At 42.9% G+C, this 126466-nt stretch overlaps 2 protein-coding genes across 5 annotated transcripts in view; one reads left to right on the top strand and one right to left on the bottom strand.

The window, feature by feature from the left end:
* Adss2 (adenylosuccinate synthase 2) overlaps nucleotides 1–9247 on the bottom strand; it is an 832666-nt gene extending 823419 nt beyond the window's left edge. For all 4 annotated transcript variants that reach the window (XM_051147969.1, XM_051147968.1, XM_051147970.1 and 1 more), the window contains exon 1: nucleotides 8950–9247. In XM_051147969.1, the coding sequence (XP_051003926.1) occupies nucleotides 8950–9132 (183 nt within the window). In that variant the 5' untranslated portion in view covers nucleotides 9133–9247. The remainder of the gene's footprint in view (nucleotides 1–8949) is intronic.
* A 23878-nt stretch (nucleotides 9248–33125) lies between these two features.
* On the top strand, nucleotides 33126–109922 carry Catspere (catsper channel auxiliary subunit epsilon). The gene is made up of 19 exons (XM_051148371.1): nucleotides 33126–33383; nucleotides 34037–34095; nucleotides 36290–36314; nucleotides 40890–40967; nucleotides 47132–47238; nucleotides 49064–49556; nucleotides 53432–53903; nucleotides 61092–61534; nucleotides 68743–68801; nucleotides 71345–71420; nucleotides 78150–78202; nucleotides 86599–86649; nucleotides 87853–87886; nucleotides 87955–88034; nucleotides 91508–91607; nucleotides 97201–97287; nucleotides 100958–101115; nucleotides 108040–108093; nucleotides 109738–109922. Exons 1-19 carry the CDS (start codon nucleotides 33126–33128, stop codon nucleotides 109889–109891), a joined length of 2841 nt encoding a protein of 946 aa, XP_051004328.1. The 3' UTR covers nucleotides 109892–109922.
* Nucleotides 109923–126466: the final 16544 nt, after the last annotated feature.

A 126466-nucleotide genomic window follows, 5' to 3' on the forward strand; every position in this document is an offset into this window, starting at 1 on the left:
AAGTCTATACCTATATGGTCAATAAATAGTAACATGCCAAATATTAAATTGCAAAAATTAGATATTAGGACAATATTAATCAGCCTTTCCTTTTTGGGGGTGTGTGTGTTCAAAACAAGGTTTCTCTGTGTAGCCTTGGCTGTCCTGGACTGCGTTTGTAGACCAGGTTAGCCTCAAACTCACAGAGATCCACCTGCCTCTGCCTCCCAAGTGCTGGGATTAAAGTGCGCCACCACACCCATCTTTAATCAGCCTTTCTAAAAATAATAATTTTGTGCTTCAAAAAATGTCTCAAATTTGCAAGAAGAATATCTTAAAATACGAAACACATTAAAATTTCTAAGTCCAAGAAAATGCTAATTCGTCATTATTAAAATTGTTTTAACTCTAAATTATCGAATTTGCTAAGTATTTCCTACGTGCTCAATATATTGGTAACTTTTGAGACAACTGTTCAGTTATTTATTCTAGGTCAAATATTCATTCTTAATCCCAAAGCCCCCAAACCTGAAACTCTGTGTGCTGACATGATATCATTAGTGGAAAATTCCACACCATGAAGCTTCCACTCCATGCACAAACTAAAAGCCTAAAATCTTAAACACTCAGGGTCACAAACATTGTGGATGCAGGATAGGCAATTTTAGAATCCGGACATTAAGTGTAAAGTAAATTATGTTCTCAGTACCTCTTAACCAAACCCTTTAGATGAAAAGAAAATAGCAATCATCCTAGGCAGGAGAATCCTTCCACTTTTTTTAAGTGTCCTTCCAACAACTTATCTGCAGTCTCCTCTTTGGACGTCTTGTTACCTAAGGAAATGCATTGCTGAGTCCTGAAATTTTAAGTGGTTTAAATTTGTTTTCACTATTTACAGCAGATTACTGGACATCAAAGATCCCTCACACTTAGGAACAAAGAGTCTTATTTTCAATTTCTGTGTAATTTTACAAAACTGTACAATGTGTGAGTGCAAGTTTTTTTTTTTTTTTTTAGTCCAGGAGAATAAATGTCTACAAATGTAAAAAACAAAAACAAAAAAAAAATCCATAATATGTTGGTGGTGCATTCCAGCAATCTCAGCCTTGGGAGGCTCAAAGCAGGAAGAGGAAGAATTCAAGTCATCCTTAGCTACAGCAGTGCGTTTGAGGCCAGCCTGGGCTACATAAGGCCCTGTCTCAAAAGTACCCCCACTCAGTCGATGATTTGTTTAAAGAACTGCATAATTATAATTATTACATAAGAATGTTCATGTTGTATAACAAATGCCTATTCTCTTAGCTAATATTTTACTATGACACGTACTGATAATATCAACCACAGTCAAGAGATGAAAACTGGCACATACGTTTTCTAAAGGCAGATGGCTATGAAGAATAATTTCAGGGAGATAAATTAGCTTACTCCCTAAGTTCATCAAAGTTAATATGTAGTTTGGGCTGGAAAAGTTCAACTATAAATGACTAGAAATTGCATTTTGCTGCAAAGTTTGCTCATTGAAGTACTAACCTCCATTTTTAAATTGCCAGCTCAGTAAATTATTTTAAGTTTACCTGAATGTGGGAATATGAAGAAAATATCAGGAATAATCTTAAATTCCCTTAATTAAGTGCCATTCAGGAGCAGTTGAGGCATGAAAACTAATCTTAAAACACAGTGAGGGTACACATAAGAGGTTTCTTTTTCTTTCTTTCTTTTGGTTTTTCCAGACGTTTCTCTTGTGTATCCTTGGCTGTCCTGGACTCACTTTGTAGATCAGGGATCCACCTGCCTATGCCTCCTGAGTGAGTCCTGGGATTAAAGGTTTGCACCACCACATCTGGCCATAAGAGGTTTCCTTTCTTTTTCTTTGTTTTTGTTTTTGTTTTTCGAGACAGGGTTTCTCTGTGTAGCCTTGGCCATCCTGGACTCACTTTGTAGACCAGGCTGGCCTCGAACTCACAGTGATCCGCCTGCCTCTGCATCCCGAGTGCTGGGATTAAAGGCGTGCGCCACCACGCCCGTCTCATAAGAGGTTTCTTAATGAGGTACCTATAAACTAAAATCTAGTTCATGATCATATCCATTAAAATACAGATGAAGACTCAGATGTGAAGAGCCTATTTGGATGCTACGTTAAAATATTTATGAGTTGTATGTAAAATGCAAAATTCACCTTAAGAGCTCAAGCAACTGTCCTCAAACACAGACACTAATCCAAGGAGAAGCCACATACATTAGCAGACAGCAAAACAAAGAGGTTCTAAATGGGAGCACCACTGCCAGCGACCTCAGCCTCCCACCTGCAGACTACCAGAGTAGATGGAGCCACTTCCAACACAATTCCAAGGCTACATGCCCCATAAGCCTCAGTCGGCCTCACTTTTAACCTAGATTTATCTTAAAATACAAACTTGTCTATGGCCATGCCAACCTGAATGTACCCTATATTGCCTGAAATATATACACATCCTCCAAAAAATTAGGAAAAAATAAGTATGAGTCCAAAAATATACCTTACTACATATTATGTGGAAAAATTTTCAGGAAATCCTAAATTGGAATGCCTTACATGCTATTTTTATAGTAAATACCAAGAATAAGTACAAGTAATAAACACATCACAACACATCTTCTCACATGGTACATACCCCCAATGGGCAGTTTTCTTTGACGGCTACTTTTACATTAAGGCTAATTATCTAGAGGCTGGTACAATGGTTGGAATGAGGATGACTCTCACAGGTACTCAGTCAGTGGAACCGTTTGGGAAGGGTTAGGTGGTGTTGTTGGAGATTTGTCACTGGGACAAACTTAGAGGTTAAAAAGAACTAGAGATTCCCATGACTCTGCCTCATGGTTGAGGATCAATTGAGCTGGTCCTTTACTCTGACATTAAGGGCACTAACCCTCTGACACCATAAGACAAATTAAGCATTTTCTTTTTTAAGTTGCTTTGGTAATCGTATAGTCATGGCAACAGAAAAGTAGTAAAAACAGAAATTGGTACCAGGGACTGGACTACTGTGACAGACCTGACCATATGGCTTTTTGGAAGAATGTGGAAGATTTTGAGACTCTGGACTAGGAAAACATTCACACCATGTGGGCAGAGCGTAATGGGCCATCCTAGTAGGATTTTGGAAGAGAGTACTGCTGAGAGCTACACAGACTGTGTGGAGGTCTAGCTCAAGAGGTTCCAGAGGCAAACAATAATAGCAAGGGGGCTAGACAGCATTCTTGTGAAATCTTGGCAAGGAAGGTGGCTGCTTTTGCCCTTGACCTAAGAATTTGCCTTAGGCTAAATTGAAAAGTAATGGACTCTGCAACCATAATCCAAATTAAATGCTTTCTCTTACAAGCTGCTTTAGTAGCCATGGTGTTTTATCACAGCAATAAAAAAGTAACTGAGGCAGCTGAAGAAATGGCTCAGAAGTTAAGAGCTCTTGCAGAGGACCTGGGTTTGTTTCTTAGTACCCACATCGCAGCTCGCAACCATGCATAACTCCAGTTCTAAGAGATCCAATGTCCTCTTCTGACTTCCGCAGGCACCAGACACACAGGTGAGGTGGTACACAGTCAAACATGCAGGCAAAAGACATTCATAAAATAAGAAAACAGAAAAAGAATAAAATAAAACATTATCTTAGTTAAGCATTGTGACAAAAGCCTGCAATTCCAGCATTCAGGAGGCTGAGACAAAAGGATAAAAATTCCAGGCAAGCCTGGGCCACCAAGTGAGGCTTTGACTCAAAAACAAGCAAGAATAAATATTTTTTAAATTAAGGTTCTTAATAACTTAGGTATCATATCACAGAGCTAAGAAATAATTAAACATTATAGCATAAACAAACAAACAAATAAAAATACCCATAACGAAACCTCTATGTTCTCAAAGCAAAATAGCAAATTACTAATGAATCTTTTTTGGCCTTTACAAAAATACATAGCTAATTTCCACTGTTTGTTTGGTTTTTCCCCTAGAATTGAAATAATAAGAAAATAATTTGGCTCCAAAAATTATTTGTTCCAAAAAAGAGGTCTACAGTACATTAGACTGCTGAAAAGAATATGTTATAAACAAGAACAATGCCGAATTTTCTGGATATTTTCCTCTATCTTGTATTCCAATATGCAGTTAGCTCCAGGTCAGCTTTAAGAATACTTTCGGCTCCCGCTCTTTCCCCTCAGTTTACAAATTGCAGTGCGTTGCCCCTGGCCACAGTGATCGATCCAGACAAGCACAGTAACAGAACCTTAGGCAATCAGCCTCAGAAAGCCAGGATTTAAAGTGCTAGCATCTATGAAATGCTGCTGAGGCAGATCCCAGAAGCAGCCTGGCCACCTCCCTCCTCCACTAGACAAACCTCAGTTTGCTTGTCACAGTTTTCATCCATTGTCTGTCACAGTGACTACATGTGACTCAGGAAGCAAGCCCATTACACAACAGTGTACCCCTTGCTCTTGGAGCTCACATCTTGCTCTAGTGATAACAACACAAGTTAAGAGTAAGTGCTGAGTTTTAACAACATTTCTATGGTGTCCAGGCCAATAGCACGGCACTATAGGATACAGGGATGCAATAACAATGCTTAGTCATCTTGTAATTGTTCTCAGACCTTCCATGAGTAACCCTTTCTTCCTAATTGGATCTTTAAAAAGTCAGAAGACAAATGCTTTGGATCTTTTTTTCTTTCTATACTCAAAACCAGAGGCCACAAAGCCCAATTATATGCTAGAAGTTCAGATCAAATACTGCTGCTATGTCTAAGTCTCTAATTTCTAAGCGCTAAAGGTCCTCGGGAAGTTTAAACAGTGAGGGGCAGGGGGTGCTGAAAGGACAGGAAATCAGTCTGCAAAAATGGCTCCATTCTTAGCTTAGTTTGCTATTAAGCCTTTCTATTCCTTCAAATTACTTTTTAAACCCTTAAATCAGTTCCTGCTGTGACAGAGATGAATGCAATTTCTTGCTGTTGTTATGAATACAAAACAATGGTATCTTCTTTTACAACAGCAAAAGCCATGTATCAAGGACTAATGATTTCATGCACAAGTCCAAGAAAGACATCTCAGAACCCTTAGGACTCTAAAATAATCTGTTCCCTCTTTGTCTTTATTGTGTAAATACCTGGACACTACCATAATTGACAAAACTTAAAATAAATGAAGGAATGAAGTTCCCGTTACAGATTAGAGCAAAAAGGCACAGTGCCTGCGACCTACTCCACTCCTTCAGGAACCAGAAAGGATGCTATTTCTTGGCTAGTGCTCACACTTAAGGACCTGGCAGTTTGAGTCAATCCTTACTGTCAGTGACGTTTCCTTGGCACTAAATCTTCACTTTTCCAGATGAACTGTCTCACCCAAGTTTAATGCACCTGTCAACCCATAACAGTAAGCACCCTTTTAAGCACTATTTTCAATTAGCTTGTGATTCCAAGCTACTACTAGTACATTTGCTTAAACTATTCAACATAATCAGACACTAAGTAGGAAAAGAAAATACAATAAAGGCATCTGCATTATTTTTTAGCAAAGATGTTCAAGTGCTCAGAAAATTCTTAGGAGAATAAAAACATCCACTTGGCCTTTTACCATTATGGTTGCTTTCCGTTTCAGACACACAAATGTGGAAATGGTGAGGCTCGGGTTTTGTTTCATACCTTAAGTTTCCATTATGAAACAACTCACAATGAAAGCAGGAAACACCACTGCCTTAAAGGATCACAGTTAAGTTTTGGATCCCAAGCCCTAAATTCTATTATCTAGTTTTACCTGATCATAGGCAAACCATGTCTGCCATGGGAATCAGTATCACCACCCTTGCTTCCTCTAAGAACACTAAATAAGGCTGGTACAAACTACTAGTCTACTCATCTCCGTAGTTTCTACTCAATAAAATAAAAGAAACAAAATATAGTATTTTATTAGGGGATGGTGGGAACAGTAACAGGTTTCCTAACAAGCTACTTCTGTGCTGTCCTGTTTCCACACACTAGACCTTCCTCGCCCCTGCCCTGGCAACAAAGCCGTTTACACAGTAGTGGTTTCCTAGACTAGGAGTTTCTTGTAGACACAGGCTCAGCCTTTCTGGGTTTTCCGTTGCAGAGCTAAGTGTTGTCCTGTAGATACAAAATAGGTGTTTCCTGGATGAATCATCAGTCTGCAGCCGGTCCTCTACTTATTCTTCTTTCCGGAGTGGCGGGGGAGAAAGAAATTGATTTAAAACTAAAGGCAGCACAGCAGTAATGGCCATCCTTTGATTCAAGTCCTGAACACTTATTTATGAATCTGGAGTACCTACATATTTATAAATAACCATCTATGATCCTGAATCAGAAGGCAGGCCTTAAGTGCTCCAATAATGAAAATGCTATTAGTTTTGCACCTATTTTTCCCTCCACAAAAGCTATCTTATTTATTAAAATATATACTAGTTTACAGGATATGTCAGGGTTCTCTCTCTGCCCCTTTATTTTTTTTTTATTTTTTTTTTTTTTTGTTTTTCGAGACAAGGTTTCTCTGTGTAGCCTTGGCTGTCCTAGACTCACTTTGTAGACCAGGCTGGCCTCGAACTCACAGTGATCCACCTGCCTCTGCCTCCCAAGTGCTAGGATTAAAGGCGTGCGCCACCACGCCCGGCCCATCTCTGCCCCTTTAAAACTACATTTCAAGCTCTATTTTATATGTGAGGGAATTATTTTGTAGATACATGTATCCACATTTTATTACTATAAACCTGTTTGAATGTATTCTTACTTAGCAATACTGGCTGTGCAGAATGGTACATTTCATTACGCTCCATACAGGCAGAGCATGCACTTTGATCCATCATACTCACCACCCTCTCTGCCCCAACCCCCTTCCTCTTGCCAGATAGTTCTACTTTCATGTCTTTTATAGTTTTTCCCTTTGGATGAGAAAACATGCCATATTTGTCTTTCTAAGTCTGACTTACTTAGCCTAATGTTTTCCAACTCCAACCATTTCCCTGTAAGTGACATAACTGTATTCTTTATAGCTAAAACTCCACTTATCAAATAAACTCAAAAACAAGCTCAAAATTCCTTCCCTACCCCAGCTTTCTCCACTATGCATTCCACTGTCTTCACGTTACAACCCAGGAGAAAGTCAATAAGCTAGTTACAGAAGTGACTCACCGCCACAAATGAGAAATGCTACAGGGTCAAGGGTGCCATAGGGCACTTGGGAGGCAGAAGCAGGCAGACCCCAGACCACCCTAGTCTAGAGTGAGTTGCAGGACAGCCAAGACTACACAGAAAAACCCTGTCTGGAAAACACAAAACACCAAAAGAAAAATGCTTAAGTCTATTTCTCACCTACTTTCAACTAATGAAATTAGTAAGAATCCTAAGGAAGGGCTCTTTGAGCATTCAAAAAAAATGTAAAGATTATTTAAGTAGTAAGTTAAAAGTTCTTAAGTGTGGGACGTCTGATTGGTCACTTATTTCTCCACTAACCTCAGCTAACACTTGGAAGCAAGCATGGCTTCTCCCCAACCATGTCTCTGAACACTCCAAAGGCATCAGATAGGACTGATACATGACCTCCCTTATGAGCCCTTTCTTGGTAACATAGTAACACCTTCTGTCTATAAACCCACTCCAGAGCTTTTAAGTGGTATATTAGACGGAGAACCTTTTAGATAAATGCCACAATGGCTACAACCTTAAAATCTACAATGTACCAGGACCTGTGGACATTTCCAAGTAAAAAGACAAAGTAGGCCTCAAGCCTTTGGTTCAACAAGAGTGTAGGTGCTTTTCTAAGTCTTCAGCCCAGCACACCAGATTTGATTTTAAAACTGAAAGGTGAGGGCTGGGCTTTGGAGCGCTACCTATGGCGATGTGAGTCGAGTCGGGATTTCATGCCAACACCTGTGAGAGCACTATTAAATACGCATGTCGCCAGACAAGGGGCAGAAACAGAAAGAGGTGAAAGAGGAATTGATGGTAAAGCGGTATTTGGAGCAATAGTAGCTCAGCTAATAAACAGGGTAGATTTCTGCACACAAATTCCTACCCAAGTCCCACGACTACCCTACACCACCAACACACAAAAACATATACCTTCAGGAAAAAGAAATATTCTTACAACCTAAACGTGTCGCCATTAACTTCAAACACTGCGCCTTGTTTTGAAAGTGGTATTACTCATCTATTTTGAATTCTGAAAGTGGGAGATAGCTTTCTGAGAGCTTTTACAAAGGCCTAGTCTCTAGGCTGCTTCAAAGCAAACGACTACGGGGGGCGGGGGGAGAGCTAACACTAAAAACCACGTGTCTCCGGGTAGGAAACACTCGATTTCCTGAAAGTCAACTTTTTGTGTTACCGAAACACTGTAAATATTTCTAAATATCCGATTTGAAATCTCTGTATCTACTTGCTTCACACTCACTTTCAACTTAGTGGGGATTCCTTCTTTAAGGGCCGATGAGTAAAAACAGATGTCCCCTAAATATTAATTTATGGGACACGGAGTAAAAAACAAAAAATCAGAGGACCCGAAACACTCCCGAAGCCCTGCAGCGGATTCCTGTGACAACAAAGTGTACCGGAGGAGGCGAGGTTCCGCGTGCCCTAGGGCCTGCAGGTGGGGCAGTGGTGAGTCAGGATTTCAGACAATTTCGGAGAAAGGAGTCCCCCCCGCCTTAGCTGCCCCGGTGGGTGGGCCTCGCCCGGTCCTCAACCGGTCATAGCGGGAGTCGGGAGCAGGCCTCGGGCGGTAGCTCCCTCAACTCCGCCTGCAGCGCACCGCCAGCCGGGTTCCCAGACCCCCCGAAATGCAGCTCAGGCGTCGCCGCGCATCTTTCCGGTTGCTCCAGAGCAGCCCGGGGCGTCACCCGAGACTCAGGCAGGGGTTCCCCCGCAGCTCCTAGCCCGAGGAGCGCACCTCAAGGTGACACCTCACCGCGCCCGGCATCCCCGGGCAGGGCCCGGCTTCCCTCACCTGGCAGCGGCACACGATGTCGGCGTCCTGCGCCAGCAGATCCACCACCTTCCCTTTTCCCTCGTCGCCCCACTGCGCGCCCAGCACCACCGTCACCCGGTTCCCTCCGGGCCGCGCCCTGGGGCGGCCGCAGTCGCCGTTGGGCAGGGAGGCGGCCACCGGGTTGCTCTCGGAGATCGACATGGCTCCGGTCAGGCCAGAAGAGCCTTGAGGAGACGCGGCGGGCAAACAGAGCGTGAACTCAACTGCTGCGCCGCCACCGCCGCCAGCCACATGCGGAGGAAGAAGGAGGCAGAGGCCGGCCCCGGCCCCGCCCCGCGGGCCGCCACCCTCCCGCCAGGCCCCGCCCCACGCTCCGCCCGCCCGCTCAGGGCGGGACCACTCCGCGCAGGCAGGAGTCGCAGCACCGCCGGCCGGCGCCACGGCCTCAACGGCCAGCACCCCAAGGCCGTGGCCACACCTCTTCCCCCCGGACTGGCGCGCCGCTCGGGGCAGAACCGCGCGAGAGCCGAGGGGAGGGCGTGGCTAACTGAGAGCTCCGCCCTCTGTGCCCCGCCCACCAGCCTCTTTGGGGCTTTCAAACTCCGGAGGCGCGGAAGGGCGTGAGGGCTGTGGGACTACAACTCCCAGCATGCAGTACTCTGCGAGACGACCAAGGCGGGCCGCCATAGTGTCGTGGTTGGCTGGCTTTGGTCTCTAAAAGACAATTTTGTTTTCTGTGTTTAAAGACTTGGCTTTGTTAAGGAATGAAATATCCTTACAAAACGCAAACGGGAATTTAAAAGTACATGGAATCTGATATGGAGCCGAATACATTTGAAAATGGAAAAAAAGTACTAAAAGTGCAAACTCAAAAGCAGCAAAAATCAGAGGACGCTATGAAATCTAAAGATCGTAACTCCTCCTGTTTTTACAGTACCTGAGGCGCAGAGATGGGTCAATTGCCTATGTCATATCCGTAGTAATGCACCTGGGTTATTCGATCCCCCACAGTCTTACCATATTTTATAAAATGCATTGTTTTTTTCTGCCCCTCTCTTGATATACTGGAGATCAAATCCAGAACCTTGTAGTTTAAGGCGAATACTCTGCCACTGAGTTATTCCCCCTAGACTTTCAGACTCTTAAATAGAGCTTAGCTTGCTCTCATGAGGGTTGACATGGTACCTTGGGCAGTCTGCAGATTGAGTAAGCCTATGTGTTTCCTGTATGCTCTCTCAATGTTTCAGTTTTAACTGATTCCACAGTATGCCTATTGCCTATCTATTGTGGGTTCATCTATTTACTTGTTTATTTTACTTATTTATGTTATGGGGGCACTCGTGGCACCCTTGTGTGGTGTGTGTGTGTGTGTGTGTGTGTGTGTGTGTGTGTGTGTGTGTGTGTGTGTGAAGGCCAGCAGAGGGCATCACATCCCTGGGAGCTGGAGTAACAGACCGATTGTGAGCCATCTGATAGTACAGCTGTTTTCAGCCTGTGTGTGGAGACCCCTTTGGATGTCAATCAGCTCTTCCACAGGGGTCAAATATCAGATTTCGTACCTGTCAGACACTCACATTACTATTCATAACGGTAGCAAAATTGCAAATATGAAGTAGCAGCGAAATGATCTTATGACTCGGGGGGGGGGGGTCACAACAGCACGAGGAACTGCATTAAAGTGTCACAGCTCTAGGAAGGTTGAAGCCCCCTGCCCCCGTGATAATAGGTGCTGAGAAGGGAATCCAGATCCTCTGAATGCGCAGCAAGTGCTCTTAACTGCTGTGAGCCACTTTTCCAGCCCTGATCTGATGTTTTCACTGCAACCCAAATTAGCTGCGACATTAAATTTTGATTTTTTTTTTTAATTGCTTTGGAAAAACACTAATAGTAAAGGGCTGAGGGTGTAGCTCATGGAGTAGAGTGCTGGTGTGCACATGCACGACTCAGGTTTTAATGCCCACAGCTACAAGCAAATTCATACGGATAGAGCCATAGTCTGCGTACTTTTTCCCCAGTGCGGATGTACTGCCGTGGTCTCTGAGGGTCCAGAAAGCCTGGCTTAGCACTTGCTAGTTCTTCTGGTCACATACTAACTAGGTGGTCTCTGTATAGATTCTAAGCTGAGCAGTGTTTTTTTCAGATATGACCAGAATAAGTGGTGCTTACTCTTCCTGTCCACCGTGTCATCTTTAAACTTTGAGACCCTACTTCATACTAAGACTGCTGGGCACAGGTGACATGGTGAGACGAGATCATTAGTGAGGACATGAAAAATGATGTCCCACTTCTGTTCTCCTGGTTCTGATTCCTGTCCCTTGGAGTCTATTTTAGCAGTTCCTCCATTTTCGTTAAATGGTGTCAATATCCTTGAAACCGCAGCAGTTAGCATTAGAAACTGAGGTCGTTAGTTTTCCTAGATTCTTGCCAAATACCCCCTAGGGGCCCGATGATGACTGGCCAGATGGGATATTTCTTAATCACCCAACACTTTTGATTACTCATTTGGTAGTCCTAGCAAAGGTTGGTCTGAAAGGAGACCTTTCAACAGTCCCCTGCCAGCCCCTCCCACTCCCTCTCTGCCCTGTACCAACCTCAGCTTGTAAGCCAATGGCAGACTCTGACCCTCACAGGAGCTCCATTGCAGGTTTTCCACCCAAGTACAGGCGTCATACTGTCTGAAGCTGTTCATGGCCTTTCTTGTCTGTCTTCACTTCTCACTCACTCACCTTTCAGTTGTCACCCAGGAATCTCAACTTCAACCAGAGCTGCTGGTACTTCTGTTTCTGAGCGCTACAAATGAGATGGTTAAATGGCTAATGGGCTGTGCCTTAAATCCTGTTTGTGACAGAGTCAGGATCCCTTTGGCCAGTCTTTTATATCTACTAGCGCTCCTTCCTCTACCTGCAAGTCTGCACAATGTGCCTGTGATGAGCCAGCCTCCCTCCAGTGTAGGCTTAAAGACCGTGGTAAAGACAAACTAGGCTCTTGCCTGTTTATGATTAAACTTCTGTTTCTCAAAGATTGGCTAGGCCCCACCTATAACCTTAACGACAGAACTAATAATGGTTTTGTACCACCAGTTCCAGGAAACCGCAACCATGTCTTTAAACCCTAACTTTGCTTCAAAAGGTATTTTTGACTACTTTGTTACGACTGCTTGTTATGCCCACTTTGCAACCACGTCTTTGTTTCAGGAAACCATTAAGACTAACTTATTATGCTTATGTTTTTCCTCTGTGACGCTGTTTGTTTTTCCTGCCAAACCCCCCATTTAGAAAACGCCCCCTTTCGAGCTTTATAAAAACCTTGTCTTCCTCATGTCTAATACTGACCTCTCAAATCTTGACTTAGGGGAAGGCTGCCCAAACACATGAATAAAGAAAGCTTGCTTTAATTAATTTGGCAATGATGATTGTTGGTGGTCTTTCTCCTCCCATCTTTGGGGTTAACACCTTTCAAAACAGTCTCTTCAACGATAGAATTCAGTGGATAAAAAATAATACACCAGCCCACACTTTCCCTAAACTTTAGCTGTGAATTAAATCAGCAGAGGTATACTTGCATTGCTAGCAACATTGTTTGTGTTTCCTGCTTATAGTGACAATAGAAAGAATAAAGATTCAATTGCTGCTCTTAATAAGTATACTATAATGCTATATGATAGCTGAATTTGCTTCAATTTTATTACAACCCCTTTGAAAGCAAGAGTGCCATCATATGTGTTCAGTTTTTAACTGCAGGAACACCCATGACTATTCGTTTCTGTTCATCCCTCACCCCTCCGCGCCTTGAAAACATAAAAAATTTTTTGTCCTGTTTTTAAAATTAGATGTAATATTAATTACGTACTGCCCCGGTTAGCTTTTGTTTCATACAGTTTCATACATACTGCCCCGGTTAGCTTTTGTCAACTTGACACAAACTAAAGTCACCTGGGAAGAGGACTCTCAAGCTGAGGAATCGCCTCCGTCAGGTGACCTGTGTGCAAGTCCACGACGCGTTTCCTTGACTGATAATTGATGAGAGAGGGCCCAGCTCACTGTCGGTGCCATCTTTGGGCAGGTGGTCCTGAGCCGTATAAGCTGGGCCGGGCATGATGGCGCACGCCTTTAATCCCAGCTCTTGGGAGACAGAGAGGTAGGTGGATCGCTGTGAGTTCGAGGCCAGCCTGGTCTACAAAGCGAGTCCAGGACAGCCAAGGCTACACAGAGAAACCCTGTCTCGAAAACAAAAACAAAAAAGAAAAAGAAAAAAACAAAACAAAACAAAAAAACACAAAGGGAAGGAAGGAAGGAAGGAAGGAAGGAAGGAAGCTGAGCAAGCCATGGGGGAACAAGCCAGCAGGCAGCATGGTTTCTGCTTCAGTTCCTGAGTGCAAGGCGGCCATCCGGGCTACAAAGAGTTTGAAGGCCAGCAGGGAACAAACCAAAGCAATAATAAAATCATTTATAGTTTGTCTTTTATTGAGCCAACCTGGATTTTTCAAGGTGGAGTTTTTGGACTGAAAATTGTTAGTCTCCCAGTGGCTAACTTTCGGTACCCCGGGACGACTCCCAATACGCACGCGCATTAACTCCCTTCAGCCTTGCGCGTGCACCAGCCAACCGGACCCTGGGAGCGTGCTAGTCCCAGAGGCGCTGCAGAGGCGGTTGCTCCGAGGTGGAGTTGGCGCCATGTCGGCCCGGGAGGTGGCGACGCTGCTGTTGTGGCTGAGCTGCTGCGTCTCTGCGGTGTGGAGGTAGAAAGATGCATCCTGGGCTTCTGGGCTTCAAGTTTCCCACCTGGTCCCCTGATCCTCAGCAGATGGCCTGCGCTCCTCCTGGGAGTCCTTAGAGATGAGTTGCTGTCAGCCCTCGGCAACGCCCGGGTTTTGCAGAAGGCAGTGGTACCCTCATGTTACTGCCTTAGATCATTTTTTTAAAAGTATAGAGAGACAGATAGACAGATGATAGAGACACATATGTACATAGGCTACTTATATTAAAGTATATGATGTACTTTGAGCATATACCCCCACCTCCCATCCCCCCTTTTTATTTCTCCTGGGTATTAAAAGCCCATTTTTCCCAAAGTAGAACCAGAGATGACTAGGGAGGGGCATTTTACTTCTGACTTATATTAAGGAGTTGAAACAGAGTGATTTTTCCCCCTAAAATACTGTATAAACGTAATGAAATTCATTTCCATATAAAGTATTGATTTAGATAATGAAGATGTTATGAAGTCCGGAGAGATTCCTTAATGCAGGTTTGACTGCTTTGTTGTCTCTTTGTATTCTGTCATCACTACCTTGAAAGGGATATCAAAATATTTTAGGTTTCAACATGGGCTAAAATGCATCTTAAACCAGAAACATTACATGTGGTGGTGGCATACATCTTTAAGAGACAGGAGGGTCTTTGAGTTCAAGACCAACCTGGTCTACAGAGAATTCCAAGAAAGCCAGAGCTACACAGAGAAATCCTGTGTGGGGGCAGGGGAGGGGGAGGGGTGGAAAAGAAAAATAATAAAATAGTTGCAAAGTTTTCTTTACAATGAGGAAGGGGGTTCTCTCCTTAAGGGATTATGTCATGCAAGGAGTAGCCATAGGCCAGTATGTAAGTCCCAGGACTGAGGGCAAAACAAACTTGGGCTTATAGTTAGACTTTGTGTAAAAAAAAATTGTCTTAATTAAAAATCTAATATAGGAGCAGGAGAGACTGCTCAGTGGTTAGGAGCATTGGCTGCTCTTCCCGAGGACCAGGCTCCCATTTCCAGCCCACTGCCTCATTACATTGGTCAGTAATTCCAGCGCCAGAGGATTTGGCTCCCTCTTCTGTCCTCCACGGACATTGCATGCATGTGGTGTAAGAAATAGGACCCGCAAAATGCAATCCATGTTAAAAAAAAAAAAAAAAAAAAAAAAAAACTATCTTTAATTTTTAAAAATTAAATATTAAAAAGAGTTACCATTGGGGCATATCAGTGAGAAAATGCAACAGCACTGTGCTCTCATAACTTCGTAAATCTTTTCTTTCGCAGTGAAGATAGCCTGTTTTGTGGGTCGAATACAGTCTTCTATTTAGAGCGCTCAGTATATACAAACAATAGATCATCAATGATAGTGGAGAGCATTAAGGATGGCTAGTGAGCACTGTTGAATTGTTGTCTGCTTGTTTTGTCTTAAACACAAGAGAAGTCACCAATGATGTCTAAAGGACCAGGCAGCAGATATATTATGTTTCCTAGCAATAAAACCTGTATCATAGGGCCGGGCGTGGTGGCGCATGCCTTTAATCTCAGCACTTGGGAGGCAGAGGCAGGCGGTCCTGCTAGAGAAAAGCCCTCTGGCTGTGGTTTATATGATGATAAAAGTGGGTTTGCTGAAAGGAACAATTACAGTTACTCATCCCTGGTCTACCTATGTCCCCGATTAAAGGAATGCTAAAGTCCAGCTCCATGTTAGTGGGAAAATGTTATTTTTCTCTCAGAGCTATCACAGAGTATCGAGTTGAATCTTTTTTTGTTTTTGTTTTTGTTTTTCGAGACAGGGTTTCTCTGTGTAGCCTTGGCAATCCTGGACTCACTTTGTAGACCAGGCTGGCCTCGAACTCACAGCGATCCACCTGCCTCTGCCTCCCAAGTGCTGGGATTAAAGGTGTGCACCACCACGCCCCGCTGGAGTTGTATCTTTTAATAATATTCTCTCTCCCTCCCTCTCCCTTCCCCACCCCTCCCTCTCTGTGTCTCCTTCCCTCCTCCTCAATCTCTCTTTCCCTCTCCCCTTCTCCCTCTCTCTCCTCTTCCCCTTTTTTCTGCCCCTCCCCTCTCCCCCTTCTTTTCCTCTTCTCCTCTCTCTTCCTCTGTCTCTCCAACACCCCCCCATGTGTATGTGTGTGTGTGTGTGTGTGTGTGTGTGTGTGTGTGTGTGTGTGTGTGTGTGTGTCCTGGGTAAATTAGAAATACTATATAAATATAAACTAAGGAAATATAATTTCCATACAAAGTATTGATTTGGAGAATGGACACTTTGTGCTGCTGTGCCTTAGGCATTACTCACCTTTATTTCATTTGGCTAATTGACTATTTATAGACAGGATCTCACTGTGTAACCCTGGATGGGGTGGAAATTGCTATGCAGATCAGACTGGTCTCAACCTCACAGAGATCCATCTGCCTCTGCCTCCAAAGTTCTAGAATTAAAAACAAGTGCCACCATGCCCAGCCATTATCTACTTTTATTTTGAGACAGGCTTTTTCACTGGCCTGGGACTTACCAAGTTGGGTAGGCTGGCTATCAGTGACCTCTAATGTGCAGACTCTATTAGCTGAGTGATCTACCCAGCCCTAATATTCTTTGTTGTTGTTGGTGGTGGTGGTGGTGGTGTTGATTGCTCTTTCGAGACAGAGTTTCTCTGTGTAGCCTTGGCTGTCCATTTTGTAGACCAGGCTTGCCTCAAACTCAGAGAGATCTGCCTGCCTCTGCCTCCCTGAGTGCTGGATTACAGGCATGCACCTAATATTCTTTTAAAGGATAAAATTTAGGGCCTAGAGGTATAGCTTAATGCTAGACACACATGAGGCCCGAGGTTCAAAAGGCACAGGGGAAAAAAAGATAAATGATAAATTTCTCAAAATTTAACAAAATGAATTTTAAACTGTTTCTTCATTGTTAGCTATTTTGGCAGATGTCTTATGAGACAAAATTCTTTCCTGCTCCGAGTTCTTTCTTCCACTTACCATTTTGTTTTTTTACCATGTTTGTTAAATAAAAGTCATAGAACGCTTTTGTTTTGGAGTGAGCTCTTGCACTGGGCCAAACAGAGCGAACCAAAACAGAGGTGCTCCTGATAATGCCCCATCTTACCAGACCAAATCCAAGCTGTTACTGAGTAAAAGAATCAAGAGAGAGACAGAGAGACAAGAAGAGACAGAGACAGTGACAGAGAGAGAGAGAGAGAGAGAGAGAGAGAGAGAGAGAGAGAGAGAGAGAGAGAGAGAGAGAAAGGGAGGGGAGGGAGAGAGGGAGGGAGGGAGTCAAATTCCCAAACAAATAAGTTTCAGTCAGTACCTTAAGAACCTTCCCTCCGTTTTTTGTCCTTAGAGAAAGTATCCAGAAGAGACCTGTATTGTCCGCCTGCTGTATCCCATGTGTATCCCTTTTTCTGACTGGTCCACTGTGTTCCATCTGTAACCCTTTTCCCGATTTGGAGCTTTCAAATAACCAATCCACATTTATCCTTAGTTCCTCCCCAACCCACGTTTCTATGACGCCAAGCCGCTCTACTCAGCTTATCTGATCATGTGTGCTATTTTACAAAACGAAGCGTTGCCTAATTCTGGAATTGCAAATAAACCTGATTAAGATGTTCCAGTTGCTATAATTTTTGTCTTTTGGTGAGTTCTTAATTCCGGTGGGGAAACACTGGGGATTCACGTCCCCGCCCCGCCCCCTCCCGCCCCCGCTATGCCCCCCCCCCGCACCCATGTAGTCTACATCTGTTTTTAAAACCTTTTTTGAGATTTCTATACTGTTATGAATATGGGCGTTTTACCTGCATGTACATCTGTGCATCATATGTGTGCGGTGCCCAAGGAGACCAAAAGGGAGTGCTCAATCCCTTTGGAAGTGGAGTTACAGACACTTGTGAGCTGCCGTGTGGGTGCTGAGAATCTCATCCGGTCATCCAGCAGAGCCATCAGTGCTCTTGACCCCAGAGCTATCTCTCCAGTCCCTAGATACAGTTTTTAAACTGCATTACTTATTAAATAGTTCCTACTTTTCTCAGTTAATTGGACGTATATAATCTCTGTCCCACACCAGTCTTCACCATGGACCTGGGTCTGTTTCCGGGCTGACGTGTTCTCTGGTTAGTGCCGGGTGCTGCACCAGCTCACTGTTACATGGAATCCTCCATTCCGTGGGCGGAAGCCTTAGTCACCCTGGGACCTCTACACGTTCACATACATTCAAAAATAGGTTATTAAGTATAATACATAAAAAAATTCTTTTGGGATTTTTATTGGAATTGCAGTGATTCAAAAAATAACATCTTTAGGAATATTAACATTTCCTTTTAAATGAGCATCTTGTACCCATTTATATATTCTGTGTTTTCTCTGCTCCTCTGTATTCATTGCTCTCCTTGCTGCTGAGGACGTAGAGCCTAAGGAAAGCAACTTAAAGGAATAAGAATTGATTTCCTCACAGTCTGAGGGTTTAACGGGTCGAGGGAGGAGGAGCTCGCAGCCACTGGTCACATGGTGTCCAGGAAGCAGAGGCAGATGAATGCGAGGGTTCACCTCACTTTACTTTTTTATTATTTAGTAAGGATGTCCCCTAGCCCCTCCATAAAACTGTTCCACCCATATTTAGGGTAGGGCTTACTACCTGAATGAACCTAATCTAGAAACACACACACACCACAGAAGTTTGTCTCCTAGGTGATTCTTGATTCTATCACGTTGACAATAAAACACAATAAAGCCCTCTCTTTTAGTCTATGTTCGGGATTGGACTCGGGGCCACGTGTGCTCAGCTGCTGAGCTCTGCCACCAGCCCTCTTCCCAACCCTATTACTTTTATCTTTTTTTATTGAATTTTCTAGGAGCTCCAAGTTGCATTTTTCTTTTACTTGAGTTTTTCTGGTGGAATGGCGACTTGTGTTTCCCCTTGAACAGTTGTCTGCACTGAGCGTAAGACAAGTGTGCTGGGGTGTAGAGATGGCTCAGAGGTTAAGAGCATTGGTTATTTATTCTTTCAAAGGTTCTGAGTTCAATTCCCAGCAACCACATGGTGGCTCAAAACCATGTATAATGGGATCTGGTGCCCTCTTCTGGCCTGCTAGCTCACATGCAGGCTGAATACTGTATAAATAATAATTTTTTTTTTTTAAGATAGGTGTGCTATCACTAGATAGGCACTAGATCTTGCACTAAAGGCACTTAAATTATGAGCTCATGTGAAAGCTGTCATTTTCTCCATCTCTTAAAGCAGTCATGAGTTTTTAACCCTCTTTGATATTTGTATGTTGCCAGGTGTGATGGTGCACACCTGTAATCCCGGCACTCAGGAGGCAGAGGCAGGCAGATCTTTGTGAGTTTGAGGCCAGCCTGATGCCTAAAGTGAATCTAGGACAGCCAACGCTACACAGAGAAAGGAGGAAGGAGGAAAAGGCATTGTCATTCTACAGCCACCTAGATCAATAAGTCATATGCAACTTTTATAGCCTCCCTTGCTTCAATTCCCTGATGTCAGCCCCCGGATGAGGCGAAACTGAGGAAGCAGCAAGTAACCAACAAACTGCCAGGGAAGGCGGCGGCAGCATCGAGCCTCCGGTGCACTCACAAATTACATTGCATACCCTAACTTTGTCAGTTAAAAATGCCAAAACCGCCGCTTGTATTTTTCTTCTCTCCTGACATTCCCAAATATAATGAAAAAAATCTTATATTAAATCCATAAGAAGTGAGAGATGGTTCACATTTGCTGGGGAGGGGTAAAAAAAAACCCAAAAACAGTGAAAAATCTGTTTCGTCTTAATTTATAGTGCTATATAAAAGCACGCATTTTCTTTTTTGATCTGTATATATGTCCATGTAAAAGGTGCAAATTTCTGCTGATGGCGAATATCAGATGAAATAAGAATTCAGAGCATTGTCGAAGCTTGTGTAACTCTGATAAAAGAATTACATAATGGCAACTCCCCTACAGGAACAAAACATTTCTGACTTAAAGTCTTTGGGGTGGACTCATCCCAGCGGCAGCTAAGTGTGCAGGGTAGATGTGGAGCATGTGGAATGAAGGGATTTGTAAGTGCTTGAAATTCACTTCAAGTCCAGATGAATTTTAAGTGTAATGTGCATATCAGATTTCAAGGAATTAGTAAAAAGGATGTAAGGTACTTTACTGATCATTATTTACACAGTGATTACATTTTGGGTCAAGTATATTATGAAAATGAATTTTGTCTGTCCTTGGTGACTACTTGACAAAGCTTAATTAATTACATGTACACAGAGGCTTATGTTATAGCCTACTGCATGATGCCTCCGGAGATGGGCGTGTTCTGTTGAACTTAAGGTACCCTGGATAATGAATAGTACAAAAATAGTAATGACCCAAGGACTTAGAAGTTTTATTTCTCTTATTCTTAGATGAAAACTACTGGTTTTTTTTGAAACTTGCACCTTTGCTTTTCTAGATTGTAACTAAGTTCATTAAGTGAAGGAGTCAAACCTAATCTAGTTTGTTCTACAAAATACATGTAACAAGTACTCACTTCCAGCTGAGTGTGGCGGTGGGTGCCTGAAATCCCAGCACTCAGGGGAGTAAAGTAATTGGTTCACTATGAATTTGAGGCTATCCTGGGCTACATAGTGATTTCCAGAATAAGGAGGAGAACTTACTTCTCACGTTATTTCAATGCTCCGTGATCTGAGCAAGCCCCAACAAGCCAGACTGATGGGCAGGGGTCATTACCTTACTTTTAGCTCTAGGCTCATTTTCCAGGGAGGGTAGAGTGCTTGGAAGCCTGGTGACAGCCTGACCGTGTATAGAATCTCTCACATATAAAGGAGAAATTGCTGTTAATATTCACACCCTGCCTTTTCTTCCCCAGATATTATATCAATAGCTCAGACTACACCATTTTCAGTACCAGGACTTATGTAAGTATTGAAATTTTTAAAAAGATTGGTATTTTTGAACCTTCAAAGAGTTAGTCATACTCTGTTTTATAACTGTTTTATCTGTATCTCCCCTTTCTTCTCATTATCACTCCACTGTTGGTGCCCTCTCTGAGACAAACTCATGGTCATGTTGGATACTAGTTTAGGCTGATTGCAAAAATTTATAGGTTGGGCTGAGGAAAATGCTAGGGTATCAGAGACAAAGCAAAATGAAAACTATGAAATTCGGAAACAAACTTTAGAAATTAGTAAGGCTTGTAACTAAGAATAATAGTAAGATATGAACAGAAGAAAAGGGGCCAGACCATGCAACACCACTTTGTAGCAAGACTATATCTGCTAAAAACAAAAACAAAAAACTAGAATGGCTTTCCAGCCTTGATGAAGGAAGATCAGGAGGAAGTAGCTGGAGGCGAGGAAAGCTACAAAGTGCAAGTACCACTGGGATGTTTGCTGGGAGGAAGACAGGATAGCATAGAGGGTCAAGAACAGACTTAAACTGCCCAGATTGTGTCGTGAAGCTTATTTTTAAACAAATGCAAAAGAGTCTCAATTATTTGTGTGATAGCCAGGGTAAGAAATAAGCTAAGAGAAACAAACACTGTTTCATAAAAATAACTTCAACAAGCCCTTAAATATGTGCGTAGTGGATCTGGAACCCTGACTTGACACGGTGAGGTGATGAAGAGACACGTATGGTGAAGCTGGGTGTCAGGTGGGCTGTGCACTCTAATGGAGCTGTACCCACGAATGCAACAACCTGGACCTCAACTAGTTTACTATGCACAACACGGAAGGGTCCCCCTAGGTGAGCAGCCTCAGACTGGGAACTGAGAGGAGGAAGCTGCAGCTGCTAAGGTTTGCACACAATGAGCAGTTGTCTGTGAATACTCACTTGGGCCAGAGTAAGAAGGCTTTGGCAGCTTTGAGCCTGACTCATATAGGGAAAGGCTTTGACATTTTCCTGTGCCCATGTCCACAATACACACTCAACTTAGGGCTTGATCTACTCGGGGCTTCCTCTGCTCCCTACAATGTAGAAAAAAATTAGGCAGTGCTATTTTATGTGGTTTTGTGATTTGATAGTCACTAAAGGGCGGTGTGTGTGTGTGTGTGTGTGTGTGTGTGTGTGTGTGTGTGTGTGTTACTATATTGGTTAACCACTGCGAAAGAAAATAGCTGTTATTCAACAGTTGTACAGCAGATGTAAACCAGAACTGTAAACATAGGATCCTCTCAGGTATAAACCTCAGTCTATGTATTATTTGAAAAATATTTAATACCAGCCAAGTGCAGTGGCACATGCTTATAATCCCAGTGCTCGGGGAGGCAGAGGCAGGTGGATTGCTATGAGTTCAAGGCCAGCCTGGTCTACAAAGCAAGTCCAGGACAGCCAAGACTACACAGAGAAACCCTGTCTTGAAAAAACAAAATAAAATATCTAGTTCATTTCTCTCTTTAAAAGCATATATATATAGTCTGGGTGGGTATATATATATATATCAGTACTTAACCTGCATGTATGTATGGGTACCACCTGTGTACAGTAAGTAGCCTTAGCGGCCAGAAGAGAACTTTGGAGCCCCTGGAAGCTAGAGTTTCAGGCAGTTATTTGTGAGCCATCATGAGGGTGCGGGGGCGGGGGGGCAAACCCGGGTCCTCTGCAAGATCAGCAAGGGCTCTTAATGGCTGAGCCATCTCTCCAGCCCCCACAGTTCATTTCTCTTAATGCTATCTATTGCAGTGGTAATTTATTAATTCAAATGTATTTACCGTCCTCCTAGTGAAGGACAGATGGCTTCCTACTACCACAAACAACTTGGTGATGAGTGCTCTTCTCTAATTCTTCATGGATCTCTGCAGGGTGTTTGCTTGTTTGTGGAGGATTTTGTTGTTTCTATTCTGTTTCTTTTTTTCTCTCTATGTAGCTAAAAGTGGAGATGATGGACTATAGACTCTGTACAAGACAGTTTGCAAAATGGCAATTAAAATGTATGTACTCTCAGTCTAGATCTTTGCCAAAAAATGGATATTATTAGATTTTGTATTTTTTAACAAAGCTATTACTATTTTAAAAAAATGAATTTATTGTGGGAGTGGCACACACCTGTAATCCTGGCACTTAGGAGGCAAAGGTAGGTGGATCTCTGTGATTTCCAGGCCAGCCTGGTCTACAGAGTGAGGTCCAGGACAGCCAGGGCTACAAAGAGAAACTGTGTCTCAAAAAACAGCAACACCCCCAAAATAATTTTTGAAAAATATCAGCATCATCACCATTGTTTTCAGGTCTCTGAGGAACAGCAGAGTTCACCTGTGGCTCATACCCTTTGCCCATCTCATCCTGTCTTCTTGATGACCTCTACCACAGAGACACTTGGTGTTAATTGCTGGAGTAGTCACAGTGGCAAGGAAATGAAATCAGCCTGTTGCTGTGATAAAACACCATGACCAAGGCAACTTACAGACGGAAGCGTTTACTGGGGGCTTACGGTCCCCATCACCAGCACGGTGACACCTCGTGACAGCAAGCACCAGGCACGACAGCTGGAAGAACTGAGAGCTCTCATCTTGAACCACAAGCAGGAAAGAGGGAACTCAAAACGACAGTCTTTTGAAACCTCAAAATTTGTTCCCCAGAAACATAGTTCCTCAAGCAAGATCACGCCTACTAAGTCTTCCCCCAAACAGCTACCAAAAAGGGGTCAAGTATCCAAATGTCTGGATTATGGGGCGCATTTCATACAGCCCAACTCAAGGTCATCCCGTCTCAAGGTCATCCATTAACAGAAGAGCAGATAGTGAAATGTCACATGTACACAGTGGAATTGTATTCCACTGTAAAGAAAAAGGGGACTATGCAGTTTTCAGGGAAATGCACGGACCTGGAAATTCACTGATAAGTGTTCTGCACCTACAAAGTGAGCCCATTCAAGCCAAACTAAAGTTTATAAAGGCATGCTTACTGGGGCAACACTAACCTCACAGGAGATCAGGGAAGTCGCAGTGCAGACAGGTAGATAGAAAGGTGAAGTGGAGTGAGAGATGGGGGTGGGGTGGGGAGGAGGGTGGGGGAGGAGAAACAAAATGTCTGGACTATATAGTGAAGAGCCTCTGGGGGCTGGAAAATCCAGGTTGGGACTGAGGGATGCTGGGAGCACCTAGAGGCTAGGTCCACTTTGGTAGGTTAAATAGGCACCTCAGTCACTTGTCCAGGGTCTGAATCCCAACATGCTCTGCTGGTTTATGGGGTGATGGGGATCAAACCAAGGGCATACATGCTAGGCCAAGGAATCTACCAGTTGGGCCACAATACCGGACCTCTCCTCATCCATTTCCCTTAAGGGGTGTTGGGTAGGTTTTTGGTTGCTTTCTCGGGCTATCGATATATATTGTCATTAAAAGGTATAAACCGGGCGTGGTAGTGCATGCCTTTAATCCCAGCACTCGGGAGGCAGAGGCAGGTGGCTGGCTGTGAGTTCGAGGCCAGCCTGGTTTACAAAGCAAGTCCAGGACAGCCAAGGCTACACAGGCAAACCTTGTCTCAAAATACCAAAAAAAAAAAAAAAAAAAAAAAAAGTATAAAGATTGGGGTTGTAAAAAAAAAAGGGAGGGGGGAGTATAGAGAGATGTAGGGATGACAGGACAAAAAGTAGATTATTGAATCTACTCCTCAACTTAAGGCCTTAATTGTTGCTCACAAATAAGGTTAATTTTAATAGCGTCTTGTATAATTAATTATAAACTCAAACCCAGAGAATAATAACATTGGCACAACATTGAGTGTATTCAGATTTCTTTCCTCGTGCACTTATTTGTATGCGTAGCTCCAGGAAGGCTCATGGCATGTGCTGTGTCACACAGAAGCCCGACCACGGTTATGTAATGGAAACTGCTCCGTCACTACTAGGCTCCCTTCTGCAGTTCTCTTACAAGACAGCGTAGTACCTGCTCTCCAAGCTTGTTACCACAAGCTGGCTCTCCTTTTCCACGTTTTGCTTTGCCTATGTGGCAGCAAAATGTTCACAATTACATAAAACACTGTAACACCACCCCGTGACGGGCTTTTTAACCACCACCGACGCAGTCAGGCTCATACCAGTGGTGCCCTCAGCAGCCCATGCCACTCCCGCTTTGCTGTGGATTGAACCCAGGGCCTCGGGTGCTACAGCACTGAGCTGCATCTTTGTTTTGTTAATTTAGCATCACTTCCTTTTTTCTCTCTTCCTTCTCTTTGACAACCCCATACATACGCTGATAACATCTACCAATTCCTCCCATTACTTCCTGTTCCTACTCCCCTAACAGGGTTCCCCTACCACCTTCATCGTGCCCATGATTAAAACAAAACAAAAACAAACAAACTCCACTGAGTCCACTGAGTGCTACCTGGTGGGATGTCTGCAGATCATGCTGGGTCATTCATGTCCAGAGAGAGCACTCACAGGACACCTCTCCCTCCTCCGGCTCTCGCCTTCTTCCTCTCCCCCCTTCCACAATGCTCCCAGAGCCTTGGGGAATTGAGGTGTCCCATTTAGGGTTGAACAGTCGACAATCCCCCCGGGCCCTTTTGACCACTTGTGACTCCCTGCGTTCCGGGCACATCTTGAGCGCAACCTTCCACAGACATCATCGCCCTTCTCGTCCTCCCCCCCCCCTTTTTCTGACAACTGTGGGATTTGACAGTGATGCTTTTTTTCTCTTTGAAAGTTTGGGGTTTTTGTTTGTTTGTTTTGTAATTTTATTTGTTATTATAATATGGGGAGGGGGCTGGAGATACACACCACAGCACTCCTGGAAAGTCAGAGAACGGCCTTATGTGGGTTGTGGGGGTCAAACGCAGGTTGTAACACTTATGGACAGGCGCCTTTACCAGCTGAGCCACCTTGATGGCCCGGTTTTTAAAAAACAAATAGCAATAACAGCAAAAAAAAAAAAAAAAAAAAAAAAAAAAAAAAATCACATGAAATTATCTTTCCCTATCATTAAGTTTGGAAGGGTAGTTAAAAATAACTCTCTGGCTGCGCTCGATTTATAAAGTACACCAAACCCAGAGTGCCTTCCGTGCCAGCCCTCCTGTCAATGATTTCCCCTTCCTCAGCCTGTGTTTCTCTTCCTCCTCAATTGCACTTCTCTTCCCAGCATTCCTGTGAGGCCTCACGCTGGCTGATTTTGGAATTCATACATTCCTCCTGCTGCCCCCACAGGTGTCTGGGACACAGGGGTGGTTCATCCCAATCTGCCCAGTGAGGTCCCTTGTTGTCCTGTGGGTTTGTATCCTTTTTTTTTTTTTTTTTTTTTGGTTCTACCCTAGAAGTTCTGTTTTTTTGGGTTTTTTGTTTTGTTTTGTTTTTCAATGCAAATTGATATAAAAGCTTGCATCACTGTTCCTACCTAGTTGCATTTGGTAACTTTTCCTATAGCTGGGACAAAACACCCCCGCAAGAAGGAACCTAAAGCCGGGGTTGTTTTACGGCCTACACTTGAAGGAGATCCATTCCATTGTGGTGGGGAAGGCATGGGACAGTGAGAGGTTGGCTGGTGGCATCAACAGCATAACTGGACTTTCAGCTACTTCATTGGTTTCTTTTTCCTACCACCTTTTTCCATCCCAGTCCCTTCCAACCCTGCAGCACTTGGTAGGAGAGAAAGAAAGATAGAGGGCATCAGTCTTGTTAGACTACTTCCTGCTGGTTAGGGGCGTTGAGCGCCTTGGGGGCAAGTTTGATCTTCGTCAGGCCATCTCCAACTTCTACTTGTCTCTTTCCACGTGATCACTTGACAAACCACAGCAAACTTCAGCAGCAGGGCAGCAGCAGCAGCCGCCCACGCTTCTCTCAGGGCTCTGGCATTTTTATACCCTCTGAAGAGTTCCCCAGAATGCCAAACATAAACTATCTGGTCCTGGCAGAATCACACCCTTCCTAGAACAGGAGACTGAGTCATAGCCAGCTGCTGTGGACCAGCTGAACCAGCCCAGTATCCCCACACCTGGGATAAAGACAAAAACACAGCCACATCATATTTCTGTGTTTTTAAAGAAACCAAAATTCTCACCACACTGCAGTCTGGAAGTGAGGCCCAGTCTAATAACTCAAGGGACACATTTAATGACCCAGTTCCCCCAGTAAGGCCTTCCCAAATGGCACGACCAGGTGAGACCCAAGTGTTCAAACACATGAGCCAACCGGGGTGGGGGGAGGGGCGGGGTAACTCACTTTCAAACCACAACAGGAGTATAATAGTCAGAGTTTTCTAAAGGGTTCATTAGATTTAGTAGACTGACTTACTGGTTGTGATTCAGGTAGTCCAACAACGGCTTCCTCCTGGTGAGAAGACCAAAAATCTGGAAGTTGTTCAGTCCGTGAGATTGGACGTCTCAGAGGTCATACTCTGGCAGCGGAGACCCAGAGAAGTCGTAGAGCGCTTGAGGTTTCCCTCTACATTGGAGTCCTGAAGAAGTAGGTTCTAACGCCAGCAAAGGAACGCCTCAGCAGCAGAAGAGATGAACTTACCAGCAAGAGTGAAAGCAAGCAGGCAAAGAGCAAGAGCTTCCTTCTTCCATGTCCTTTTATATGGGCTGCCACCAGGATGTGAGGCCCAGATTTAAGATGAGTGTTTGCACCTCAAATGAGCCAATCTAGCAAATCCCTGACATGTGTGCCTAGTTGCTTACGTTTTGGTTGATAGTAGATGGAATCAAGTTGATAACCAAGATTAGCTATCACAACAGAGATTTATAAGGGAACTTCTAATTTTATTTTGCTAATATTGAAAGAAATAGTAATGTACTATTATTTCAAGTATGTCTACTTGTCATAAGCTAAGGTCATCAGAGAGGAAGGAGTCTCAGTTGAGGAAATGCCCCCATGAGATCCAGCTGTAAGCCATTTTCTCAATTGGTGATCAACGAGGGAAGGCCCAGTCCCTGGCAGGTGGTGCCATCCCTGGAATGGTGGTCCCGGGTCCTATAAGAAGGCAGGCTGAGCAAGCATGAGGATCACACCAGTAAGCAGCATGCCTCCGTAGCATCTGCATCAGCTCTCAAGTCCAGATTTCTGCCCTGTGTTTGAGTTTCTCCTGACTTCCTTTGGTGACCAACAGCAACATGGAAGAGTACGTTGAATAAATCCTTGCTTCCCTGACTTGCTTTTTTGTCATGGCGTTTCATTGCAACAATAGAAACCCTAATGAAGACAAGTATATATTATAATAATTCATTGAGGATCATTAAGATTTTCTTTATAAGTGTGGTCAATTTTGGTAAATGATCTATGTGAGAGTAAAAAGAATGTATATGTTTTATATTGGTTAATTTTAGGAAGATATATATATATATATTATTCTATTTGGCTGGTGGTATATATTCCACCCAGAGACACTGGGTTGTACTCCTAGTGCTCTCTCTCTCTCTCTCTCTCTCTCTCTCTCTCTCTCTCGCTCTCTCGCTCTCTCTCTCTCTCTCTCTCTGTGTGTGTGTGTGTGTGTGTGTGTGTGTGTGTGTGTATTTAGAAATAGGGAAAAAGGTAACCCATACAGTCATGATAGTTGATATAAGGTGATGTATCAATGATGGGATCTCAGAACTAAAGCAATTTGGTTCTAAGGGAAGAATCAATCTTTTCATCAAATTTAATATCCACAACCGTGTGTGTGTGTGTGTGTGTGTCTATGTGTCTATGTATCTGTGTCTTTCTGTGTGTGTGTGTGTGTGTGTGTGTGCGCCCTCCTGGAGGGCAGAAGAGGAAGTAGGAGCCCATGGATTAGAGTTACAGGCACTTATGAGTCTGATGGTGGTGCTGGGAACTAAACCCCTGTCCTCTGCAGGAAGAGCCATCTCTCCAGCCTCAAGTGTACCAACTACTGGTGTGTCACAGTCTTGCCTTTGACATTCTTCTTTGCATAATATCAAAGGATCTGAATTTTAGTTTTTTAAGTAATACAAACCAGATAATTGAACCCACAACTGAATACTGAGATAGACAGTGTTTTGTTGTTGTTTTAATATAAATTTTTATCTCATTTCTTAGATTGATCTAGAGTATGAAGGACAATCATTTTCAAAGTGGAATGCGCCGAAAGTTTGTTCAGTTGAAAACCCAAAGTAAGCTTTTTGTTGTTGTTGTTGTTTGTTTGTTTGTTTGTTGCCATATATGTGTATATATATGTGTGTATGTATATGTATATACATACATACATTTGTTCCTACAATGTAAAATGACATTTATTCACATAATGTGGTTGCTCAGACTTCAAAGCTCTGACTTCATGTAAATGTCCTTCCACTAAACATATGTGAAAAGAAAGGCTAAATTGCTTTGAAAACAGAAGTTAAATGTACTCTGGGGTTTGAATAGGAAGGATTTGGAGGTGTGGCCTTGGAGGAGATGTGGCCTTGGAGGAGGTGTGGCCTTGGAGGAGGAGGTGTGGCCTTGCTGGAGGAGGTGTGGCCTTGCTGGAGGAGGTGTGTTACTTGGGGTGGGATTTCAAGTTTCAAAAGCCCATGCCTGGCCCAGTGTCTCTCTGCATGCTGCCTGTGGATCAACTACTGCTCCACTGCCATGCCTGTCTGCTTCCCACCATGATGATAATAGACTAAACCTTTGAATCTGTAGGCGAACTCTCAATTAATTGCTCCTTGTATAACAGCTATCTTGGTCATAGTGTCTCTTTACAGCAATAGGACGGTGACTAAGAGAGTTATATTAGAAGGTTTTTAAATTTGTTTTCTCATTCTGGCACGCAATTAAATTATTTAAGCTTAAAAGTTATGGGTGGATTTTTAATCAGCCTCATATACACTCGTAATTACTTCCTCTTCTTTGTTCTATCTCAACAATAGACAACCCATGACGAAAGTACTGTGCTCTGAGCCTGGAATTCACAAAATAAGCCCAGACGTCCAAACCACAGTAAGGTGATTTTACTGGTGTTTTTGTTGAATCTTGGAAAAATAATCACTGTTGCATTCTCATTTGGCCTTCCTGACACAAAATTGCTTTAAATGGTTTTAGTCATAAATAATAAGTAAAAGCCATTTCAAAGTTACTGTCAGTCTTTTCATGCCAGAGTATGAATTGTGAAATGATATATGATTTTTACTTCAGTTTCCTTGTTTATTTGTTCATCCATTCACTTATGGTGCTAGGGATTGAGCCCAAGGCCTTGTCTGTGCTTAGCAAGTGCTGCCCCATTTGGCTAGTGCTGCGCCCAGACAATTAGCCTCCTCACCCATTAGTATGCTGGAGTCTGAGTGGTAAGGGGGATCTCAGATGAATAGGTCTCATGTCACAGCTTGCAACAGCGACACCCAGGACCAAAGGCAAATTGAAGGTTTATTTATTTTTTTAATTCCACTTCCTTCTCTTTAACTCCAGAAAATATATGTGACTACAAATGAAGGAGAGGGACCTTGAATCTGTGGATTTGCAAAAGCAGTCATAACCACTGAAAGCATTTCCACACATTGCCGAGCACGCTCTGTCCCCTAGGCAGCTGAGAACCACCCAGCCAGAAGAGTAATAAAACTGTGTGCCCATGAGGGAGAAAAAATATAATAGACACAGTGAGGACAGCAAGTTGCCAGACTTGCCAGGTAGTCTAGTAAATAGAGAAGCAGACACGTTAAACGCTTTGAATATATTTGTTATCAATTCTACTCTCGAATCTATTTCCTGTACTCTTAGGTAAGAAACAGTCCTCTGTGACTTTTAGGCTTATATGTAAAATATGTCCATATTTTTGGGCTCGAGAGATGGCTCAGAGGTTAAGAGCACTGATTGCTCTTCCAGAGGTCCTGACTTCAGTTCCCAGCAACCACATGGTGGCTCACAACCATCTATAATGTGATCTAAAGTCTTCTTCTGGCATGCAGGTGTACATGCAGGCAGACAGAGCACTGTATATATAATAATAAATAAATATTTTTAATAAATGTGTCCATATTTTTATCTATTTCAAATTTAACATCTTTATTTCTTTTGCCTTTTCTTTTAGGGCCCAGAAGATGAACGCTATCTGTTTGTGCATGACTCTAACATTTGCTTCATGTGGTATTTCACATATATGTAAGTAAGACACAAGACAAAAGTAATTAAGGCTTTTAGCGTGTTTAGTTCTCACTTTAAAAAAAAAAATCAATCACATGCATTAACCACATCATGATTTGCATACAAACCTTTATTCACCAACCAAGGTATCCTCAAATGAATTGCCAAAGTAGTATTGCATTAGAAGTCATAAAAATATCAACAACTACAATCTGAGCAGTTAGTACATTTACATATCTGACTATCTGTTTTCATACAAGTTCTCTCTGTATACCTCTGGCTAGCATGAACTTAGACCAGGATAGCCTCCATCCTATAATGACCCTCTTGCCTCTACTTCTGCAAAGAAGGCTTATGACCACAAAGAGTCCAACAATGCCCAGCTTCATTTTCCTACACATCCTTTTTCTCAGTTTTCATAATGAACATAGGTTTGTAGGAATCATTATCTCTATTTAATGGATAAGGACGTGTTTGTTTGGGTGGGTTGAATATTAGAACCAAAATGCCAAGGGGCTAGAAGACAGCACTAGGTGTGGCCTCTGACTTACTTTTCAGACCACAGAACTCATCTGTTTTCAAAGTCGCTGTCTTGCACAACTCTTCAGTCACTACTTAACACAAGAACAGATAACTATAACTAAAAGGAAGTTAAGCAACAATGCTTTTTAAAATTGTGTGTAAAGCAAGCCGGAGCACGCTTTAGCACTGTGATGAAGACAGTATGTATTCTAGGGATGATTGGGATGTACCCTTTTCTTTTTATCTACTTTACATCTATTTTCTCAAAGGAAAACCTTCCACCCTCTTCCATAATAATGATTGGCATGTGCCCTGGGCAGAAGCAACTGAAACACTCACATTTGTGGTAAAGCACGGTTATTGCCACTGGCTTCATTATCTTCTTTGCATGGCCCCTTAACACCAAGCCTCCCCAGAGTCTCACTAGGAAGTGTGGTTTGAGTCTCTGATATTCATGAGACTGTCAGGCTTCTGTCCTTGTTTTAAATCACTAGCCTCCCTTCCCTGGGCTCTGAAAACATTGAGCAACTAACAAGGGCAAATTTGCAAGTTAAACTCGTGGTAGAGCTGGGTTGGGAAATAAAACCTGCCACTGTGACCAAATTGGCTACTTTCTGCTTCTTTTAAAGAAAATAAGTTGGGAGCTACCAGAGAGGAAAATCTATCTCGGTGAACTGAGTGCTTGTGTCCTTGCCCAAGTTTATATTGTGGTGGTTGCTGTGGGGCTTTTGGAAATGTTATCGATAGGATTAGTGCCTTTATGACAAAAACTCCCAACTCTATTCATACTGAAACCACTATCATCTGTGAGCAAGGAAGTGGCCTACTCCAGGCAGTGAAGCTGACATCACACAGATAGCACACTTCCCAGCCCCAGGAGCAATGAGAAATTAATGTTGAAGTCACCTACTTGGTAGTTTTTCATTATAGCAAAACAAGTTATCTTCTAAGAAACCCTTAGCTTAATGGATTACCATTCTCACTTATGCACACTGAGCCCCAAGAGCTGGGACTAAGCAAGATGAGCCTCCAGGCAGCCCTGAACCAGCTATGTCTCCCCACACAGCCAAAACAGAAGTGGTAATCCAGGAAGTAGCTAGCACAAAGTCCACATAGACTACGTAGAATTCTTCACAATGGACAAACCCTTGCTTTTCTTTTAGACCTTACCAACTGTGCTGCTAGTTTTATGTCAACTTGACACAGGCTAGAATTGTCCGAAAGGAGGGAACCTCAGCTGAGAAAAAATGCCTCTGTAAGACCTGACTGTAGAACATTTTCTTAATTAGTAATGGCGGAGGGCCATCCCTGGGCTGGTGGTCCTGAGTTCCATAAGAGTAGCCTGAGCAAGTCATGGGGAGCAAGCCAGTAACTAGTACCCCTCCATGGCCTCTACACCAGCTCCTGCCTCCAGGTTCCTGCCATGTGTGATTTGAGTTTTTGTTTTGACATCTATCACTGATGAACCATTATATGGAACTGTGAGTGAAATGAACTCTTTGCTCCCTGCTTCGCTTTTGGTTATAATATGCCATCACAGCGCTGACCCTAGCTGAAACAACAGCTATATGATTGTAACAATTTCACTTTAGTTTTTTCGTTCTTTAGAAAACTGAATCTTTGTTTGGTTTTCTGTGAATTACCTCCTCCTCTAAAGAATTTGTTTGTTTGTTTGTTTGTTTTCAAATCCATCTGCACTTAAACAAGAACCTTTGGTTCCTCACTTTGATACTACATGGCGTTTGTTTGCAGCTATAGATGAGACCATACAAATTCTAAAGCCGCAGTTCTCAGCCCTCCTCATGCCGTGACCCTTCAGTACAGTTCTTCATGTGGCGGTGACCCCCCCAACCACACCGTTATTTTTTGTTGCCACTTTATACCTGCAATTTTACTACGGCCATGAATCACAGTGTAGATATTTGATACGCGCCCCCTGAAGGGGCTGTGACCCACATGCGCCCCCCTGAAGGGGCCGTGGCCCACATGCGCCCCCCTGAAGGGGCCGTGACCCACATGCGCCCCCCTGAAGGGGCCGTGGCCCACATGCGCCCCCCTGAAGGGGCCGTGGCCCACATGCGCCCCCCTGAAGGGGCCGTGGCCCACATGCGCCCCCCTGAAGGGGCCGTGGCCCACATGCGCCCCCCTGAAGGGGCCGTGGCCCACATGCGCCCCCCTGAAGGGGCCGTGGCCCACAGGCTGAGAACTGCTGCCGTACAGCATATCCTGTGGTGCTTTGCTACTCAGAACTCAAGCCACTAGCCAGAAGCTAGGAAGCTGTCAGAAGTGAAGAAACCCAGGCCACTTCATTTGTAGAATGAGAATTACTCTTTCTATATTAAATGATGCAGTAAATTATGGTAACAGTATTCATTAACTGTCTACTTCCCTAATGAATGACACAGGGACTGTGGGTGATTTTCAAGCTGTAAGCACTATGCTGGGCAGATTCTGAGCTACTCTAATCCGAGTACCTTTAAAACCCACTTAAAAACCAATCACTTGCCAATCTGATGGCCTCCTCAAAGCTCCTCTTTACTTTCATGACACATGGTTCCTTTTGCTGCTCCTCCCCACCCCGTACAATTTTGGAACCCTCTCTTGATCTTCTTTCTAGTATTATAGGCTGTATACAGACACACACCACACACTGTCACATACAACACACACACACACACACACATTACAAGCTAAGATCTACACATGAGAGATACCATGAAGCATTTGTCTCTGTGAATTTGCATTCTTATTTTGAAAATCTGGTAAGTGTGACTGTAAAGTGCACACTCCTCTCTGGTGCTAGCCCTCATTCTTTACTGGGAAACTTCTGGTTTTCTTTTATTGTTGTTTGTCCCTTTGATTGACAGTCTGTCATTGAGCTCCACCCCACAGCCCTGGGTGCTCAGAGACAAGGTCTCGATACAGGGTAGCTTTGAACTCACGATTCTCCTGCCTTCCCTCCTGAGTGGGATTACAGGCCAGTGCTAGCTACATTCAAACACTCTTGTTTTTCTCGCTATAAATCTTTGGTATTGTTTGTAAAATTCTACAAAATTCCTGGTTGGAATTCTATTTTTATTTATTTTATTTCTGTGATACTGGGGATTGAGCCAAGGGTTTATATTCAGTAGACAAATACTCTATCACTCAGCTATGCTTGTGCCCCAGGATTCATATTGTAATTTATTGTATCTTAATATTTTAATTGATTTAAGGAATATTTCCACTCAACACTAATATATAAAATTCTATTTCTTTTGGTCATTTTGTATGTCAATAAAATTTTGTTAATTTTTAAATTAAGGCATGTGAATATTTTATTAATTTTTCCTACTTACATTACATTTTGTTCCTATAGTAAATAGTTAGATTTAAAAATTACTTTTTATTTCATAATATGATCTTTCACTGTGTAGCCTTGGTTGTCCTGGAACTCACTATGTAGACCAGGCTGGCTACAAACTCAGATTCACCTGCCTCTGCCTCTTACATGCTGAATTAAAGGTATGTGCTACTATGCCCAGTTATAAAATTACAATTCTTAGTGGATGTTGCTGCCATGTGGAATGCAATTTCAGATTGTATTAAGACTTAATTCTTTTAGAGTAATTTGAAATTCACAGTAAAACTGAGAGGAGCATAGGAAGACGTCCCTATTGGGTGGGTTACCTGCCTTCTACTGTTATTCATGGACACCCCCATTATCAATATGGCTCCCCAGAGTGGCATATTTATTTTAATTGATAAGCAAAAATCAGTGCTTTAGCACCAGAAGTCTAGAGTTTACATTATCAGTCACTCTTGGTATTGCATTTTCTATGAGCATAGACAAATGCATAATGGTGAGTCACCATCATCCTGGTATCACACACAATATTTTCACCATCATAAAACATCTGCATCCCACATTTTCATTCTTTTGTCCTACCTGGGCCCTAGAAATCTTTTTTTTTTTTTTTAATTTACCTCTTCCTTTAGTTTTTCATTTTCTAGAATGACATATAGTTGGAATTATAGAGTATGTAACATTTCAGACTGGCTTCTTTTACTCAGTAATGTGCATTTAAGATTCCAACACCGGGCTGGAGAGATGGCTCAGCAGTTAAGACTGCTCTTTCAGAGGTCATGAGTTCAATTCCCAGCAACCACATGGTGGCTCACAACCATCTATAATGTGATCTGATGCCCTCTTCTGGCCTGCAGGTGTATATGCAGTCAGAGCTCTGTATACATAATAATAAATAAATATTTTAAAATATTTTTAAAAAAGATTCCAACACCATAGCTTTTCATGAGGACAAATGAGTGATAGCTCCTTTGGTAAATATAAGTATATATATAATTTTGTTTTACATTTAACATCGAATTCTTTATGTAACAAAATGTAAAGAGAATACCCAAAGGTTTAGAAACATATATGCTTCTCTTTTTGCCATCTTGGCACCTGTGGAGGCCCGCTGGAGACAGGACCTCTAAAGGGTAAGTATGTCTGGAAGACTGTAGAAGACTGTATGTCTGTGTAGGAGTGAGGTCTCTGAAACCAAAGAAAGCACAGGACTCTTCTTTACTGAAGGTTTTTATGCCTGAGATAAAACTGAATTCTACTTGGGTAAGAGATGTGTTCATGTAAACAAATCAAAAACAGCACCGTGAATCCTGGAGTTAAGCCAAACAAAAGCAGAGTAATCAGAGGAAAGGAAATGGGCCAGAGAAACAGCGGCATGGTTTATGCCAAACTCTGAAGCAACCTTCCTACAAAGGCCATCAGACAGAGTCCATGAGGTGCTGTACCCTTCCTAGACTTAAACTAATAAAAAGTAAATGAATAAGAAATGGATTTTGGGCACTGCAGAGATGGCTCAGAGGTTAAGAGCACTGGCTGCTCTTCCATAAGTCCTGAGTTCAATTCCCAGCAACCACATGGTAGCTTACAACCATCTATAATGAGATCTGGTACCCTCCTCTGGCCTGCAGAAAGAATACTGGAAACATAATAAATAAATAAATCTTTTTAATGTATTTTTTTAAAAAAAGAAGAAACACGTGTGTTAAAAATATAGCACTCCTATTAATGCGTCATATTATGTTTGTTAAAATGTATTTCCTTTTTCTCCCAACAGAAACATTTATCACAATTTATCCCAGGTAACTTTTGTCAGTTTTGTGTATCTACTGAATGTCACTACCCCATGTTTTCCCTTTATCACTTATGTTCCCAGGAGTTTCCCAAAGTACTTTGCTCTATAGTGTGATGGTACTCAAAGTATGTTTTGAAGACCCCCTTGGGTTGCCAGGAAGCCTAGTTAGGGAGGTTCAATCGCATACCTATCCAAGGGTAGATTTTCCCACAATATCCTTCCACTAAGTAGCTGGAGCAGAGATGCTTATTCAAGTGTTTTCTGTTGAAACACTAAAGAGACTTTGAAGCTATTAGCAGATATTTTGTGGAGGGAGGGGAAGGTGGTCATATAAAATATATTACAGGCAACAAACTTATAGTGGCTTTATAAGTTACCATGAATGGTCTTAGTTTTACCACATGGTACACATTGATAAATCTGACCCACATAATATGAAAGCCTTATAAGAGCCAGGCATAGTTTAAAATCTGAACAATCAGGAAGATGGTGCCTGAGAATCAAAATTTTGAAGCCAGCCTGAGCTACAAAGTAAGATTTTGTATTTAAAAAAAAAAATCTCTGTGAGTTCGAGGCCAGCTGGTCTACAAAGGGAATCCAGGGCAGCCAAGGCTACACAGAGAAACCCTGTCTCCAAAAAACAAAAACAAAACAAAACAAACAAACATGAAATTAAGTTTTAAAGGCTGGAGATGTAGCTTGTTCAGTAGAGCACTTTCCTAGCAATCAGGAAGCCCCAGGGTCTCTCCCAGCAGCATGTAGACTGGGTGTGGCAGCTGGTCCAAGCCTGTAATGTCACCACTCTAAGAGTTCAAGGTTATCTTCAGCTACACCGCGATTTATTTATTTATTTATTTTGTTTTTGTTTGTTTGTTTGTTTGTTTTTTGAGACAAGGTTTCTCTTTGTAGCCTTGGCTGTCCTAGACTCAACTTTGTAGACCAGGCCAACCTGGAACTGACAGAGATCCGCTTGCCTCTGCCTCCTAAGTGCTGGGATTAAAAGCATGTACCACCATACCCAGCTACACCATGATTTCAATCAGCTGATAATCTCAAATGTTATCAAGAGTATAGTACAATCAGTTTTGGGCAACATGGCAAAACCCTGTCTAAGACGCTATACAAAAAAAAAAAAAAAAAGGAGACATAATTACAGTTACGCAAAGTATATAATCTGTGAAAGTTTCCAATAAAGCTTTTTAAGTATATATTTTCCAAGCCAGGTGTGATGTGCCATGGCTTTAATCCTAGCACTGGGGGCAGGGGGAGGCAAAAGCAGGCGGATCTCTGAGTTCTAGGCCAGTCTGGTCTACAGAGCAAGTTCCAGAACAGCCAGGGCTACAAAGAGAAACCCTGTCTCAGAAAACAAAAAACAAAAAACAAAACAAAACAAAACAAGCAAGATTTTCCTAGTGTTATGTAGTGACCAAGTTGACCACAAAAGCTTTGACAAGCCCAAATTCTACTAAAGATATTGGGAAGAAAATGTGTTAATATTTTGAAAGATGCCAGCAACAGATGGTCTCGTGAGTTCTTGCTGGCCTTTAAAGGGCTGATGGCACGCATGGTGTCCCAGCAGATTGTGAATACCTAATGCCAGTCATCTCTTCATCTTTGTGCTGACCACATAGCAGCAAGCAGGACAAGTCTCTACCCTCGTTATTGGGTCATTACAGCTTGTTTTTAAAACATTATACAAAAAAAAAACAAACCCATTATACAAAGCTGCTTATTGAATTGATAAATTCAGCGTAATTCTAAAATCTAAACCTTGACACAGCTCCAAAAATTATTGACATATTTCTTAAAGATGCAAAAATTTGGAATAAAAAATAAAAAAGCAACAAGAAGAATGTCCAGCAGGTGGGGCACTTGCTGTGCATGGCTGGTGACCTGCGTCCCAGGCCCAGAACCCACGTAAGTGTGAAAGGGGAGAAGCAATTCCACACAGTTGTCCTCTTACCCCACATATACACCACGACACATACAACCACTAACTACATAAATCATACATACACATACACACACACACACACACACAATAATAAGTAAAAATGTAAAATAAATGTCTAGAAGACATAAGACAATCATATGCTATGGTATAGTGGCATTAACCAGCTCAGGAATCTGTCAGAATCACCTAGACTATGATCAAAATAAAGGCTACCAAGCACCATCACAGTACTTAGGAAGTTTTCACTAAGATTTTCCAAAAAGAAAGATTTCATCCCCACATTTCAGAACCGTAACAAAGGCAAACAAGCCTGCAACTCAGCCATGACAACAAAGCAGCAGTGAGGCTAAGAGAAGTTCTCAAAGGTCAGACTGCCTCAGTGGCTAGCTCGGACGCAGCTAAAATAATCCCTGGGAATCAGCAAATATTTAAATGCAATGAATAAATTTAATATAACTACTGATAATACTGTAGTTAATATCTCATGCTGTATATTGATTTCAAACATACAGAGCATTCAGCAGGCTGTATCTCTCAACAAAGGCCAAAGAATTGGGATGATGGACCGTGCATTCTGCTAGGCATTTAACTTTGAAATTAGTAACAGTTACTTAGAAAATCTTAGGGTTCAATTTGTTTTGTGTTGCTTTGTTTTGTTTTCCTCTCTCACTAGGCAATGCAAGCTGACCTTGAACTTGCAATCCTCTCTGCCTCTACTTCTAGAATACTGTGACTATAGGCATTAGCCTCCACCTTAGGGAAATTTTCCATGCTTTGTCTGCATGCAATGCCTGTGCAGGCCAAAAAAAAAAAAAAAAAAAAAAAAAAAGCACCCTATCTCCTGGAAGTAGAGTTACAGATAGTCATGAATCACACCATGTGGGCGAATCAAACCTGGCCTCTCTGGAAAAGCAGCCAGTGCTCTTAGCCACTGAGCCATCTCTCCAGTCCCCATATGATGGAGATTTTAAGTACATGTGTACATGGGTCATAAAAGAAAGCAAAATGAAGATTACAAAGTAGTTCTAACTAAATAATGTAGACTTCCAGGTAGATTATAGAAAGACAAGAATATCTTATTAAGATCCCCATCTTAATAACAACCCAGAAGAAAATGTGCAAGGAAAACGAAAGTGGGCCTTGAACACGGGGAGAGGCCCAAATATTTTCTCACAAGACAAACACTGAGTCAAACTACATCAAAATACCATTTCCATCTAACTGAACAGCACTGAGTGTGGGGTGTGCCAAGGGAAAGGCTCTCACGCACTGCTGGGGAAAGGCCTGTCCCTGTCGCTGCTGTGCAGGAGCTGGGAAAATTACAACATGGAGCCCTCAAGAAGGCACAGTGTGTGGAGGGGGAGGTTGGGGGACGGTGAATGGGGTTATTGCCACATGCCCAAGTGTCCCAATGACCCAGCCTACAGTCATTTGACAGGAAAGCATACATTGAAGAACTGCCTAGACTATTGGCCTGTAGGCATGTTCGCAGGGAACTTTACAAAGCATATGTTTGTATTAAAAGTAGGGAAGATGTTATCTTTACTGATTCTATATAAAGGTTTTCAGAATTTACAGAAATAGAGACGATGACTAAGTGGTCACCTTTGGGCTTTACGGGAACCGGGTAATATGGGAACAAGAGGTGTTTTGTTGTTGTTGTTTTTCTATTTTAAATATAATTTGCTTTTGGCTGTGTAAATAAGTTATTCAAGAAGAAATAACCAGACAGCCTGTCTTGAAAAGAAAAAGAAAATCAATGGTGACTGTTTCTATTGGACTGCCATATATATCAAGTGCTAAGGATAAGTCACAAGTGATGTGCAGAGGGTGATTTTCTGTTATAAAAAAAAAAAAGTGTGGAAGTGTGTAGGAAGGTTGACATGTCTGTTTATAGATATAAAGAAAGATGTATGATCATTAATACAGAATATTGTTATCAGTTCCTTCAAGATAGGAACGATTTTTTTTAACCCTTCACAGACCTCTGTATTATTCCAGTTGTTAAAAACTACAAACACTGCTTTTGATGTTTTAAAATAGAAAATAATGAAAAAAAATTTTTCATTTTTATTTTAATTTTGTGCAAATGCATATTAGGCCTACATGGATGTCTGTGTTCTACTTGCATGCCTGGTGCCTGTAGAGGTGGGAGAGGGCATTTGATCCCTCAGAACTGGAGTTAGAGATAGTTGTGAGCCACCATGTAGGTGCTGGGAATTGAACCCAAGTCTCTCTCAACAGCCAGTGTGCTCTTAACCACTGACTCGTTGTCCCAGCCCCAATAATGAAAACTTTTGAAATATTTAAGAACAGTTTGAGTGGTTTTGCCACAACAAAATGAAATTAGGGTAAAATATAAGGAAATGCAAATACATTTTAATTCATGCATCTTTAATTCTTTAACAATTGTATATATCAGTACAATCTATTCTGTTCATACTCAACCTTATTCCTCCCTGTAACTACTCCAAGAGTCGCCCTTCACCCTACTCCACCCCCTCCTAATTTGGTTTTCTCTCTCTCTCTCTCTCTCTCTCTCTCTCTCTCTCTCTCTCTCTCTCTCTCTCTCTCTCTCTCTAATAACCCGCTGAGCCCAATCTGTGCCTCTCATATTGCCTTTTATAGACTCTCACTGTATGGGTGTATGACCCAGAATATGCCAGCCCGGAAGAGTTGAGTAGAACTGCAAAGGGACCTTCACTGGTGAGTACAGATAACATTAGACATCAGATCACACAGGCCGCCTGTCTTTTTCCGAGGACTGAGTTTAACCTATAATCATAGCGGCAAATATGTCAGCCCTTTCTTCTATCCACAGCTAGAGCATACTGAGGAAAATGAGTGTAGGCTGTTACTCTCATGAGCCTGTCACTATCATATTGAGTCAGGAACTCGGTGGGGTGGGAGTGTGTGCATATGCAAGCAAGATGTGTTGGGGGTGGAGGCAAACCAGGGCATTGTGTACAGAGGCCAGAGACGGCTTTGTGGGGTTGGTCTTCTCTCTCTCTCCTCCCACCTTTATTCGGATTCCAGTGGTTGAACTCAGGTTACCAGGCATAGGCCACAACAGCAGCCTTCAGAGCTGCATTTTGACTCACCCCAGGTCACCGGTCATTAACTCTTTCCAGTCATATCTAAGCCCATTCATTGGTAGACATTTTATTTGGTTGTTGAACGCAGACCTCCTCATTCACGTTGACAGCTTCCTACTATTTAAAAATGTGTTCGCGTTTGTGTTCTCATCAAGCATAGCATCGTTATTAAAATAGAAAACTAGTGTGGAATAAATATTTTTGCTTCCTTATGGCTAGCTAGTAAAATAGAAATATTAAAATAGCCAACTATTTATCTGCGCTTGAGATGCAGGCTCTTCATAGGATGCTTTTGGAAGAGTCCTAGGGTACAAGGCTCATATTTTCTTGCCTTCCACTTATTTGTTAAATAAAGTTTTTATTTTAAAATGATTTCACATTTACACAATTATGGCAAAGATAGTTCCTTCCATCATTACCTTATACTTACATATTGGTCACAATTTATGAACTATTGATACATTGTTACTAGCTGAAATCTATATTGGTCTTTCCTCTGTTTTCCCCAATACTCCCTCTTTCTGTTCCCAAATACCACTGGGGTAGTACTTTATGTTTAGTTGCCCAGTTTCCTCTTAGGCACTCCTTGGTTATAACAGTTTCTAGATTTTTATTTTATTTTATTTTATTTTATTTTATTTTATTTTATTTTATTTTATTTGTGACCCTGACAGTTTTGAAGATTTCAGGTCAGGTACTGTGCAGAATGTCAATAAATTGTGATTTTTCTGAGACATTTTTTTTTTCTCATAATGAGGCTGGAGTTAGACGCCTCAAGGAGAGATACCACAGGATCTGAAGCTGTTGACATCAGGCCATGCCAAGGGTCTGTCCCATCAGTGCAGCCTGGTACATACGTGCATTGCTTGTCACAGCACACATGTGGAGGTCAGAGGACAATTTTCCTTCTACCGCATGTGTCTCAGGGATTCAGCTCAGGCCCTCAGGTTTGGTGGCAAGTTTCTTTAGTTACTGAGCCATTTCTCAGGTTCACATTTCCATTTCCTTAAAGCAGAAGTTTACATAATATATTTTTTTCATAATTATTTTTGTGTGTGGAAGACTTATGCGTTACTCCGACTCACTTACTTGCTCAATGCTTTGTTTTTATCAGTGTAGACTTTTGTACTTATTACATGTCTTGGGTTATAGCATGATGCTGCCTATTCACTGGGCCCCATTCATTAGGCGTATGTGTCCCTTTTGACATATTCCTAACATTGGTTTGGCTGGGTCTGATTTTAGCTTTTTTTTTTCCCCCTATACTCTTGCACTCCAAAGTGCTCCAAGCCTATCTTGTAGACTGTACTATGAATCAAGATCTGCTTGTAAGGGTGTGCATTGATATTTGGTGGCTGTGCTTGTTTGCATAAGAATGTTTCCCAGAAGATCATATGTTTGAATTCTTAGTCATCAGGACGTGGCACTACTTGAGAAGGATTAAGAAGTGTGACCTTGTTGGAGGAAGTGTGTCACTGGAGGTGGGCTTGGAGGTTTCAAAAACCCAACCCGGGCCCAGTGTCTCTCTCTCTCCCTGTTGCCTATGAATCTGGATGGAGAGCTCTCAGGTATTTCTTCAGCATCATGTCTTTTGCACCCTGCCATGCTCCCTGAGGTGATGATAATGGATTAAATGTCTGAAACTGTAAGTAAGCCCCCAATGAAATGCCTTCTTTTGTAAGAGTTATCACGGTCATGGTGTCTCTTCACAGCAATAGAACAGCGACCATGAAAAAAGTTGGTACCAAGGAGTAGGGTTGTGCTGTGGCAGGCATGACCATGCTGCTTGTTGGCAAAATGTGGACTTTGGGGATTTGGGCTAAGAAAGCCCTTGAAGGCTTTAAGCTGGGTCTAACAAGCCATACTAGTAGACATGCAGAAGATAATGGTGCTGAGAGCGATGCAGAGTGTGACAGCCAGCTTAAGAAGTTTCAGAGGAGAAGAGGATATTAGTAAGATTAGAGACCATCCTTGTAATATTTTGGTCAGGAGTATAGACGCTTATTTCCCTTTTCTGAAAAATCTGCATGAGGCTAAATTGAGTAATTTTAAATTAATGATGTTGGCAGAGGAGATTTCAAGACTTCTTCATAGGGTTATTAGCGGTCACTCCCATGCAGACCACTAACAAAAAAGAGCAAACTAGGCAGGGAAAAAAAAAAAAAAAAAAAAAAAAAAAAGCAGCGCCAGAAAGTGTAACTGAGCTATGTCCAGTGCTCAAGGAGATAAAAAGTTTAAAGAAAAGTCTGGTGCTAAAGTATAATAAAGAAGTAGTCACCTCAGGGCAAGACCCCATCCAGCTAAGCTTCCAACTTGTGAAGAAAAAAAAAAAAAAGCTAAAAAAATTTAAGAAGTGAAAGAAACGGTCAACAACAGAAAGCTGATACAGATGTAAGTGAATATTCTAGCCCTGGCAAGGAGCAGAACTTAGCAGTTTCAGCCACATGATTCTTTTTTTTTTTTTTTTTAATTTATTTTATTTTATGTGCATTGGAGTTTTGTCTGCATGTGTGTCTGTGTGAAGGTGTCAGTTGCAGTTACAGACAGTTGTGAGCTGCCATGTGGGTGCTGGGAATTGAGTCCGGGTCCTCTGGAAGAACAATAAGTGTTCTTAACCACTGAGCCATCTCTCCAGCCCAGCCACGTGATTCTTGATTTAGAGTCAAGGATACAAGAAATGAGTTTCAGAATTTCCCTCCAAAGCTAAGGAAGGCTGGTGAGGACAGACGTGTATCCGGAGGCCTAGAGAGTCCCTTGCATGAAGCTGTGAAGGTGAAGCCTACATGTGTTGGAGATCCCAAGACGTTGGAGACGTCAGGGCTATGGACCAAGGACACCTGACACACACAGGAAGCAGAACCAGCCCAAGAGAGAGAAGTGTGCTCTAGTCAACAAAGCTGGAGGGAGTTGGAGTTCTGAAGAGCTCTTTGACATAAGACATGGAGATGTGAAATTTAGAGTTTGCCCTGCTGGCTTTTATCCCCCACCCCAAGTATGAGGGAGGTGTGGTTTTGTTGGAATTGGCATGACTTTGTTGGAGGAAGTGTGTCACTTGGGGGTGGGCTCTGAAAATTTTAAAAGCCCAAGCCAGGCCTAATGTCACTTTCTCTTCCTACTGCCTATAAATCTGGATGTAGAACTCTCAGCTAGCTACTTCTCTAAGACCATGTCTGCCTACACGTGCCCATCCTCCCTACCATGATGATGCTAGACTAAACCTCTGAAACTGTCAGCAAGCCCCAACTAAATGCTTTCTTTTATAAAGGTCTTCATGGTCATGGTGTCTCTTCATAGCAATAGAACGCTAAGACAGTAGTGGCGACCCATCTCAGCTGGCAGAGCAAACATATGTGCTAACCCATACACATAATGTGCACATATATGTATAAATTTCACTATAAATCTGCAGTATGTTAAACTAAACTTGATTTCATATTTTCCAACTTAGATCTGTTATCAGATAAAATAATTTGACCCCGTAAGCTTGCTATTTGCTATTGAACAGTAAGAAGTCAGCCTTGAGCAAGAGAGATGGCTTGGCAGTTAAGAGTACTGGATGCTCTTCTAGAGAGTCTGGGATTTCCCCAACACCTCCATATGGCTTGTAATGTACTTTAGTCTTGAGGATCAATGCCTCCTTCAAGCCTCTGTGTGGACCAGGAATGCAAGATACACATGCAGCCACAACACTCATGCATATAAAATAAATATTTTTTAAAACAAAAACAAAAGGAAGTCAGCCTCTTACTGTCTGTTATTCACTAATTTAATTTTTCATGTATATTTTGTTTCAGTCTGCTTGGGCTATCATAACAAAATGCCCTGGACTACTGACAGGCTTTAAAACAAAAACAAAACATATATATATATATATTATATAATATATAGATATATATTATATATATATATATATATATATATATATATTTTTTTTTTTTTTTTTTTTTTTTTTTTTCCCCCTACAATTTCCAAGGCTAAAAATCTAAGAGTAGGTTCCCAGCAGACTTCACTTCTGGTGTCAGATTTCCTCCTCGCTTGTAGATTATGCATTGTAGTGGAGTTTGATTTGAACAAGACTTATTCTTTGTAACTGACTTTCTTCACTTGGCATAATATCTCCATGCATATTCTCCCTCTCTCTCTCTCTCTCTCTCTCTCTCTCTCTCTCTCTCTCTCTCTCTCTCTCTGCCTTTTCAAGGCTAAGATATAGTTCATTGTACCACATGCCACATTTTGTTTGTCCTTCAATGATAGTTGGTTTGTTCCTACTTTGGGGCTATTGTGAACTACACTGGCAATTCTGCTTTAATTTTTTTTTTTTTTTTTTTTTTTTTTAAGAAACCTGCAGTGTTTCCCATAACACTTCCACTGCCCTGTATTCCTACTAACACTGTAGAAAGGCTCCAACTCTTCCATAGCCTCAGTGACACTTTCTAGGTTTTGTGGAATCAATGCCATTGCTGTTTAGTTTTTTTTCTAAATAGCTGTCCTCACTGTGCCATTTGCCTGTTTGTTTTTTAGGTTCAATCTCACTATGTAGATCTGGCTGGCCTTGAACTCCGAGACCCACCTGACTTTGCTGTTGAAGGTGTGCCCCACATTCCCAGCATCACTGGACTGTGGTTTTGATTTGTATTTCTGTAACGATCACTGATACTGTCGCTTCATGTCCCTCTTTGCCATTTATATAATCTTGATTATAGAAATCAAAGAGAAATATGCCTTTTCAAATCTTTGTTCATTTGTGATCATGTTCCTTCTGAATTCTTGAGCTTTTGGAGTTCTCTATAGTTTCTGAATATTAGTATCATATGCCAGATGTGACTTGCAAATATTTTCTTTTGAACATAGATTGTCGTTTTACCTTGTTGATAGTGTCCTTTGGTACACAAAAGCTTTTAGCTTTGGTGACGGATGCTTTTCTTTCCACTGGCCACAGCATCTATTTCTTTTCTTTTTCTTATTTATGTATATATGTAAGTTTATGACAGGTATGTACAGGTGCTCACAGAGGCCAAAATAATGTACATGAGAAGAGAGAAGGATTCATGATCAAGTTCTTGAGACCTTCAGTGGAGCCCGAGGGAAAAAAATGCTGAGGAAGCACCGGCACCAGTGGTGTGCTTCAGATGGGAAGACCACCCCAGTGCATTGAATGATGACAGAACTTTCTAAAATTACAGTGCCACTAATGTTGATCAGCAGATAAAGTTTTTGTTTGTTTGTTTTTTGTTTGTTTGTTTGTTTTTTCTGCCAAGGCTGAATGATCTGGATTCAATCTCTGGGACCAAGGTGGAGGAAGGAGAAAACTGGCTCCTTCAAATTGTCCTGTGACTTCCACATGTATATCATGGCAACGTACATCTGTTACCCATTGCAATACAAGATAAAAATGTAAAGCTTAGGTCTCTGCATTTCAGGATCTTCACAGTCTTCATTCACATGGGATTCTGGCAGTACAAGAATGTTTTCCCTGGGTTGGGTCCCTTATTATGGCTTGTATTGGTTTATAGCCTGGAACAAGTGTTCTACCACTGAGCTATACCCCTATTCTGTGACATTTTATAGCTCGTGCAATTCTCATGCAGAGGCAGATAGATGGTTAAAAGAAACAAAAACAAATCTCAAAAGTATGTTAGATATAAAGGAATAAACAATATCTTAGCTAAAAGAACAAATTTAATACATATGGCATTAAACACACAAAAGTACTTCCAAATACCATTGGCTGTGAAAATAATAAAAAGAGAAACTTGTATTTTTTTTTTTTTTCAGAATTCCAGAATACTATCCATGCAGCTGAACTCGCTGGGACAGGAGCCTTACGTACACACACTTTCGAAGAGATTGAATTATTTCCCAAGTCCCTTAACTGACGAGGGGTACTTAATTTTTTAAAGTTCATCATTAATTTAGAAGATCAGAAGCTTTGAAAGAGATTTGAAAACATGTGGTTTCCAAGGGAAGAAGTCTTTTATGATACAGAAAAAAGTTTTCTGTGATAAGTCCAACTGATGATCAACTCAGAAAATACCAGTCAGAGTTTTTGGATGATGGTCTCATGATTTGGTTAAAAAGCTAACCCTCAATCTAAAAGCCTCGGTAGCAGCTGAGTCGGGAAAGTGAGCTACCAGGGTGTGATGGCTGTAGTGGTAACTGCCTCCACCAGTGCTCACTAGTGCACCCACCCTCCCATCTACAAATTCAAGCCCAACAGGTAGCATGGTAACTACAGAAGGTCGTAGGTCACCACAGACAGGCCTTCCTAACCTCTTGAGAACCTCGGCACTGGAAGGATGTTTGTAACTCAGGGATATAGTTACTGTCTTCAGCAAGGGAACACACATGCTCTGATAGAGGCGAACACAGGCTACTGTGTAACATATAGCAATGCCTGACTTCTGCCTGCATGAGAGGGGAGTAGGGAGTGCGTTCCTGAAAACGAACTGATCAGATCGGAGAGCCTTCTAAGTGTGGGTGGAGGGGTGGTGGTATACAAGAGCCTTCAAACTGTGACTTGAGAGAACAGATTCTAAGAGATGCAGAAAACTGCAGTGAGCAGATAGAGTAAGGACTGCCATTCAACAGATCTTCAAAACATTCATAAGCCAGAACTCATCCTTGCCACTTTATAACTCTTGGGACGAGGGATGACTTATAAAACCAGACTGAAGCCCTTCTCTGATATGGCAGAAGGGTGGGAAGATTAAGATAACACGTCCCTTTCCTGTTTTTTAATAAGCTTTGCTGGACAAAAATTCGCGTGCCACATCACCCACCCTTTTAAACTATAGTTCAAACTAATTCAGTGTGTCCCCTACTTTCACACTTGTCCACCCAGTGCCACCACTGCTACACGCTGCTTACTTGTGTTGAAGTTGATAAGTGCCTCGGTTCTTCTCTCCTTTGGCTCTGTTATAGATAACGCTGCTGTGAGCATCTGTGCACAGATTTTCAAGTGGTAACATGTTTTGTCTCTCCTTGGTATATATTTTGAAGCCATACAGTACTTCCACATTTCATTTTTGAGGAATGCCTAAGCTATATAGTTCTAAAAAAAAAAAAAAATCACTGCCCCACTCAGCTCTCCCTCAGCAGTATATGAAGTTTCCTATGTCTCTACACCCATTGCATAATAATTGTTATTATCTCCTTTATATGTTGATAGCCACAGAAGCACTCATTGGTGTAGCTAGTAAGTATGGTTAACTTCAGAGAGAGAGAGGAAAGGAATATAACAGTGATGTATCTTCATTTGTCACCCAAGAAAGCAATGGATGATTTATGAAACTATATTTTAAGAAAGAGGGGTTTGGAACTGTTTATTTGTGGCTAAGGAGACACGCTGCCGAAGAAATAATAGCAAAAATCAATAGTAGGGTCTCTGTGTCAGAATGAAGAATGAAAAATGGAGCCATGGCAGCTTATGTTGGTAAAGCTTAAATTTTTTTAAAAAAGCAAAAACTATACGAAATAAATCCGAAAAAGGAGAGATCATTGTAGCCACTCTTTGTTTTGTTTTTTTTTCGAGACAGGGTTTCTCTGTGTAACCTTGGCTGTCCTGGACTCACTTTGTAGACCAGGCTGGCCTGGAACTCACAGAGATCCACATGCCTCCACCTCCCGAGTGCTGGGATTAAAGGCGTGCGCCACCACGCCTAGCCTGTAGCCACTCATTTTTCTTCTCTTTCATTTTTCTCTCCTTAGAACCTGGAACATTCGACTGCCAATGACCTCAGATGATATACACAAAGTGATGAAAGGAAACAAAGTAGCTTTCCAAGATTGCTTCATCTCAGATCTCCCTTTCCTTCTGACCTTTCCTATTATCACTATTCCTGAGGACCCTGGATACTTACCACTCTCTCTGCCAGCTGGGCACACATTGTCGGTGAGCTGGAGAGCTTGCCTCCCTACATTTGCTGTTCTGGTCACTGAAGATGAGACCTATCAAACAAATGATTCTTTTCGTAACTGGAACAGAGTAAGAATCCCTCCAGGTGCTCTGAGTGACAACGAAAGGCGCAATCTGACCCATCTGCTCTCCTTCCAGTCAGGAATTTTGCTTCTAACACAGGGCACTATTTACCTAAGAACTAGCGAAGAATTCACAAAACTGAACTCAAGTAAAGGTCTTCCTGACTCTGGAATTATTGGCATTAGAAGCAGAAGATGGTGTATACCCTATTATACTTATAAGGTTAGTGAAAGATGATTATTTTTAGTGTGCATGCTATACTGCTATCCTGTTTGTTCAGGAATATAATATATCAGGGATGTATTAAGCGACATTTTTGCATGATTATTATTGATCCCAGCCAAGTACTAACCCCACTTCGCTTCCAAGATCAGACAAGATTTAGCATGTCCAAAGCTCATATGGTTTTCTGAAGTCTCTTAGCAGTAAAGATGCATCTTCAATGACAAAGAATAAAATCAATCTTGTATGCTGTCATGCAGAGTAATGCAATCTTGTTGTGAGAATAAAAGCTCCCCCATATGTTTTCTCCTAAAGACCCCATGTGCTTTCAAAAATTAATCAAATTATTATAATACTATGGATACTAGACACCAAAGCATTCTCATTACAAAACATTAAAAATACTGCACAAAAACTTAAGTGTTTTTAAACTACATTGTTAGGCTCCTAAGGAAACATGTTATAGCAAAAAACCAAGCACATAGGTTGAATGTTATGACCAGGAAGGATAGTGTTGGCTGCTGAGCAACAGTCCCAGTCGCTTTGACTCCTAGACAGTTGGGGACAGGTTTACACCTGCTGGTGGTAGCAAAGATGGGACAGGGTTTCCTTACAGCCTTCCCTGCTCAGGTCCTCAAGTGCCTGGATGCTCTCACACCCACCTCTTAAGTACTTTTTATAACTCCACAACACAGAAGCCGCCAAGCTGCTTTCCACCATGGGGCAGCCCATTCCACTCTCTCTCTCTGACGTTCTCTGCCTAACTTTACCAACTACACCGAAGTTTCGGGACATAAGCCTCCACACAGCCTGTGTCATGACTGATTTTGTTTCTTAAAAACACACACACACACACACACACACACACACAAGAATCAAGGCACATCACCACTCTCCCCCCCGACCCTCGCACCCAAACGTCGCCACAGTAAAAGAAATTCTGAGAGAGAGCGAGGGGGGGGGGGGAAATGCTGTTGTAAAGGACTGGCCAGAGGAAGATGCAAATTCCAACCTGTTAGCTACATCCTCAGGACTCTCACCTCCAGTGGTCAGAGTTCCGAAACCAGAGGCAAAGCCTTGGGCCTGAGCAAAGGATGGAGTCTGGAACAGACTTCCTGCATAAAATAATGACCTTCTAGGAGATCCTAATATATTCAAATATATTCAGTTTTTCATTCTAGAAAGAGAAGGGGCTGGAGAGTTGACTCAGCAGTTAAGAACACTGGCTGCTCTTGCAGAGGACCTGAGTTCTATTCCCAGCACCCATGTGGTAGCTCCAGTCTCAAGGGACCCAACACCCTCTTCTGCCCTCCTTAGGCACCAGTCATGCACATGGATGCACAGAGATGCATTTATGCAAAGCACTCATAAACACAAAATAATACAATCAACAAATCTAAAACGTAAATGTTCTGAAGTCTAGGATACTAAAAAAAATGCAGATCGAGCATTATATTTGAGAATATACATAAAATCATGAAACAACAATTAATGGAAAAAGAGGTCATGAATTTGAAACAGAGCAAGAAAGGGATATGGGAAGATTTAGAAGAGGGGAAGAAGGGGGAAATGATGTAGTTATAATCTCAAAAATAAAAGAAATATGTTTTTAGAAGTGTTTCACTCTGGATCTCAGCCACTTAGGAAGTTGGATTTACAGTAGCTGTGTGGGTTACTTACATGTGAGATCTGAAAAGGAATGTCTCAAGTCATTATCTTTATCAGGCTGGCCTCTTGGGGACCATCTTTATTGGTAGCCGACTGTGAAGGCCCAGCCTAAAGGAAGTAGCATCATTTCCTAGGCTTAAGCTCTGGACTATGTTGAGTGGAGAGAGAAGGCTAAACACAAGTGTGTGTGCATACCTTCTGCCACTGCTCTTGATGGTGGATGTGACACTGGTGCAAGCTCCTACTTTGACCTCCCTATAATGGTGGACTATCACTTGGAATTTTAAGCCAAAAACAAAACAAAACAAAACAAACAAACAAAAAAAACCCAAACCCTTCTCCCTTGAAGTTGCCTTGGTTAGAGTTTTTTGGTCATAGGAATTAGGAAGACACATTTTCTGTATTAGGAAATAAGAGAAGTCTCAAGTCAAACATTTCTATTTCCACATTAGAAAAGTAGATGAAGACTGGGAAGCTATGCCATAGTAGTGTTTTTCTTCTATTATACATCAATATTGATTTTTGAAGCTGTAGTAATTACAAAATATTTATAGCAGATTTTTTTTTCATAGTGGGTCTGCCTTACACCAAACTTTTGACATAGTCAATCTTCCAACATTTCAACTCTTAGTGGGTGTAAAGTGGCATCTCACTTTAATCTTATATATGGACATCGTGGTTGTTTTGTTTGGTTTTTAATTTCTTTTGTAGTGCTGGGGTTAGATCTCACACATACTAAGCATACCCAGCCCCTAACTCTTATATATTTCTTATGTCTTTCTTCTCTTTAACCATCACCCTTCCTGTGTCTTTGTATTTAAGGAGTATTTCTTTTGGACTTAAGTTTTTGTGTTGTTGTTGTTTTATCCATAGTGATAATCCCTGCCTTTGAGTAGAGTCTATTTAAATGTAATGTTAACTATTGTTCTGGATTAAGACTTGGGAGACTCGAATTAAGATTTGGAAGCTTAGAAAGATGGCTCAGTGGTTTAAGAATACTTGACGCTTAATCATAAGGACCAGAGTTTGGATCCGAGAACCTATATTGGGCAGCTCTCAAAGGTCTACAACTCAGTACTGAGAGATCCAATGTATTTGTTTGGTCTCCCTGTTACCTGGACACCTGTGAAAATACATATGTGCACTAAACCATTTGGGGGTGGGTGGGGAGTAAAAAACCGCTCTTTAGCCTTCTTCCCCCATTTGCCCGGGATTGAACCTAGGCATGCTAGTCAAGTGCTCTGCCACTGAGCCATCCCTCCCAAAAGCAACGTTTCCTATCTATCCCACCAGCCCTTTTGCCTTTTGTTTCTACATTCTTGCCTCATTTTAAATAGATCATGCAATGTGTTTAGTATTTTTATGTTGTCTCCTATACAGACTTTTTAAAATAAAAACAATTTTTGGTAGCTGTACTTGGATTTATAATCATAATCTTTAAGCTATCGGGGTTTAATTTTAAATAATATATACTATATCACAAGACAGCAGGACCTTATAACTATGTCATCCTGTTTATACCCAACCCTTTGGAGAATATCATTTTACTCGAAATACGCTATAAATCTCACAACACACTGTCATGTCAATAACGCACTGTAAGTGACCCTAGTGTCTTAGCAACTCATAGATACAGATGTAAAATGACAAAAATTAAAGATTTTTTTACTGTTGTTTCATGGGATATTTGGGTTTGTTTGTCTATATGTTTGTTTGTTTTTGAGACAAGGTCTCACTATGTAGCTCAGGCTGACCTCAAACTCAAAATCTTCCTCCATCAACCTCCTAACTTCTGGGATTACAGGTGTACAGCACCATGCCTAGAAAGAAGAATAAATAAATAAGCAAGAAAAGGTTGGTGTATTTAAAGTGTTAAAGGAAATAATATTCATTATTTCTACTGCTAGAACTATCAGGAAAAAATCCTCTTCATGATATAGAATATGATAATATTTTTATTTAATAAACTTCAATGCCTGAAGTATTACTCTGAAATATGCTAAAAGACAACTTGGTAAGTAATTCCCTTTTATCTTATTACTGTTGCTAATTATTTCCTTCTCTTCTTATTACTTTTTGTGCTTGGGGTGGAACCCAGGGTCTGTGTGGCTGGAGAACTACCCTCCCAATGTTGTAAAAATGAAAGACGGAAACTGCTGGACCACTCTCAACCACTGAGGGTTTTTCCATTTGCTTTTCTTTTCCAGGCTGGAAAAAGAAGAAGCATGGTGGCAGCGTGGACAAAAAACGAGCTTTACCTCGGGTATTCCCAGTTTAGGTTTCAGAAAGTGTTAAATACCTCCACACTGATAACTGCTCTAAACACCACTGACACAGTGGAGATAGAAACTGCCGCGTACACACGGCACCCTCTGGAGATTGGTGTGGTGGTCCACTGGTGCTCCCCGTGTGTCACCGACAAGACCATCAGCATCGTGATCTATAATGAAGATCTGAGAAAGTGGTCCTTCCAGGACTTCAAATTAACCTTGCCCATGAGCACAGTCTTAGACCTCGCGTTTCTTTACTCAGCAATGCCCGATGTACTCCTGTGGGACAGCAGCAGGATTTACTACTGTTACAAGAACTTCTCTGATACTGGGATTATAAAAACAGCTGCTGGAGAAAGTGACCTGTCGGTACTATCAGATGGCAGCAAAATCCACAGCGTCATTACAGGTGATGTCCTCTCAACCCCCTATTCAAAGTATTGTGGGTTTTATTATGTTGATGATATGGCGATTGTATATGTTCCAATATATGATGCTTTTGATGTCTATAGGTAATATATTTAGCATGGCAGAATGGCAAACTCAACAGCTTCTTTTCACTTGTTTGTCAGATGCTAAGGAAGTGATTTTGTTGGAATAAAAAGTGCTGTATTGCTCATAAAAGTTCACACAACTAAATGTCTCAAGCTGTAGCTTCACACCACAGTCCTACAGGCTAGGAGCCAGAAACCAAGGTGCCAGGAGGACATGTTCTTCTGCAACCTGGCATGGGGGAAGGCGGTCTCTTGATTACTGATTTTTCACATTTACTGATCTCACAGACACATTAGTCCAGTGTCTCCTAATTCTATACTGTGTTCTTCATGTATGCCTCTGTTTTCATGTGGCCACCTTTTAAAAAGACATGGCCAGGCCAAGGAGATGACCTCATGGGTAAAAATACTTGATGCAGAGATTGATGGCCCTGGCTCAGATCCCTAGGACCAGACAAACCGCACAGTAGGAAAGGAGAGTGTTCTGATGCCCAAGGTTGTCCCATGAATAAGCACATAGGCACACACTCATTACACTCATACATTGAGAGCCGCGCGCGCGCGCGCGCGCGCACACACACACACACACACACACACACACACACACACACACGACATAATCAACCATAGTGGGTTAGGGGCCATATATATCCAGCTCTATATTAAAAAAAATAGAAAGAAAGAAAGAAAAGGAAGGAGGGAGGGAGGAGGGAAGAGAAGAAGAAGAAGAAGGAAGAAGAAGAAGAAGAAAGAGAGAAGAGACGAGAAGAAGAAGAAGAAGAAGAAGAAGAAGAAGAAAAGAAGAAAGAAAGAAGAAGAAGAAGAAGAAGAAGAAGAAGAAGAAGAAGAAGAAGAAGAAGAAGAAGAAGAAGAAGGAAATCACATTCCAGAGCCGGGCGTAGTGGCACACGCCTTTAATCCCAGCACTCGGGAGGCAGAGGCAGGCAGATCGCTGTGAGTTCGAGGCCAGCCTGGTCTACAAAGTGAGTCCAGGATGGCCAAGGCTACACAGAGAAACCCTGTCTCGAAAAACCAAAAAAAAAAAAAAAAAAAAAAGAAAATCACATTCCGAAGTTGTTGGTCCTGCAAGTTAGAACTTTAACATTTCTTTTTGGATGTATATAGTTCAACCCATAAATTAATATAGATTTATATAAATCTATATTCAAATTCACAAACCATTCAAGACATTTAACTTCCCTAAGCCTCAGCTTTCAAATCATATGGAGTAACAGGCTTGTATGTCATAATTTTCAATCACTCTTTCTTGGCCCCATGTTACCCTTTAATTCACAGTGCTTCAGTTTTCTTCCCTCAAGTTGTCTGGCATCATTCTGTCCACCATCACCACCCCCCTCTCCTAGCATTCCTCTTTGAATCAATACTTGTCATACTTGCAGCTTGTCCACTGTTAACTTGAGGGTCAGTTTTCAGTCACCATGCATGACCAAATGCCAGTGGCATTTGAAACAATTTAGCATGATCTTTGGGCCTTTTCCTTAAAATGCCTTTACCCCTTGGCCTATAGGGAGCCTCTTGTCCTTACCCTCCCCCTCCCCCTCACCGCCTCCCTCCTTCCTTCTCCCACTTCTGCCCCTTAGCCTTTGTTTATCCTCAATATCGTAGCTTCCAAAGACAGAGCCAGGCATCCCTGTTCCGTCAGCTTCTGAGCTCTGTTGATCCTTGCGCTTTGCCATGCAGCCATGATCCCTAGCCTGATCTCGGTGCTATTAGAGATGGACTCAATGAGTTCCGATTGTAAGGCAGACATGATCATTGAAGGGAGGGGATGGTTAAATAGTGGACTGTTTGGGTTAATTATGATTGTCGAGATGACTAAGGAATGCCAAAGGAGCCTAGTAAGGCAGGCCCCTGAGAATTTCCAGGTAGGATTAACTCCATACATGGGAGGCCTGGATGAAGCAAGAGGGAAAACGCACCACTAGTAGGCGTTTTCTCTGAACTCCTCAGTAACTGAATCCAGGGTGCTGAAGTAGTGAAAATGCCAGATAAGGACTCAAGAATCTATTTTTGTTGTTGCTGTCATTTTGTTTTGTTTAAATCGGTAACCTTAAATGGAATTCAAACAAGCAAATGAATGAAATAAAGAAGTGAATGAAAGACAAGAAAACCAATATGGATGAGAAATCCATCAAGGAAAGTGAGATTTGGGAAAACAAAACATGCAGAAATGTAGAAAATGGAACGCAGTGAAAAGCATCACCAGTAGACAGGGCCAAGCAGAAAAAAGAATGCCAGGGAGTAAATGTAAAATCAAAGACATATTGCCTTCAGATGGCAATTTTTTTTTTTAAGATCGTACATTACTGTAACTCACAAAAACTAAGGAACAGCCTTTCCTCGCTCCCCAGGGACCAGTCCATACGGCGTTGTTCTTGATTCCCATCGTAACTTAAAGGGAAACTCACACAATGTCCGGAGCCCTTGATGTCCTGCAGATGAAGGAGGAGAATGTCCTCAAAGTCCTTGCTGCAGGAACCCACTTAGGTGGGACCAACCTTGACTTTCAGATGGAGCAATACATCTACAAAAGGCAGAGTGATGGTATCTACACCATAAACCTGGAGAGGACCTGGGAGAAGCTGTTGCTTGCATCTCGGGCTGTTGTTGTTATTGAGAGCCCCGCTGACGTCAGCGTCATCTCCTCCAGGAACACTGGCCATCGAGCTGTGCCGAAGTTTGCTGCTGCCACTGGAGCCACTCCCATTGCTGGCTGCTTCACACCTGAGACCCTTCACCAACCAGATCCAAGCAGCCTTCTGGGAGCCAGAGCTTCTAGTGGTGACTGGTCCCAGAGATGACTTCTAGCCCCTCACAGAGGTTATGTCAACTTGCCCACTATCGCTCTACGCCACACGGATTCTCCTCTGCGCTATGTGGACATTGCCATCCCATGCAACAACAAGGGAGCTCACTCAGTGGGTCTGATGTGGTGGATGCTGGCCCAGGAAGTACTCCACATGTGTGGCACTTATCTCCCATGAGCGCCCATGGAGGTTGTGCCTGATCTTTACTTATACAGAGACCCAGTGGAGATTCAGGAGAAGGATCAGGCTGCTGCTGAGAAGGCCGTGGCCAAGGAGGAATTCCAGGACAAATGGACTGTGCCAGCTCCTGAGTTCACCACTGCTCAGCTAGAGGTGGCAGACTGGTCTGAGGGTGTGCAGGTGCCCTCTGTACCCATCCAGCAGTTCCCCACTGAGGACTGGAGCGCCCAGCCAGCCACCGAGGACTGCTCAGCAGCTCCCACAGCGCAGGCCATTGAGTGGGTTGGAGCCAGCACTGAATGGTCCTGAGCTGCTCTGCAGACACCTGAGTAAAGGGGAAAAAGGTGAAAAGGAAATAAAGTTCCTAAAAGCTGAAAAGAAGAAGGAGGAGGAGGAGGAGGAGAAGGAGGAGGAGGAGGAGAAGGAGAAAAAGAAACAAACTAGGGAACAAACTGGTAGGTCAGAAGCTTCCTTCATATGCTGTGGTGAATGGGACAAGTGAGAGAGCACAGCAAGACACCTCCAATGTACGTCTGCTTTCAAACAGGGTTTAATATTTACCATTGATAGAGGGAACAAGTGTGAATCGCATTTTGCTACATATAGCTCTTATATGTAAGAGTTAAACCTGTAAAGGAATTTTAACTCAGAACATGGCTGCTCTGGCAAGAGATCACATCCTTCTAGGTCTGTGTGATCCAGCTGGAATACAAACACATCTTTAATCTCAGGAGACAGAGGCAAGGAGATCTCTTGAGTTCAAGGCCAGCCTGGTTGGTATTGAGCAAGTTTGAGGTAAAGAGAAGCTTAGGTCCAGGCATGGTGGTATGTGCCTTTAATCCCAAACAATGAAGGCAAAGATACTTTGTAGAAGGAAGCACCCATGTTTGAAAGTGATGTTTAATTGAATGGCAGAAAAAGTGACGAATCAGAGAAGATTTGATAGAACAGGATGTGCTCAAGTCTCCTGAGATGAAAGAGGAAAGGGAAGCTACTTGAGGGGCAGTACAGAGAGGAGAGAGGAGGCAGTTTTACCCAGAGAGCTTTACAGAGAAAGGCTGAATGGGAGAACAGGCTGGACACAGGTGAAGGCAGAATGAGCCAGAGAATGAGGAGGAGCCAGGAGATTAGAACGGATTGCCGGAGTTAGTTTGAGGCCAAGCGGAGCATTCAGGGATATAGAGAGAATCCAGATTGAATAAGTCAGCAGGGAGAGGGGTTTTAGCCTGAACAGCTGAGTTGAACCAGCCAGCCCAGAGCTCAGTAAGAATAAGAAAGGGTAAGCTCATTTAAGCAGTAAGTCTCAGAGGTTGAAAACATTCCAGGCCTAGAGTAGATTGTATGGCTGCTAGAAGCTTCCAGGACTAGGCCTAGGTTACCAGACAGGCAGCAATCTGAACCAGGGGAAAAAAGTTCTTTTTACATAAACCTAGGTTATGTTTATTGGCCATTCTATTTATTTTCTATTCATCCTATTAGGACAATGAGTTCTGAACTAACAGCCAGCATATGATAGCCGTATATCTCTGGCCTAGCTCACCGTCTCTTAGCACCATTGCCAGATGGGCCCCGTCCCACTCTCCTGTTCTCTTTGCCCCCACCTCTTCTGATGAAGTCAGTTTTAGAGGCTTGTGTGGTTTAGAAAACCTATCATCTGGACTTCTTGGCCCAGGTCTTTACCCAAGCATTTACCTTCTTCTGTGCCTATGATTATATATCATTTATCATCTTTAATTTTGTTGAGACCCCCCTCCTCGCCCTTGTTGCAAAACTCTCCAAAACACAGTGTGTGTGTGTGTGTGTGTGTGTGTGTGTGTGTGTGTGTGTGTGTGTGTTCTACTGGTTTTATTTTTTCCCCTTTTGAAAATAACTCAATTTTATTTATCAAAGTTTCTCTCTTTATTTACTTCCTTTTTTGGACTTTTGTCATAAGCAGCCCTTCACTTCTATGCCTCCATAACTTTGGAGGCCTGTATCTGCCTCTTTTTTCTATAAATGATTTATCTTTGTTTTTAATTTTATATGCATTGGTGTTTTTCCTGCATGTATTTTCTGTATGAGGGCATCCAATCCCCTGGAACTGGGGTTACAAACAGTTAGTTCTGAGCTGCTATGTGGGTGCTGGAAATTGAACCTGGGTCCTCTGGAAGAGCAGCCAGTGCTCTTAACCACTGAACCATCTCTCTGCCCCCCCCACCCCACCCCCGCCATATCCGCTTCTTAAGTGACATGGTTAGTTTGCTTTTTCTCACCCTTATCTGTAAAAACAGAAATAGCCTGATACATACAGTAATGAACAATCAAAGTCAGAATACACCCAGCAAAGTGGAAGGTGAGAACAGTCACCTAAGCTTGTCCTAAAAGAGCTTATTTTTCTGGTTGTTTTTTAAATTCATGGAGTGGGGCGGGGCGGGGGAGGGATAAGCATGTGGAGGCTAGAGGACCATCTGTGGACTCCATCGTGCGGATTCCAGAACAAGACTCAGGTCATCGGGTTTGGTGGTAGGAGCCTTTGCCCACTAAGCCGTCTCTCCAGCCTATCTACTGTTTTGTTTGGAGATGTTTTTAACGGTATGCAGATCCATGCAATATTTATCCTATAATTTCTTAATCATTCACCATGTCATCCCCATACACATTTCTACCTTTTGATATATACTGCATATATTTCTGATTGTGCTAATTTAATCCGTATATTATTTGTGGTAATTTATGAATTAGTGATTTACTCTGCTTCCAAATGTAAGATACATCGAACACAATGCACCCCTGACTTCATGCATCCACCTCCTTCCTTTTAACCAATCAACTCTGAGTGATGCCTTTAAAATGTAGGAAAGGCACATCCGCAGAGGGTGTACAGATAGAGCTACAGAGTCAAAGTCTATGCTATTTTAGGCAAGGCACTCTGTTAAAGTGAGAAGGCTGGTCATTTCTCCATCCCAATAAGGAATGCATTGTTCTGTTAGGATGACCCACATTATGCCATAGGCTGGGTGTTGTAAACAACACACATGAGCTTTCTCACATTTCTGTCCGTCTAGAATCAAGGCACCCTCAGGAATGAAGTCCACTGAGCCCACAAACAGTGGGCTCCTCCTCACTGTATCCTTGCAGGAATCGTGTGTGCATGCACACTTGCATCTGTGTGTTTGTGTGTGTATGCATGGTGTGTGTGTGTGTGTGTGTGTGCATGCGCAGAGAGAGAGAGAGAGAGAGAGAGAGAGAGAGAGAGAGAGAGAGAGAGAGAGAGAGAGAGAGAGAGTGTTTTCAGGGATGCCAGTCCCACTAGGTTAGTGTCCCATGCTTACTACCTCATTTAACTAGAATTTCCTCCTTAAAGTTTCTGCTCCTTAGTGTGGTTACAGTGGGGTTGAAAGCACCAGGATATGAATGTGAAGGAAACACAGGTCTGACTGTGACATCATTCTCCTTGATAGTCCTGCCCTTGATATGTGCATATTCTTTACTCAAAACGCTGTGTATATAAGATATGATATATAAAAGAGGCATAGTGAACACAGAGATGTAAAGAATAAAAAAGTCCTCAAGTGAGTGCAAAGGTAGGAGTTCGTACTTGTTCTCTCTAATTCTTTTCAAGATATATAGTCATTACACAAGAAATCATTTTTATTAGAGGTCTACTTCAATAAAACAACATGATTTATGATTATTTAAAATAATACAAACCACTGGGCTGTGGTAGGTAGCACATGCCTTTAATCTCAGCACTTAGGAGGCAGAGGCAGGCAGATTTCTGTGAGTCCAAGGTCAGCCTTGTCTACAGAGTGAGTTCTAGGACAGCCACGGCTACACAGAGAAACCCTCTCTCAAAAACAAAATAAAAAACAAAACAAAACAAAACAAAAAACTACCCCACAAACCTGGACCAGTGGCATGGCTCGCCAGGTAAAAGTGCTTGCTGCCAAGCCTTTCACCTGATAGAAAAAGAGAAACAAATTCCACAGATTGTCCCCGGATCTCCAGATGTGCACTGTACCACATGCATATGCACACACCATGCACATACACACAAATAAACATTTAAAAAATCAAATAACACAAATGTTTTTTCTTCTTTTTTTTTTTTTACAGATTATGATGGGACTATTGTGATAAAAATGGAAAACAATGTAATGTTCTACTTCAAGGCTGACATTACAGATACTGTGAGGCTACACTCATGGACAAACAGGACATCACAGACAGCAATTCTCTTCAACAGAGCTTTTAAGCCATATCTCTTATACTATGATTTACACACCATGTTACAGGTACAGGAGTACCCATTAGATCTGGAGGTGCTAAGCATACTTCACAATACCAATGACAGCTGTCCATATCTGGCCTTTCAACACAATATTGTTAGAAAATACTACTTTATAGATAAAGGGGAAAGGCTGACAATTTGGACTCAACTGGTCTACCCAGAAAATTTGGGTCTCAATATTATTGTGGAGCTCTATGGCCCAAATATACTATCCTGGAAACAAAGCACTAGCTATGAGATCGCCTCTGGCTTCTGTACTAAAACTATGGTAAGTTGGTCATTTTTATGTCTCTATTTGGTTTGAATAAATACAAAACCTTAGGATTTTTGTGGGGGTTTTGTTGTTTGTTGTTGTTTTGTTTTGTTTTTTGAGGGACAGAGTATTCCACTGGGCTGGTAGGCTAGTTGACTACTGAGCCCAAGGGAGCCCATCTCTGCACACCTGTGGAGAATTACCTAGATTAGGTTAGTTCCCGGGCATTCCTGTGAGACATTTCCATTAGGTTGATGGAAATGGAAAGCCTGAATTGTGAGTAGCCTCTGGGCTCGCACGGCAGAAGGAAAACCTTGTGCTTTTTGCCTCCTTGCCTTTGTTCCACTGACGAGCTTATCAAATGGTTTCTGCTGCCACCACGGTCACTGCTGATGTCCGAACCCAAATTCCTTGTCCTTCCCACATGGGATGAAAGCCAGCAGCTCTCCAGGACACCTGCAGACTTTCAGCACCGGATTGGGGATGCAGAGGCAGCTGACCTCCTAGACTACACAGCTGTCTGTCTCCCCACCTCTTCATGCAAGGCAGCCATTGTTGGACTCTCCAGACCATCTCCTGTAAGCCAATCAAAAACAGCACACTTTAGAAGTGACTGTCAGGTTGTCACTCTCTCCAGAGTGTTGAATACAGCCACTGTTGGACTACCCAACCTGCATCACAAAAGCCAGCCAAGTAAGTCTGTTGTTTCCGTTCCCTGGAGGAGTCTAATGCTTGAAGAAATAGACTGCCTCTTAAACAGATGAGCTATGTTACACTGCAGAGAAGTATACCCCCAAGTGTGTGAAGACTTATTACAACCATCTTTACAAGCCATTTACTAATAGATACAAATAGAAGGTATATACATTATTATATATTATAGTTCAATGTTATACAGTTTTATTCTTAATATACAATATTACAAATTTGTTTTATACATCACATTATTGCATACATCAGTAACACAGTAATTATTAGTATACAGTTATACAATATTAATATTGTGTATTACTTTTCCAATTTATCTGGTAATATGGGCATTTACATATTCAGTTTCTTCCCCAACATAGAATAGCTCTCAGATAATAACTTTTCTCTCCCAATTCTGCTTCCTAAGCTCAGCTTCAGCAAATATACACAGGAGCGGGCCTCTTGCAGGGTATGATGAAATAGCTGATTATTTCCAAAACCAGCTAGCTCAAAGAACTATAAAAACAATTTAAATGGCATGGAGAACAGTTTAGTGTAATCTAAATCAATAGACTCACATGTATAAGTCTAGAACTTTGTATTTATTTTTATTTTACGTGTGTTAGTGGTTTTTTTCCATCTACATGTATGTATGTGCACCACATCTTTGAAGTGCCCTTGGAGGACAGAAGAGGACATCAAATCCCTTGGAACTGGAATTACAGAAGGTTGTGAGTCCCAGTGAGTGCTGGGAACCGAACCCAGCACACCTGTGGAGGCTGGAGGCAAACTTGGCAGGACTTGCTTCTCAGTTTCCTCCCTCTTAGGGCAGGGCCTGTCTTCTGCTACTGCTATTGACGTCCCAGGCTGGCTGGACCGTGGCCCTCTGTCTAGCTTTAGGAGTGCGGGGATTACATGTGTGTACTGCCAAATCCAGGTACCAAACTCAGGTCATCATGCTTCTGTGACCAACTACCATCTCAGAGGTCCATGTGTCAGTTCATCACTTCATTTTCCTCATTCATGGTCCTCAGGGTTATATGCTCTGTATTTCTAGTCAGGCTTCCTCAGAGGCTATTGAATGAATATTTAATTTAAATTTAATTGAGCATTTTAGTTTTCCAAATTTACACAACCTTTTCTCCTCCTCCTCCTCCTCCTCCTCCTTCCCCTCCTTCTCCTATATAATACACTCTGACCACAGTTTCCCCTTCCCCTACTCCTCCCAGATCCACTCCTCCATTTCTTTTCAGAAAAGAGCATGGCTTCCCGGGACATCATAAGCACAAACCCTCCTATCAAGTCTGGACAAGGCGACCCAGTAAGAGTAAAAGGGTCCCAAGAGCAGGCAAAAGAGTCAGAGACACCCTCGCTCCCACTGTTAGGAGTCCCACAAAAACATCAACCTAACAACCATAACATAACCTGCAGAAGGCCTAGCACAGACCCGCACAGGCCCTGCGATTGTCACTTCAGTCTCTGTGAGCTCCTACGAGCCCTGCTTAGTTGATTCTGCTAGCCATGTTCTCCTGACATCCTCAACCCCTCTGGCTCTGACAATTCTTCTTCCCCATCTTTAGCAGGCTTTCCCAAGCTCCGAGGGAAAGGACCCAATGGAAATCTTCCATTTGGTCTCTCTCTGTGCCTAATGTTATACTAGAGTCTCTCTCTCTCTCTCTCTCTCTCTCTCTCTCTCTCTCTCTCTCTCTCTCTCTCGTAGGTAACTTTATTACAATTTTATATAGCAAATTTTTTGGTTTTTTTTCCAAGACAGAGTTTCTCTGTTTGGCTTTGACTGTCCTAGAATCACTTTGTAGACTAGGCTGGCCTCGAACTCACAGTGATCCACCTGCCTCTGCCTCCAGAGTGCTGGGATTAAAGGCGTGTGCCACCAGCCTGGCTGCAATATATTTTAAGTGGCAATAACGTTACCCTGTCTTTTTCCTTTTGAACTATGAGTGCCTCTATCTAAATATCTTTCCTTGTTTTGTTTTATTTTGTTTTGTTTTTAGAGACAGGGGTCTCTGTGTAGCCTTGGCTGTCCTGAAGCTTGCTCTGTAGATCAGGCTGTCCTTGAACTCAGAGATCTTCCTGCCTCTGCCTCCTGAGTTCTAGGATTAAAGGTGTGCGCCCCTGTTTCCCGCTTCAGTCACTACTTTTAACGTAACTTCTTGTGAAAGCCTATTGGTGGTTAGATATACAATGTCAGTTTATCTAAAAATATACTTACCTCATTCATGGAAGAAAGTATGTCTTTGTGTGTGAGTTGGGCTGTGGGTGTGCATGCCATGTCACACATGTGGGCTGTAGGTGTGCGTGCCATGTCACACATGTGGAAGTCAGAGGACAAGCCGAGTGTTAGTCCTCACCTTCTTCTACCTTGCTTGAGGCAGACTTTCCTGTTGTTTCCTGCTGTGCACACCTATCTGGGGATTCTCCTGTCTCCACTTCTCATCATGCCATAGCAGGACCAAACCCAGGTCTGCATGCACAAAGAGTACTCTACCCACTGAGCCATCCTCTCGGTCTCAGCATTTGTAATTTTAGCTCTTTTCTTCTTCTCTCCATTAATTTATTTATTTGCTTTATATCCGGATCTCCCTCCCCCAGCCCCCTACCCCCACATGCTCCCCTCTCTTTTTCCTCAGGGAAGAGAGAGGTCCCCCCCCCTCCCATGGGTTCCAACCCACCCTGGCACATTAAATTGCTGTAAGACTAGGCACATCCTACTGAGGCCAGACAAGGCAGCCCAGTTAAGGGAAGTGGATCGTAGCTATAAAGTACAGGATAACAATCCACAGACCCAAAGAACCTAAGTTACAAAGAGAGCCCAAGGGAGGATGCTTGAATCTCACTCAGAAGGGGAAATAAATTAGGCTTTGGAGATGGAGGGAGGGAGAGAACGCCAGAGGAGAGGGGATGGAGTGGGGAGCAAGAGTGAGGATTAGGAATAGGGAGAGCAGAAGAGAGAGAGGCTGAGTAGAGAAGAGAAATTAGAGGTGAGAGACATCTCTGGGACATGCCAGAGACCTGGCATAGGGGAGACCTCAGCTATAGGGCATCACCCTAGCTGAGACTCCTAGCAGCGAGGAATACAGAGCCAGAAAGGGCTACCTCCTGTAGCCAGGCAGGACTTCCAGGAGAGGGATAAGGACACCAAGCTACCCACAAAAAACCTTCGACCCAAAATTTTTCCTGCTAACAAGATGTGCAGGCTCAAAGATGAAGCAAAGATTGAGGGAATGGACAGCCAAAGACCAGGCCTTACTTGAGACCCATCCCATGGGAGAGAACAACCCCTGACACTATTAATCTTGCTCTGCTATGCTTGCAGACAGGAGCCTAGCATAACTCCTCTGAGAGGCTTTACCCAGCAGCTGATGGAAACAGATGCAGAGACCCACAGCCAAACATCAGACAGAGCTCGGGGAGTCCTATGGAATAGTTGAGGGGAATAATTGAGGGACCCGGAGGGGTCAAGGACTCCACAAGAAGACCTACAGAGTTAAGTAACCTGGGCCCCTTGGGGCTTCAAAGACTGTAGCAGATGGGCAGCATGGTCTTCATGTGGGCATCCTGACAACAGGGGTGGGGGTGGGGGGTGGGGCGGGCTCTCTGACTGATGCCTGTAATTTCACCTTTTAACCCTTAGGTACTTTTCTGGCTTTGTTCTATGCCTCTTCCTGCAGCTTTTGTGCGAAGTGGGTAGAGGAGGGTTTCTTTGCTCCAGTTCTGCGTGGAATTTTAGGATGTGAATACCATTTGTTCCCACCAGACATCCCATCAAATATCCATGCCTCCATCACTTCCTCCTCTTACACCTCTAGTCAGTCACATGTTAGACTTTCTCAGTCTCTTCTCCGTGAGTTTTCTACTTGCTTCTATGTCTCCTTCATCTTTCTATCACTCTGGGATGCCTTTGCACAATTCCTTCTAGTCAATTTTCCATACCAGTACTTGTCTTGTTATGTCTGATCGGTTGTTGAAATTGTGTCTGGCTTTTATGAAATATCCATTTGTTTAAGCAATGTTTGTGTGTTCAGTTTGACTGTGCTGTTCCAGGTGGAAGGTTCTCCTCTGTTGTTTTTAAAGTGCACTAGCACATTTGATAGTGTTTTCCACGCTAAGTATTGTCAAGCTTGACATTTATTCTAGAAATAGCAGCTATTCCTTCATCAGTTATACCACAGGTTGTTTTTTTCTTTTTCTTTTCTTTTCGGTTCTTCTTCAAGACAGGGATTCTCTGTGTATCCTTGGCTGTCCTGGACTTGCTTTCTATACCAGGCTGGCCTTTAACTCACAAAGAGCTGCCTGCCTCTGCTGGGGTTAAAGGCATGTGCCACCATGCCCGGCTATACTACAGGTATAAACAGACTGCTTAACATTCACAAAATACCCTTCTAAGCACATCTATAACATAAATAGTTTCAGTGCTTATAATCCAAAACAATATATGTATTAGGGCATCATTTCAAAGACAGTCCTCACTAAAGCTTGGAGACTGGAGACTGTGGCTACATTTCATAAAAGGAAACATATGACTCTGGAACCTATTCATAAGCAAGAACATTTCCTGCCAGTTTATCTCCTTGACACACGTGGAAAAGGAGCGGCATGCAACAGAATACAGGGATAAATCTGATCACAATCCCATGGAACTTCAGAGGCTGCAGCTTTACCAGACAGAATATTCTGTGTTGTTCCTCTTCGTTACCCAGCATCTTCTCACCAAGCATTTTCAGAGGAACCTAGTGTGTTCTCATCAAAACAGATGAACAAGAACTCCCTTTGAGAGACTATCCACAGCTGCATGCACACAGAGACCTGCCCGTGAGCAGCATGGAGATTTAAGTGCTGCCCTTAGGGTCCATGTAAAAGTGGGGCTGAGGGTGTTCACCCCACTCTCTCTCCTCAGAGTCAACGGCAACCTGATGAAGTGCAGGAGGCCAACACTGCATGTTCCTGCAGGGAAGGAAACAGGAAGAGCGTCTTCACGAGGAAGGCGAACGTTTACAAACGCACTCAAAGGCGACAGAAGAAAGGGTTCTGTGTGCAGCAACCAAAGCTACAAAGACCTTTGAAACAGTTCAGTGAGAAAAACATTAGAAAGCAAAATTACATTATAGTCTTCCAAGCTCAGGGACAAAGTAAACAATAAAAACAAGAGTGCTGCAGTGAAAAAAGCTAAGCGAGAGGGTGGGGGTAATTTAAATTAAAAGGGGCTAGAGAGATGGTTCCATCAATAAACTGTCTGCCATACAAGCACAAGGACATGAGTTTGATTCCCAGAAGCTGCATTTCACAAGCCCCAGGTTTGGTAGTACACGCTCTGAATCTCAGGATTTTGTGATTAGAGACAGACAGATCCACAGGGCTGACCACCGGCTAGCCTGGCCTACCTGGTAAGCCCCAGGCCAGTGAGAGACCCTGCCTCAAAAGGGAGGGGGTGGTCTGGAGAGATGGCTCAGTGGTTAAGGGAACCCAGATACCATCCTGGCACCCACATGGTAGCTCACAACCATCTGTAACCCCAGTTCCAGGGGGTCTGATGGCTTGGAGGGCACTGTATACATGTGGTACACATACATACATGCAGGCGAACACATGTATGCATGTGGTGCACATACATACATGCAGGCGAACACATAAATAAGAAAACCCCCAATTTTGTTTTTTAAAGATCGTTAGTATTACCTGAGAAACCACACCTGAGGTTGCTGTCTGGCTTCAGCAACACCCACCCCAAACTAAAGGAGACGGAGGAAAATGTAACAAAGTAAAACAATGTATACGTAATTGAGATTTTAAGAGAGAGAAAGAAGTTTAAAAAAAAAAAAAGCTAGTAATGGCTCCGGCTACAGTCTTTGACACCAATCCTGATGATCCGAATTTGATCCCCGGGGTTCCATATGGTAGAAGGAGAGAACAGACCCCTGAATGTAGTTCTCTGACCTTCACATGTATGCTATGCACATGCATGTTGTCCTCTGACCTTCACATGTATGCTAAGCACACACATGTTGTCCTCTGACCTTCACATGTATGTTATGCACATGCATGTTCTCCTCTGACCTTCACATGTATGCTATGCACACACATGTTGTCCTCTGGCCTTTACATGTATGCTATGCACATGCATGTTCTCCTCTGACCTTCACATGTATGTTATGCACACGCATGTTCTCCTCTGACCTTCACATGTATGCTATGCACACACATGTTCTCCTCTGACCTTCACATATATGCTATGCACGTGCATGTCCCTACACCTAACACACACACATGCGCGCGCGCGCACACACACACTAAATAAGTAAATCAATCAATCAATCAATAATCTCAAGTACATTATTTCTCTTACACAAAGAATTAAATGTCTGAAAATATACAATGGTGTCTTAGAGGACTCTTTCCCAGTGATGAGCACTGTGAGCTGTTCTAGTGTATCTAGACCTACAAGCCTACGTGATACTAACTTAAGGCCCATTCCCACCTTTTCTGCTCTACAAAAGCTTTTCTGTTTTTCTTTTCAGTTAACAACGTTTTATCAGTCAACAAAGTACGACTTAGTAGATGATTACTACAAGTTACAGTAAGTATGACTTTTAAATATGTTATTCTGGGTTTCTTTTTTATATGTGTATTTTTCTTCTATTTAAATGAACTCATATGCTTTTAAACGTCCAAATTTCAAAAATCCCTTCTATGTCTAGATATAGGGGAAATGAGTGTTTAGCCTTTAAAGTGTAGACACTTCTAGTGATTCACTAAGAAGTGATCTGAATGCTCTTCTTCACATCACTGCAGATGCCAAGATTATGCCATCTTAGCTTGCATTGTAACTGTAGCAAAACACCCAAAGCAGCTAAGTTCAAAGGAAAAAAGGGTTAGTTTGAAGTTTTGAGTTCACACCTGAGAGACCCCATCTCTTGATGGTGCTACCCTGGGGACCACACCAAACCAAAACAGGCCTCCTCCTCCTCCTCTTCCTCATTCCTGGTTTTTCAAGACAGAGTTTCTCTGGGTAGCCTTGGCTGTCCTGGACTCTCTTTGTAGACCAGGCTAACCTCAAACTCACAAGAGATCCACCTGCCTCTGACTCCCAGAGTGCTGGAATTACAGGTGTGAGCCACCATGGCCAGCCACTACTTCTTAATTCAGTAGTTCCCATACATGTTTTGTTGTTAATTCCCAACTCTACATACTGTCCTTAATCAAAAGGAAGAACTCTTCATATGAGAGAAAGTCTTTAACTGTGAATAGAAAGATGGAATATCCACATATCAGAGCCTATCTCTCTCCACTGGGTGAAGACAAACACCACCCAAGGGATAAATCAAAAAATTCCAAGTGCTGATGAGCACTGCTAATAAAATAGGGGCTGAGGAGGCAGCTCAGTCAGTACAGTGCCTGACACATACGCATGAAGGCATGAGTTTGGATCTCCAGCACCCACTTAAAATCCAGGCATGGTGGCACATGTCTGTAACTGCAGTGCTGGGGGCAGGGAGACACAGGCTGATCTTTGGAGCTCGAAGTCCATTCAGTGAGGTCCTGGTTCACTAAGAGACCTTCTCTCAAAATAAGGTGGACAGCAATCAAGAATGACATCTGATGTCAACCTCTGGCCCCCACTAAAACATACATGTGTACACGTGCAAATAAACACTTATGTGTATGCACACATACACATGCACATGCACACCTGCAAGTGTACACACACACACACACACACACACACACACACACACACGAAAGAAAGAAAGAAAAGACAAGATGGCGGAACAGTGACCAGAAAGAGCTAGGAGGAAATGTTCCTTATACACAGTAGTCAGGAAAGGTTCTGTTACCTCTTCCTGTTCACCCTCTGGCTCTTCTCTCTGGCTTTGTGGGATGGCTAATCCAGTTGTCAATTTGATAAGATCTAGATTCATCTGGGAGATGGTCTCTGAGCATGCCTATGGGGATTAGGTTAATTGAGGTGGAAAGACCCTGACCACTGTGAATGGGACCATTCCCTGGTGTGCTGGCTGGTTTTAAGTCAACCTGACACAAGCTAGAGTCATCCGAAAGGAGGGGACCACAATTGAGAAAATGCCCCCATAAAGTCCAGCCATGGGGCATTTTCTGAATTAGTGATGTGGGAGAGAGTCCAGCCCGTTATGGATGGTGCCATCCCTCAGCTGGGCCCTGGGTTCTATAGGAAAGCAGACTGGGCAAAACCATGAGGAACAAGCCAGTAAGCAGCACGCACACACACACACACACACACACACACACACACACACACACACACACACCCCGCCCCATGGCCTCTGCATCAGCTCCCTATGAACTGTGAACTCAACCCCCTCTTCCTTTGAGTTGCTTTAGTCAGGCCACTTTATCATAGCAACAGAGAAGTAACTAACACACCTGTCCAAGGCATAGGTTCCATTGGATGTTTTTGGCTTTGCGGATGTTTACTGAAAATTATATTGTAGACTACACATAAAATTATCTAAGATATTTTCTTTTCCTTAGTCGTTCCCCTCCATCCACGCACTTAATCTTAATCAGGAAGTGCAGTGTCTGAATCAAGCCTTCAGCTGCTCTGTTTTCTGTAGTTTCTGAAACCTCTGTTTTGCCCAAACACAAAATGATCTGTGTACACTTGGTAACTAAGAGAGGCATTGCATCTGGCCTTTCCATGAGTTCAAATCAAATCAGTCTATGTAGCTTAATGTGGTTAGGTGGTGAATTGCTCGCCAGTGGGATAGAAGCTGCAAGAGCCAAAGGAACAACACACTCAGTGAGGCATCAGGAGCAGAACCCCGGGATTCAGAGGCAGAGCCTATTTGTAAAGGGAGTGACATATGCCTAAGATGCCGACAGATGCTCACTTCCGTCTCTTGCTGTGCCAACCGTCCAGTCAATGCATGGGATCCACAGAAGGGGGTGGGGGAGGGGGAGAGTGCAGGAGTTGACCACAGTGAAAAGCTGCCTTCATGGAAGTAGCCATCCTTCAGGCTTCTTCGGCTCCTCAAGGGTCAACCCCATCACATAATAGGACTGCATCTTTGCGCTACACGAAGACAGATTCCTGTCACCTCTTCCCATGATTCTACAATAACCTGTGTGGATTGTTTTCCCTAGACAAGAGAACATGGGTCTCCTGCTTGTTGATTTCCGACCTAGTGAATTTTCAAAAACATGTCCATTGGCCAAAAAGGTAGGTGACATGGGTTAAAAATCAAAAATGTTTCTTCAGAACTACATAGTCAGGGTCTAAGAGATGGATCAGTGGATAAAGCCCTTGCCACCCAGGCTTTAGGACTAGAGTTTGGGGTCCTCAGAGCTCAAATACATGCTGGGCACCATATGGCACATGCTACATACATATGGCATCCCATTCGAAAGTCCAGCGCTTGGAAGGTGGAGCTAGGGGATCCCTGGAGAAAGCTGACTGGATAGACAAACTCAATTGTCAGTGATCTCTGAGTTCAATAGAGAAACCCACCTCAAAGAGTAAGGGGAGCAATTGAGGATGACTCCTGAAACCAACCTAAGGTCTCCGCACACATATATGTACCCATACACACATGGGTGCACACACAAGCCCACCACACACATATATGCACACTAAAAAAGAAAGTACAGTTAGTAAACTAACTAATACATATTATCTTATTATGGCCCTCTGCCCTCCTCGGGGAAGATAGCCATCTTTTGTTTTGGAAGCAGAAGATACAGTTCTGCCTTCTATGAGTTTCTCATCTAAAGTGAGATTATGTAAATGTGTGCAAAAAGTAACGTTATCAGTTCTTGAAAGTTTGAATATAACCTGATGAAGAAAAGTTGAAATTAATGGGAACAAATGCAACTGGGTAGGGTGTGTCAAAGGAGTCTGCCAGACACACCCACATTGATCATGCATTTTTATTCACCCAAAGGGACTTCATTTTGTTTTGTTTCCCCCACCCCACCCCCACTCCCTGAGAGTGTACTTCTGATTTTCAGTCTGTACATTTGGTATAGGGAGTCATAAAATGCCCTCCCTAGAGGGAAACAGGGCCGGCGTAAGACAACATGGTGCACACAGTTACCAATTAGCTTGGCAGAAAGAGCAAGCAGCTTTGATTGTTGATGTGTCCCAGCCCTCAGGACAAATCGAATCAGGGTTCACCTGAAAGAGGGAGTGAGGATTCAAAGTAGGGTACCGAGACGTGAGAAATAACAAGTCAAGTCTAGAAATTTCTGATCAAGACTCACTTTAATGCCAACTAGTAAGAATATATAGAGAGCAAGGTCAATGGGATCTATTCTAATCCCACTCACTCTAGCCCCCAGGCAAGAATACAATAGCCTGAATCGTTCCCTGTAGAACTTGCTAGTTCTCTGGGTAACTCCCTATAAGAACTTCCTATTTCTCTGAGTAATTCCCTGTAAGAACTTCCTTGATCCTCTGGGTGGTTCCAAGTTGGGACTTCCCTGCTTCTTTCAAAGGTAAATAGTCCAAAGATAGCCTAGAACACAAGACCTCATGAGGCAAAGGTCAGCAACTCGAAGGTCACAGCATGCAGCCTAAGCATGGGATTTCTGACATGGCAGAATTTAGCACAGCTCCCCACATCTGCCCCTTCTTAAAATAAAATTATGAATAGCAAAAAAAAATATATATATATATATGAGTAGCCTGTCTTAGGTCGGTGAGTAGGCACTTATCTTTACCTGTCATTGGCATATGAATTCCATAATTCATAGCCTGTCTTAGGTCCGATAAGGCTCAGACTCACTCTTACCCGTCCCTGGCTTGCCTCCATATCAACACATGAAGAAGGGCAGTGTCTTTGAGCTCTATGTCATGTGCTTGTGCTTGTATCAGCCACAATTGCTGAGGCATGAGCTGTGTTAGAAAGGATGGAAGGCGCAGGCTATAATCTCGAGCCCTGCCGTCCCCACCAAGGATAATCCATGTTGTAGATTGCTGTTAATTCTAAAGAGACTATATTGAATGAATCCTGCGTCCTACTCACAAGGAGTCTAGGGAACTCTAGCGTGACGTTGTAACTTGCTCAGTCATCTCAAATCACTAATCTCTAGCTAAGGCATAACCAATATTAGTTAAGCAATGCCAAAGACAGTAACAGACACTAGAACAATAACAGAATATTAACTGAGATTTTACCACTCAACAGCACACTACAAGTCCCTTTTCAGTTCTCCATCGACCTTCAGATAAAACTGACCCTAATAATTAGGGTGGAAAAGTACTTATGAAGCTTAAAATCTGAGCTCCTGGAAGGAAAATATTCAAGGAATCTCTGTAAAGCACCGTCTCCAAAGTTCAGTCAGGTCCATAAGGAGGATGCCAAAATCGATTGGCTGCAGAATTTCCTCTGGCATCAAGCAGTAAAATATTTAAAATAAAGAGAACATGACTCAAAGCATTTTTAGGTGATTGGGCATAAAGTTTCCCCTTCTTTACTTTTTGTAAATAGGTTTTTATGGTAGAATGAACTCATTCCACCATACCTTGTCCTTGAGGATTATAAGGAATACCTGTAACATGCTTTATGGAAAAAGAGTCACAAAATTTTTGAGAAGCTTTGCTGACATACTCTGAGCCATTATCTGTCTTGATAGCCGTAGGCACACCAATGTGAGAAAGGGCAGACAGACAGTGAGCAATTACATTTTTTGTGGCTTCTTCGCATTGGCGAGAAGCAATTAAATATCCAGAATATGTGTCTATAGACACGTGAACGTATTTTAGCTTTCCAAATTCAGGTATATGAGTAACATCCACTTGCCAAAGCTGGTTAGGGACCAGTCCTCTAGGATTAACTCCCAGATGTGGTTCAGGAAGAAACTGAGGACATGTGGAGCATGCCTTCACGATGGCTTGAGCTTGCTCTTTAGTAATCCTATGTTGAAGTCTTAGACTTTGGCTATTAATATGATGTAAATTATGAGCTTTTTGAGTCTTTTCTACATTTGTAAGGCATACCAAATTCTTGGTAGCTGCATCTGCTAACACATTACCTGCAGCCAAAGGTCCAGGTAAATCAGTGTGAGCTCTTAAATGTCCTATAAAAAAAAAAAAAAAACAGGATGTTTTTCTCTTTAGATTTGAGAAAATAATCCACTAGCCCATGGTTGGGGTTGGATTTGTCCTGCAGTTTCTAGGCGAGGAACTGCCTCTGCTACATAGCCACTATCTGAATATAAATCAAATGAACAAAAGGCATAATATTGGAAAACAGTAGCTACCACTTGCAGCTCAGCAATTTGAGCAGACTTAGCAGTAGTAGGAATAGCATATGTCTGTCCTTCTACTACGTAACTAGCTCTTGCATTAGAAGACCCATCAGTAAAAATCAGCAAACATCTCTCACAGGCTGAAAAATAACTGGATGTTTATTTTAAAAGTGGAGAAACCGGTTAGAGGGAAAATGGTTATCTATATCTCCATAAAATTGTGCACAAGCCAACGACCAATCATCCATGTTAGCAGACAGCTAATTTTGCTGTTCCTTAGAATGTGGCTGAATAATAAAATCAGGTTCTTTGCCAAAATACTTTCTTCTTGCAATCGACCTATATGTATCAACTTTGCAACAGCCAAATAATATGATACTATTACCTTACTGGGAGAAGGTGGCAAATGTTCCCTTGCCAGAACACCGCAGTAAGTATAGAATGAGTGGCCAAGATAATATGCCCTAAAGGCTTGTCATAATCTATATAGGTTATGAATCGATGGGAAATAGCCTTTTCAACTAATGGCAAGGCTTTCCTAGCTTCAGCTGTAAGCTCCCAGGGTGAGTTTGGAGAGGAATCTCCTTGTACGATTTTGAATAAGGGCCGCAAATCTCCAGTTGTTCATTTTAAATAAGGCCTAAGCCAATTTATATCACCAAGCAACTTTTGAAAAGCATTTAAAGTCTTTAAATGACCAACTCTCAATGTGATACTTTGGTGTTTTATCTGAGAAGGAAAAAAGCTGGAATCCCAAATACGAATATGGATCAACCTTTTGGACTTTTTCAGGAGCTATTTGTAGACCAGACTGAGATAATTGGGATTCCCATAAAAGCATAACACAAAAGCACTTGCTGTCCATCCTTTCCAGCTGGGGAGGCAGAAGCAGTCCTGCCCCAACTGAAGAGAACCGGTTTCATTTAGGCTCTGAATCAGAACACTCCAAGCAGCTGTTCAGAAGGCCACGTGCCTAGCCAGCAGCTGTAGTCTCCTTACAGAACCGCCTTCTGGAAGCATCCTCTCCATGTAGTTCCTCTTCCAGGTCCACCTGCATGACAACTCGTTTTGGGGATTTGGGGGGGCAGGGTTGTTGTTGTTGCTTTTTTGTTTTTGTTCTTCGAGACAGGGTTTCTCTGTATAGCCTTGGCTGTCCTAGACTCACTCTGTAGACCAGGCTGGCCTCAAACTCACAGAGATCCGCCTGCCTCTGCCTCCCTGAGTGCTGGGATTAAAGGCGTGTGCCACTGCGACCAGCAAAGAATTATTTATTTAATTATTTAGACAGTATTCTGCCTGCATGTGTGCTTGCACACCTAAAGAGCGCACCAGGTCTCACTGTAGATAGTTGTGAGCTGCCATGCAGTTGCTGGGAATACTGACCAGGATGAGAGCAGGGTATCACAGGCGAAGATAATCCTGTGATGGACACCATCTGTTCTGAACACGATGGAGTTGAGGAGTTCAGGCACCCTTTGTTGGGATATGGACTGTTCAATAAACGTAAAGGGCAAGGATATGCATCTGGATGTATTTTTCAGGAAAGGAATAAAATGAATGATTGTAGGTATTAAGGGATACAAGTCAACTTTGCCAGGAAAATAAACTATATCCCAAGTGCTTAGCAAATAAAACCCAAAACCTCCCCCTGTAGAATAAATAGGCCTCTAGAAAGAGGCTAAGGAGGCAAGCGGGGAGAGAACAAGGCCCCTGGTCCTGTCAGAAACACCAGCAGTTCTGCGAAGTTGAAAGCAGTTATCTATTTTCTCTTTCTTAATCGGCTGCATTTTCAACACCGGCTGTCTTCTTAAGGTTTCTTTTAAGGCTGATGCAGTCATTATTTTAGTCCTACAGAAGCCGTGTATAGTTGTTAGGCAACATATTTCTAAGCATTGATAGAGCCAGGTGTTGCCCAAGAGTAGGAATTCTGTATCTCTGCCCTTCATTTCTGTGTGAAGTTTTTTCCTTTCTTTTCTTTTCTTTCTTTCGTTCTTCCTACCTTTCTTTCTTTCTCCATCTCCTTCTCCTTCCTTCTCCTCCTTCTCCTTTCTTCTTTCTTCTTTCTTTCTTTCTTTCTTTCTTTCTTTCTTCTTCTTCTTCCTTCTCCTCCTCCTCCTCCTCTCCTCCTTTCTTTCTTTCTTTCTTTCTTCTTCCTTCTCCTCCTCCTCCTTCTCCTCCTTTTCCAAGACAAGGTTTCTCTGTGTAGCCTTGGCTGTCCTGGGGTTGCCTCTTTGCCTCTGCTTTACTAAGTGCTGGGATTATAGGCATGAGCCATTGTGCCCGGCCCAAGAGTTCTTCTTAATGGCAGAGACTTGCTGAGGTTCACCCTCTTTCAGCTTTAAATCCCATGCATCTGGCTACCAGATTTGAAAAGCAGAAACAAAATTTGAACATAGCCATCATTCTCCCAAGTCCTTCCTGGGAAAGCATTTGATCTCTTCAACAGAGGAGGAACTGGGGGGAAATACATTTACCAAATCAGGATGAGGCAAAAAGCAAGAGGATAAATTGAGTCTAAGAGTTTAGGGACAGGCTAGACAATGTAACAAGACCCTATATCCAAAAAATGGGCGGGAGGAACATGTATACATGTATATCTTACCCACATCACATCAGACTGGAATAGATTTTTTGTGTGTATATATGTATGGTATATGTACATGTTTACATGTGTCTAGACTCCTGTGTTTGTATGATCACAACTGTGGAAGCCCAAGGTGGGTGCCAGGTGTCTTCCTCAATGCATTCCACCTTACATATTGAGGTGGGGTCTCTCATGCAGTGTTTTATTTGGTTCCTTTAATGTTGCCTTTTTCCAGGTGGAATGTCTGTTTGATGTCACAGTTGCTTTCTTACTGAATCCCAGAATTTCCCTCAGTAAGAAGGTTCTGTGTTAAAAGCCTCTCACAACAACAGGTGCAGTGGCGCACACCTGTACTCCCAGCACTCAGGGAAGCAGAGGCAGGCGGATCACTGTGAGTTTGAGGCCAGCCTGGTCTACAAAGTGAGTCCAGGACAGCAAAGACTACACAGAGAGACCCTGTCTTGAAAAACCAAAATAAATAAAAATAAAGGCCTCTCACAGCCCCACAGGTGCTGTGCTGGCTGCTAAGCTACCATATCCACGGGTAGTTCATTATCTTTAAACAAATAAACACAGACACTGGGAATTCGAGAACACACAGCTGGCTGTAATCACAACACATGGAAGGCAGCAGTCGGATATCACACATGTGAGGTTCAGGTGTTTAAAACAAACATCCTCCGGCCCTGGGTGCAGCCTATCCATTGTTAGCCTCTTACTCCTCTGAAGACAGACTAAAGGCTAAGTAAACCAGAGCTAGCAAAGCAAGAGAAGCCGCTGCGTGCACAGCCACTCAACTTCCTGACGAACTGCCACACCGTAGATGCCTGCTGGCAGAGTCTACAGTACAGGCTGAAAGCATGGTGTTGATGGGACTGCAGTGATGCAGGTAGAAGGAGCTCGCCCCTAAGATATCTCATTAGGGATGTGCAAGTATTCTAAAAAAAAAAAAAAGTTCTGGTATGCTCTTAGTGCCAAGCATTTCAGATAAGGGACATTCAGTCAGTATTTCCAATGTAAAAAAAAAAAAAAAAAAAAAAAATGTTAACTAAGTTTGGCTCTAATACTAGCTCAGATGCTGCTGAGCTCCCTTTGTAAAATCACCTCCTTTTTCAGGGGTTTGAAGTTGTCCTTGGCTGTGATGTAAACAAACACATTAGGGTCAAAGGGTAAGTACATTGCTTCTATTTGTTGGGTCTTACTCTAAAACAAGGGGTGTGTGCAGAGGTTAGCTTTGGTTGATAACACCGACCTTCAACTGGAAATCCAAAGCTGACGGTTTGAATATTTTATTTTATTTTTTTTATGTGTATGAGCAGTTTGCCTGCGTGTATATTTGTGCCAGATGCATGTCTGGTACCCTACAAAGGCGTCGGGTGCCCTGGTTTGAAATTATTGTTAAGTCACGCGTCCCTTTGAGTCACACTAGAAGGCAGCATTTCTTTCATTTCCGCTCTCCCTCATAATAAGCCAGACTCTATCTTTGCTGCTACTCATCAGTCTGTGGCTCAGTCCCCGAAACAAGAGAGAGAAGCCATTTGCCTTCTTTCTGTCGCACTTATGCCACTATGACTGCTCCCTTGTCTGAGGATGTGTATACCTATTATAGAGAGCCCTTCCCCTCCCTGGTTATAGATTTTTATTATAACCTAAAAGAACCAACAATGGTTCCCTCAGAGCATGCCGAGGTGTGAATTTCCTCAGCCTCACACTGAGTCACACTGTTTGTGCCGCCCATTTGTAAAGTGTCTTCCTCACACACAGTGGCGAATCTGCACCAACGCACACAAGCGTGTTTGGCTGAGGTCAGGTGCGTAACGATTGACAACCTGCCCTGAGTTCTTTCTTTTGTGGGCGAGGGAGTGCAAGGTGGAAACAGTGAGGTGGGGCATAGACTTTCATTTTAGGACTTAGGAAATGGCTTCCTCTATATTCTTAGTGATGCGTGGACCTGCATTGCCATTGCCTGGGACCCTGTTAGGGAAATGCAGAAACACACACCTCATTCAAACTGTCAATCACAATCTGCATTTGACAATTTAAGGATAACTACTGCAAGCAACGTGATAACAAAAGAACATTCGGTACAGCCGAATGCCAAATTCCTTCTCCAGCTCCTGACTGCTTACCACAAGCTATGTACAGCAAGCAGTGAGGCAGCTTGAGCTAGTCTGTGTCAGGGGGATCCGAGTAATAAACAGCAGATGTTCATGAGAATCGCCTGGGGAGCGCGCACAACTCCAGGACCTTCCAGGCCTTTCTCTAGCTCTCAGGCAACGACCCGTGGCTCTGGAACTGTAAGAACAATATGTGTATCTTGGGTTCAAGTGGAGCCAGGCACGGTGGCACACGCCTGTAATCCGAGCACTCGGGGAGGCAGAGGCAGGTGGATCTCTGTGAGTTCGAGGTCAGCCTGGTCTACAAAGAGAGTCCAGGACGGCCAAGGCTACACAGAGAAACCCTGTCTTGAAAAATCAGAAAGAAAAAAATGAAAGAAAGAAAGAAGAAAAGAAAAAGAAAAAAAGAAGTTGTTAGGGACAGTTATCAAGAGAGACAAGAAGCTGGGCGTGGTGATACATGCCTTTAATCCCAGCACTTGGGAGGCAGAGGCAGGTGGATCCTTGTAAGTTCGAGGCCAGCCTGGTCTACAAAGCGAGTCCAGGACAGCCAAGATAACATAGAGAAACCCTGTCTCGAAAAAAAAAAAAAAAAAAAAAAAAAAAAAAAAAAAAAAAAAAGAGAGAGACAAGAAGAGTCTGGGATCTCAGGCAGGCAGGAAAGGTATAAACAAAGAAAAACATTTTTTAGGGTCAAGTTTGAGTTCAGAATTCATGGTGGTCTAGACCTCTGGTGTCTAGGTGCCTTCGAAGATATACTTCGAAGATACAGACAGCCAAAGTGGCCAAATGAACAACATAACTTACTAAGGGTGTTCTGGAACATTCCTTTAATCATTCTAGCAGAAGCAGGCAGATCTTAGCCATTCTGACAGGTGTACGAAGGAATCTCAAAGTCGTTTTGATTTGCATTTTCCTGATGGCTAAGTGTTCCACATTTCTTTATGTGTGCCTCAGATATTTCAGATTCCTCTATTGAGGATTCTGTTTAAATCTGTACCTCATTTCTTAGTATATCAACTATAGGCGTTTCTAGTGGAATTTTTAGGGTCACTTTTGTACACTATCATATGATGTGCAAATAACAATACTTTGACTTCTTCCTTTACAGTCTGTATCCCTTGGATCTTCTTCAGTTGTCTTATTGCTCTAGCTAGAATTTCAAGTACTATATTGACTAGATATGGAGAGACTGGACAACCTTATCTTGCTCCTGATTTTAATAGAATTGCTTTGAGTTTTTCTCCACCTAATTTCACGTTGGCTACAGGCTTGCTTTAAATTGCCTTTATTATGATTTAGGTATGTCCTTTCTATCCCTAATCTCTCCAAGACGTTTATCATTATTTTATCAAAGGTCTTTTCTGCATCTAATGAAATGATCCTGTGGTTTGTTTGTTTGTTTTTCTTTCAGGTTTTTTTTTAATTCACTGATTGAACCATTCCTGCATCTCTGGGATGATGCCTACTTGATCATGGTGGATGATCATTTTGCTGTATTCCTGGATTTGGTTTGCTAGTATTTTATTATTTTTGCATCTATGTTCGTAAGGGAAATTGATGTGTAATTCTCTCTCCTTGTTCAGGCTTTTTATTTTTTATTCTTATTTATTTCATTTTTATATTTTTGAGACAGCATTTCTCTGTGTAACAGCTTTGGCTGTCCTGGAACTCACTCTGTAGACCAGGCTGGCCTCAAACTCACAGAGATCTGCCTGTCTCTGCCTTTCAAGTGCTGGGATTAAAGGCATGTGCCACCAGTGCCGCTTTCTTTGTTGGGTTTTTATGTGGTTTGAGCATCAAGGTAACTGTGGCCTTATAAAATGAATTGGGCAATGTTCCTTCTGTCTCTATTTTTGTGGAATAATTGGAAGAGTATTGGTGTTAACTCTTCTTTTAAAAGTCTGGTAGAATTCTGCATTAAAACCATCTGGCCCTGGGTTTTGTTTTGTTTTTTTGTCTTGTTTTGTTTTTGATTAGGAGACTTTTAACGACTGCTTCTATTTCACTAAGGGCTATGGTTCTACTTAAATTGTTTATCTGATCTTGATTTAACTTTGGTAAGTGGTACCTATCAAGAAAATTATCCACCTTTTTTAGATTTTCCAATTTGGTGGAGTACAAGTTTTTGAAATAAGACCTAATAATGATTCTTTAAATTTCCTCGGTGTCTGTTGTTATGTCCGCCTTTTCGTTTCTGACTTTGTTAATATGGATCTTCCCTCTGTGTCTTTCAGTTAGTTTGGATAAGAGTTTGTCTATCTTTTTTATTTTCTCAAAGAAAATCTTTGCTTCATTCTTTGTATTCTTTGAATTTCTCTCTTTGTTTCTATTTTGTTAATTTCAGTCCTCGATTTGATTATTACCCGCCCCCCCATCCATCTACTCCTCTTGAGTGTGTTTACTTCTTTTTGTTCTAGAGCTTTCAGATGTAGTGTTAAGTTACTGAGATCTCTCTCTCTCTCTCTCTCTCTCTCTCTCTCTCTCTCTCTCTCTCTCTCTCTCTCTCTCTGTTTTTCAAAACAGGGTCTCTCTGTGCAGCTTTGACTCTCCTGGACTCACTTTGTAGACCAGTCTGGCCTCGAACTCACAGAGACCTGCCTGCCTCTGCCTCCTCAAGTACAGGCATATGCCACTGTGCCCTGCTTCCGTTTTGTTTGTTTGTTTGTTTGTTTTGTATGTAGGCATTTAGTGCTACAAACTTTCCCCTTAGCACAACATTCATTGTGTCCTATAAGGTTGGCGATGCTGTGTGTTCATTTTCAGTGCATTCTAGAAAGTCTTTAATTTCCTTACTTCTCTCTTGACCCATTTTACATTCAGTGGAGAGTTGATCAGTTTCCATGAGTTTGTAGGCTTTCTGTTGTTGATAGTCATGGTCTGATGGGATACAGGGGATTATTTCAGTTTTCTTGTATCTGTTGAGACTTGCTTTGTGACCAAGTATGTGGTCAATTTGGAGAAAGTTAATGAACTGCTAAGAGGAAGGTATATTCTTTCATGTTCAGGTAAAATGTTCTGTAAATATGTTAGGTTTATTTGGTTTGTAAAATCTGTTAACTCCAGTATTTTACTGTTTACTTTCTGTCTGGATGACCTGTCCATTGCTGAGAGTAGGTTATTGAAGTCTCCCTCTGTTAGTGTGTGGGAGTCAGTATGTGATTTCAGCTGTAGTAGTGTTTCTCTTAGAAACCTGGGTGCCCTTGGAGCAAAGATGTTAAAAATTGAACTGTCCTCTTGGTAGATTTTTCCTTTGATAAGTATGTACTGTTCTTCCCCCATCTCTCTTGATTAGTTTTTGTTTGAAGTGTATTTTGTTAGACATAAAAATAGGCTTGCTTCTTAGGTCTATTTGTTTGGAGTATCTTTGTCCAACCTTTTACTCGGAGGTACAAGGTAAGTATGGTTTTTCCTTGATGTTGAGGTATGTTTCTTGGGTGCAGCAGAAGGATGAATCCTGTTTTCACATCCGTTCAGTTAGTCTGTGTCTTTTTATTAGAGGAATTGATACCATTAGACATTAAGAGAAAGATCAATCATTATTGATTCCTGTTAGTTACTTTTTGTGGCAGGGGTGTGTGTGTGTGTGTGTGTGTGTGTGTGTGTGTGTGTGTGTGTGTATGTTTCCCTTCTTTTGGTTTTGCTAGTGTAAGATTATCTCTGTCTTTTCATGAATATAGTTAACCTCCTTAGTTCAGAATTTTTCCTTCTAGCACCTTCTTTAGGGCTGGATTTGTAGATACATATTGCTGAAATTTGACTTTATCATAGAATATCTTATTTTCTCCATCTATGGTGACTGAATGAAAGTAGTCTGTGGTCTTTTAGAGTCTACAGCACATATGTTCAGGCCCTCCTGGCTTTTAGAGTCTCCACTGAAAAGTCAGGTGTAATTCTAATAGGTCTGCCTTTATATGTTACTTGGCCTTTTCCCTTGTGCCTTTTAATATTCTTTTTGTTTAGTTTAGGGTTTTTTGTTTGTTTGTTTGTTTTTTAGGGGTTTTTTTTGAGACAGGATTTCTCTGTGTTCCCCCTAGATGTCCTGGACCTGCTCTGTAGATCAGGCTGGCTTCAAACTCACAGAGATCCCCCTGCCTCTGCCTCCCAAGTGCTGGGATTAAAGGTGTGCGCCACCACACCCAGCCTTTAAAATTCTTTCTTTATTCTGTATGTCTACGGCTTTGATTATTATGTGGCGAGACATTTTTCTTTTCTGATCTAATCTAGTTGATGTTCTGTAAGCATTTTATAACTTATAGGCATCTCCTTTGTTGTTGTTGTTTTGTCTTGTTTTGTTTTGTTTTTTGGTGTTGATGTTGTTTTGGTTTTGATGTTGGCTTTTTTGTTTGTTTGGTTTTTCAAGACAGAGTTTCTCTATGTATCCTTGGCTGTCCTGGACTCCCTTTGTAGACCAGACTGGTCTTGAACTCACAGAGATCTGCCTGCCTCTGCCTCCCGAGTGCTGTGATTACAGGCACGTGCCACAGGCTAGAAATCTCCTTTTAGGAAAATTTTCTTCTATGATTTTGTTGAAAATATTTCTGGGCATTTGATCTGGTATTATTCTCCTTTCTCTATTCCTATTACTTTTAGGATTTGCCTTTTCATAGTGTCCCAAATTTTCTGAATGTTTTGTGTTAGGAATTTTTTAGATTTAACATTTTCTTTGACCAATGTATCCATTTCTTCAATTATATCTTTGGTATCTGAGATTCTCTCTTCCATCTCTTGTATTTTATTGGTGAAGCTTGCTTCTGGAGTTTTTGTTGTTGTTGTTTTCAAATTCTTAAATTTTTCACTTCCAGAATTCCCTCCATTTGTGTTTTCTTTATTGCTTCTATTTCTTTGTTTGTTTTGGGTTTTTTGTTTTTTCCGAGACAGGGTTTCTCTGTATAACCTTGGCTATCTTGGGCTCACTTTGTAGACCAGGCTGGCCTCGCACTCACAGCAATCTGCCTGCCTCTGTCTCCTGAGTGCTGCAATTAAAAGCATGAGCCGCCACACCCGGCTCATTGCTTCTATTTCTATTTTCAGGTATTTAACAGTTTTATTCATTTCCTTCAACCATTTGTTTGTGTTTTCTTGGATTTCTGTAAGAGATTTGTTCTTTTTTTTTCCAGCTGTTTGTCTTTTTCTTAGAATTCTACAAGGGGCTTATTCCTTTCCTCTCTAAGGGCCTCTAGCATCTTCATATAAGTGTAAAACCAGGTCTTTTTCTTGTGCTTCAGCTAAATTGGAATATACAAGGCTTGCTGTAGTGGGATGACTGCCCTCTAGTGAACACTCGTTGCCCTGGCTGTTAGTGTGCTCTTTTGCTGACATCTAGGCATCCGGGTTTGGGGTGATTATCGATCTAGATGACAATTTGTGGGTTTGCCTTTGTTGGGTGGGTGTTTTGTTCTTTAGATTCTGTTGCCTCTTTGGGTTTTTGGAAAGTGTGGTCGCTGTGTGTTGCCTGTCTCCTGGTCTGCTCAGCTGGTGTATTGCCAGGGAATGCCTGCTGGTGTTGGAGGCTGGGATGCAGTAATAAGTCGGGGGGAGGGAGGTTAGAAGGGGATGGTCTGTGGGATCCACAGGAGATGTGGGCAGGCGGGAGGGAGACTATACCTGGTATTCTGTTGTTGTGCTAGGGACCAGACTCTGCCTTTAGTCTTCTGTAAATATTATGTACACATTTTTATTAAAACATACTTTACAGCCAGGCATGGTGACGCACACCTGTAATCCCAGCACTCGGGAGGCAGAGGCAGGCAGATCTCTGAGTTTGAGGCCAGCCTACTGTACAAAGCAAGTCCAGGGCAGCCAAGGCTACACAGAGAAACCCTGTCTCAAAAACAAACGAACAAACAAAAAACATACTTTAGATTTCTTTAGCTATGCACTATAGAATGGAGGTGTGGGATCATACGTCAGTCTGACCTTTTGTTATTGAAGAACTGTGAAACTATTGCCCACAATGGCACCACAGATGCGGTGCTGCCACCAATATATGGGGGGGGGGGCGGCGGGGGGAGCTCCGATTTCTCCAAACCCTCTCCAAAACGTGTGCATTCTATTTTATATTTTACTTTTTACGAGGTAAAATTGTGTTTGCTGTGTACAACATGATGTTTTGATGTCATTGTGGAATAACTGAGTCCAGCTAGTTAGAATTTGTATTGTCTCCCATAGTTATCATTTTGAAGTAAGAATTCTTCAGCAGTGTTTTAGAAGAAGCCATGTTAGTCAAAGTTCCTCTAGAGTAACAGAATTTATAGAATGGATTTGTATATATAAAGAAAGGGGATCTATGAGAATGGCTTACAGGCTGTGGTCCAGCTAATTCAACAATGGCTGCCTTGGAGCGGAAGGTCCAAGAATCCACAAGGTGTTCAGTCCACGAGCCTGGATGTCTCAACTGGTCTTTAGTATATTCTGCAAGCCTGAAGAAGCGGGCTCTAATGCCAATGAAGTAATGGACTCTCTAGTGAGGCAAGAGCAAGCAGGCAAGGAGGAAAAGCTCCCTTCTTCCATGTCATTATATAGACTTCCAGCAGAAGGCGTGCCCCGGTTTAGAGGTGGGTTTTCCAAGATCAAAAGATCTGGGCTAAAGATGTATCTTCCTTCCTCAAAGACCCAGATGAGCAGTAGATCTTCCCACTTCAAACTAAACAAAAATCCCTTACAGATGTGCCCCTCTATTTTGGTGGGGGTTTAGTTAATTACACATGTAGTCAAGTTGACAACCATGATGCCATCACAATAGGCTTCAGAAGCTCCACTTGTAGCCAACTGTGGTCATCATGTGGTATAATAGACCTCCTATGCTTGCTATTCCTACTTAACCAATCATTTTAGTTTGTGAACAAATATTCTCTTCCCCCTTTAATTTTAATAATTGTTTATAAAATATAAGAGGTAAATTAGAAAAGTTTGTAAAACTGGTTTTTTTTTTTTTTTTTTTCCTTCTTTTGATTTTTCGAGACAGGGTTTCTCTGTGTAGCTTTGGGTATCCTGGAATCACTTTGTAGATTAGGCTGGCCTCGAACTCACAGAGATCTACCCGTCTCTGCCTCCCAAAGTGCTAGGGTTAAAGGCATGCACCACCACTCCCGGCTTAAAGGTTTGTTTATTTATTTTATGTATATTTCATGCACACTATAAGAGATAATCAGATTTTATTATAATTGGTTTTGAGTCACTATGTGGTTGTTGGAAATTGAACTCAGGGCCTCTGGAAGAGTAGCCAGTGCTCTTAACCGCTGAGCCATCTCTCCAGCTCCATGACACTGATTTTTTTTTTTTTTTTAATAGAAAAGCTAAGGCCACAGACTGATCACAGAGACCTTAATTTAGTAAATGAATTGTGGAACAGCCTCCAGTTTAAGCACCACTGAGTCCAACGGTGAAATGTTTATGCAAATATCTGAGGAATAGCTTTATAACTACACTACGTTTTACTTTTGTAGATTTTCTAAACGTGGATGTAATCGCCGGGATTTTTCTTATGTGATTGACAAGTAAGAAATATTTTTTACACAAGCATATTAATGTACAGCTAGTGGTTTATAATCATCTAGTTCTTAGTGGCTGCAATACCATTGGCACGCATAGTTAACTTTACAGTTTCAAATTTTTTAAAAAGCTGGGTATATGACCCTTAACCTTCTCAGAAACTATGTATGAAACACATTTACCATTGTCCTCTCTGGTTCAATTGGATAAACAGAGCACCTGTCATTTAGTCTCAAATCCCATAGCTGCTCCTTCTTTTTTTGTTTGTTTGTTTGTTTGTTTGGGTTTGGGTTTTTTTGTTTTTGTTTTTTTGGGGTTGTTGTTGTTGTTGTTGTTTTGCTTTTTGAGACAGGATTTCCCTGTGTAGCCTTGGCTGTCCTAGACTTGCTTTGTAGACGAGGCTGGCCTGGAACTCACAGTGATCCACCTGCCTCTGCCTCTCAAGTGCTGGGATTAAAGGCACCACCACACCTGGCTATTCCTTTAATTTAAGGAAGACAAATAAGAGTATTTGTTCTCCACCTCACTTTTCTACACAACTAAGTAATTGACCTAAGGATCCCATTATAGGAATAAATTAAAATTAGGGAATGACTGGTTTTGGGGTTTGTTGTTGTTTTGGTTTGTTGGGGGGTTTTGTTTGTTTGTTTGGGGTTTGTTTGTTTGTTTGTTTTTCAAGACAAGGTTTCTCTGTGTAGCCCTGACTATCCTAGACTCCCTTTTGTAGACCAGATTGGCCTCAAACTCACAGAGATCTGCCTGCCTCTGCCTCCTGAGTGCTGGGATTACAGGCAAGCACCACCACACCCAGCTTGACTGGGGTTTTAAAATACACTTTTAGGGCCTAGAGAGATGGCCCGGTGGGTAAAGCCCCCCAAACCCATGGAAGTCCAAGAACAGTAGCACCCATCCTAAATTCCAGTATGCCTGCAGTGAGATTGGGAAAGGAAACAAAGGAATCTTGCAGACAAGTTAAACCAACATACTCAATGGTAAACAGCAAAGGCGCCCTGTCTCAAGCAATGTGGAAGGGATGGGCTTTGGCCTCCATATGCATAACACACACATACACACACACACACACACACACACACACACACACACACACCCCTCCTACTCTAAATAAGCTATGCTTTTAGTTTTTAAATCGGAAGGGAGGAAGGATAAACAGATAATGACAAATGTCTCTCTTTTTTTTTTTTAAACAGGGAATTTCTGAGACATAAACCACAACAAAATGCGGTAAGACAAGTATAAACTTGTCAGTGTGATAAGTAGACACAACAACTAAAGCATGTTTCTTGTTCTAGAAAATAAGGTATGATGTGGGGAAATATGGCTGCCCTATGAGACTTGGATTCAATGATGAGTTTCAGCCTACGTTACAACTGTAAGTTGATGCCCACTTAGGAAATGAACTTGTGTGCTGGAGAAATGACTCAGTGCATCAGAGTACATTCTGCTCTTATAGAGGGCCAGAGTCCAGTCCCCAGCACCCACATAGTGGCTTACAACCACCTATAATCCAGGTCCAGGGGATCTGATGCCCTATTCTGGCCTTCTTGGACGTAGAGGATTTTTTGGGCTGAGAGAAGCTTGGCTTCTCTCACTTGGTGAGGGCAGCAGTGGTGGCTTGGTACCCCCACCTTACTTTCGTGCCAGAGAGTCCCTGATGAGGTCCAGAAGGCTTCTGCTAGCATGCTTTGCGCCCTGCCTCCCCTTCCCCCAACTCCACCCAACTTCTAAGATGTGCTCTCCCATGCACATCACAAAGCTACAGTTACTCATCAAAACCCCATTGTGCTGTGGCCCTAATCCTCTCTAGTGTTCACCTTCTAGTTTTCCTGGCACTGAGGTTCTCTCTCCCCTACTGAGACCTAGCCATGCATCTGCTTCCTTGTTTTATAATGCTTATTCTCCAAAGTAAAAATAAGGAAGCGATAAATGTTCAGTTCTCCTGTTCCTTCCCAATTATGCACGTTCTTCTGTTCACCTCATCACCGTTCCGTGCCCACTTGCCACCCACTAACCCACACCAGGTACTTCCTCCAAGTACTGTGCCAAGTGCTAGGAATTCAAGGATTAAAGCCAGGATCTCTGCCCTCAAAAGATGGACTAAACAAAACACCAGAGCTAATGTGCCAAATTGACCTATAGAATGGAATGAAGTAGGTAGTAGATATTGGAACTCATGAGGAAAGAATCCACCCCAGCTATAATGGGCGAATGACTCTGGGAGATATTCTGAATATGTGTACCTTAAAGGATAACGGATACCTAGCTGATGTACTGGATCTTTAAAGGATAATAGATACCTAGCTGGACCCAGAGGGAAGGTGGAAAGAGGAAGGGCATCAGTGGAATACACTGGCTAAACCTTTCAAGCAAGAGTGCAACTTGGAGGAAGGAAGTATATACACCCCGTATTGGAGCATAAGCACACAAGCCAAGTGAAGACGCATCAGCAGAGGGTGCTGGGAGGCTGTCCGCAAGAGTCCAGACCGTGCCAGGCTTTCATTCCCTTCTTTTAGAACAGCCCTATGAGTGAGTACTTGCTTTAGCTGTGCCTCTCTGAACCCCGGGGAAAGAAACCTAAGTAGGGAGACGTGTTTAGCAAAATTGTATTTAGGATGTGGGGGATGATATGGATGGGGAAGTTCATCTATGATACAAATTAGTTGTTATAACCAGAAATAGTTGATAATTGATATGAGTGGTAAGGGAAAGGGTGAAGACAAATGAGCCAAAGGTGACATCAATCAAATGTCTGGAACACATCAATACGTCTTTAAGCATTTGTACCATGAACTCATAGTCACAGTATGTCTTAGTTAGGGTTTCTATCACTGGAACGAAACATCATGACCAAAAGCAACTTGGGGAGGAAAAGGGCTGGTTCAGTTCACAATTTGTAGTCCATCATCCAGAGAAGTGAGGAATCCAAGCAGGGCAGGAACCTGGAGGCAAGAACTGACACAGAGGCCATGGAGGGGTGCTGCTTACTGGTGTGCTCCTCACGACTTGCTCAGACCACTTCCTTATAGAACCCAGGACCACCAGCCCAGGGGTGGCACTGCCTACAGTGAACTGGACCATTCTACATCAAGTACCAATCAAGAAAGTGTACCATAGCCTGAGGACCACGTGTTCCTAGTTGAGGCACCCTCTTCTCCAGTGAGCCTGGTTTGTATCACTTTGATATAAAAACTAGCCTAACACAGATGAGCTGTCTGCCTAAAGCCTGTCTCTCCACTTAGGAAACAGGCTGATGCCCCCTTTACTGGTTAATAACAGTGTTCCTGAATGTTCTCTTGCTCCCAGATCATCTCTCCCCTCTCTGTTAGAGTCCTCTGAAAAACAGAGCACACAGAATGGATGTATATTAAAAGGGGGTTATTAGACAGGCCTACAGGATAAGGCCTGGGTCATCCAGCAATTGCTTTCTTCACCCTGGAAAGGCTGAGAATCCAGAAGTCCATGGGGAATAGATAGCTCGCAGTCCCAGGCTAGCCCTGAAGGCATGGAGGATTCCCAGAAGGCCTTTGGTCTCCAGGTCCTATGGGAAGGCTGAAGAAGCTGGGTTCTGACATCAGCAAAGGAAGACAGAGGCAGCTCTCTAGTAGAGCATGCAAAGCCAATGAACACAACACCAAGACACAAAGGCAAACAGGTGAAAAGTAACAGCTTTCTCCTTGGGCCTCCCCACGCATGCCTACGCTGGAAGACACTGCCCACCCTCAGGGTGGTGACCAAGAAAATCCTTCACATGCATGCTGGGAGACTAACCTGAATCCTCACAGGTGTGCCCAGAGGCGTGCCTCGTGAGGATTCTAGATCTCAGCAAGGTGACAATAATTATCAGCCGCCTCGCCAGCTGATCATGCAGAAGAAGTTCGTTCACTAAACGAAGGAAGGGCAAAGGGGGCAACTCTCGGTTGAGACTGCCGCTACTGTGGACACTCTCCGGCTCTTGTTCTCTCCCAGTGCCACTCTGTCCAGCTTTTATGCCCCCCCTAAACACAGATTATAAGAGACCTAGCTAATATAATGGATCACCCACAAGTTGAGAATATGGGAGGTCTGTAATGAGGGCTCTTCAATACCCAAAGTAGGATTTCCATAGAAAAGCTACCAACTGTTGGGAATTTAGCTTCCAATTAGTGACACTCCTTTGTTCTCATATTCAATCAGAATTCAATTCCACATTAATGAAAATGTATTTAAAAAAAATAAGCAAGCTCATGTAAACAAGTCACATAGTCACAACGAAGCGAAACCCCAAAATGATGGATCGTGCAATGCACTCTTGTTCCACAAGATGGCACTGTGGTTCTTCGCACTAACTGTCCTGGGCGCACTCTTTTTGTCCTTAAGTATTTATACCTAATACTTTAAAAAAGAAAAAGAAAACAACTAACATGGCGCGGGGGGGGGGGGGGGGGTGGAGTCAAAAGGGAGGCTCAGCTGTTAGACAACTTTCAGAGCCACTTCTCCCCTTCCAGTTAGTGAGTTCCAGGGATCAAACGCAGGTCACTAGGCTCCGCAGCAAGTGCCTTACCATTCTACCTCATCCGCTCCTTAAGTCTTACAAAATCAAGAATTTGACAGTTTATACAAGATGGAATCAAACTCCTCCTTCCACCAAAGCTGCTAGTTTTTGAGCTTGGCTCCTCCTGAAACTACAAACTTGTGAGTGTCCTTGCATTCACTATGAAGAGTGGCCAGAACACTCCCATGAATTTTTGTTTGTTTAATTTTCGGTGGCTTTACTCCCCTAACCCCTCACACCTTGCCTGTTTTGAGAACTAAGCTGCAGGCCCTGTGTTTGGCACTAACGTATTGCTTTTGTGTTTGTTGTTTCAGGTTTAATGAAACTGGCTTCATTAAAGTGATCGACGCAAATTTCATCATTTGGGAGATCCACGGCAGGACCGACTATACATATAATCTTACTATGAGAGAGGTCTGATGTCGCTGAATTTAAACAGGACTTAGCATACAGTGAAACATTATTCTTTTGATTTTCAACCCGTATGTAAATTATCTAAGGAATGTGAGACCAAGACATAAGTAGAAAAGAAAGCCAACTCTATATGAAGCCAGTGACTACTAAGATGGGTCACTAGGGGGGAAAAAAAAGTTGTTTTTATAAAGCAGACATAAGAAAGGTCAGAAAAAAGAAAATAATGCAACAGCAGGATGCTGCAATCATACATGAGCATTTTCTTTTCTACCTGAACAGTGTTTAATGTTTAACTATTTATGGGTCTGACTTAGGCTTTAAGACACCTGTGCTAAGTCAGATGGGCACCCGTTAGGTTCCATCTCTCCCCGTGCCTTTCCATCGGTTGACCCTACTGACCTTGACATACATATCTCTGTGCTTTTTCTCATTCCCTCCCAACCTCCAAGACCAGCTGACCTCAGCCTCTGGATCCTCCCCCTACGCTGCCTTTTCAATTGCTCTTTCCACCCACTGTGGGCTTCTATGTCTTGAAGCCTTCCCAAGAATATAGAGCCTTCTAGAAGTTAATGTCAGGATCTCCTAAGATTCTCTGGTGATCTCAGGCTCAAAGAAAACCAGAGTGACTCCTTTCTTTGTGACATTTTTTAAAATTTATTTTTTATGTATATGAGTGCTCTATCTACATGTATACCTGCAGGCCAGAAGAGGGGATTAGAGTGTATAGATGGTTGTGAGCCACCATGTGGTTGCTGGGAATTGAACTCAGAACCTCTGGAAGAGCAGACAGTGCTCTTAACCGCTGAGCCATCTCTCCAGCCCCAACATTTTTTTTTTCCTCACTAGAGACTAATTATCTGATGGCAACCAGGAATACCGAACTAAACTGGACCACTGTGGGGACTCATTGCCTTCTGATTATATAACTAAGTCAATCCATCATGCCCTTCAGTCCCATGTTTGCTCAGCATCCACCATGGAAGACCTTCTGGTCTGTGTCTTCCCCATTGACACATCACTAAACTACTTGTTGCTGGGTGGTGGTGGCCCACGTCTTTGATTCTAGCACTCAGGAGGCAGAGGCAAGTGGATCTCTGAGTTCGAGGCCAGCCTGGTCTACGGAGCAAGTTCTAGGAGAGCCAGGGCTGTTACACAGAGAAACTAAAAACCAAACAAACAAAAGAAAACCAAAAAACAAACAAGTGTGTGTGTGTGTGTGTGTGTGTGTGTGTGTATACATTTGTATGGGGGTGCACATGAGTACATGTATGTTGAGGCCAGAAGATAACCCTTCCATCTGTGGCATAGAGGCATTACTGAGAAGAAAACCAAAACAAGAACTACATTTCCCAGAATAACTTGTTCTCATGACTACAGGAATTCTATCATTCTCCCATGGACCTCCATACTTCCTATCATATTAGTTCACTACAGTAGCTCTGTGGATGGACTAGATGAGAACTGAAAGAAACAGTCCAAAGGAGGAACTTTAAGGAGCCATCATGTAAAAGCCTGGCTTCCTAATTCATGCTTCAAGGAGAGCCCCGTACCCAAGAAGTATAAGGGGGACTGAGTTGGGCTTTGTATACAGGGTTAAACTTTCAGTTGGGTGTGGTGGGACACAACTGTAATCCCAGGATTTAGGAGATAAAGATAGACCAGATGAGCCATTTTGTTTCAGTGGAAGAGCTCTTCCCTAGTACCCCAGATTAGAGTCTCTTTTTTTTTTTTTCTTTTCTTTTCCTTTCTTTCTTTTTTTTAAAATTTGTTTATTTATTATGTATATGGTTTTCTGCCTGCAAGCCAGAAAAGGGTACCAGATCTCGTTACAGATGGTTGTGAGCCACCAGGCTGGCCTCAAACTCACAGAGATCTGCCTGCCTCTGCTTCCCAAGTGCTGGGATGGAAGGTGTGCACCTGCCTTAACATCATAAGGCAGGCATGATAGCACACACCTGTAAACCCAGCACTCAGCGAGGCAGAGGTTCAAGGCCAGCCTGGTCTACCAAGTAAGTGCCAGATCAACCAGAGCTACACAGAGAAACCATGTCTTGGAAAAAAAACAAAACACACAAACACACACACACACACACGCACACACACACACACACACACACACACACACACACACACACAATCAAATTTTACCATGTCCACCCTGCCTATGAACAATGCAGGAACCTTGGATAATACAGCTCTGTTAGACCTGAGTGTAAGTCCAGATACTCCAGATATGGCAGCTTACCCGCAGTGCTGTACCCCTCTTGCCAGTCCCCAGCTTCGGACATAGCCAGGACAATGTCACAGTGAACCTTTGCTTTTCCCTCTCTTATCATTTCCAGTTTCTTTCCCTTCTTCATCTCTACAGCTTAAGCTCCATAGTGTGGCCTGTCACTGCCACGCTTCCCTAAGTGTGACTCCTGCATGCTGTCAAGGCAACTGTAAATGCTCATCTTTCTTCTGCCCTGCCCACCAGCTGTGTTTGAGCTGCTGGTCACCACAGAGGATGTATATGACAATACCTGGATCGTCCAAGTGAAAGAGATTTCAATACAGTACCTTACAATGTAAAACACCGCACATTTAAAGAGCGTGTCTCCTCTGGAGCACACACGTGATTTACTTCACGCAGGACCATTCGATTCTGGAAAGACCGTCTACCCAACAAATAGTGCTGGGAAAATTGATAAGAGCTGGGGAGATGGCTCAGCGGCTAAGAGGGCTGGCTGCTCTTGCAGAGGACTTGAGGTCAGTTCCTCCCATACGGTGGCTCACAGCCATCTGGGACTCCAATCCCAGGGGATCTGAACCCTTCTGGCCACTGTGGACACTGTGCACACATGGTGGACAGACAGACATTCAGGGAAACACTAATACTCATTTTTAAGGCATATAGAACTCTGACCTAACACTACATAGAGTCAATAACTCAAAATTGATGTAAGGTCTAAGCATAAGACCTCAAAGTAAAAAGTTCTTAGGAGAAAATGTAGGGTAAAATCACGTCAGCATTATTTGGGGCGATGATTTGTTGGCTGTGAAAGAATGAGAGAGGAAGAGAAAATAAGAGGGAAAGGAAGAGGAAGGAAGAAAATAGGAGAAGGAAAAGAAAAAGAAAGGAATGGGAGAGAGGGGGAGGAAGGGAGAAAGAGAGAATGGGAAAGCAAGGAAAGGGAAGGGATAGAAAAGTGGACTTTGTCTAAAATCTAAAAATTATGTGCATCAAAAGACACAAGAATTGGTGCCTAGCCCAATTGTCATCAGCAAGGCTTTATACAGCAACTAGTGGAGGAAAAGGAGGAAGGGTTGTCGGAGCCAGAGGGGTCAAGGACACTACAAGAAAACCCACAGAATCAACTAGCCTGAGCTCATAGGAGCGCACAGAGGCTGAACTGACAACCAGGAGTCTGCATAGGCCTGACCCGGGATCTCTGCATATATGTTACAGTTGTGTAGCTTGGTTTTCTTGTGGGACTCTGACCCTTTTACTGGCTTTTGGGACCTTTTCCCTCTTACTGGGTCGCCTCTTCCAGTCCTGATAGAAGGGGAGGTACCTAGTCGTACTGCAACTTGATATGCCATGGGAGGCCTAACCTTTTCTGAATAGAAATGGAGGTAGAGTAGATTGGAGATGCCCAGGGAAGAGGTGATGGGGAGACACTGAGAGGAGAGGAGGGAGGGGGGAAAAGACAAGATGGGCTGGAGAGATGGCTCAGCTGTTAAGAGCACTGACTGCTCTTCCAGAGGTCCTGAGTTCAACTCCCTTCAACCACATGGTGGCTCACAACCATCTATAATGTGATCTGATGCCCACTTCTGGCTTGCACGGGTACAAGCAGACAGAGCACTGTGTATATAATAAATAAATAAATAAATAAATAAATAGATCTTAAAAAAAAAAAAGACAAGAATAAAAAAAGACAACCTACAAAATGGAACAGAGTATTAGCTGATCATATATTTGATACAACAATGTCCAGAATGTCCAGAAAACTCCCATAATTCAACCACAAAACAACCCAAATTAAGGGGCAGAGGGAGAAAAAGGACTTGAATAGACATTTCTCTAAAGATAATGTACAAGTATCTAGTTGACATTTGAGCACATTGAGGAAACCTACATTAAATCTACAGTGAGACGTACTGCGCTAGCATGGCAAGAATAAAATCAAACAATAATAAGCGTTAGTGATGGAGGAGAAATGGAGAAGACGTGTACATTGTTGGGGTGAAAAGGGCACCTCCACTCTGGGAAACACAGCAGCAAACGAAAAATTCAAAGCACAGTTGCCTCATCATCCATGCCTGATTGCTCAAAAGGGTGGCAAGAAAGTTCTCCAGGATGTATTTGCGCATCATGTTCACAGCGCTACCTGCTAAAGCCAAGGAAAAGGGCGAAGGGGAGTCTTGTTTAAAAGCCCTCAAAGGGTGTATGGAAAGATGCTAAGTGCTGAAACTGTAATGTGCAGGGACGCGCTTTCCATTGAGAAAACTGGGAAGGACTGTGAGAAACGATGCCTCGAGGAGCCAGGGCAGTGGTTGTTTGGGTGAATAAGGAAGCCATGGACGCTTTCGGAGAAGCCTGGGGGAAGCGGGGAGGGGTTCCCAGAGACATTCCAGGTTGTTTTTAAAATCAGTAGTAGAAGGGTTTTTGTTATTATTGTGTTTGTTTTGGCTGTAGTTTTTTTTTTTCCAAGTTAAAAAGGGTTTAAAATAAAAGGAGTGGGCCAGGTGTGGTGGCGCACTCCTTTAATTCCAGCACTCGGGAGGCAGAGGCAGGTGGATCGCTGTGAGTTCGAGGTCAGCCTGCTCTACAAAGCGACTCTAGGACAACCAAGGCTAACACAGAGAGACCCTGTCTCGAAAAGCAAAAAAAATAAAAAATAATAAAAGGAATGGATTTGTACCATTGAAAGTAGCCTAGCAATTTTTCATAAAATTCTCATACAATCCAACGATTCTGATTTCACAATACAGCAGGTGAAGGAGCTACCATCAAGCCTGACAACCTGAGTTCAATCCCTCAGGTCCCACATGGCAGAAGGAAGGAACTCAAAAGTTGTCTATGCTCTGGCATCTACATTCACCCCACAGTGTGCACGCACACACTAGCTGTAAAACGCAAGGAAGTCCTCACACACATGTTATGCCATGGACACCCCATTAAGACATAGTGCTAAATAAAAGCAAGCTGTCTTACAGGCAGAAAAAATACTGAACCATCTCACTTGTAAACTTCAGTCAGTCAAACTTCTCAGTAGAAAGTAGAACGGGGAGAAAGAGGAGAGGATTTGCTCAGTGATAGCAGCAGTTACACACTGTGAATGAATTGATGGCCACCAAATTGAGCGTTTTCAGTGTTTTAAACTATATTGCATTGAAGTAGTGAAAAAAAAAAAACTGCAGTTTAATTTTTTTTTTTTTTTTTTTTTGGTTTTTCGAGACAGGGTTTCTCTGTGTAGCCTTGACTGTCCTAGACTCAGTCTGTAGACCAGGCTAAATAAACCTTTTTTAAAGACAAGATCTAGTAGATACTCCAAACTAAGCCAACGCACAGCCCCCTCCATAACCGTACGTTGCCATCTTTTGGCAGAGCGGCTGCATAAACGAAGCGCAGACATGGGATTCAATGATTGAGGAGAACCCAGGCGTCCCGTTGGAAGAGGTCTGGGGACCTCAGGTAAGAAAGGGACCACAATGGGCAGTGCAGGTTAACCAACGCTGGATGGAAACACTCTGGACTTAAATTACTTAGGGTAAATGCTCTTCAATCATTCCAAAAATTCTTGTTTATTTCGTGTGATGTGTGTGTGTCTGTGTGTCTGTGTGCATCTGTACGTGTGCACTCTTTGGTGCAAATTAATATTGACCACTGAAAATACGCATCTGCATGTTATCAAATGACCACTATTCATAAGCGCACACGAAGACTGGACCTTTAAAAAGACTTGTCTTTTGGGGCTGGATCTGCGGTTAAGAGCTTGTGCTGCACTTGCAGGGGACCTGAGTTCTGTTGCCAGAACCTATGTCAGATGGCTTGTAACTGCCTGTAACTTTAGCTTTAGGGAATCCAGCACCCTCTTCTGGCCTCTGATAATACACATACACAAAGACACGTAGTTCAAGCTAAATAATAAATAAATAAATAAATTTTAAAAATGCAAGCTCCAAGAGAGAAGAAAACGTTGTTCCTTCTGCTAATTTCCCAGCATCTAATTCATTATAGATAATTAATATGTATCTATATAACTAATTAATAAACTATAGCTCACCACCTCTAATAAATAATTATTACTTAAAAGCATGAGGAGCAAAAGTAATAATGGATTCAGTTCAAACCAAACTTTCCTTCTTTGGTTACTTGGTTGTTTTTAAAAGGCACCCAAGGGTCTTGGGTTTGCCAAAGATGTAAAGAACACTATCTATAGAACAAAATCTTTTTCGTTTGTTTGGGTTTTGTTTGTTTGTTTGTTTCGAGACAGGGTTTCTCTGTGTAGCCTTGGCTGTCCTGGACGGACTCGCTTTGTAGACCCAGGCTGGCCTTGAACTCACAGTGATCCACCTGCCTCTGCATCCCGAGTGCTGGGATTAAAGGCGTGCGCCGCCACGCCCAGCTATAGAACAGATCTTACAGAGGATACCTCAGTACTCTGTGGTGCCATTATTCAAGAACGACGCAGCACGCATGAGAAAGCCATGAGTAGCTGGGTGGCGAACAGTCATGGGATTGGCCTGAGCCAGCATGAAGTGGTCCAGGGTGGCTGAGCTACAGAAGACATCAGGAGTGACTCTGGGAGGCTTGTGGGAACAGAGAACTTGGGGTCTTACCTGAGTTTCTGATTCAGCAGATGTAAAGTCTAAAGTCTGCCCCCACATCTCCCTTTCCCTCCTCTCCACTCCACTCTACTCCCCTTCCCTTCCCAGCACTGGGCCTTGGTTGGGTAAGCTATGCAAGTGCCTGAGTTACAGTCCAACCCCTAAACTTGCATTTCTAAAAGTCCTCTGACAAAGCCGACATTGCTGATCTTGGGGCTACACCTGGGAAACCACAGAAATAGTTTACACCCAGCAAAGAGTCATCAGGGATCACGAAGAGCCCTCAGTCCCCATTCTACTACGTGAGAAGTGACATGAACAGCATGAACCCAGGTGCAAACTGGGGAGTGCGAAGAGCTGGTGCTTTTGATTCTAACTGAGGCCTGGAAAATAAAGCTGCTCCCACCAAAGGACATCACAGCATATGACCCTGTACCGGTGACCATTTCTTCCTGGTACACATACCTACAGTAAAACAGAAAGTCTCTAATTCTCAGAGCTGCACTGATTGCTGTCCAGCCTTCCTGTTTCTTCCACGTGCCCCTGAGGTAACTCTAGGAACTCTTAAGCTCTCAGAGAAAAATGTCTGAAAGACTCACAAGCAAAACAGGCCTTTTGGTAGGTTCTCCAAGTTCATGTTGGACTAGGTAGGGAGAGCTTGGGCCCTGTACAGCTGGCCACTTGTCTGTGATCCGGGATGGGGGTTTGAGTCTCCACAAGTGACCAAGAATCCTAGACAGAGCAGTCCTTGGCTAGAAATGGAGTGAATTCATGAGTCTAGGGGAGATTTGTTTTCTTGAAGACCAGGGAGCTTAACCAAGTGATGACTTACAAGTGAAAAAGGAGGGGGAAAGATAAGAATTGAATGGGGAGTCCAACAATGTGACAGGAAACATCAAGTGTGACACAGAAAGAAGAGCAGCCACTGGTAAGTATCATCCTTCGTATTTAAAAAAAAAAAAAAAAAAAAGGAGGAAATGAGGAAGAATGAAAATAGTCCCAGGTCTCTATATAGAAGTGCACAAAGTGACACAGATAAACAGGTCCTTAAGACCACGCCCTTCTGTGACAGTGGGCAGACATCCAGTTCCCAAGCAGAATGCAAATGTCTCATGTTCTTTTAATCGAGTTCATGGCTCCATGTATTAATGAACTCAGTAGACAAGACCTCTCATACTCCAGTGTTGACCCAGGAAATATTTTGTATTTTCTTTTTGGGGGGTGGGGTTGGGGTTGGCCTTGGCTATCCTAGAACCTACCAGATAGACGAGGCTCACCTTAAACTCAGAAATACATCTGCCTCTGCCTCCCAAGTGCTGGTTTGATAATCACACACAGCATATTTCACATTTCAAAGTTAGTTTACATCAAGAAACCATAAGTCTTTTATTTTTTTCTTCACTCATTTATACACCACATATTATTTTATAAATGTGCCAGACACGCAACGGCAGAAAGGTAAAAAGAGGTGAGAAATGGTAGGTGTGGGTTCTTGTCGTTTTTGTATTTTGTTATGATGCTATAGAAATACCTCATTAGATTGAACACATGATTCGTATGAAAATATGTCATAACTCACCTCCAATACCTAACTTATTTAAGATAGACTATACCCATGGCAGCACTAGATTAAAAGGCCTCAAAATGTAGGGGCAATAAAGAAAAATCAAGAAATAAATGCAATCAGGTAAATCCAGTGCTAGTTACCCAACGGCTATAGACAGAATTTAGCTGCAATGAGCATCCATGATGTGAGAATAACCATATGAGGCAGGAAAGGTGGAAGTGCAAACTTCTAGACCCAGATACACGTACCGGGTGATACAGTTGTGGGTGACAGTCATCCTAAATGGGTGAAATCCCATCCGTTACTAGAGGAGCCCAGCAGTCTCTCTCCAAGGGCAATCTTAGCCACAGAGGGTTAGACCCACCTTGCACATGGGCTGGGCTGCTACTAACGGCGGTACTCATGGGCATGGCTCTCAGGCTTAATTCTTTCCAAAAAACTAACCCTCCTCTGTATCCAGTGAGGCTCCTGCTCCCACACTCCTACTTGACATCCTGGTCTTTCACCAAGCTAAGGATATCATTATGGTCTATGTGAGGCATCCCTGAAGAAGTTTCCCCTGGACCACGAGTAGGAGATGTGGCAAGCACTCTCTGGTACTGCAGTGGCAGGATAGAAGGGGGTAGCTGTTACATCTCTTAATGACTTTCCAAGGCAAATATATGAGAATCTGGACCTGGAAAGAATGGCTACTGGGTAGGAACACTGGCTGCTCTTGCAGAGGGACCTGGGCTTGCTTACCAGCATCCACAAAGCAGCACACAAGCACCTGTTAACGCCAATGCCCGAGGTCTGATGCCCTCTTCTGGCCTGCACAGGTAGTGCATGTAGGTGCTGTATTTATTTATATTCAGGTAAAAAAAAATACTCATACACATAACATTAAAATATATAAATCTTCTCACACATATGAATCAGATTTTGTTAAAGTCAGGAAATAACTTTTCTGTCTTTGCTTTCTACTCAGAACTATAGGACTTGTTTTTCTTATGCTGTTGGGAAGCCAGGAAACCTAAACCAAAACTATGAGATTTTAAATATTACTAATAGAAACCACATACACTGGCCCATGGGCCATTCAGGAATGTATGTGTTTCGAGTGAAGGTCTTGGATCCAAACTATAGGTAAGAATAAATTTTTTTTATTACATTATTCCTTTAAAAGTAATATTTTTGGTTTAATTTGATGCCTACTAAATATCTAATTTTTGTTATTCTTGCTATTTATATGTTTGCTCTTCATTTTGTAGTAATTATAGCAAACATGCTATATAAGCATCTTATGCCAGCTGTTAATTGGGTCACCCAGCTTGAAATTCCATTCTTTGTATTATGTCCCCTTGACACATATATTGTTTACTTTTCCCATTGACATGACCAAAACACCTGACAAGAAGCGCACAAGGAAGAACCATATATTTTAGCTCCAAGTTTGAGAGTAAAAAATCTATCCTGGTAGAAACAACATAGCAGAGTGGGGCAGCTAGTCAACAGCTACCGTACAGAAAACACAGCAGTGGATGGCGGCCTCAACATTCTGTTCCCTCGGACCCCAGCCCATGAGACTGCGCCAGGCATGTTCGATGTGGGTCTTCCTCAGTCAGGCATTTCTAGTAACACCCTCCTAGATAGTCCCAGAGGTGTGTTTCCATGGTAATTCTAGTCCAGGTGATGATAAAGATGGCATCACTCCTAGCACATGCATGGCCCAGAGTTTCATCCTAGCACTATAAGAAAACAGAGTAGAGCCGGGAGTAATGGCGCACACCTTTAATCCCAGCACTTGGGAGGCAGAGGCAGGTGGATCTCTGTGAGTTCGAGGCCAGCCTTGTCTACAAAGTGAGTCCAGGACAGCCAGGGCTACACACAGAAACTCTGTCTCAAAAACAAAACAAAACAAAACAAAACAAAAACAACAACAACAACAACAACCAAAAAAAAAAAAAAAAAAAAAAAAAAACAGAAAGAAAAAGAAAAAGAAACAAAGAAAAAAAAACAGAGCAAACGGAAGCCCAGGAGCCCACGTGTTTGGCCCTGGGAGACAGAATCAACACGGTACAGTGTGAACTGCATCAGTCAGTAATGATTAAACGGGGGTCAAGCAAAGTGGCATTTATCTTTTGTGTTCTGTGACCTTCCCATCCAAAGGATCCCTGATTCAACATGAGAGGTGCAGCACTTTGACCTTGTGAAACATCACAAAGTGTTTCTTCCCCCGTTATATGGCCAACACACACTACCTGCCCCCCACCCCCTCTCCCCTTTCCCACCACCACGCCCTTGGCCCCCCACCCTTCACAGTGACGTCTCTTTTGGTATGCTAAAAAGCTCTGACCACTGGCAGCACGTAGGGAGTCTCAGGATGCAGACTGATCAGTGGAAAGGCCAAGACAAAACTAAGACATTTGTGATTCTCAGCCCTGTAAGCCTCAAGTGTATTTCCAAGGATGCTAGGAGTTCCTAAAAGGTCAACAGAGGGGATTTCCATCACAAGTTTGGAGTACCTCACATTTCCCTCCCTGCCCACAGGCTTGAGGATGCTTCCTTCCTATCGAGGAGCAGCCTCCGGGAAGGGAACCATTCCTGTTGGAAGGTAGTGGGCAGCAGTAAAGAGGGAGAGAGAGACAGAGACAGAGACAGAGAGACTATAGCTGTTTGTTTGACACAGGGTCTCTCTACATTGTCCTGGCTGTCTATTTTCCTCTCTCTGTATCCCGAGTGCTGTGATTAAAGACATGTGCCACCACGCCTGCCTGGCTTTCCATCCCTATGTATTGTATGTCTTTAGCAAGCACTAAATTTTGTATCCTGGTAGAAAACATTTTTATTCCTTATGGAATCTGAGCTCTTAACATGCTATGCCCTACACACATGAGCCTTGGGTTATAAATGAAAAACTAAGTGGCTCCCAATTCTGTCATTCTGGCAGTAGGATTAAAAACCTCCATATCTTGGCACTGGCTCATAGTGTTACCTCATTATGAGAACCTGCTACTTTCCTGGCAACCTTTCATCCTGGTTTCAGAGCTCTCATTACTATATAATTTACTATCCAAACCAGAGGTCCAAAGAGTCAAATGGAGCTCCGGTAGTATTTATACAAGAACAACTGGTAACTACCAAAACTGTCACCAACAACTAAAGATTAATATTAATCTTTCAATACAAAAGATGCCTTGAAACAATATCCTTTACTCTGGAAGACCAATGAATCCCATGGTATCAGCCCTTTCGCCTCCTAGTTCTTTGTTCTGAAGCAATCTTGTTGGAACAGCGTGATAAAAATGCATGGCACTTGGGTGCCTCTGCCTAGTGCTTCAGGCTGAGGGTAAATGAGAAAGGCAAATTCAAACCCAAGCATGCCATAGGAGGAAGGAATCGCTCTTGGGGGATAATCTGACGTCTTTTGATGCTAATTACTGCTTGCTATCTGTGTGACCCAACTTCTGCTTAATAAAATGCCATCCCACCTGGGCAGGGCAAAAGAGATAGCTGGGGCTAGGAGAGAGAGGAATTCTGGGAAGAAGGACCAGACCACCACCAGGAGAAAGAGACCTGAAGGGAAGAGAGGAAGGGAAGAGAGGAAGGCTGGAGAGGCACATGGCCCGAGGCGTGGATGGAGAATCCGGCCCAGATGAAGAACATTAGCAAGTATTTGGGATTAGGGATGGGAGGTAGCTTGATAGAAGTTATTAGAAGTAGATGGCATGGGATTGAGGCAGGGATCCCATGCCTGCCCCACTATGGGAGACAATTTAGAGGATTGGTATCTGCCCTGCCCCAGGTTAACTAAGGTTACCTTAAAATATAACAAGGCCTACAGATACTTATAATTTTAAAAACAATAAATCACTGTCCTCTACGGGATAAAACCAGATTGGTAACGGCAGTATCCAGACCAGCCTGGATGGTGGTGGCCCCGGAAGCCACCCCAGGCGCCATGCCTGTGCTGTTCACTGCCCCACTGCATAAGCACCTGGGTAGATGGGGAAAGATGCTCCGGGAAGTCACAAAAGCCACAGCCCCTTCCCTGGTGATGAGCTAAATGGTCATGTGAGACCCAAACATCTGAATACTTCAGAATTTTATTGAGGAACCTATCTACATGTGCGCCCCTTAAATTTCTTCTCATCAGTTTCTATTTCTTGCAAATCCTCAGCATGTATCTAACATTCAGTTACTGTTTGCAATTATGGCACTTGTCAGTACCCTCCAGGAAACAGCTACACGGAGCACCGTTTCTTCTCCTCTCAATTGACAGCGATCTGCAAACCTCTTGCCTATTTTTTTCGTTACACTTGGTGGAGCCAGGAAGACCTCCCAATGTCTGAGCAAATGGGAGCTGTCAATCAACTATTTAATGCCCATGAGGCCATTTTTATACACATCACTTGCACTTCAGGACAGGAAGATTACATCTGACTTAGGTGTAACACATATGTAATAATAGGCAGCCAAGGTTTCATGGTCACCCAGTGCTACAGGATCAGGTCAGGAGTGCCAAATCTCAGCACTGTTTGAATCACCTGGAACATGCAGAAAAGCTCTCTTTGCCCTGAATTCCAGAGTGTATATATATGCATATATAGAGAGGCATGTATAATAGATGCCTCTATTTATATGCATATAATATGTGCACATATAAATGCATCCATATTTGGATGGACTTTTCTAAATATATAATATATTTAGAAAGGTATATTGTATGTACATATATATATATAATTAATATTATATATATATATTTAGAAAAGTCCATCCAAATGTGGTATAGGTTATCTCCAAATCCAAAGTGGATAAAAATAAAGCACTAGCAGCAACGATAAACCATGTGCTCAGAGAACAAGGAAGGACTTGTCTTTCACTCTTAAAGGCATATCCTGTGCCCCGCATGTGTGGGACTTATCTCCCTTATCTTACCCATGTGTCACCACGGGAACTTACATCTTACGTCATCAGTATAAGGGACCAACATGATGTCCCATGAGATAGCTCTCTGGCAGGCAGTTCATAAGAGTAGATGTAGCCCAAGGGGGGGGGGGTCTGTTTCTCTCTGCTAGTGGAGCCCCGAGGAGGGAAACATTTTATCAAATGAATGGCTGCTTATACTGGCTTTTTGTCCTGGAATGAGGCGCTCCTGAACTCACAAAAATCGAAAATCTCATTGGTACCCCCAGCTTCTCCATTCAGCCTTCGGAACAGTCGGCTAGGTGATCTAAGGAGAGGCGGTTTACCCTTTGCTGCTCAGGTTTTCCCAGGAAACAGATTTTGTGGTGCAGGCTGAATTGTAGGAGGGTTTAAAGGCAGGTGATCTGAGATCCCCACCTTTAGAGGAAGTGGAGCAAGTAAAACTGGAAAGAGAAGGAACCAGGTAAAAATGTAGCCCCCGTGAGGCCTTCAGTTGATTCCACAGAGAACCCTGGGCCAGGGGTGCCTGGCGCAGCTTTTCTGAGAAAGGGAGGTCTTTGTGCCTCTGAATAGCCAGCCTTTGGGATAGACTTCCTCCACAAGAGGGTGTGATTTTGGCAGAGGGCAGATCCTGACAGAGATTGATTGGTCCCCTTATGAGGGAACAAGGTCTTCATTCCTAAAAGTAGAATCTCCATGGCACACGCTTGGCAGTGTCTCCACTCCACCCATATCTTTTGAGGTCTCTGTTCCAGGTATGTCTTGTTGATTTTATTTAACTCCATTTGCCTATCTGTATGCAATCCTGGAACTGAACTGATCGAGGCCTCTCACATGCTAGGCAAGAAGTCTACCACTAGGCTACAATCCCAGCTCTTGCAGTATCAGCCAAAGAGAGCACGTAGTCAACTATCAATACCCAAAGGTTCATCAGAGCCCAGTCATTTGAGTAACATTTTATCTGATGGTAACCATACTTCCTTCTTCTAATTATAAATCCATTTGGCTTTTCATCCTAACCAAAATGGAAGGGCTCATTTGTATGGCAGCAGCCCCTTCCTGAGACCTCGGGACCCTACCTAGCTTCTGACACTGATGTAATAATTCTCAGGGCCGTCATCAATGGTTTCTCCTGGGCCCTGCCTAAAGGTGGAAGAGAAACTCATATCTAATAAATCAGCCTCAGCAGACCTTTTTAAACACCCTTTACAGTTTGCCATGCATGATTGATGTTGTCACCCTGACAGGGTCTAGAATCATCGAAAAGATAAGTCTCTGGACACGTTGGCGGGAGTTTTATTGCATCAGGTTAATGGAGGAAGGGAAGATCAGTACAACTCCATGGGCTGGGATATCACCAGCTGGACAACAAAGGGAGAGTCAGCGAAGCAGAGCGCCTGTGCTCACTGCTCCCTGTTTCATCATATGGGTGCGGGTGACCAGTCATGGAGCCTCCCTGCTCCCATGGTGGGCTGTACCAAAGCAAACCCTTACTTCCTCGAGTTGTTTTTATCAGGTGTTTTGTCATAGCAATGAGAAAAGTTAAGACAGATTCACTCTTGAACAACATGCTAAGGAGTGTCGGAACCCACAGACTAAATTTGATAAGCATATTTTCCGTGTACTTGCCCTGTCGATCTCTAAAAGATGGATGGGAAAGTGTCCGGTTATAATTAAGGCCTTGTCTACTTCCATAAGTTTTTGACCCACATACTGGGTTTCACAAGTAACTAAGGCTTGCCTAGAACTTGCAACCTCTTGTTTCAGCCTTTCAAGTTATGTGATTATCCACAGTCCTGCCATGCCGAACTGACCAGGTCTTCTGTCATTGAGCAGTAACCCTTTCTTTTTTTTTTTTTTTTTTTTTTTTTTTTTTTGGTTTTGTTTTTTTGAGACAGGGTTTCTCTGTGTAGCCTTGACTGTCCTGGACTCACTTTGTAGACCAGGCTGACCTCGAACTCACAGTGATCCACTTGCCTCTGCCTCCTGAGTGCTGGGATTAAAGGCGTGTACCACCACGCCCGGCCCTTACATTTTTTTTTTTTTTAACCCTTTCTTTCAAGTTCGGCTCACACAAAGCAAAATTAAGAACCAATCAAATTGCCAATTTGTTGCTAAGTGATCAATAGCCACTTTATAGCTTCTGAGATGTCCGTGAAGTGCCTCCATAAAAAGTCCCAACTTTAGCCGGGTGGCAGTGGCAGTGGCAGTGGCAGTGGCGCACACCTTTAATCCCAGCACTCGGGAAACAGAGGCAGGCAGATCGCTGTGAGTTCGAGGCCAGCCTGGTCTACAAAGTGAGTCCAGGACAGTCAAGGCTACACAGAGAAACCCTGTTTCAAAAAACAAAACAAAACAAAAAGTCCCAACTTTGCTGGGCACGCAGCAACAAATGCTTACTAGGAAGTGTGCACCTTCCTGCTGTCTTCTCCCCTGTGAAGGGAGGTAAATTGTGCCATAAATGTTTATTTAGTCACACCCTGTCTATGGAGTACGCTCAGTAACTTTAGAAATAATAACACCACCCCATCTGTTGAGTTCCTAACTCTCTCAGCTTCTTGAGGGGAGCCAGCCTCCATCAGATGGATCCTAGCCCTCTAGCTCAGAAAAATCAGAATTCAAATCACCAGCGCTACCACTCAGACAACTGCAAACCCCTGCTGGTTGCCCACCTGAGCCCCAGCTCCCTCAGCCGGAAGGGAGGGTTCTCACCAGAGGACTAACCTAGTGCGTGTAAGCATTCTGCACAACACCAGGCACATGGTAAATGCTCAATTAGCACTCATCTTCTGTGAACATGGGGCTCAGGGTGCAATGCTAAACTCTGTAGTACTTCTGAAGATGCTATGATTGTTCATTATTATTAAAGTCATTATGACCGTTGCCTTGGAAACTACTACCCAAAGTGGGTAATGCTGTGAGGATAGCCTGGTTACACTGACAAGCTCTAAGGAATCTCACAGTAGCCTAAAGATGTGCCAATGGAAAACCCATCCTAACTGTCCTGTAAATGCATCCATTTTGTCCTTGTTAAGAAAATGATACCTTAATAAGATTCCATATGATCTGGCTGTTACCATAGAGATGGATATTTTAAATACATTTAACTTAATCTTTAACATTACGTTTTCTAATTTGCAGTTTCTGTAACCTATCAGCTCTGTTTGCGATTGAGACCTTTGGAGCCATCCCCAGGTAATGAGCAGTACCTAATGGTGCTGCAGTTCTTACCTGATTGCTTGTTTTTGTTTTGTTCTGTTTCCTGTTTCTGCTTTTTTGAAATGAAAATCTCCTAACCCAGACTGGCCTAGAACCCATGATCCTCCTATCTCAGCACAATGCCTGGTAGAGAGAAGATGGGTTATGCTGACAAAGGTCCAAGAAAGAACCATTTGCTTGGTCAGAGAAAAAAAAAAAAAAAAAAAAAAACCACACTGAGATAACTGTGGGCCCAGAGAAACTGTAATACTACAACAAATTGCTCTAGTCAGACGTTAAAACCCCAAATGAAAAACAACACTTTGGTGTTTGGACTAAGAAATGAGCCCCTCTCGTGGGAAGTACTTCCGCAGAATCCAGATGCAGACACCTAAAGGCCCCCTTTCCCCCCTGACCTCCCCCCTCACGCTACAGAGTGTAGCTTCCAATACACACACACACACACACACACACATTCTCAGACACACATACTCACCCATGCTCTCACAGATATCTGCACACATGTACATACACACATACGCCCTCACACACATTCACAAATGCTTACTTACCACCAGCCGTATAACCAGGCCCTAAGCCTGGAGGGGTGGTTCTACCTGCGCCTGTAGCTTGAGGTGAGAGGATCACTTGAGTCCAGGAGTTCCAGGCCAGCCTGGAAGCACACTAAGGCCAAGTCTCCCTGTGTTGTCCCCTTCCCTCAGAATTTGCTGTCACCATCTTCATGGTGACTGATCCCTGAGACTTGGCAGTTGTCTTTACTCTTTTGCATTCCTGAAATGCCACAGCCCAACAGTGGCGAAGACAGAGCCAGTCTAACTTTTAACTTTATCTTGGGCCTAACCATGTCTCTCGATTTCTTCACCCACATCATCACAAGTACCTTAAAACCGTTTTACACCCCCTCCTCTGGTCATTCTTCACACTAAGCCAGGGCCATCCTTGTAAGATGCACATCCTGTTTCGCACCCATGGAACTCCCTCTTGTTCTTTGCCTAAACTCCACACTCTCCACTTACTGTAAGCTTTTTCTTATCTGACGCATGCCAACCTGTTTCTCCCCCCCCCCCCCGCCAACCCCCGGGGGGAGAGAGGGTTAAGGGTGCTATTTTTGAGGGGGTTCTTTTTTTCTCAGTGCTGAAAAGCAGACCGAGGGCCTCATTCCTGGTAGACAAGGGCTCTATCACTGAACCACATTCCCACCGTCATTTCTAACCATGCTGAGTCCCAGTCACGCAGACCTAGGTTCCATTCCAGAATGATCTGGAAGGACCTCCGGGCTTCTTCCTGCTTCTGTGGCCTTGCACATACATCATTCAGCCATAGTCACTTCCTCTTCTCCCAGACCTCACTAGCTGACTCCTACCCACACCACACCGGGGTACCTCCTCTGCACCCCTCCGCAGAGTTCTGCCATGCTGCCTCCTCTCCTGCTGGTCACACCCAGTCTCCCTGGTCAACCTCAAGCATCTAACCATGTTGGGGACCGATGCTAGCTAGGTTTCATCACTCCAGTCCCTGCGCTCGGCAAGGGAAGCAGCTGCTTTAAGACTCTGTGATCGTGTAAGTTAACAGGCAGAGCATGAAGGGTGACTTCTCATGGCTCCCTTGTTTTTATTCCAGCCCAAGCATCTACCTGGTGGCTGCCTTTCTTTTTCTCCTGATGCTCACGTTCATCTCTGTACTAATTCTCAGCTATTTCTGGTACTCAAAGATTTATAGACAGTTTATTTTTGAGCCACTTCACAAGAACCCTGCAAAACAGAAGAGGAACTAGGAAAACTGAGAGTTAAGTGTGGATCTATATGTATGTGGTGTAGGTGGAAAGATAATGCACATATATGTAATTATATTAAGAATACATGTTTGGCTAAGAAACATTAAGTATAAGCTTATATTACTATTAAATTCAAGAGCTGAAAGCTGTTCTTAAATTACTCCCCCAAATAACAATATATTATTGTTTGTTATTGTTTTTCCTGATTTAATAATTGCATATATACTGTTATATTGCATTTAAAAATTAAAAATCGGTTACCTTTGGCTATTATGATACTTTCTAACAATGAAAGGTTTTTCGCTGTTGTTTTTGTTTTTCAAGACAGAGTTTTCCTGTGTAGCCCTGGCTGTCCTGAACTCTGTAGACCAGGCTGGCTTTGAACTCACAGCAATCCTCCTGCCTCTGCCTCCTGAGTGCTGGGATTAAAGGCGTGTACCACCACACCCGGGCTACAATGAAAGTTTTTGAGGGTGAATAAATGTGTCAAATAGTATTTTTTATTGTATCATATGGAACCTTGTATAATTACAGTTAATTTATATATAAAGACTTAATAAATGCATATTTATTTGCTTTAAATAATCTGTTTTTAAATAGATTTCAGAGGTTTTACTAGTGGTAGGTTCACATATGAGTTATAGAAGTTATATAGGAAGAGATAGTGCGAAGGCCAGGTGTGGTGGTGCATGCTTTTAATCCCAGCACTCGGGAGGCAGAGGCAGGAGGATTGCTGTGAGTTCGAGGCCAGCCTGATCTACAGAGTGAGTCCAGGACAGCCAAGGCTACACAGAGAAACCCTGTCTTGAAAAACCAGAAGAAGAAGGAGGAGGAGGTAGAGGAGGAGGAGAAGGGGATAGCATGGGCGGGAGAGGTGGCTTAGACACTAAAGGCTAGGCCTACAGTGAGAAAGACTGAAAGGGGAGGCTAATAAATGTTGATTCTGTTTTAACATTTGATTTCCATGTTCAAAATAAGCTTCTCAATTTATCCAAACTGTATTGTGACTTTGAAATTTTAAGTTATTTTACACATGGCAAAGTGTGTGTGTGTGTGTGTGTGTGTGTGTGTGTGTGTGTGTGTGTGTGTGTGTGTGTGTAAAGATTATGTTATCCGGGAAACAGTGCTGTTGTAGGCCCTGGGTCTCATTGTCCCAATTAAGAATGAAGTAGTGGCTGAGAGATGGTGGCGCACGCCTTTAACCCCAGCACTCGGGAAGCAGAGGCAGGCAGATCGCTGTGAGTTCGAGGCCAGCCTGGTCTACAAAGTGAGTTCCAGGACAGCCAGGGCTACACAGAGTAACCCTGTCTTGAAACTCCGCCCCCAAAAAAGAATGGTTTGATTCCCATCACCCACATGGTGACTCACAGTAACTCCAGTTCGAGGGGATCTAACACCCTTTTCTGACCTCTAGCAGCACTGAACAAATGTGACACACAGACACACATGCAGGCAAAACACCCATACACATAAAATAAAAATAATGGGCCTGGAGAGATGGCTCAGTGGTTAAGAGCACTGACTGTTCTTCCAGAGGTCCTGAGTTCACTTCCCAGCAACCACATGGTGGCTCATAACCATCTATAATGTGATCTGATGCCCTCTTCTGGACTGCAGTTGTACATGCAGACAGAGCACTGTATGTATAACATAATAATAAATAAATACATCTTAAAAAATAAAAATAATAGAAAATAAATAAAGAAAAGATTTTTTTTAAAAAAAAAGGTTTAATCCCATTTCTCAAGAGAGGGACAGAGCAAGTTGATGGGGAATTCAGTGTAAGCCTGGGCTACATAATGAAACCCTACTTCTTACCAAAAAAAAAAAAAAATCAGTAGCATAGCCTAGAGTTGACTGAAGCCATCACAGCCTCAGACAAGGAGTAATAATAGTGATAACATGAACAGCTAGTATCAAAGACTTTGCTAATCGCTTTCCTTTCCCTCTCCACAAACTGGTGGTTACCACTGGCCTAGCAAGTCACTCCAAAACCACAGACATCCAGGACAGAGCATACCCCCCTGAGTTTCCCAGCTGTGCTGTTATTTTTAACAAAATCCCAATTGTTCCGTTTTACCAAAAGAGACTCAGGAGCCAGATGGGATAGAAAGCCTGCTAGCTCAGAGAGGCAGAGAAAGCATCCAGCTGACTTTCCTCTTCAGCCAAATTCCCAAAAGGCAAAAGGAAAGCTCTCCTACTTCCCACCATTTCAAAAGGCCCTCAAACTGAAAGTCCTTCCCGTCTCATCCCTGTGTGTCTCTCTATCCGTCCCCCTGACGCTTCTTCCGTCTATGGGTTTTTCCTCCCTATGTTCACTCCCTGACAGCTGTTGCTTGCTCTGCCTCTTGACCTCTGGTGGACTTTATTTGATTCTGTTTACAACAAGCAGAAAGCACATGGATAAAAGGTGTGTGCTAGGGTTGAGCCACACCGCAACTAGAAACAGGTTCTCTAGTAACACAATCTCAGGGCTCACAGTGTGATCAAATATCCTGAAACATCCTCACCCCCCCCCCTTTTGTCTAAATAAAAAAGAAAGATTTTTAACACAGTAAAACTATTTACAAGAATGAAGCTATTTCTGCCAAGCTTCCCGCAATGCCCAGCTTGGTTGTGTTTGGCAGTCTTAGGGTTAAGTATTTTTGAGTGAAAAGTGAAGGGACCCAACCCTAGGCACCCCAGGGACCCCCAACCCTCCCCCAAAGACCCCAGTCGCTTGACTAGACCAACCCATGACAGACTTCAGGGTTTCACTCTGCCTAACGAGGCCAAGTTTCTAACAACTCCCGAAAAAACCCCACGTTATGGACAGCTCATGCGCAGCTAATCTGCTTATAGAACAAAATGACTAGATACCATGTCTTTATTCCTTCATGGCCTTGGTAAAGAACACAGCTGGCCCCATCCAATCACATTAAAGGCCAACTCCTGAGTAAGAGCCAAAACTTCAGTGACTCAAAAGTCCCCAATAACCAAACAGCCAGCCAGTCCTGAATCCCCTTGTACATACACTCTGACTCAGTCCTGTCGTCACAGATCCTTCCAACTGCCTATAAATTGAGCTTGTGTGATCATTTTGCCGTCGCCCTCTAGAGAGGTGACCCTAGCATGCTAGAATAAAAACACGCTTTGTTTTTGCATGCTGCCTTGGGGTCTTTCCTCAGTAGATCACCTGAACCCTAACAAAAGTTCTATAAAGCTGGGCAGTGGTGGCGCACACCTTTAATCCCAGCACTCGGGAGGCAGAGGCAGGCAGATCACTGTGAGTTTGAGGCCAGTCTAGTCTACAAAGTGAGTCAAGGGTAGTCAAGGCTACACAGAGAAACCCTGTCTTGAAAAAAAAACAAAAAAAAAAAACAAAAAAGTTCTATGAAATGTTCCTGTCAGTCTCAAATGACCTCAGCAATTCGAATGTCTGAGTGCTGAGATTAAAGGCATGCACCACCATGCCCCATTAGTCAGATGATTGTATTTCCCTAGAAAGATAAAAACAGAACCTTGCCCCAATCCTAACTTTGGGTTTTCTTTTTTCTTTTTCTTTTTCTTTTCTTTTTTTTTTTTTTTTTCTTTTTTCTTTTTTTTTTTTTTTTCAGGTTATATCTTTCCCAAGGCAAAAAAAAAAAAAAAAAAAATGGCTTTTGGCAACAGAAAAAGTATTATCTTTCAATTAAAATTTTTTTAAATCTTCTGAAAATGTAAAACTAATTATACTTTAGTATATGTGGATAACTATACCTACATTCCCCTTTCTCTTTATATATAAATTCAAGGTTTTAACTGTATTTATTTTTAGGTCGCAAGGAACATTCATTTTGAATTTCAGCCTGCCTTTTGCAAGCTTTTAAATTTAAATCACTAATTCCTATGTGCCTACCTCTGCCTCCCAAGTGTTGGGATTAAAGGCGTGAACCACCACTTAACTATGCATTCCTTGTAACGGTTATTCTCCTAGGGTTGTCTTGGTTTAATTTGGTTCCCTATTTCCCCTTATTTTTTAGTGTTGCGGTAAACTTTCAAGTTTTTTTGAATGTGTAGTCTATCATTCTTGCTGATTTACTCTGAATTTATTCCCTGGCAATTTTTTTTTTTTTTGCTTTGTCCTTTTTAAAGATTTATTTGTATTTGTTGGGCAGGGGGAAGGGGTTGTGTGCATGCTCCCGTGCATGCCACATGTGTGTGGCATCCATGAAGGTCACACAGGGCATCATAGCAGCGTGTGCATGCTGGGAACTGAACCCAAGTCCCCTGAAGAGCTGCGAGATCTCTTAACTGCTGATCCCTGGAACCATGGCGGTTAATCTTGATTGTCAGGTTGGTGAGCTTTAGAATCAACATGGCAGCAAGGTTTGAGGGAGTGCCTGAGGCGGGAAGCCAGACACTGAGTGTAGGAAGCACCATCCCCACGGCCTGGGGTCCAAGACGGAAAAAAGACATAGCAGGTTGAGCACCACATCCCATCTCTCTCTGCTTCCGGACTAGAGCCAGAGTGGTCAGCTGCCTCCTAGTCCTGCTGTCATGCCTTCTGCACCACAGTTGGACTGCATCTCCTTGAACTTCACTGGGGGCTGGAGAGACGGCTCCACAGTTAAAATCACTGGTTGCTCTTGCAGATGACCTGGATTCGGTTTCCAGCATCCACAGAGCTGTCGTGACCATCTGTGATTCCACTTCCAGGGGATCTGATGGCCTCTTCTGACCTCCATACTTTGTCTATATTTTGTTGGTTCTGTGCCAAACATCTTATAATAGGAAAGAATTCTGTAACTTTTTTTCTTTTTTCTTTTTTGGTTTTCAAGACAGGGTTTCTCTGTGTAATCTTGGCTGTCCTGTACTGTCTTTATAGACCAGGCTGGTCTCAAACTTACAGAGATCTTTCTGCCTCTGCCTCCTGAGTGCTGGAATTAAAGGTGTGCACCACCATGCCCGGATAGAATTCTGTAATTTAAAAACTCTTCAGTAAGTAGCCAGCCTATGCCGGCTGGCCACAGTGAAGTCTTCCCACACACTTAAAGCAGGAGCATTGATGATCTGTCAAGCATTTCAAGGAACAGAGAAGGGACCAGTTCTTCAAACTCTGTCACGGAGACTGCTCTGGCTGTCACCTGCCACTTGGCCCTTAACTGGAGCTGGCTCTGTGCAGAAAGCTCTGGGTCCTGAGGGTTCCAGAACTGTATCCAGCTTGGGAACTGGAACTAGAAGAGTTTCTGGAGCTACTGGTAGCTCTGAGTTCCGCGCTGAGTCTCTGAGACCGTGAGCAGGTTTGAGAGCTACGGTTGCTGCTGGATGGTATCGCCGCTCTGAAAGGACTCCGTGATGAGGATGGCTTAGGTGGCGATCCCGACACTTCTCCTTCTGTCCTTAGAGACCGTGCTGTAGTTGGGGTGGACATCTGAGCCAGCACAGCTCCACGGCTGCAGCTGGCTGTGGAGTTAACAGCAAGCCTCCTGCCTGGCCAACTCTACTGCCTGTACCTGCGACCAGGGTCGGAGCTGCTTCTGGGATGGCTACACCTCTGTCGATGGTGCTCCAGCAGTCGGTGTTGGACCCTGGCCCACAATGTTGGACCCTGGGGGTCCAATTCGGGAAGGGGGTCACCGCAAGAGACCACTCAAGTCACACCAGCTGAGAGGTATAGGTATAGGTAAAATTTATTACTGACACGTCAAAGGTCCCAATTGTTGATGTGTCAGGGTCCCTCAGCACTCGGGAGGTGAAGAACCCCTGGCAAATTTTAATATTCTAGTTTTAATTAAACATGATTCCAATTTGTCCACTATTTCATTATTTTCAGATGTTTTGTCTGTCTTGCCTGTATGCCCTACATAAAATTTGATGTCTTTGCTAAGTTTTGCTGGGTTTTGCCGTTTCCATTCATGTATCCCATGACCAGATATCTTTGCAGTTTATCTGCCAATTAGTGGTTTCCATTTTGATGACCATATAAGCTGAACCACCACACAGGAACCATGAACTGGAGAAAGCAGAGAGTTTTCCTAGTTGTTTGTCTTACAGCCAATAGACTTGTGCTCATCTTGTGGTTCCTTCCCCAGGATTGACCATTTCATCACCCAGTCTATATAGGTTGCCATTTTCCATTAGTTTTGGTTCCATCAGTGGTTGATGAACCATCATTAGACCATGCGTTAGCCAAATGTTGTGACCATTCCGTTGACCCCCACAGTTCAATCGGTGCCTCTTTTAGGTGAGGGGTGAGCAGTTTAGGGGGATGGGGACTATAGGCAACTGAGCTATTTCCTCAGTGCAGGAAGGCGCAGACCCCTTTGCAACCACACCCTGTTCCTTAAGGAATTCAGATAGACACCAGTTCCTCTGTAGTACCTTTCCTCCCATGCCTAAGCCTGAGAGAGACTCAGCCTTTGAACAGGCCCAACCCACCATTATAAGGGGCGCCCTCTTGACCACACGGTGGTTGGCAACGACTGGGTGAGTATAAGGTTCTCCATGCCTTCTAAAATGTCCAGGTTTTTTTTTTTTTCTCAAAAATAGAATATATATTCTCCGTATAGAGAAAACATTTGCAATAGAAGCCAACAGGCAAATGTTGGTGGATTCCTTTTTGCTCTATGATGAGTCCTCAGTTGCCAATTCACTGATAAATATGATGGCCCATAATTAGGGTATCATCTGGTTTAGTATTGGGTGGGGTTTCGTGCACGGAGGTGAGCTCACTGGAAGTCCCAAAAGCTGCTCTTTGTTCCGTCCCACTGGAAATTAGCTGCCTTTATAGTAACCTTTTGAGGGTCTTTATAATAACCTGTAAATATGGTATGTGATTTCTCTAGTGTAAAAACATACCAATTAGGAGCTGTATCTACGTTTTGTCCCTGGGTGGTGGGATTAAAGGAACAAGAGACCAGCACCTTGATCACTGTAACTCTAGAATTGAGAAAACACCTAATTTACAGAGATCCTCCTGTCTCTGCTGGGATTAAAGGCATGGGCTACCACTGCCCTGCTCAAATATTTTATCTTACCTCCAAATCACTCCAACTCCTAGAGATTTAGAAAAGAAGTCTGAACTATAGAAATCATTTGACTTTACTTAAAACATTTTAAATCACTTAGTTGTGTTTTTAATATCAAACAACAACAACAACAAAATATCCTTTTTTAATTCCGGTTTTTTGAGACAGGGTTTCTCTTGGAGTCCTAGCTGTTCTGGACTGCTTTGTAGACCAGGCTGGCCTCAAATTCACAGAGATCCCCCTGCCTCTGCCTCTCAAGTGCTAGGATTAAAGGCATGTGCCACCATGCCTGGCTAAAAATATCCTTTTTGTTAAAGAATAAAACTCAAAAGCTGATATCCAAAATGGCATGGGACATGTGGCAATCTACAGTCTAACATTCTAACATGGGATTAAGACACATGATTTTAAAACACCCATTTTTTTCACTTCATGCCAGTAAGGCAAGTATGCCTTTGTGTAAATTATCATTTGAAAATACTTTTATTTTCATTTTTCATTTAATTTTTTTCATGCCTAGTTAACTCTTTTAAAGGTAGGATGGTTGGTTCCTTTGAAAGGCCAACAGCTGTTGTGTCTTGCTTATGTGCAACCTGAACAGTCTGTGACTGTTGTTAATAATACAGTTTTGCCCCCTCAGAAACATTATTTTATGCTTTTGTTTCTGAGATTGGAGAAATGTTAATCTGTATTTTCCATGGCTGCAACAAGTCACATCCCCATAAATTCACGGCTATATTAACCACACTTGGCTTTGATTTTCCTATTTATCCTCTGGCCCTATACACTCCACCCATTGTCATAGTGTTTTCCTTCTGGCCCTAAGCTCCCAGAATAATGACTCTTGAGGCTCAAAAAATGTTTACATACAGGTGTTTACATATAGGTGTTTACATATAGGCATGCTCTTCTCTGACTGGCTCATTGCATAACCCATTTATGCTCATCTACATTCTGCCACATGGCTGGCTACCTCTGCTCAGGTACCATACGTATGTCCTCATCACATCTTTCCAGGTGACTCTCTTACACTTGGCTCTTTCCCAGAATCCTTTTTGCCTGCCAGGTGTTCCATCTTCTATCCTAACCTTTTCTATAGGCCATAGGTTTTGTTTTGTTTTTCTTGACAGGCGGTACTTCCATACATATACAAGAGATTCCATCTACAACCCATCTTGCACTTTGTTTTACCAGAGATAAAGTTGGAATATTCTAGAAGCTGAATATTTACCTCCCGAGGAGGCCATCTGGACGGCAGAATTTGGTGAAATTATTGTTACATCAGCTCCTGTTTGTACTAAACCTTCAATTTCAATGCCATTTATTTTTACTTTTTTTTTTTTTTTTTTAGCTTTGGCCTCTGGTCACTTTTAGCATTTTGCCAAAATGCTTGTTTTCGGGCCTCTCCTGAATGTCTGGATTGATCCAGAGAATGGGGTCGAGAAATTAGCATTTGAATGAACAAGGCTAAACTGCACACAGTGCACAAGAACATGATGCCAACAAGGAGCAGCCTCACGAGGCCCAAAGGCAACATATTAAAGCCTTCTACTGACTGAGCTTGAGGGTCTATCTCTATTCCTCAATCAAGCCATCAAAGTATAGGGCCCTACTGACATAGTGGACAGCAACTCAAGAGACTTGGGTAAGAAACATTCACTTAAACTGCCATTGTTGGGGCAGGAGAGAGATGGCTCAGAGGTTAAGAGCACTGACTGTTCTTCCAGAGGTCCTGAGTTCAATTCCCAGCAACCACATGGTGGCTCACAACCAACTATAATGAGATCTGGTATCCTCTTCTGGCCTGCAGGTATATATGCAGGCAGAGCACTGTATAAATAATAATAAATCTTTTTTAAAAACTGCCATTGTTACTCCTGGACTCTGGGAACAGAGAAATAATGTGAAATTTAAGCTACTATGTATGTAGAGTGATTTAGAATACAGGCAAAACACAGGCAGAAATAGATGCTAATTCTACCATCTTTTGCAACCTTCACAGTATTGGGATTGACCAGACTGAGGTAACAACAGACACAAATACAGAAGAGCCAGGGTCAGGTGGGCCATGTGCTCAGGGGAGACACAGCAGCAGCAACAGCAGCAGCAGCAGCAGCTTGGAAATTCAGCACATTTATTATACACAGCACAAACAAGGAGGGGGCAGGTTTGCTAATCCCCACAGTGGCCTCCATAGGGGACAGTCTCAGCCTCCAGTCATCTTGGAGAGGAAACTATAGTCTGTACTTTCCTGTCAACATGCGTACGTTAGGGGAAGGCCTTGCTGTCCTCATGGCACTAACGCCTTTGACCTGTTCATGTCAACAAGACACATTCACTCACCATTTCCTCTAGTTCCCACAGCTTGGGCTGCTCCCTCCAGAATATGAGAAACAGTTTGTTACTAAATGTTTAGTCAAAATTACTACTGTTTCTGTTTCAAATGTCTTTTTCCATGTTTTGGTTTTTGTTGGTTTTTGTTGTTGTTGTGATGGTGGTGGTGGTGGTGGTGGTGGAAGCAGCCAGGGCTCTGCAAACTACATTTCTGCCAACCTATTGCTCTCTGGATGGTTCCTCCAGGAAGATTCTAGGAGATTAGAAGGCAACAGAAAAGACTTCCTGCTTCCTTCCTGTATCAGTTACTTCTCTCTTGCTGAAATATATTTTTTTTAAAAAAAAGGGTTTATTTTGGCTAATGGTCTCAGAAAGCTTTCACCTTCAGAAAAGTTTACATTCAAGCCAGGCATGGTAGCAAAGCACCCACTTTTAAAATCAACACAATTACAGAGGCAGGCAGCTCTCTGTGATTTCAAGGCCAGCCTGGTCTACAAAGCAAGTTCCAGAGAAACCTGAAGGAGGAGGAGGAAGAGAAAAGAAAGAAAAAAAAGAAAGAAAGATAGATACATACATACATAGATACATAGATAGATTTAATTCCAGCCTCTTTGTTTGCCAAGCCTTGGAATGTTAGCGCTTCCTGAATCTCCCATGCCTTAGTGTTCTCTTCTCTCTCTCTCTCTCTCTCTCTCCCTCCCTCCTCTTTTTCCCTACAGGGTCTCAGAGAGACCTAGGCAGGCTTAAAATTCACTATATAGCTGAAAATGACCTTGAATTTCTGATACTCTTGTCTTTACCTCCACCCCATACCAAATTCTAGGCTGTGTGCCACCATATCCAGTTTTATACAGTGCTGAGGCTCAAACACAGGCCTGTGAAAGGAACTTTTATTCTCCAGTTTTAATTGCTGTCTGGGAGACTTACTGCCTCTTTCTGCTGACCTAGGCCAAGTCCTGGAAGCTTAGAATGCTAACCTGGGCCTAGAATGTTTTCAGCCTCTCAGACTTAACTGCTTAATGAGCTCACCCTTACTTGTTCTTTCAGACCTATGGGCTGGCTGGTTCAACTCAGCTGTTCTGGCTCTAACTCCTCCCCTAGCTGACTTATTCAATCTGGCTTCTATCTCTGCCCCTGAACTGCTCTTCTTGGCCTCAAACTAACTACAGCAATCTGCTCTAATCTCCTGGCTCCTTCTCATTCTCTGGCTCATTCAGTCTTCACCTGAGTTCTCTTCTCTGCAACCTGCCTCTCTATTTATGTCCTGGTAACAACTGCCTCCTCTCTCTGTAAAACTGCCCCTTAAGTAGCTTCCCTTTCCTCTCTCTTCTCGTGAGACTTGGGCATTTCATATTCTGTCAAATCTTCTCTGATTCGTCACTTTCTTTTTCTGTCACTCAATTAGACATCACTTTCAAACATGGGTGCTTCCTTCTACAAACTGACTTTACCTTCATTACCACCCATGCCTGGACCGAAGCTTTTCTTTACCTGAAACTTGCTCTATACCAGGCTGGCCTTGAATTTAGATCTGTTTGCCTCTGCCTCCTGGGTCAAAGGAGTGAGTGTATTCAAGCCAGACCACACAGACCTAGAAGGTCTTTGGATATGATCTCTTGCCAGAGAAGCCATGTTCTGAATTAAGATTCCGCTACACAGGGCAGGATCTCCCACTATATTCCAGACTAACCTGGAACTCACTACATAGGCCAGGCAGGCCTTGAACTCCTTTGTTCAATTTCAGCCTCTGAACTGCTAGGATTACAGGCCTGAGCCTGTATGAATGTAATATATATATTTCTGTCTTTCAATGTAAGCTTAGTAAGGGAAGCAATCATGTGTAACTTATCCTTTTTTGTTTGTATGTTTGTTTGTTTTCCGAGACAGGGTCTCCCTGTGTAGTTTTGGCTGTCCTAGACTGGCTTTGTAGATCAGGCTGGCCTCAAACTCACAGTGACTCACCTGCCTCTATCTCCCCAGGGCTGGGATTAAAGTCATGTGCCATCATGCCCGGCTTAATTTATCTTGAATAAACTCTTGACAGTGGCCGACACACAGAGCATACTTGATACTCTTTCAATGGCTGAATAAATGACGGTTTCCACCGATAGAGCAATACATTTCTAAACTTTCACTTCTTCCCCATAATCTTGCCTCACTGTTCTTAGTCAGGCTTCCCATTGCTTCAGTGAAACGCCATAACCAAAAGGCAAGTCTAAGAGGAAAGAGTTTCTTCAGCATGTGCTTCCACACCACTGCTCATCACTGAAGGACGTCAGGACAGGAACTCAGATAGGCCAGGGTCCTGGAGGCAGCAGCTGGTGCAGAGGTCGTGGCGAGAGCCTGTTTTCTTAGAGAACCGGGGACCACCAGCCTACAGTGGCCTGGGCCCTCTCTCATTGATCACTAGTTGAGAAAATGTCTTACAGCTGGATCTCATGGAGGCATTTCCTCAATGGAAGCTGCTTCCTCTATGGTGACTAGCTTGTGTCACGTTGGCACAAAAGAGGCCAGTGCACTTACACTTGAGAAAAACGAAGATCAGAGAGAACACTCTCATAGGGAGCCGAGCTTGGTAATTCCAGCACTTGAGGGGCAGAGGCAGGAGGATGACTGAAAGTTCAAGGCCTGCCTCGTTTACACAGCCAGACACTACCTCAAAAATCAAAAGAGGAAGGAAAAGAAGGAAAGGAGTTGGCGGGGCAGCGCTACACTCAGCTCAATTTCCTAGCCTGCCTCCTCCTGTCTCCCTGGGCTTCTAGGCCATCAGCCTTCTGCCTTCCATACTGTCATTATGAATGAAGCATTTCTCCCATCAAAGGCCAACTCCTACACTTATGACCTTGATCTCTACCCTTCTCCCTACATAATTAATCTCCCTTGGCATACAATTATGCCCTAGTTTGTCCCAGCTTTAAAAACGCCCTCCAGAGAACACATTGCCCTCTCCAGTCATGGCCTTAGGCTTAGAGTCATCTCCACTTCCTTATCCTTGCTTCCCTAAACATTTCTGGCAGGTCTTTAAGCCTTTCCCAGGCTGCCTCTGTGCCTCTTGACTTGCAGTGTTCTTCCCGGCTTCCCTGCTGCTTCTCTCCTTCCTCTTCTACTGCTGTGTGACCTTAAGATGCTGAAGGGTCCCAGAGCTGCTTTATGCTTGAGCTCTCTCTTGCACTTGTGCTCTCTCTCTCTCTCTCTCTCTCTCTCTCTCTCTCTCTCTCTCTCTCTCTCTCTCTCTCTCTCTCTCTCTCTCTCTCTCTCTCTCTCTCTCTCTCTCTCTCTCTCTCTCTCTCTCTCTCCCCCCACCAACCCCCCCCCGTGTGTGTGTGTGTGTGTGTGTGTGTGTGTGTGTGTGTGTGTGTGTGTGTACTGAACCTGGAGCTCGTCTTTTCAGTTAGACTAGCTAGCTATAGAACCATAGGATCTGCCTATCTCCTTCCGCCCCAAAACTGATGTCACAGGTGCATGCTGCTAGGCTGATTCTTCACAGCTGTGGATCTGACCATTGGTCCCCATACTTACATACCCATTGGGCCATCTTCCCAGCACTTTATTATTTATTTTTGTCTTTATTGTATAATTTTTTTTCTCTTATGTGTATTTCCCCTTCTCGATCTCCTTTTGGATCTTCCCGACCTCCCCACCCATTCAACTGAATATTCTTTCTCTCCAGAAAACACACACACACACATACACACACACACGGATCAAGACAAACAAGCAAACAACTCCCCCTCCCAATAAAAAAAAAATTAAAAAAAAAAGAAAAACACACATGCAGAAAAACGGAGCCTGTTTTATGTTGGTCAACTATTTCTAAGCATGGGGCCTGCCCTGGAGTGTGGTTAACATATCTAATGACACTTCATTGGAGAAAACAGATTTTTATTTCCCAGCAGGTATCAATTACAAATAGCTTCTTGGCTAGGGGTGGGACTTTGTGTCTGCTTTCTCTTCTCCATACTGTACTTTTACTTACTTTGAACTTCTGCAGGTCTTGCAGTGTCTCTGAGCTCGTATGTGTCTGGATGATACTGTGTCTTTGGAGTTATGCACCGCCCCTGGCTGTTACAATCCTTCTGACTCCTCTCTGCACAGCTTCTTGAGCCCTGAGGGGAATGGTTTAATAAAGACAGTCCATTAGGTCTGGGTGCTCCAAAACCTTACTCTCTGCACATTGCTCATTAATGAGTCTCTAGGTTAATGCCCCACCTGGTGCAAGAAGCTACTCTGACGAGGGTTGACAGGAGCGCCGATAGCAGTATGTCATCATTGTTGCAGGATATTTAATCACATTGTGAACCCCAAGACTGTGAACTGGAAAATCCTGTTTCTTGTTGCACTGTAGCTCAGTCCTAGCACATCCCTTTAACCCAAGAGCTTTCTGTAAACAAGAACTAAATCAAGTCAACCGTAGGTCCAAGAAGCACAGCAAGCAACCAGTTGACAAGGAGTGAACATAAGAAAACACAGGGGCCTGGAGAGATGGCTCAGCAGTACTGACTGCTCTTCCAGAGGACCTGAGTTCAATTCCCAGAAGCCACATGGTGGCTCACAACCATCTATAATGTGATCTGATGCCCTCTTCTGGCCTGCAGGGCTAAAAAGCAAGCAGAACGATTGTATAGATAACAAATAAATAAATCTTTAAAAAAAAAAAAGTGGGGAGGAGAGGGGGCCTGGGTTTGGTGGCGCTCACCTTTAATCCCAGCACTCAGGAGACAGAGGCAGGTGGATTGCTGTGAGTTTGAGGCCAGCCTATTCTACAAGGCCAGTCTAGGACAGCCAAGGCTACACAGAGATACCTTGTCTCAAAAAAAAAAAAAAAAAAAAAAAAAAAAAAAAAAAAAGAGAGAGAGAAAAGAAAACACAGGAAGGAGGGACATTGAGTAGAAGAGTTTTTATGACAGAGTGGAAAGGGCACTTCTTCCTTCTGGGGCATCAGTTGAGTAGGTCAGCAGCTCTTCCTCCTGAGCTAATACGCTTTCACCCCAATATCTAGCTGTTGAGTCTTTATTGGTTCTTTTGCAAAATATAGTAGTAGGTTTTCCCATGGGCCCATGACCTATCTAGTTGCAGGTTCTTAGCCACTTCAACAGCTTCAGGGTTTGAGCTTCAGTTTACAGAGTGGGCCTTAAACCCAGTTTAAATAAATAGGTGAAGAAATACATGTACTTGGTTACTCCTATAACATTCGTGCCACTAATGCATCATGTGTTTTTGCAGGGAAGTTGCTATTGTGGCAACTAGGTTCGTACATGGGTGATACTGATGATTACTTTTCTCCTCTGGTATCATGAAATACCTTTCAGTACCATGAATACTAGTCAGTGGGAGTAAAGCTTCTAGTTGGGCAATAAGTCAACTTTTCTATGTTTGATGACGTAAGTGGCGCCTTTAGCAATAAGGCCTTACTGTGAGCGTACGGAGAGTAACCAATAGCCTTGGGAATAGTATAATGTTGGGGGGAGGTGTCTATAGAACCCATTTGGCCAACAACTCAACAAGATGTGACCCCTTTTTAACATTGGAGGTTTTACCCGGTGACCTAAGATGTCTAGTTGGGGTACTGACTCTGCCTTTTTTTTTTTTTTTTTTTTTGACTCCATCTAAATTTGTTTCATATATGTATACATTTTAGGAGACTTCTACAATAGTAAATTTCCATATATTTTTTTTCAAAAGGCCACTAATGTTAGTTGCCCCTCCCCATATTCCCTTCTTTTCCCTGTCCTCCCATCACCTTCCCCATTCAATATTTCTTCCCAACTCCACCTTTTTCTATATCTCCTAGTGCTTCAGCTTTTAACTTGACACGGCCTAGAGTCATCTGAGAAAGAAGTCGCAATAAAAGGATTCCCTTGAGCAGATTAGCCTATGGGTATTGTCTTGATTGTCTTAATTGATATGAGAGCCCAGACCATGGTTGATGGTACCTCTCCCTGGGCAGGTGGTCTTGAGCTGCATAAAAAAGCTAGCTAAGCATAAGCCTGTGAATGAGCCAGCAAGCAGTGCTCCTCCACGGTGTCTGCTTTAAAGTTTCTGGCCTCCCCTGACTTTCCTCAATGACAGACTATGACATAGAAACCTTTTCTTCCCTAAGCTGCTTTTGGTCAGACTGTCTGTTATCACAGCAACAGGAAGGCTATCCAACTAGTCTCTAGGCTTTAAATTCTACTTAAATGTCTAATCCAGTCAGTTTAATGGTTTAGACTCCATTTCATTTATGCAAATGCCTACTCAACATCTCGAGTGTGTAAAGGGCACTTAAAATCTAACATGACCTAACAATTACCCTATTTCCCTCTTTCCAACCTTCTTCTCCCTCAAATGTTTCATGTATCATAAATAGCATACTCCCTACCCAAATGTGTCAAAAGTCTAGAACTTATTCTTGAATACAACCCCTCACTCCCACAACAAATTCAATGTCCAAACTTCTTCATATAACGCTGGTCACTAGACTCCTAAAATCAGGAAGAAAAAAAAAAGCCACAAATCCAGTTGCTTTTTAAGTCTCTTGCATTATGTGTGTTAACGTCCGGACGTTGACCAAAGCAAGTCAAGGCTTGCCGGATTCAGTAGAGACATCAAAGGTTATATAATATGAGACGCTATTTTTACAGTCTACCATGTTTATATTCATGTTTCCATTTCCTTTGCCTTTTTAAAATTCCACACAGAAACTCAATCTTTTTAAGACTATGAGCACACTCATGTCACTCCTTGGTCCAAATCCTACCAAGTCTTCACTGAAAATCCAACCTCAGGGGCTGGAGAGATGGCTCGCCCACCAAGAGCACTTGCAGCTGCTCTTCAGAAGATCTGAATTTGGTTCCCAGGACCTAGGTTAAGCATCTCAAAGCTGCCTATAATTTCAGTTCCAATGCATCAATGCCTTCTTCTGGCCTTCTTGGGTACGTGCACCCTGCTCCCCACCCCTTACCCCTCAACCCAAAACAGATACCCTATCTCGATCGACTGAAAATTCAGAATCTGGCTTCTGACTAGTTAGCAACTGCCTGCTTACGGATGGCCTCCTTGGCCATAATAGTCTATCCATAGAGGACTTTTTGTTCTTTGAATCTAGAAAACTTTGTCATGTCTTATGTCTATTCATATTTGTCATCTCTAGTTGGAATTCTTGGATCTCTTATATTTGACGATCTCACTTTCTGTCATTCAAATTTTAGCCTAAAACTAAATAAAGTAGTCCTTCCCCACACATCTAAGGATAACTTGCAATCATCTTGTG

The sequence above is a fragment of the Acomys russatus genome, chromosome 6 (assembly GCF_903995435.1).
Source record: "Acomys russatus chromosome 6, mAcoRus1.1, whole genome shotgun sequence".
In the NCBI taxonomy this organism is placed as follows: Eukaryota; Metazoa; Chordata; class Mammalia; order Rodentia; family Muridae; genus Acomys; species Acomys russatus.

Bases quoted from the DNA above. Each gene is read 5' to 3' on its own strand.
- Catspere (XM_051148371.1), top strand. From the start codon at position 33,126: ATGCGCCCCCCTGAAGGGGCCGTGGCCCACATGCGCCCCCCTGAAGGG. The intron at 34,096-36,289 runs GTAGCTTTGAAC...TTCTCCCAACAG, and splicing joins AGACAAGGTCTCGATACAGG to AAACATTTATCACAATTTAT. The intron at 91,608-97,200 runs GTCTGATGTCGC...ATCTTTTGGCAG, and splicing joins ATAATCTTACTATGAGAGAG to AGCGGCTGCATAAACGAAGC.